This window comes from Alligator mississippiensis, chromosome 9 (genome assembly GCF_030867095.1).
Source record: "Alligator mississippiensis isolate rAllMis1 chromosome 9, rAllMis1, whole genome shotgun sequence".
NCBI lineage: Eukaryota > Metazoa > Chordata > Crocodylia > Alligatoridae > Alligator > Alligator mississippiensis.
In genome coordinates, this window is record NC_081832.1 from 71226237 (window position 1) to 71370415 (window position 144179).

Consider the following 144179-nt stretch of genomic DNA (forward strand, 5'->3'; position numbering starts at 1 on the left):
GTTGTGACTAGATTTACTGCACATTAGCTTAATGTACAGTGAGCAATTTTAAGCAGGTGTCTACATGTGGAGACATCTGGCACTAAATTTAGGTCTCTCTGGCCCTGCCATGCACCCCTGTGGCCACCAGGGGGAGCTTCAGCTTCTGGCCTGACTGCCAGCACTTGGCAGCCATGTCTGAAGCCAAAACCCGGCAGCCATCTTTAAACCACAGCCCTGCTCGGTGCTGTCTTGGCAGCCAGTTCCAGTGCTCAGACAAGCAGTGTGACACACATAGTGACAGCACATGAAAGCTCTGTTCTTGCCCCAGCTGCTGGCCTTGGCAGTGAGGGACAGAGTCCCCCAATCCTGCTAGCCACTTTGGTCACCCTGCGGGCCCACCACAGACATTGGTCATCTGGCCCACAGCCATCTTGCCCTGCCTGTTTCCACCATATGCAGTGACCACCTGCCTGCCCACTGCTTGCCCTCCTAGGGGCCCCTGCCACTGCACAGCCACTGCCACCAGCCAGGTTGACAAGGGGCTCCAGGAGGCCACCTCTGGGCCTGCCATTACCCCACACCACCCCTGGGCCTGCCATGCCAGCCAGCACTGGGGGCAGCACCTGGTGCAGCAGGACTGAGAGTAGTGGGTGGATAATTTTCGCATGACCCAGTCCACCTTCCCCGACCTGCTTCACCAGCTCTGACCATCTGGGACACCAGGACACTGGCATGTACTCAGCCCTCCCTGCTGACACCTGCCCCTTACTCCCGCTGCCCACAGATCCCTTACCCCGTACCCACCCCCAGCACCACTCTCATGCCAGGCACATATACAATCAAAAAATCTTTGTTGCCCTCACAACACATGCCCCCCATCCTCCCCTCTCCCTTCCCAACACTAAATTTAATGCCAAGTCACATCTACATGTGTGTTACTGCGCCTTACCTAATCACTACATTTGATACTTGCATTTGCAGGTATCAAATTTTGTCATGGTTAGTCATTTTTACTGCACAGTAAGGGCATGTACATATAGATGCACATCCGTACTGTGCAGTAAACTAGGCTAAGGCATTGTAATACATCTTGTGTTGATGCACCCACTAAGAGCTAATTGATGGCTGCTACTTAAGGAGGGTGAAAGAGCATGTGAAGCCTTAGCACTCCCAGCACAACCAGCACTCTGTAAGTAGCCATAATCTATTACAGCAAGGAGTGGGCACTACCAGGGCTAGCAGTCCCTTTTCATGATGAGATGAGGGTGAATTGAAGTTCAACTCATTGCAGATCATGGAGTGACAAATGGGCTGTGGGGAGAAGTACTCTTCCCAAAGCTTATTCCCTGTTTAACGAAGGAAAGATCCTATCACCCTCATTCTTGCCTGGGCAATACTGTAGAAATATATTGAGATTCCTCAGTTCCCCCATTAGGAATGTTGGGACTGTTCTCCTTTAAGCTTTTGAAGATATATGGCAGAAAAACACTAAAAAATAAGACCATTGCTGTTGTTGAAGGAAAGGCATTATATTGGCCAAGAAGATTGTTTGGTTATTGCTGTGGAAACAATGTGAATTCCTACACAATTAAAAGCAAGAAAGGTCCACACATTGTTTTACAGCTTAGATATAAATCAAGTGACTTGGTGTTGCTTAGCACAGTTGGGGTTATTTTTTAATATACATTTAAACATATGATTTCAGGATATGGGCTGTACTTCTGATGAATAGGGATCTACCTAACTTGTGGCAAGAGAAAGCAATTTTTACAGCTCGGTAACAGCCCGCAAAACCAATTTTGCAGTCATTTTGTGGTGGCCCTGGCCCTCAGCGCTGACTGGTGGAGAGTCCCTCTGGGGAAGAGGGATGGGGTGGGCGGGTGGGGAGGGCTGTCATTTTTACTGACAGCTGCCATTCGTGCCACCCTGACAGCCAGCACCTTCCCCTCCAGCAGCAGTGAGGACCAGGAAACCAGCACTGTATTTTTATAAAGTTTTTTTTTCCGGTTGATTTCCTGGGAAATCACGGTCAATGCCATTTTTTGCAGTGATCGCAGAGCTCACCATCTTTCGTGGTTTCCATGAAAATCATGAAACTGTGGTTTAGGTAGGTCCCTACTGATGAGATACTCATTAATACATTCAAGTCAAATATGAAACATTCAGACTTCCTTAAATACAGACATACCCAGTCATCTTTTGTTGCTCTGTGCAAATCATTCCTTTCTTTATTTGCTTGATTTTGCTTGGCATTGGACGTGGAAATTTCAGAAGTTCCTTAGGCACTTTTGAAAACCCATATAAAAATAACGTTGAGAACCTGACAGATACCTGGGGCATCTGCACATGCACTTTATTGTGGAGTTGACTTATTAGCTCTGCTGTAAAGTGTCCCCGTCTGCATGTGCAATGCTATTGGGACATGATGGACTAATTAACTCCACCCTAGAATAGTAGTGTCTGGGAAAAGTATTATCCTACAGCAGAGTAACTTACTCCACCACATTGACACGTGTGGACAGTGACTGGGCTGGCCTGGGCACAAAGGTGCTTCAGTGCAGGGACTGCCTGCCACCTAGCCCTACACTGGGCACTCTCGTGCCCCAGCCAGCCCCTCTGCAGCATGTTGAGCCAGGGTGGAGCATCCCTGGGCTAGTGCATCGCTGGGCTGGCAGGCTGACCCCAAAATCTCTCTACCAGCTGGGGCTACTCTGCCCCAACTCAACCTGCTATGGTGCCAGGCGCACATGAAGCAGCTGCGCCCAGGAGCAATAAACTCCGGCATAAACTGCACCAGAGTTTATTCTCATTAATTGCACGTGTAGATGCACTCACTGCATTCATTCCTTCTAATATTCTGAATTTTGTGGACAGAAAAACAGGAAACAAACTCTTCAGCAGACATTGGAGGGTGGAGTTCTTGGATGGATATTAACTAAAGAAGCAGATTTTTTAGAATTATTCCCTTGTTTCTAGTAGTATCTAATCCATGCACTTTAAGAGCACAAAAGATTCACAAATTTGGGTGCAAAAAGTGGAGCAGTTTCACTTCTGTATCTTCTAATATGTAGGCCTGACTTCCCACATGAGTTTTATGCCAGTGTAATTCAGTTGACTACGGTGGCGTTCATCCTGATTGAGATCAGCATACGTGGCAGTTGAATCAGATCTGTACGTCAGAATAAAGGTTTGAAATACTAATGTGTTAGGCTACAAAAGGTACCTATTCAGTTAGTCATACAGATGCATATGGAAAGCTCATGCATGTGGTATGAACGTCTACTGAGGATCACCTGCTGATTAATTCAGATGCACACAAAAACGACGTGCTCTTAATTAAATGCTTGTCGGGGGAAGAGAACGCTGTCTTTGTGATGTCATTTCAGAACCTTCAAACAGTTCCAGAGGATGCGCGTGTTTGCCAGGGTGTAGAAAGAGCATGTGAGGATCTCTTAACAGATATTCCTTTTGCAGACATAATTTTGGTAGAGAATTTATAAAAAATAAGAATTGGTGATTGAGTGAAGAAATCAGAATAGGGTTTTTGATACTCAGAGATATCTTTTGACCTTTGGCATATTCCCTTTTTTTCAGTCCTGGAACTTTTTTGAAGAGATAACCTGCTGAACACAGCTAATGCTATGTAAATTTGTGCCAGTTTATCTGAAGTATATGTAGGACATCTTGAAGACACTTATAAAATGCCTTGGAGAAGGATCTTTTGCTAGAAAATAGTACTGAAGAGAGCCCATTATGAGTTGATGTGGATGGAGAATTAAGGAAACAATAGGAGACCAAACGCAACTAAGGGGGAAAAAAACACTGGCTACTTCTATGAAGACTGTAGGTATATTGATGCTCTTCGCAGTGTTTTTAATGGGGAGATATTCCTGTGTGTCTATAATAAAAAAAAATAGAAATACAGTCAATGGTAAAATGAAAGTGCACTTCCATGGTGCCTTCTGGTAGTGATGACCTGATTAACAGTTTTTAGAGGAAAACTAGAGCAGGGTTGAGATTTAAATGTTAAATCCACGCTACTTCAAAACCCCGAACCCAACACATCTCTATAGTGTGGGTTCCACATGAGATTCAAAGCCAGAATGGCCTGTTTTTTTTCAGATTCAGCCCCAATCTCAGTATAGCACTGGGTTGTCCTTTTAAAGTATAGCTACCTGCCACCACGATAAATGTGCACTCTGATGAACTGCTTGGTTGTTTGCATTGCCCAGCACACAAGGCATTTCTAAAGATCAAGCCTTTGGCACCCAAAGCCATAGTCTAAGAGGAATCTTTCTGCCCTCTGTGCAACCTCCCTGATCATCTTCTTTCCATTCCTCAGCTGCAGGAAGTCAAAGAGGAGGAATTGGAAGGGAAATTAGGTCAGTGTGAAAATAAAACCAGGCATGAAACATAGCTTAAGATAGTGAAAAAAACATCCTGTTTGTAATTATGGACAAGAGACAAATTGGATGCCACTGCAGGGTAAAATAGAGAAGAGAAGGGAGCAATCAAGAACACAAGAGGTACTGTGTATCCTGTTATATCTATATCTTAAAAGTGTGACTGACCTTCAGTCTCTGCATAACTCTCTTCTCTCAAGAAGCAGATCCACAGTATGCTTTTATCTCACTTTGTCTCAAGTTTAACCTTAGGAGTCCTAGGGAACTCTGCTTTCAGTTTTTTCTTTTAATTTTTCTCTCTCAACCATGTCCTCTTTGGCCATTTTTCCTGCCTTCGCCAGTCATCATACAGGAGACTGGATGGTCACCTCGCTGGGGTCACCTGACCCCAGTTGTCTTTCCTGCCTGGTGCAGGGGGGCTGGACCCGATGATCTTGCAAGGTCCCTTCCAGCCCCTGACAATCTATGAATCTTTATGTATTGGTTTTAATGCTTGCCCTATGTTTGGAATGACTTTTCAATCACAGTGAACCAGTTCCAAACTTATCCTCGTTCCAATCCCTTTTCAAGACCAGTTTATTCCAGGAGGCCTAGGATCCCCCATCAAATTCTTTTGAAAATTCATCATGCAAAGTCCGCACCTCTTTTTGATTTTCCCATATTATCTTTCTCCACCTGCATCCTGAACGGTCACTATTTGTGATCTGTACTAAGTACATTGCAGAAAAATAATAATGTCATAAAAAAAACTCAAGGTTGCGCAGCTTGGCAGTAAGGACAGGTCAGAGAATCATAGAAAATTAGGTCTGGAAGGGACCTCAGGAGGTCATTTAGTCCAACTCGTGGCTCAAAGCAGGACCATCCCCAACTAGATCATCTAGCCAAAGCTTTGTCTAGTTGGGTGTTGGAAACCTCCAAGAATGGAGCTTCCACCACCTCTCTGGATAATCTGTTCCAGTATTTTCACAGGAATCACAGGATTTACTACCCTCCTAGTGAGAAAATTATTCCTAATATCTAACCTAAACTTCCCTTGCTGCAACTTGAGCTCATTGCTCCTTGTTCTGTCATCTGCCACCACTGAGAACAGTCCAGCTCCAACCTCTTTGCAACCCTGCTTCAGGTAGTTGAAGGCTGCTATTAAATCCCCCTCAGTCTCCTCTTCTCTAGACTAAATATGCCCAGTTCCCTTAAACTGTCCTCAGAAGTCATGTGCCCCAGCTCCTGAACCATTTTTTTTGTCCTCTGCTGTACTCTCTCTAATTTGGCCACATCCTTTCTGCAGTGGGAGGCCCAAAACTGAACACAGTACTCCAGATGTGGCCTCACCAGTGCTGAATAGAGGGGGAAATTCACTTCCCTTGACCTGCTGACAATACACCTACCAACACAGCCCAGCATGTCATTAGCCTTCTTGGCAATAAGGGCACACTTCTGGCTCATATTCAGCTCCACTGTAACCCCCAGGTCCTTTTCTGCAGAGCTGCTGCCCAGCCAGTCAGTCCCCAGGCTGTAGTAGTTCATGGGATTGTTCTGTCCTAAGTGTAGGACTTTGCACTTGTCCTTCTTGAACCTTATGAGATTTCTTTTGGCCCAATCCTACAATTTGCCTAGGTCCCTCTGAATCCTAATCCTACTCTCCAGTGTATCTACTACTTCCCCCAGCTTGATGTCATCTGCAGACTTGCTAAGGGTGCACACTCTATGCCATCTTCCAGGTCACTGATGAAGACATTGAACAAAACTGGCCCCAGGACTGACCCCTGGGACACTCCACCTGATATTGGAGGCCAACTAGACATTGAGCCATTGATTACTACTCTCTGAGCCCGATGCTCCAGCCAGTTTTCTATCCACCTTACAGTCCATTTATCCAGCCCATACTTCCTCAGCTTGCCTGTGAGAATGTTGTAGGAGACCATATCAAAAGCCCTGCTAAAATCAAAGTACACCACATCCCCTGGTCTCCCCACATCCACAGACTCAGTCACCTCATCATAGAAGGCAATCAGGTTGGTCAGGCATGACTTGCCCCTGGTGAATCCATGCTGACTGTTCCTCCTCACCTTCTTCTTCTCCAAGTGCTCAGAAATGTATTCCTTAAGGGTCTGCTCCATGATTTTTCCAGGGACTGAGATGAGGCTGACTGGTCTGGAGTTCCCTGGATCCTCCTCCTTCCCTTTCTTATATATGGGCACTATGTCTGCCCATTTCTGATCATCCGGAACCTGTCCTGATCACCATGAGTTTTCAAAGACGATGGCCAGTGGCTCTGCACTCACATCAGCCAACTCCCTTAGCACTCTCAGGTGCATCCCATCCAGCCTCATGGACTTGTACACATCCAGCTTTTCTAAGTAATCCCTAACCTGTTCTTTCACCACTGTTGGCTGCTCACCTCCTCCCCAAACTGTGCTGCCCTGTGTAGTAGTCTGGGAGCTGACCTTGCCTGTGAAGGCTGAGATGAAAAAGGCATTGAGTACTTCAGCCTTTTCTGCATCCTCTGTCACTAGGTTGCCTTCTCCATTTAGTAAGGGACCCACACTTCCCCTGATACTCCTCTTGCTACCAACATACATGTAGAAACCCTTGTTACCCTTCATGTCCCTTGCTAGCTGCAACTCTAATTGCACTTTGGCCTCCTTGACTTCATCCCTGCATGCCTGAGCAAAGCATGTTTTTATTTCAATAACATTTTCAACTTTTTATTGAAATATCAAAGGCTAAAATATTTCTCTCAAAAGCTGAAGGATTTCTAGAAAAAAAAATTAAGTTGATCAGTTTTTCAACACAATTTTCTGATGACAGCAGAAATGTTTCCCATGTTGTTTTGTTGAAATCTTAGTTTTTCACTGAAAAATATTGACTACTCCTTGAAAATCTTGGGCTGGCTGTGGCACATTAGCTAGGAGAGCTCAGGACAATTAAGACTGAAAATTGTCACCGGCATTTCAGTATTTGCCTAACTCATTATCCATATATATGAGATGATAAATTAGGCCATAGACAGAGAATTATAGGTGATGGCTATAGGTAATAAGTTATACAAATAAGAGTCATCTTCTGTTACAAACCTGTCTCTTAAATGATCAAGTAACAATTTCTTTCAGACTGTCCATCAAAGTCTGGAGGCAGAGTATGAAAGCATACAGCCATTTTCCTGTCCACGGGCCTCCAAATCCCTTCCATGGTTAACTGAAGATCGTGCCAAGGACTTTAATCTTAAGCTTCCTGATTTCGATGATCTGTCAGACTTAAGTGACCTAGTTTCATCTCTTGAATATTTACCATATTACAGAACATGTGAGGAGATCTTTATCACCCCATTTGCTATGCATACATCAAAAGAAGGAGCAGATTTAGAAAAAAGAGATGGCTTCGGTGGATACAAAGTTAACATTATACAAGATGAGACCTTAAATGACTTGGTTAACTCCATGGGATATTTTCCGTATTACAGAACATATGAGGAACACTTTTGCAACCCGGTTCTAAGTGATGTTTTCAATGTTACTGCAGAAGAGAAAGAAAACCACACAGAAAGCCAGGGGAAACAAGGAGAAGGTTGTGCAGTTATCTTTAGATGCACTGATAGGGTAAGTCAAAAGGGAAATTTTGGTAGCGTCAGATCAGACCATTAAGTCATTGCTGCAGCATGGGGGTACAGAGCTACCAGGAGTCTCCTTGCGTCATTGCTCTTCAGGCAGGCACAATGACTTTAGGTGTTAAAGGGAATATTGCCATTTCGCTACCTCTTGACAGGTTGCAGTGATTTTCTTACTTACATAAGGCCACTTTTGTTGCAAAAGGCACTCCCTCTGGTGAATCTATCATTAGCATTGTGATCGACTTGGAGTCATACTGTTGTACCTGGTCCCAAAACTTATGCCCAGAGTCATGGCTGAGAAAAGTCAAGACCAGAACACTGCCACACACGTGCACGCATGTGCACACACGCCCCATACAAATACTGCCTGGGTCTACAGAAGGAGGAAGAGAACTTGACAGGCCTTACTTTCCCCTTTTCCTCAAGGCTTTGGATGCTGTTCTGTGCCAGTGTGCGAGGGGACCACAGCCAGCCAGAAAGGGAAGATGCAGAGCGTGAGAGCTCTGTAATGACTTTGTAAACCTTTGCTCCTGTGCTGTTCCTCCAACAGTCTTTGGGAGTGGGAACCAGTGGTCAGCAAGCATCCCGTGGCATGGCTGTGAAGTGTGATGTGAAGGTTTTTCCTACGTGTCATGGGAGGTACCTGCAGTTGGTTGGGCTTGGGAGCAACATTGAGTTACACTTTCCTGAGTCCCTTGGGGGTTCTAATTTACAGATAATAGATATTTGGCTAGCATAAGGAAGCACAATTCATAGACTTATAGATGGTAAGGCCAGAAAGGACCTCGGAGGATCATCAGGTCCAGCCCCCTGCACCAGGCAGGGAAGACAGCTAGGTTCAGGTGACCCAGCAAGGTGACTGTGCAGTCTCCTCTTGAAGATTTCCAGGGTAGGCAATTGCACCACCTCTGGAGGGAGCTTATTCCACAGTATGGACACCCTGACTGTTAAGTTTTTCCTAATGTTGAGCCTGAATCAATCTTCCAGTTTGTGGCCATTACTCCTGGTTTTCCCTTCAGATGCCCTGGTGAACACTTGCTCACCGAGTGCTTGATGTACTCCTCTAGTGTAGCAGTAGCCCACTACCAGGTCCCCTCTCAGCCTTCTTGTCCTCAGGCTGAAGAGTCCCAGCTCCCTCCGCCTTTCCTCATATGGCTTGCCTTTTAAGACTCGGATCATACAGGTAGCTCTTCTTCGGACTCTCTCAAGCTTGTCCATGTCCTTGTTAAAGTGTGGTGCCCAGAACTGGACACAATGCTGGGGATCATTTCATCTGAAAGTTCCCATTCATTTTACATAGTTTCAAACCCTAGAACTTGGTCATATGTACTTTTCTTTCAGAGCCTCCTGCAAAGTTGTGAGACAAAGACGGCAACCATCCCTTCCATGATGGCAACCATCCCTTCCGTGACGACAACCATCCCTTCCGTGGCCAGTGTCGAGACCTTTGACCCTCCTCTAGTAACTGATGGCATCTCTGAAAACTGTGCATCTGAGATCACGTTCCTCAATGGATTGTCAATTCTGAATCCACCTTTTTCTTCCACTGGATACTTCCCATATTACAGATCAGAGGAGGAGCAACTTATCAGCCCATCGCCCTGGGATGGATCCTCTACTGCAAGAGAAGCTCTGGAAGATGTTAGCGCTCAATCAACAGGAAGAAGAACCAGTTGGGATTTCCGGATGCGCTGTGCACTGAGCTGAGAACGACTGCTAATTGTCTACCATTGTCTACAGGAGAAAGGGAACGTGTTGAGGGCAGCAGTTCAAGGAAGGCACTTTAAAATCCTATAATGATGATTACTGGCTCAGCAAAAAACAAGACTTACGCAAAATCAATGCTAATACTGAGCACTGGACAAGAAGCTACTCACTTTAAAGATCTGCCAAAGAGGCAGAGATAAATTGTATGCCTGAATGTTGAGGGACCAGTGGAACTTGATGTAGAGCTAGGACATAGAGAAGGAAGAGGAGGAAGATCAAAGCTATGCTTCCTCTGATGTGAATCCCAAAGAACAGAACAACTCAGAACCTCAGACTGCTGAGAGGTCAGGATTTGGGCATGCTTTGAATTTACAAGCTGTCAACCAGTCAGCCAGAGCATTATTTCCAGTCTTACTAGTGAAGACGGAGTTCTCAGCCTTGTTTAAGGATTCAGTTCCTGAAAACCAGATTTGCGAAGGTATGAATAAGGGGGAAGGAAGAACTCAGCACCAAGGGAGGCGGAAGACAGTAGAACCTGCCAGTGGGTGCAGAAGAACAAGCATTTATGAAAGAATTAAGTTAAATCCACCCAAATGGCCACTTGGGTTTTTTGTAATTGCATAGTAGTATACATGGAAAATATTATTTCATCTCCTCCCCTTGCATTGTGACCGGGGCTTTAGCTGTTTCCTATAACCTATAAAAGACAGACTTTTATCAATATGAGCTTTCTTCTTTTTAAACACAGTCGATATCCAGCATGTTGCAGACAGAACTTGCTTTTCAGACAGGATGATGTGGTCAACACTCAGCCAGTCCGTTTGAGGTGTGGCATGAGCAGTGGTCAGGGGAAAAGGAAGAACCATGGAACTATTCGAGCAGTGAAAAAGAAAGAATAATGTGAACCCTTCAACATTTCAGTAGCAACATTGGTAGAAATGGCTGGAGAATAGACTTCTTCTCTCTACAGCTACAAGCCTTTCTTGTACAAGCAGCCTCTGTTATGCTTTGTTCTCTTTTGTAAAAGCCAAGTGTCAAAAGTAAGCTCTTGACATGCTAATCTTTGTGAATGAAAGTTTCGGAGCCCATTTCAGTCTGTTCCTGCATCTGTGTTTACTTGTTTAGTGTGTGACTGAATTGCTCCTGATTACCTTAATGTATATAAGCACGGATATCTCTAAGACATCCATGAATCTGGAAGAGAGAGAAATGGTTCAGGTGAAGATGATAGAGGCTGGGGGCAACTGGATCTCCTTTGATTTAGACTGGCTGAGAATCTGGCCTGGTGAAACGTTTCTCCATTTGCTTTGCAGGGAGGACTACGTTGCAACACTCCACAACTGCAAAGCAAATGGAGAAACGTTTCACCAGGCCAGATTCTCAGCCAGTCTAAATCAAAGGAGATCCAGTTGCCCGCAGCCTCTATTATCTTCACCTGAACCATTTCTATCTCCTCCAGATTTATGGATGTCTTAGAGATATCTGTGTTTATAACTTTGAGATGCTACCCACATCTGATGAACCATATCCTTTCCCCATTGCTGCTATGCCAGGGACAGCTCCCCCCCCTTTTTTTTTAGAAAGAACTACACTTGTTTTGCCAATTTAAGCATCTTTTCAGCTTTTACTCCTTTCATGATCATGCATTAGTCTTGATAGCCTCAGATGACTCTCTTAAGGTCTGGAGTTAAATGAACCAAATTAGCTTATTTCTCTCTAGTGATCAAGGGGAAAAACATCTTCCCTTCTAAGGTTTATTTGGAGCTATTGGGGTCTTTCCTACAGTCCTGGGGAGCATGAAGGGAGTGTGGAATCTCCTATGTTACTTGATGATTTGTTAAGAACATCCTGCCTGCAATAGAGCCAGGGGTTTTTTAGTTAGAAATAAGTGGCTGAAGTTGGGCTTTGGTATTGTTCCTTCTTGTTACTAGGAGAATTTGAGAGCACGAAGGTTAAATTACAGTTCTATGCTAGACACACAGCCATGTGTGGATCTTTGACCCCTGATGAAACTGGTCTGAGTTGCTTAGACAGGCAGCAAACAGCTGCCTTTAAATGAGAAGCTGAGGATTTAGCGCAGAAAAAGTGAATTCAGTCCTCAGGGGTGTAGGCTGTAGCCGTGTTGGTCTAAGGACTTAGGCAGACAAGGTGCTTTGGGTAAGTCCGGTATTTTTTATTAGACCTACTTCAATAGCTGGAAAAATTCTTCTTGGCAAGCTTTTGGACACAAACACCCTTCGTCAGGCTGAGGAAGCATGTTTGCACCCGCAAGCTTGCTAAGAATTTCTCCAACTATTTGAATTGGTCTAATGAAAGACCTTCAGTCCTCCATGGATTCAATTCTGCTGTATGAGGAATACCTGTAGCACATGTTACCATCTCTTCACTAGAATTGCTCACTGAGTTGCCCTATAGGTTGTTGAATTATATTTTCATCATTTCTGTTTTGGTTGTGTAAACTATTTGTTTAGCAATAGGTATTTGCTCCTCTATCAGCACTAGCACTGTTCAGCTAGCTTCTTTGATTTTGGGTTACTTTTTTGCATGCTGATAAACCAGGAGAATGATGTGCTTTTGCTTGATAGTTCAACCGAGTGAGGCCCCAGCCCCTATTTCTTTCATAAATGAGGCGGATGTGCTGGGTACTGGGAGAGAGTTCTGTGGAAAATCCCAGGCGATTGCCTAATACCAGTGAAATGAGCCTAGCATGGACAGAGCTCTGGCTCACAAATCAGGCATAACACTTCAGATTTGTTCTAAAAATATTAAGGTTAATTTTTGCACTTCAATAAATTCAGCAGATTAAACGAAGCTAGGTTATGTAATATCAGCTCAACAAGTCTGTCTCCCATTCTACTAGATAGGTCCAAAATTAGCTACTCCACATTGGCTGCTCTGCATGATTTATGGGAACAATGTACAGCAGTAATCAAGGATTTGGAAGATTAGTATATTACAGGCTTTTCCTTTCCGGATCAGAAAAATCTAATTTTAAGCAAAAACCACAAAATAGTGTATCACATCTTGCCATATGGACATTGGAGCCTAACTAAACCCGTGACTTTAATACGTTTTCCATACATCTTTGCTCAGAGGTAATAAGGAGAGGATGGATGGAAGAGTTAGAAGTTTTCACGTTACACTCTCCGAGGCATATATTACTATATTACTTTTCCACATAGCTAACATCCTGTACAGAGAAAGCAAATGCCTTTTTTCAAACTGCTCCACGAATCAGATTGCTACATTAGTGAGGACATCATGGAGCTACTTATCCAAGGAAAAGTCTTATTCAACTGGGAATGATAAACATTTCATTTCAGCCTAGTGCAGTGATAGTGTACTTTCTTTTATCTTTCTACTTGAAAAATCCATAATTATTGCTCTAAGCCCTCAGTATTTCGATATTCTGGTCCTTTAGAGTTTGCAAAACAATCTGCAATTACTTTGATGCATACCATGTAGTTTTCATTGATCTTATTTAAGCCTTTAATCTCAGGAATCCACAAAGTTAATTCGTAAAACAAGGCAAACAAGCCTCAACAAAATGTGCCTTTTTCATAACGAAACCGATGATGAACATAGCTGTGTCTGTGGGGATTTACTGTAGTGCAACTTCCTTTTTCTCAAAAGCTGGGTATTAGGCTTCATTTGGATGGGAAAAAATAAAAGGGCATTGTCACAGTTTTTGCTAATGCTATCCCTGCAGGAAAGGTAACTACTGATCCAATGCACATTGAAATCAGTGCAAAGGTTGCTATTGACTTCACTGAGCATTGAATTGGTCCCCTAATGAGCATTGTTTATGAATGGGATTTGGAAAGATTTTCTTGAGAACAGTATTCAGGCCTTATGAGACTGACTGTAGTCAATAGACTGCTTCCCAGGGGCTTGAGTGAACTCGGACCCTGAAGATGAAAATGATCATGTTGAAAAGTTCATTTTATATTAAATGGAACTCCACTGAACTCGGTCTATGAAAGAAAGTAGATTAGCTACCTAAATAGATCCATTTAACTGCAATGGTGATGCACACTATCCAAGGACCACGATTAGCTGAGCTCACTCTCCTCCCTGAAATCCTGATTCCGTCTACGTATGTGACTTAATAACTTTACTTTGAACTCTGTTAGAAACTAAGCTTTTGGCAAATAGTACTTATCATACAGGAACAGAACTCAGCATTAAACAAAGAGGCTTAAACAGGTTTCTTTTCAAAAGAGTAATAGGGAGAAATGGAAACGATTCATTAATATGAAATGTCTTGGCTTTCATTCAAAACTGTACTTATGGTGAATGTTAAAATATAACTTAAAGTGGTACAGTAAGTGGTCAGATTGAAGCACTAGCATCAAGTCCATTCCAATGGTTGGTTTGGTTTAAAGGGGATTAGGTCATTTGAATATGCTGTCCATATTTATGCGTGCTGGCATGTACACATGGTCTGAACAAACCTACAGGTACGAGGATTTAAAAAACAACAGTCTGCTGCTATTCTTATTTGATATTTCTGTTCTTCATCTTGCCCACCCCCCTTTTCTGCTACATGTCAGTTTTATTGGGGGAGTAGGGGGAGGGGGAGGTGCGGGGGTTGTTTTTAATTTTTTAAACCTTTGTCAGAGACACTGGGTGTTGGCTGCAGCCAAGGCTGGAGATTTTGACTGGGGTGTGCAAATGTTCATGCTGGGACCAAAGCTTGAGGTTCTTGGCTACAAAGTCTTTCCCTTCCATTCAGGGTCAGACCAATGACATATTGGGGTCAGGAAGGGATTTTACCCCATGATCAGATTGGTATGGGCTGTGGGGGGGTTTGCCTTCTTTTATAGCTGGGCGACTGGACTTCTACCTGGGATCTCTCGAGTGTATATTAACGACTTTTACAGAAGCAGGATGTTGGCTGCCGTGGCTTTTCCTGTGGAAGGTTTGGGTGTTATATCCTATGTTGTGTCAGGATTGATGGTCATTTTACTAAGAGGTTAAATTATGGATTTGTATAGGACAGTTTGGATAGGGATGGTCCTGCTTCAGGCAGGGGGTTGGACTCAATGACCTCTGGAGGGCCCTTCCAGCCCTACTTCTCTATGGTGTCTATGATTTTTCCTATCCTTGCCAGTTTCTAGGCCTCAATTCTGTATGCGTTTACAGAACAAGCATGGATTGAAGGTGATCTTCAAAAAATGCCTTGATGCCTATCTCGCTGGGATCATTTGATCCTAGCAGTCTTCCTGCTCACGTGCAGGACCCGATGGAGGCTGGACCCGATGATCTGTAAGGTCCCTTCCAGTCTCTAATGATTATGAAACTATGAAACCATGGAGTATTGTACTGAACTCAGGCCTCAGTAAGAATCAGAGGGAGAAGATCATTAAAAGAGCAAGAGATTCAAGTTGTGGCCAGGCTAATGAAATCCCCTTCTGCAACATATTAAAGAAGTGCCCAACCTGCACTCGATTCTGCTTTTAGTTACATGGGTGCAAATCGAGAATCTGGCTCCTTTTTGAAGACAGTTGATTTATTCAAAAGATTTTTTACTAGAAACAGTCCTGGAGGTAAACAAGTCTGTATCTGGTCTCATGCTGCTCCAAAACACATGGAGTGTCTCTACTGCTGTCCCAGTTAGGGATGCGTGGACCAATGGAGAAAAAAAGAAAATGGTAGCTGGGGCAGGGCACTGTTTGTGCCTGTAACATTAAGGGCCTGAAGACAGAAGCTGGCAGGTGCCTGATGAGGGCAACCATTTTGTATCGAGGGCTGTCCATATAAACAGGGCATTTTGCTGCTGGAAGGGCAGGCAACAACATTGCCTGGCTGCAGGGCTGCTGGTATCAACTGGAGGTAAGGCCCAGAGCTGTAGGGGATGGTCAGGGGGCTCCTGGTCCTGGGCATGACCTAAAACTGCACCCTGCCAAGAGTGGGTAGCTTGGTGGGGCTCTCAGTAGTGTGGGAGCCCCTAGCAAATGCCAGGCCAGTTACCATCCTGGTGAAAGGCAGGTTGGGGTGCCTTAACCCCAGCTCCCACCTTCGGGTGGGTTAGGACATTGGAGGTAGAGGGGGCCAGGCACGACTATGGCCACCTGAGCCAACCCGAGGAGGATCTCAGTGTAGCACCATGACCTGCTGCTCTGGGGGGGGGGGAATGAGAGTCCCCTGTAAGACCCTGGAGCACCAGCTGTGGTGTGAGTCACCCCATCTCCCCACATCCAGGAAGGGGGACCCAGAGAGAGTGTGGGGCTAGTGAGGCCGGGGGTAGAGTGCCCCCTTGACTGGTCCATGCTGGGGCTAGGACCAAGAAGGTCAAAAGGGCCAGGTGCCCACCGTGAGGGGCTCCCAGAGTTGTGGGCCTGGGACCCTGCCTGGCTTTGGAGGTGAGGCCAGGGCCTGTGTATGGCTGAAGGTCACGAGTGGGGACTACACCTGAGAGGGGAGCCAGCTACAAGATGTTCAGCAGCCTGAATGAAGGCAGCATAGGCCACCTGAGTGGAGGGGTCAAAGGAGGGTCCTGCCAGGAGGATTCTGGAGCCTAGTGGTGGGGGCTGGTGTGACTGATAACTTCTGGATACCATCTGCAAGGCTTGGGGTGCGGTGTAGGGGAGGAATGGAGCCACAGATAGTGCCCCCTGGCATTGGGGCAAGAAAATGGGCAGCCTCCTGCCTTATTTAACAACTCATTAATTTTCCAACAAGGTATGGCAGGCGAGACAGGTGGGTGGCATGCCCAGAGGCAGGTGGGAGGCCAGTGACGGCTAGCCTGAGTGAAACCCACTTCGTCACAGTAGCTCAATGACCTAATGAAGCCAGAACTAACACTTTGACTATCTCCAGATTCCCCATGTCACTATTGAGCCTTTTATCTTTCTATTCCCTTGTCACTGTTGAGTCCTTTATCTTTCTCTAGAAACACACATTGATGAGAACAGCAGTCATGGAGTTGGCATAAAAAAGGACAGCATCTTATGAAATACTCCAGCCATTGTCTTGGGTTCTACAACAAACCTATGGACTTTAAAGCTTGCATAAGGGAGAAAGATTGAGCCTTTGATATTTTTCAGCAGTGTTGTTACTGTTGGTGCACTCCACTTAGATCCTACTGCTAGCATATTTTAAAGGAAATATGTTTTTAGGAAGACATGCTCGTAAACAAGGCGTCTGCCCTTTATAGAAATCTTGTAGTTTAATATTTGAAATACATGCATCCTGGATAGGGTCAGAGAACAAATAGGTTAATATATGTATTTGCCCATATGCAATTCTGGGCTCCCATGAATGTTCCATGTTTTTCTTACTCTTGGAGATAAGCAGCAGCACTGGTATAGCAACCCACGTGCAAATTGGGGTGAGGAGCTCAGGAAAGAGACTGGAGGAACTACAAGTCAGTCTGTTGGCCCACAGCTTGAACACTTGCTGCAGCTGCAGCATTTTGACAAATACTGGACTCGTGAGCTCTTGCTACCACAGCAAGATGTGGAATCAATGGATGGTATGTACAGGGCAATAGGATCAGGCAGGAAACTAGCAGCGAGGGGAAAAAAGGAAAAGCTTTTGGCAGAAGGCTTTGAAAATAGACACTAATGGGGCCGAGAGCTTAGCTGTCAAGTGGAGACCACTGTGGGCTCTCTTTCCCACTCAAAAGCTCTGAAATGGCTGATGCCTCAGAACAATATACTATGAACCCTGGAAAAATAGAGGCTTGACAGCTGCAGATCATGCAACAGAATTTCCAATTGGGAAGTGCTGTAAAATGTCCCATTTCCCACTGGAACACAAATCTTTCAGCTTCCTTCATTTTCATAATTTCTCTACATTTTCTAGCTAATAGAATAATAATTCAACTCAATTAGTGTTGGTGGTTGAGCTCTACTCTAGGAAATCCAGAGCCATTGCAGCTAAGGGAATTGCACCAGTAAAAATGAATACAAAACATGAGCTAGCACGTGTAAGCAAAGGAGACTGCCCCTCATCCTGTTATTTTCTACCACATAATCCTGAAGCTGTTGTGTATCTTCATAGCTATGACTGCGATGATTATTGGGGTGGAAATTCTCCATGGAAGGGGTTTGCAACGTCATAAAGCAACTGTGATCCGTCTCCATGATGCGTCCTTAGCTGATGACAAAAGGGGCGACACTGCTAATGGAGTGAGCACGCCCTGGTTACACAGAGTACTGATTCTGTATGAACCAGGGTAGTTTCCATCAGTTCTCTTAGCTACAACCCCCATCCTCAACCTGCTAGTCTCTAAGGTTGACACCCTGCCCTATTTCTGCCGGACTTCAGACTAACCACTTCTCAACCCCGTCCCCGGATCGAAGTCTTAGGGAGATCTTCTTTCCCATGTCCCAGCAGGGTGAGTCCCCAGCCTCTGTTAAGGCAATTACTTGCACCATCAGGGATGAAGCTCAGGTTCCTGGACTAGAAAGCAATTCAACAGCAACACCCTGAAGCCATAAAAACAGGACCCTGCCTTGGTGGCAGGACCAAGCAGAAGGGGAGAAAGGAAGATCCATTGTGTGGGAGAACATCCTTTCTAAATAGTCAGACCTTTGTTAGTGGCACAAAAAGATTGGCCATAACCCTGGCCCAAATTGGTTTCCTTCAACTTCGGCCTTTTCATCAGCCCCCAGTATGCATGAACATGCTTATGCCTTCCTTTGAAGACCTCATTTTCTTTCCACAGCCTCATTAATTGTGTTACAGGTCAAGGTGACAGTGTCTCATTCCAAACAGCTGCCCAGCCTAGCACCTGATGTTGTATAATAATAATGATTAATGAATCTTAATCTTTCTTTCACAATTCCCTTTCATTAATATTTATATCTGGCAGATGTACCCCCACGGGACGGTTTGAATCGCTAAGTATTAGTATGCTATGTACAGCTGGTATATTATGCAGCAGTGTTGAGGACATTCTTCTAAACAGCCAGCATATTATGTGCAATTTTATTTTCAAGTCATTGTTAATGTTGCCATGTGTCTAGTTAGAGAAGAATGTTTATTTAATAGCAAATCATCTGGCAGGATGAAAAAGAAACTCAAAAAAGTATATTTTTAGGAACAAGGACTCTGGCGATGAAAGATGAAATGCTTAAACAACTGGCAACTCTGACAGATTATGGGCAGCTATGGATACATCGCTGAGCCCAGTTATTACAACAGGGTCTAATTTAAGGGAGTTTTGAAGCCACAGATTTCAAACATGCACCATTTTCCAGTTAGATGCATGGTTTCAACTTGTTGAAAAAAAATCTTCCTTTGTGCCTTTAGGCGAATAAACATTCATTTCAAAGATCTCATCGAGCTCTTGCACTTGGGTGGAGGCCTGTTTATAACTAATTTATAATATGGCATCTTTGGATAAATGATTAATTGGTAATTACACACCAAAAATAAATTAATCGCTATGCTTTGAAAGCCATGAGCCGCTCTATACACAGCGTAGTGAACCACTTGACTCTGGTCTGTTATTATCTTAATTTATTTCTATTTATACGAGCCGCATTTGATGAAGTTTGGGGCTCTGATGTGAGAGCCCCCCTCTTTTAATGAGAGCAATAAGAAAACTGAAGGGCCTATACTCCTCAATTAACCATGAGCTTAACTGGATTTTGTTTCTTTGGCTATGCTGCTATTTGGCACTGTGCTTGCAAAGCTATTTGAGTAAATGCGAATGTTGCCACGTTCTCCACCGTAATTCCTGGGTGGTGACTGTAATGAGGTCAGAAGGTGATTATATAATTTGAAGTTAGTTGGTTGTACATAAAGCATGCATAGGACTAACGTGTAAAGACTCATATTATATGGTCAAGTGTTCAAAAATAGGTTAAGAGATGCTGCAGTAATGCAGGGGGATTTGCACAGGTGGTGGCGGGGGTTAGTGAGGAGAAATAGGGGCGGTGGCTGGGTTAGAAAGCATTGGCCTTCCATAGAGAGAGTGGTGGTGTTTTGGCTTACTGCCTTGAAAGGTTGTCACCCCCTGGGTTATGATCTGGGTCTGAGATGCTTCCCACCAAAGATGGCAAGAACCACACCCTAGCAGTTAGTTCTTTTAGAAGCACTGTTAAAACAAATGGGGCCATAGTGTACCTATGATTTGCATTAGGAATCCAACTGCTTTCATCCAGAAAAAGATCCGTTCCTGTAAATCGGAAGCTGTGACACTGCTTTAACTCAGATTTTTCAGCCCCGTCATCTTTCATTGGTGACCCACAGTGCTATGCATGAAACAGAATGAAATCATTGAACATCCTGCTTGCCTGAGTGGATCATGAAGACATGTAATGGCATGGCAAAGTCACTGGCAAACCAACCTACAGCTGATGAGTCTCCACGTTCTTCTCACCATTGCCAGTATCCATTTCTGGACTTTTTTCTTGATCCGTTGCATCGTGTTATGGTACAAACAGAAAGTCAGGCAGTGGTTCAAAGTTGTGTCTCCATATTGCTCCTCTGGAGAATTTAGATTTGCCTTATGTGTTGTGGTTTTTCTGCTTGTATCTCAGGCGTGTTTCCAGGATATTTGGTTGATCCCAGAAACGGACAATACAATCTGCCCTATTCACCAACCTCTGTTTAGTACGCCTTCAAGATCATAAAAAAGGATGTTCTTAGTCAGATCTAAGGCACAAAGAGCCACTTTCATACATGGGTCACTGGTGAGCAGTCACATATGGTATAGTTAACTATTCTGTGCTTTATCAGGCTCTTGAGTCTTGTGAGAAAAGGATGCAAAGTTACATGTTTAAAATATGACTAACCTGCAAAACTGTAGTGACAACACAGAGCACAGGTAATAAGGAAGGCTTTGCAATACCATCTTATTCCATTAGTTTCTTTTATCTCCCCCACTGGTTTTAGGCATATCCTTAAGGCCAATTGATGCCTTCCATATGTATGGCTTCACTGATGTTATTAATTAGCAGGTGCCCTGTCTCTTCTGAGTCAGAGGTTTGAGCAGAGCACTCTTTCTTCTCAAGGAATACGCTGGTCATTCAGGCATGAAAACAGCTGCTGTTTTATGGGGTACAGATAGTCCTAGGTAGGGAAAACACTCATTAATCCAGGCTAACAAATCAAATCTTCTGCCATTGCTTCTGCCCATGAGTTGAGTGTGGCTCAGTGTACTTATCTGAACTCTTCCTTTTTTTTCACCTTTAACTTACAACAGGAGAAAATAGATGAAGCAACATCATGTGCATAACATATTCATCCATCTCAAGACACTTTGGTGCAAGTCTCTGGGAGACCAGCCTCTCTTTTGTACAGAGAGTTATTCCTTCAAATTTTTGCACTTTTCCTCCCTCACTCCTCAAATTTCAGGCATGCATTTGAGCACAGGTATCTCTAAACCTGGCTGTTAAAGGTGCTTGCACTACGAACTACACTCACAATTCATTTGGCAGATGCAGGAAAGCGGGCTGTAATTCTACATACATCATTTCCAAATGGGAGTTTGGGAAATTTGGAAAAGTAGCTTTCTATCATAGGAATAGCCTTCAAATCTCACCATTCTGGACTTGTCCAGGTACTTTTGCATTGCCATTTTAAATGGATATTCCATCTTCAAGTAGTAGAAAGGGATATACTCTTTTACAAATGGCAATACAAGGTGTTTGCTCCCTTCTCCTGGTAGCTTGAGGATTAATGAGTTCATCTTTATGAAAAAATAATCGGCTTGATGTACTATTATTTTTAACTCTACCTGTGGTTACCAATTCAAAGAGGCTCCATATGAACAGTGACTGGTACTTCCTGATAAATCACCTTATGTCAAATGAGCCTATCATTACCTTAGGATCCCATGCAGCAGTTTTAATAATTCAGCAGAGTTACCCATGATCTGCACTGGTGTAAAAGAGATCAAAACCAGGTGTACAGTATACAGAGTCTATTTGCCCTGGGTCAGGTTTCCAGTGTCCTCCGTTGTAGTTCAGTTTCTGGGAAAACGATATATTAAGGGAAACATCTCAGTTGCCAAACCATGGGTAATAGCTTGGCAGCCTCAAATCTGCCACAACTGTCTGTGGCCTGCTGCAATAAACCCCGCTCTAGATGGGTGGTAACACAGTGATATAACAGCATCTGACGGGTTTTGTTACAAAGAAAAGCTACCAGATTAGGTGACAGAGAGATGCTGGCTCCTTTCATACTCCAGCGATGATTCATAGCAGCTTTTGTTTTTTAAGCAGGGAAAGCAGCTTCATCCATGTGAAATGAAGGTACAGGTCTGTTTTTAAACTCTGGAACTCCAGAGGTCCTGCAGGGGTTGCCTGATCGCTTCCAGGATGAGAGCATGACTCTGCCATCAAACGCTTTTTCTCTTCTTTGTATTCACAGGGGGTTTTTTGTACCCAACAATAATTCTAATGGGGTACAGATGTTTTTCAAGCTCAGTTATCACGTAAAACAGACAGGAGGGGAAAACTCTCTTCACCAAAGTAGGTTAAGGAAAACCTCAATGCGCCTGAGTTAAAAGGAACAATGTTGGGAAGAAAATGGCAGAGTAGGCCACCTGAAGAGCCTTTCTTGCGCCATCCACTGTTGAATTGGGGTGGGGAAAGAAGGGATAGATAACCTGGATCTCACACACACCTTATGGCGATTCAGGAGTCAATAATGTTCTAGAAAACATTAATTAACTACCATAAGGGGGTGCAGCCATGGGAAAGACTGAATTGAAGGTCTAGATTCTGGCTGGAGGCAGTGGGTGCAATCTTGCTTGCTTTCTTCCTATAGATTACAGTAACCTAAGAGCTGCTCTAGAGTGGATCAACTGGTTAAGGTCCCAAGCAGCTCTGGTGCCTCTAGCAAATAGCTCTAACAAATAGCACTATAGCTATTCAGCCCCTCCTGTTCCAATATATACCTCTTACTAAATATGACCCCTCTTGGGGATAGGGCTCCCTCCCTTGGACGGTGCAAAGTATTTGGATTGACGTCTCCAAGATGTCTTTGGATTGACATCTCCAAAATGTATTTTTAGTTTTCATCCATCTAGTTTTCTAGCAAACTGATATTTTGTCTAGTACCTGTCCTAAGCAGAGGAAGCACTGCCTGCTTAGGCAGCATAGTTGTCAACATCTACTGTGTAATCATAAAAACACAGGAAGCTGGTGTTTCTGCTTGCTGGCTAGTGAAATTTAACTCCTTGATGTGAATTTCACAAGTTATGGGGTTTTGAACCCGAAAGCTTGCTTAATAACTATTCTCCAACCATTTGGGTTGGTCTAATAAAAGATATCAAATTCACCCAAGGAACCTGTCCTTAGACCAACACAGCTACAACCTAAACCCCTACAAGTTATGTCTGGCTTTTTCACTGACCTGGAAGCTGTCATGAGCACTGAAGGGGGTGGATCAAAGGGGGCCTTAGGAGAATTTGGACATGGATTTTTTTTTCCCCCAACGTACGAATGGCTTCTACTGAAATGGGACTGGAGAGATTCAGTGGTTACACAAACAGTAGAATTAATACATTCTGAAAATGGCATAAATGAAGAAGCATTATAGAAAAGTGGCTTAGAAAAAAAAAGAGCATTGGATATTTTTTCTCCATTCACTTTTTTCTATGATGACATTTCATAACTCAACTCCTTCTGGTAGGCGGCAAACATTTCTCTGTATCTTCGGAGAGTTATTTCCAGTGTCATTCTGATAAAGCACCGGTTTGACTTAAAGAGACAACATCTTCGTGCAACTGAAACTACCTGAAAGCTCAAGGACGGCAGCATTTCTTTTACCATTTGGGCACAATCATGGTGTGATCATCCAAAGAAGGATATTCCCAGACCTGAAGCTGAGATAGGCAAAATGTGGCACTGTTGCAGAACAGAGATAGAATGAAACAGTAATTTTTTGTCTCACCCGCTCTGAACATTGGATTAATTGCAACCTGGGTCCAAATCCCTCTGCCCTCGATTCTCCAAAAACCAAGAGCTAGCTGAGAAGTTATAACAAAACCAAATAAGCTTTTCTCTAGTGAAATTTCTGAACCAGAACTATTCTCTCCCTTTTTCTCTGTCTCTTTCCATCCCAAATGTCCTTGGCTTTGAAAACAAGAATCTCAAGCACAGTTTTAGTAACTAGCTATTTTGTACCATGTCCAAATGCAAGTTTTGCACAGTGTTTAGATGTATTGAGGTTGGAAATGTTGAACTTGCCCTATTCTTATGCTCCCCACCACCCACACAGTTCAGATGCTTCCCAAGGGAAGTATCTCATCGTAAAATCTTTATATCAATCCAGCTCTTTGTGCAGCAGCAATGCTTGAAATTCAATCAGGTTCGGATTTACTCACCTGACATTATTTTTCTTGATGGACGTAGGCAAAAAGCCAGAGAAGTGATGATGAAAATGTAACATGGGGTTTTTTTTTTATCCTGAAAAGATAATAGCTTTCCCTTATATATAATATACAGTGTCAAAAATAGAAAAAGGGGTTTACAACCTCCATGGCCATTTAAAACCAGTCCATCAGTGGTGTCTGCTGGCTGACACCTGAATGCACAGATTGAATATAAAATAACTGCACACGTATCAAGCCAGATGCTAAGAAACACAGACTCCCTGGTACTGAGAGGGGAAGCTCATGCCAGAGACACACATATGAGATATCTGGAACAGCATTCAGTATGACTGTAGGATTATAAGTAACCAGAAGCAAAATCATGGAGGGATTTATAAAGCGCGGAAACATATTTTTAAATCATTGTATGGTTTATGAGGAGCAAGGGATGTGTGTTTAGTACTGAAATGAAATGGATTTAAAAGCTACCAAAGAAACAATCTTAGCAGCTGAGTGCTGTAAAAGCTACTGTCAGCACAGGAATTCAGAGCACAGATCAGAGAGGAAAACAGAGAAAAAAAACCCTCTTGTTGCTCTCCTAAGATTGTGTTTGCATAAGGATCGCACTCTTGGCTTCCTGCTCTTGAATATGGCAGAGAATGGCAGTCTCAATAATGTAATATTCTAAAATGGGTTATTTGCCTTAGCAGTGGGTGGGATGTGTTGTCTGTCGGTCCCAAATGTCTTCAGCTGCAAGTACCAGATTAAAAGTAATCTTCAACAATAAGCAACAAGCATGTTCTCTGTTTGACAATATTATCTCCACCAAATAAGGAAAAATAGCATAGAAAGGAGAGCGCGCAGTATTCCCCAGGAGGCCTGGCTTTGTTTTTCAATGGAATAAGAAAATGCCTTTGACAATGGAAAGCCAACTGAATAACGAAGGCAGGAATTGAATTAAAGGAGTGAAATGCCTCTTAACAGCTCATAAAACATTAAGTCACAGGCAGAGTGTGGCGCTCAGCTCAAAGACCGCAACTGCAACGTCGGTACATCACGCCTGATTTTTTTGGCTCAGTCCTTGGGTCCAAATAATCACAACACATCTGTGAAGGTAAGGTGGGTGATGATGTTCATGTGGTTGCGCTACATATTTTTTGGAGCAAAGATCTTTAGAGACCATCCCTGTCTCCCACACTGAATGAGTCTTAACTGGATATCTGGGAGGCTAGGATGACAGTAAGAAACTTCCATAGGAGGATGCTTTAAGCACCAAACTTCAAGATCTGGCTTCCAGTGTCCTCTCCTATAGATATTTTACTAATTACAAGATGAGATGGCTTCATGGGGAGGGCCTGGGAAAGCCACACTGTGGGTCTCCTCTCAGATTGAAAAGTATTCAAAGCACTTTTCTGGGAGGTAAAAGGTCAGGTTCAAATCAGGTTGAAGCAAAATTTGAACCTGGGCTACCACAACCCAGGCTGGTGCATTAACCACTGGGTTATAGGGTGAAAAAAGAAGAAGCAACTTCTTTAATGTTATGTGGGAAAGAGAAGTGCCTGTGTCAAGCTTGAGACATGTTTCAGCTCCAAATCTCAGTAGAGATAGAAACCTCTCTCCTGCCTTTCAGGTGTCAGTATGAGACCTAGCCCGCTCTCTAACACTGCCTCCTAGCTGGGGGAGGCTGCTGCTGCCACTGCCTTGGTGTACTGGCATCTGGGGCTCTCCTTTCTAGGTGTCCAACTCCTCCCATCATTGTACAGTGAGCCTAATACCCAGCTTAGAGCAGAGGATCCTATGCTGTGGGAAGGTACTTAAAAAAAAAAAGCACTCCCCCCCGCCCCGAGCTGAGCTAAGCCTGCATCTCATGTTGCCCTGCATTGCCCAAGAAGGGCCTGTGTAAGTATGGAGCAGATCACACAGCAACCTACTCACAAAGACTTGAGCAAGACCATACCACAGGTTCATGGAAAACCCAAAAGCAAGCTAGAAAGGAGCAAAATAGGTGATGTAGCCACAATGCAAGCCTCCCCTATCTGCACCCAGCTTGCAGATGCTCTTCCAACAGGAAGGAGGAGCCAGGGCTGCCACACAGCTTTGAATTGCTCAGCATCACCTCTCTCATGCCCCCAGATCATTTAGGTCAGCCCATGTGAAAGCAGAGTACACAACAGCTACAGTGTTTTATAAAGCAGCCACAGGTGTGCAGTTTAACAGGGTGCTAATTAATTGGCTACATGTGAGTATAAACAGGACTTGCAGAAGAGCCTGGGCTTTTTTCTTGGCTGTAGAGAGGGCTTAGAGCTGGTTGGGGTGTGTTAAGTGCTGGGATAAAGGAGACAGGTTAGCTTAGCAGATCTTATGCTACAAAGGGAGAGACAGAGATGATCTGTTTTTAGGTGCTCCTAGGTGTTAAAAAGTCTGATGTGTCTGTTTCCATCTCCCACCCCCATCACAAGGCAGGATTTCCTTATGAAAGCTGGAGATCAGGGCCAGAAGTCAGCTGGAGACAGCTTGTCAAAAGATCTTGGCTTTAACTTAAGCATCAGGAAGAACAAGAGGACTGGCTCTTTGCAAGGGCGAGCTCTTTGGAAGCTCCAGTTCCTCCATTTAGATAAGGAAATATAAGGCTTGAGAGACAGGGCTGGAGATGCTCACAAAGGGTCTAGAGTAGTGGAGCACTTCCTTTCCTACCCAGCAACAGGGAAAACAAATGAGCCTTATATTTAGTATGACCTATTCAACACTACCATGAGTGTAAAGAGGGTGGCTTATCTCTTCTGCACTGGTAGGCAGTCTGTACTCTCCATGAGCTTTTCCGTCTCCAAACATCTCCACTTTCTAGCCCCACATCTTACTTACAGTCCCTCCTTGGGGGATAAAAATAAGTATCTGGAGCATGATCCTGTCTACTTGCACTATCCATCGTACCTGAATGACTGCTGGTATGTTCTGGCAGGGCAGATCCTGGCAGTGAAGTGCCTTTAAAAAAAAAAAGGCTGCAACCTCCCACCCCTTCCCCCAAGGTCCAAACACCTCCAAACCTTTTGAAGACTCTCTAAAGCAAGATTATGAACCTGCAACCTGAACTCTGATTGCTGAGCTAGTATAAACCCAACAGCATCCTTGCTTATACTTTTATTTATTCACTTATTTTTTTTGCACAGGCTGAAATTTGAAACATTTCTGGGAAATGGGAGACTGAAGGGGATAGTGTCCACTCTTCTGGTGTTTCTAGCTGAAAATGAAAAGCAGTCTGGTCTGTTTTCTCTGGTATTTCAGGCCTTCCACCCTTGCCTTTTCTTTCATTCCCTGCTACCCTCCCCACTCTGAAACTGGCTGATCTCTTCCAATGAGATTAGACCACAGTGCTCCCTGCAGGACCAGGGAGCAAAGACCGCTTCAGTACGTATTAGAAACCAAACTCAAGTTTTACCACTGCATCTCCAACAAATCCTTCCCTCCGTGTATTTCCAACCAGAGCAGTGATCAGATTTAACACTATTTGGAGAAAAATGGGGGGATTTGTTACCCCTAATCATGAAGACCCCTGTTGCCAGTGGAGTCCCCATTACTGGCTTAACTGTTATAGATTAAAAGGTGAGCCATAAAAAAAAAAAACAACAAAAAACAACAGCATGCATCCAGGGCCTGATTCTGTACAGACATGAGCCAGTAGTTCTCAGGACCTTAAAAGATCAAGCCTTAAACAGCATCCATGCACAGCAGTTCTTTTCAAAGCAAAGGGACAGAAATAGAAGTGGTTGACAAACTCTTCTATGAAAAATATAACTTTTCACTGAAAGGCCAATGTGTCCAACATCAAACTTGGTCCCAAGAAAGGGTTGCTTTCAAGGCATCTCTACTTTGAAACCAGGTTTTGAAAGGGGGGGGAAAGGGTTGACATTTTCAGTGTCTTCTTTTTGAATTGAAGAGTTTTTCCTTTTGGGGAGTTGGAAACAAGTTGTCAAATTGAAATTTAAAAAATTTAAAATTTACAAATTTAAAAGGGCTGAGTGACACCACTGTTCGTACTTGGGAAGCGAAGGATTTGGCATCTCATTAGCTGGTTGGCAGAATATCTCTGTGATTCTTGGAGTCAGTCGGTACTTCCCTTTGTTCGCTGGGGAGAGCACGTAGCACTTCTGTGTGAGGGACTCTCGATATAATTCGCACGAAAGGAGGGTGCTTCCAAAAAACCAGATTCTTCTACACAATGCTGTGTGCAAGTAGTTTCTAAACACACAGTGGGTACCACCTTTGCCTACATATCCCTTTACTTGTCAAGACCTCCAAAACCTGAAAAGTGCCAGAAATAATCCCTTAAATCATATTGGATATTAGGAAAAACTTTCTCACTAGGAGGGTGGTGAAGCACTGGAACAGGTTACTTAGAAAGGTGGTGGACTCTCCATCCTTGGAGATTTTTTTAAGGCCCAGCTTGACAAAGCCTTGGCTGGGATGATGTAGTTGGGGCTGGTCCTGCTTTGAGTAGGAGTTGGACTAGATGTGAGCTCCTGAGGTCCCGGCCTTCCAGCCCTCATTTTCTATGAGTCTGTGATTGTATTTGACATAAACGCTAGGAGCTTAATTCTGAATTTGTGCTGCATACAAGAAGGAATAATATCTATGGCTTCTGTATTAGTCTCCTAACAATGATATCCTTTCATATGCCCTGTTGGAGTTTACATGCCATCTGTGCAAACAAATCTCTGGCTGGTTACATTAGGTGAATTTCCATTTCTCTTCAACTAGTAGGTTCCCTGTTTAACAGCACCCTCTGCAGTCACTCAGGCAGCAGAAAATGCTGATAAATGTCAGTGAATTGCTTTATTCTCCATTCTTCAGTATAAATTACAATAATTGTTTTTATAGTACTCTCATCCAATTTAAGGGTAATGTAAAATTTTGATGTCAGCTAGGTGTAAAGGAGCATGCATGAAAGCACTAATCTGTGTTTCTGAGATACCAGATCTAATTCTAGTCTCATGTACACCACTGTCACTTCGTTGATTTTAGTTATATTCATATCGCTATCTACAGCGGTACAAGCGAGAGCAGAACTGGGGCAGAATTAATTGGATCCAAGCACAAAAAACCCCCAAACCCATAGTGACAATAGCTATTTTATGAAACAAGGCAAAATACCATGTTTTTAACCTCTTGTTTGCCTTGAGAGAAAACGGGGAGAATATTACAGTGAATCAAAAAGGAATAAAGTGATATTTTTATACTCCTGGGGCTAAAGCACTATGTTAACAAAACATTCCTAAAGAAGAGGGGCCCCAATGGCAGTTCTCAGCATGTTACAATTTATTATTCAATAGTTAATAAAATGATTGCTTTGTGTAGATGCAGGTAAACGATGGTGCGCTAAGATTAAGAATAAATCTTTCACTGTCTTGATTGAAGGATTAAAAATGTGAATGCTTCTCCTTGGCTGCACTTTTCCTTCTGATTTTATGTAGTTTTAATATGAATACATGTATGCAGAAATATTACCACTGTTTTGTGTATAACGGGAAAACAGCTTAATCCTTCTCACAGTGCTGATTTACAAGCAACAGCTTGGTGTTTTCTAATGAGTAATTTAGCACACTTCCTTTAGATGGCAGTGTCTGCCCAGACTTTATCAGATCACTTGAGGTATTACTTCCAATGAGGATTCTTCCATGCTTAATTTAGCTGCTATTAAACACTACTCTGTACTGTCAATGTACATCCTCATGGTAAATATGCTAGGTTGTAAAGGGTTATGGAGGCAAGAAAGTAGAAAACAACTGTGTTTTTAAAGGTTATAAAAGGTTGCAGCCTCCAATGCTATCCACCACTCCAATGGTATACAGCCACTGTCCTTATTTTTATATCTGTTTTGTTCCATAGGGAGGAAGGATAGCTTTTACTGACCAGTGAAACCTCTTAATTCTGTATGATCTAGTGCAGAGATGTCCAACTTCTGGGCACCCAAATGCTTCATGCCATGGGGACCACCTGTTATGCACACTGCCTAATGCCATCCCTATTGTGCACACAGCATGGGCAGGCCAGCTCTTCCCTTCTCCTGGCCACATATGCAGTCACCCCTCCCCAGGACAGGTAGCTCCTGCACCCCCTGTCCCAGCCACATGTACCACCCATCTGTAGTGCAGGCAGCCCACCTCCTTGTCTTGCCATGTGCACAGCTTGGGTACTTCAGCCTCCTCCCAGTCACTGGGGCAGGAGCAGCTGGGGATGGAGTGGGAACCAGGTGGGAGCTCACAGGCTGCGTGTAAAACTTGGGGCCACATGTGGCCCAGGGGCCTATTTGGACAGCCCTGATCTACTGTTACTGTGTGTCATGTGTCCCACCATGGCTCCAGTCCACCAAGGATATGAATCAGTTAAAAGCCCCAATTCCTGAAGTTGACTCTTTAGTTCAAGCTGTACAGAGCCAATGCTTTTCTTTCTGGAGGCTTCTGGTTCAAATTCCTAGTGTGGTATCTAAGATAGATATTTGAAAGTTGCTAACCTAAGAGCAAGAAAAACCTTTGGTCCCTAAAATATTCCTATTTCCACAAAATTTGGTGATCTGTTTGTGTATCTCACAGCTTTCAATACAAGAGTCACTCCTGGGATGACCAACAGGAAAGTAGAGGGGCAGTGTCTTCACACTCAAAGTGTGCTTAACGTGAGACCCAAGCACAAAAGCTATGAGCTTACCTCTTTGATACTAATACCGCATCTCAGCCACAAAACTTGCTATTGCTGTAATGCTAAGAGCTAGCAACATTAGTTAACTGATTATATGTATAATATGCATTGTTGCTATTAGATGCTTATGCTAAATGCTTATCAAAACATATTCTAGCAAATGTTAACAGCAAGAGCCACATTTCTGAAAATCTTCTTTTTTCCAGCCAGAGCCGCAAATCTGAATGATCAGATTTCTCCATTTTTGCAAAACAATTTTACTGTCAGCTCAGACTTTCCGTGATCTACTTGGAAGGGTCCTTCTCTGAGGTGGAGGAGTATAGAGGAGATGGTAATCAGAATGAGGTCATTGGAAAGAGAATCCTATAAAACTCTTCATTAGAATTGCAATACATCAATACAATATATATCTTGCATTTAATCTCATTGTCCATCCAGACACACACACACACACACACACACACACACACACACACACACACACACACACACACACACACACGATAAAAGCATAGCTTACCCTGAGTAGGAGTTGCTTCAGTTACGGTGTAAGAATGGGTGATTATATAATTTATCCAGATAATGGGGAGTTTCTTTAGTAAAGGGCTTGTATCATTTACCTTTTATCTTTTCATGTATATCCAGTATTTCTTGATCATTTTTTCAGAAGTCACTCTTTTGCTCACTATTCTGGTCACAAGATATTCTATTTATACATCATCTGAAATAAGCCAGAAGTAAATAAAAGTGAAAATTTGATTTTCTAAAAGCATGGAGGCTTCTTAACATGGCCTGGATCTACTTTTGATCCGTGCTCGGAGATGATTCCTGTCCACAGATCTCCCGCTTTGGGTAGCTCTCCCTCTCCATGCACAGAAAGGGGCTTAGCTACTTCAGGACATTTAAATCCTCATCTCTTCTCCAGAATGCATGGAGGCCTCTTCACGTGCAAAGGATTTGTGCTGGAGAAGGAGTGGTAAATGGACAGCTTGAAGGAGAAGTGAGAAATACTGGGCACTCCTGAAGCATTAAAGATACAGCCTCGGGCTGAGCTACCTTTTCTTTAATTTCCATGAAAATATAAATGTTCCAACACTTGTTTTCATGTGGAGTTAGGATGAAAAAGCAAAATAGACATGTGGAACTGCACGTTCACATTTGGAATGACAAAATGTGTTTATTTCCCCAGTGCAACCTGGACTGGTAGCTTGGGTATCTCACGGCCCCATTTTTCACTCGGGGCTGGAATTCCTGATTGGACTCCCTTTCATCAGGCAGCCTTGCAATGGGATTTCCTGCGTAACTCTAACATATGCGCGCACTCTTGGTGGCTCCATTCTTGCCTCTCTAGGAGGTCTCGCTGCCAGCAGCCTCTCATGTGGGGTCCCACCAGGTTGTATTTCGTCTCCTCTTCATAGGAAGCCATGAAAGGAGATTATGGGACAGTTGGGTGCCCACCTCCTTAAGTGCACAGGAAACATCCAGTCCTGTTATCATCAAATGTAGGTAGCACTTCTTTTTTTGTTGTTACCTGGCAGGAACAGGAAGCTGGATCAGATCAGGCTGGCTAATAATCACACTTCATGGTGGTGATGCTTCTCGGGTGGAAACAAGTAATTGATTCATAGCCCACTCAACCACCCTTTCCAAAACTGATATCTCATCAGTGATTTTGCTGCTAATTCTTACATGTACATGATTGGAGGTTAGAGGGAGCGCTCCAATGCCTGGTTGCTCTAAAACTTGCTGTTAGAACTCCCCTTTATTAATGTTAGAGCCTTGCACGAGCCTTGCTCCTTCACCCCAAAGTTTTTTAATTGCACATTAGCATATTTGTTGTATCTATGCCCTTTTCTGCTGTTATCTCAGTATTCCCTTTTAGAAGCATGATCACAGGCATAATTGCAGCAAAGACGAGCATAAACTCTATATGCTCTGGAGTGAATTAATGGAACTTAAACAGAACATTGTGAATAGAGAAGCAATGAGACTGAACAAGAACAAAGGATGTTTCTCTATTAACAGAAATGGGAAACTGCCTCACTGTGCTAGTCTAGTCAAGTATTTGCTCCTAAATAAATGGTTTTTGCTTCTCGCATATAAATTTCCCTGTAGTTTGTGGGCAACTCCTGTTGTTTGCCACTTAGAAAGCTTCAGTTGTACTCCCTTATAATTTTTCTTTAGCTTTGCTTCTTGACATTATTGATTGCCAAGATGTTTGCATGCCAATAGAAGCATTCACCTTTCGAATTAGACTGCTCCTCCTCCTTGAACCAGGCACTTGCACTACAATCCAGCTGGTCTTGACGACATAACAAAGTCCTATCCATGCAAATAAATGATAGAACAAAACAGTCAGGAAAATGTTTGGAGGGGTAAGCACAGAAGAAACGGTATTTCATTCTCACAGTTTAATCACAAAAATTCTCTAAACATGACTTTAAGGCATAATACGTTAATGGTTCAGCATAACTGGGAGTTTCAACGCAGCTTAAGAAAAGCAGACTGCAAAATTCCCTGGATTTTTCTCTTGACAGTTAGATATTGAATTCTCTTAGGCTCTTGTGAAAAATTCCAGCTCACAAGGACTGCCTATAGTTTATTGCTATGACCAAGTGTGCCTTTTGTTAGATGTTATATGTTAACTCGGTGTATCTTCCCCCTTTGAAATGCCATAGACTGAGAAACATTAAGGGCCTAACTTCATAGATTCATAGATGTTAGGGTCGGAAGGGACCTCCATAGATCATCGAGTCCGACCCCCTGCATAGGCAGGAAAGTGTGCTGGGTTCAGATGACCCCAGCTAGATGCCTATCTAACCTCCTCTTGAAGACCCCCAGGGTAGGGGAGAGCACCACCTCCCTTGGGAGCCCGTTCCAGACCTTGGCCACTCGAACTGTGAAGAAGTTCTTCCTAATGTCTAGTCTAAATCTGCTCTCTGCTAGCTTGTGGCCAGATAACTTCTGTAATCAGCATTGAAAAGCATCTCTTAGGACCAGTCAAACTTCTATTGAAACTCTTTTTAACAGACTCTCCTACTATCCAGCAAAGCATGTCAGCTTTTTTCTTGGAAAATTTGGATTTTTCATCTAAAAATGGAACACTTCTTTAAAATAAAACATTTTCATCAAAAATTGTCCTCATTTCCCAGCCAGCTTTGGGCCTTCAATATAGCCATTAGGCAAATGAGACATGGACTGCGGTGGTCCTTAAAAGCTTTCCAGGAAGTCTTCAATATTTACAGTGTCAGCATATCTTGAAGCTGCACATACTAAAGCAGCCTCCACTGGTTGATGCTAAAGAGACTCAGGCACCTCTCAAAGGCCGCTACACTATTTCTTCAGGGTTTTTGCTGCTTTGAAACAGGAGGACATCAGAGCACAGCAGATGCCCCAATGTTGGTTGTTGCAATTCCTTGAAAAGTCAAGGTAGCAGAGAGGACAGTGTTTCAGCTTCAGGGAACACATCTCCAAATCCAAATGTCTTTCTAAATTGCACTTGCCACATTCAAGAGAGGCTCCTTCAGGTACTAATACTTTCGAAGTGGAGCTGCTGAAAACATACTTTAGGGGTGTTGGTTGTAGCCATGTTGGTCTGAAGACATAGGCAGACAAGGTTTTTTGGGTAGATGTGATTTTTTTTTTTTTTCACCTGCATTTTTCATATTGGCTTCTATTCTACCTAGGAAAGCGCACAAGCACCAATAGACTCTCTCTATGCCTGAGGAAGGGTGTTTGTGCCTGAAAGCTTGCAAAGAATAATTTCCCCATCTATTTCACTGGTCTAATAAAAGACATCGCATCTACCCAAAGAACCTTGGCTGCTGATAACAAGGCTTTTATCCCAGCTGAAAATCCACCCATGCCATGTACCTGATAGCATCCCCTCATAGGCCCATTTGAAGAGATTTTACCTTTTAAAAATACCATCTTTTTACAGATTTTTAAAATATTTCTAACTCTGAAATACCCCTATGCTAGTGTGGGCATAGTAACTTCTTACAGATTTGTAGATTTTAATGCCACCAAGAACTATTAAATAGTTTAGTCTGGTCTGCATAAAACAGGTTGTGGACTATTTTTTTTTTTCACTTCCTGGTTGCTGTTGTACTACTGAGATGCAGGGACTATGAAACAACCTGCCATATTTGCGATGATTATGCAACTGGGATGAAGACGGGCACAGTGACTCGCCCAAAGGTTTTAGGGGCAGAGCCTGGATTGGAACAAAGGTGTTTCTTGCCTACCTGCTCTGTAGTAAACCACAAAGCCTCCCATTTAATGAACACAATGTTGCTTGGCCATCACAGAGGTGCACTGGAGCTCAGCAGGAGGCTTTAAATCTTCCCAACATGCATGGTGGGGTATGAACTTCATCCCCTCCTGAAAGCCACCATAGTCCATCCTTGTCTTTTCTATTTAAAAATGTAGCTTCAGAATATTTTCCAAGGTGATTTTTAACTTCAAACCATATTTTGCAAGGACCACTGGTATTGTTCTATTAGTGAGAAATCCCTTAATAGAGTCTAAATGTTGGGGGTCTCTCTATCGTGTGTGAATCTGAGGTCAAGAGCTGTGCCAACAAAGGGTCTCTGCTTTGCCCTTGGATATTTCTAGGTTCTGCCGTGGAAATGGGATCCATCCATTTAAGCATGGGTTAAAATGAAATCCCGTAGGTAGGACATTAATGGAGGCTTAAAAGCAGACAGCAGTCTAGTCCTAGTGAGGCATGTGTGTCTGTTCAAGTGTTAAGAATGGAGGGATATAAGTGATGTTACCCGGTGTGGCTGATGGTTTTTGAAGCTCATGGACGGTAATGGTTTAAACATCTGCTATCATAGGCTGCAAACCTGCCCTTTGACCCACAAAGTCAATCGCAGCTCTGTTCTTCTTCTCCTCCACATGCCTGCGACTCCTGTTGGTGTCTGTGGGAGATCTGGACACGTAGAAGAGTGCATTTAAAGGAGTCGAGATTTCCCATGCTGACACGGGAAAATAATTCTCTCAAAGCAGTAGTTTGCCATTGCATTAGACTTTGCCTGGCTTGTTAAACTTCTGTCCCAGTTCTGAGAGTCCAGCATTAGTTTCTTTCTGTACTCTTTGAAGCTGCTGGCAGTCTCCACCTCTATAATACAACACTGGCACAGGGTGTAAGTTTACTTCTTCATGCAAAAGTGCGGTAGTGACCGAGCTATGCGCTGTGTTTTCCTTGCTGCAGAAATGGATCACCGGGCTTGCAGGGTGCTCCACTTAGACTCATTAGCAGTATAGCCACATAATTCATCCCATGCTGGGGTAGCTGCCTCTGCCAGAGAAACTTCCTGCTCTTTTAAGATCTTTTAAATAGCTGTTATGTCTTAAAGGCAGTAAAGGGAGGGGAGATGAGGGCCTCAATAGCTGTTGGTGATTTTGTCTTCATAGTGCAGCATTTTGGAAAGATTTGTGTGTTGCTCTTACCTGCTTGGTAAAGAAGAACTGTATTGCACCTTGATTCAGGTCTCCGAGCCATTTTGCCATGCTGAGAAATCTTGCACAGATGAGTTTATTTCAACTTTCAGGGATTTGAGACTGCGTCACTTTTTCTTGTTTGCTAGAAATCATTGCTGCGGAAGCCCTGGAGGCTGAGAAATGCTTCAGATCTGGGAAAAGAGGAAAGCTAGCAGTTTTACAGTGTTTCAAGACATTTCCTACACAGCACTCAGGACAAAGCAGCTCATGTTACTAATTCTGGATTATTGCCTATTGGATGGGAATTTCCTGTAAGACACTTCATGCCTACACTTAGGTGCCTCTACCTTGATTTTATAGGACGCTATAATACTAATTCTATATTTATTTCAGCTCTTGAAACCCCATGGAATCTGGCTCGTTAGCTTCTATTTTAGCACCATGCAAGTTCCTTTATATCGGGAGGGAGAGTTGCAAATGTTCTTGCTGTCTGCCAATATCCCTTATTTAGTTCATTGCCACCTTTGTTACAGTAGGCATATGACCTCTGATACCTTAAATTTGGGGGTCATGACGATTCTTTGGGTCATTTGTTCTCTTTAGTTGGTTCTTAATAAAAATATTTTATTGGACAGGGAAGGATTTCCCCCTGCATTTGATCAAAAAAAAAAAAATAAAAGTCTCTTTTGTGTATCTGGGCAGAAAGCCAAATCTCTCCTGCTCCCAGGACATGAATATTGTGAAGCTAATGGATGTGCCCAGTTAGGAGGATGACTCATGTAATAATAATAATGCAGGTGAAGGCAGATATAGATAGATGCATGATCCTGAATCCTTGGTGGCAATAAGTTTAAGACCCAGGTGGTTTTCCCCTCACCCTTCATTGCAACCTAGGTATCCTGGCCCCACCTGAAGGTCTAGCCATGCTGGTAGCAGGAGTATTGCTAGTGAAGATGCTACATTCAGGCTAATGATGTTGGAGAACTTGATGAGACTCTTCAGAGGATGAAGAGAACTCTGACCCTGCTCCCTTGGAAGCCAGTGGCTGCCCAAAGACTTCACTGGGTTCTACCTTAACTGTAGCCACCAGAAGAAAAGAGCCCAGTGCAGCTCTGGACAGCATGATGCAAAGCTCAGCACAGTGTGGCCCATAAGGCTGCACGAGGAATGGGGTAAAACACAATAGGGTTATTTTATAATGCCGCTTTAAAGATCAGTGGCCTCACCTGGAATACCTGGACACTATCTCAGAGGGCATAGGGTGGAAGGGACTGGATGAGGCATGGTTTTGCAGGGTCAGATGGCATTCGTGGTGTTATCATGGGCAGCAAGAAAAAGTTACCTTGTTGGAGGTGGGAAGAAGGTTGCCCGGAAGGAATGGTGCCTCTCTGAGGTACAATCCTACAAAACTACCTCCTTTCTGTTAAGTTGGTCCTATAAAACCAATAAACACTGTACATATACCAGAGTGCCATCTACTGGCACATTTCTATATACCAACTTCTTATCCACCTAGGGATGAAGAGCACTCCTGTAACAAAGTTTTAACCCATTATCACTGAAGTATAATGATTTGTTAAGGAGCTGGCAATCTCTCCCATGATCCCTTACATGTCCTCTGACCCTCCAGCTTTATTTGCTAACCTTTGTCTATGAAACTATCCTGTTCCCTTCACTTAAATTAATTTGTAACCATCTCAGGGTTTGAATCCTTTCTTATTTTATGTATGCCCTCAATTTTTAAGTCAGAGTCCAGCAAAAAGCTGCCAAGTTGCAGACCCTGAGTACAGTGAAGGCTTTGCACTTAGGTAGTTGAGGTTTTATGTTGTTTTAACAGTGTCTTGCCCAAAGGTTTCAATGCCACAGTTATGCTTTTATAAAGAAGTTAATGTACAAAGAAGAGTTGATCCCAGGTTAGCCCAGTTTTCAAGGCAGCGAAACGTGATCCAGAAGTATTTTACGCTTGGCCAATAAATGTTTAATTGTACTGTATTTACTGACTTCCTCTGCATTTCTCTGGGGATGGTTAAAGAGTGTGACAGGAATGAAGTGACCATTCTGCTTTGGTGCACACAGTATGTATATTCCTGACCCACAGAAAATACCTGGATCCTAGCAGGGCTGGGAGGAGACATCTTCAGGTCGTATAAAATTGCGCACAAGTCTCCTAGTGTTATGATGAGTGATCTCCCAAGTCCCCAGGTCTGCTCCTAATGAAGTCTTCCTGGGTTTGAGTGACAAAGATATTGGCAGGTCAGGCCAAGGTAATTGAATAACCTAATCTAACCAGTAATTTGGAAAAATAAGAGTTGATGTAGTGGTTTATGGCCAAAGAAAGTACCTGAATAAAGGTCAGCGTAACACTGAAAGTTCTTCACCACTGGAATTCTTCATCATTGCCCAAGTCAGGAAAGGGTCACAGATGAAAGTAAAGGACATGCAATGGATAATTGTCAGAAGAAAAACACATGAGATTAGGGAGGTGTCATGATTATCAGTGCTTCACCGATGATACCTCCTTTCAGTGGCCTCTCTGTAGGGCTAAGTACAGACAGTCAAAAAGCCTGAGGCTGAACCTCTTCAATCTTTGTCGGTTTTTCTAAATTGCACAAAATGAACCGATAAGCAAGTGAACAGACATTCACTTTTGATTCTGAAAAATCAAAAGTGGTGCAGGTCAGAAGCTAAGGGGAGCCAGGGCGTGCCTCCCTGTGGGGCTGGTTTAATGGACCCAACCAGGTAGCAAAATGCATTGCAGATGGCTCCACTGGGCAGATCTTGGGCACTTGTGCATATCTTGTGCATCTATGGGCAGCTTGTATCATGGTAGTTAGTTTTCTAGAAGTAACATGGTGGAAGAACATGGAGGGTAGAGAGGTGGAGGAGCCAAAAGTTCAGGTGGTGATCATTACAACAGTCTTTCCACATGAGAGTGGCCTTGCTTAAGTTGTACACAGGAGGTGGTGTAATCTTTAATTTCTGCTAAATCCAAGGTCTTTTAATAGTTTAACCTGAAGGAGAAGAGAGAGTATCTGGACCTTAGGTGACACATGCCAGTGTGTTCTTACTTGGGTAGCAGATGGCACACTGCTATTCTCTCCTGAGAGTGTGTGTCAGTGAAACTAAACTGCTCTAGCTGTTGCATCTCCAGAAGCTGCTGCTCCTCTGAAGGACTGTGCAGTGGAAAAATACTTGAGAAGCAGTGTCAGCAATCGTGAACTGAGGGCACTAAGCAAACTTTACCATTAGCCTCTCTTCAGGTATCCCAGTCCCCTCTAGGGGTGGTTTGAAGCAGTAATCTAAAGAATCTGATCTGTTGTTGGGAGCTAGTTATTACAAGGACTGTAGTCACCTACTTTCCCTGCAAACTACTGGTATTACTGCATTCAAATAGGTATTTTTAGAGAGATTTCCAGTAATGCTTTATCTCCAATTCTGTTTCAATCCTAGCTTCCCAGTCTCAGCAGAACCATAGCCGTATCTATTTACAGGAAAGTCTCAATAACAGCGGATCTCCAGCCTATATATAAGTAACATGAACGTTATTCTAAAATAGTGATTATTTAACAGGCCAACATTCAAATTTTGATGAGCAAATATAATTGTGCGACTCTTAAATGAAACTGGAGTGCTAATCGATACACCATGCAGCCTGCTAAAGTTTACCCCTTTGTCAGATTTTCAATGAACTTCACAGAAACATCTTTGTGCGTCCATTTATATAATAGCACCTCTGGTGGAATTACAGTCCTTCTTAAAGAGAAAGTATTTATTAAACAAAGCTAAGAGATTTCCCACACCGTTCGAGTGCAAGCATGGCCTCTCATATACACCAGGGGTTCCAGCCTATCTGGAATTTTATACTGCACCCAGAGAAATCAAGTAGTTCAGTAATATATTGGAAGTAAAGATATTGTAACATTTGTAAACTAAAAATCTGTTGTCATAGAGGCAAATCAAAGAGGGCAACCGTGCTCTACACTATTCAGTTGCCACATGCAATTTTTGTGAAGTAGTGAGCTTTTGCTCCATTTAATGATGGGCTTCCTTTAGAGTTGCATGAAACAATTGAAGGAGGCATTGTTCTTGAAGTTCCTTTTATGGCTGATTGAAAAATGGGAGGATTAGTCCTAAGGAAAACTTTTCAGTTTCAATGAAAATTCAAGTACTACAACATACCCATTTTTTTTTTTTCCCCCAGCCAGAACATTTTAGTTTTCAGACATTAATTTTCTTATGGAAAAAAACCCCAAAAGCAATCCTCAGGCACCACTTCCCACTGAGTCATGAACTGAGTTTTTTGTCCAAAAATGGTTTGGATGGAAAATTTTCTGCTCAGCCATATGCAGTGGGAACATGTGTATAGTTCATCCCATTAACTACTCCACTGTGAAAGGCTCTCTGGGTGCAGGGCAATCCCCTGGAAGATTCCCTTTCTCCCTTCTGCACCAAGGATATTGTATGCCACTTGGCTGTTAACAATGGCCTTTGCTAGCAGAATTAACTTCAAGCAATTGAATAGAGGACAAAGAGCTACTTTTCATATCTTTAGATTTCCGTTGTCCAGTCAGTCAAAACTATGAGACAAACACTAGATAATGCAGACACTTACACTGTTACACTTAGAGTTTCTAGGTACACCTGCTTTCATCTGACCTACTGAACCAAAATCCTACTTCAGTCATTCCTAGCCTTTTCTTGACTGCAGTAAAGCTTCCTAGGTGTTAATTGGCTATGGAAGAGCAGTTTCATCGTTTCCATTTCCTCAGTCCTACCGAATCTAGATTTTAAACAGGGACCCTACCTTAAAAACCCTTACTCAAGGAACTGATAGTCTGCTGGCTTAGGCCATAGTTCTATAACCTCTTCCCCCTCATCCGATCCATGTGCTTTACACCTTAATTTTTATATTCTGCAGGCCAAGGTTTCAAGTGGCATAAATCAGCTGAAGTCAGGGGAGCTACTCCAATTTACATCAGATTAGATATTGGCCCCAGGCAGTCTCATTTAATTCTTTAAGAACAGATTCTGAACACTTTTTTTTGAATACTAGATTTATCCCTTATCTGAAATTTAATAATAATTCATTACAAAAAAATTCTATTAGAAGTACCAAAATAGCCCACCCCCTTCAAAGGTAATTATCATCAGTTATCATTATTACAGTCGTATAGTTTCCCTTTGCTTGATGTTTCTTTTGTAAGGGACTTTCAGAATAGAAGGTCAGTTAACCTGGAATAAACATGTGATGATTTAGTAACTTTCCTCTCCTGCCCTTCAAAGGGAAGCAGTGTATTCTTGTGCTCTGGTTGTACTGTGCCTTTAAGGTTTGGGAGAATGATGTCACAGTGGGCTTTGGAGGCACTTGGAGACAGACAGTGGGAGAGTTTAGAGTCCGGGTCGATTTCAGGTTTAGGACTGCTGAAACTTGCAAACGAAACAAACTGTTACTACAAGCACTTGGGATCCTGTGGTCTTGGATATCATCTCAGAGAGCCACAGAGGCACGTTCCTGCTGACCTCAGTAGCTCAGGCAGCAGCAATTGAATGTGTGCTGCAAACTTGCAGGAAAAGATTTGACTAGGAGTTGTTTGAAACCATGGGCAATTTCCAATTAGAAGATTTTGTAGCTGGTTGGGTAGGAGGTAAGTAACACTTGGGGCATATGTTGGAACAGTGGGGACTGAAGGATATGCAAAGTGGTGAGGGCATGGGACAATTTAAACAAATCGCATAGAGGACTCGTGGCTGTACAATGCTGATGGACGTAATCCGTTCATGTGCATTTAGTAATGATTGTGCTTGTCTGCATAGGTAGCTTATCCCATTTGTGCAAAAGGGGTATCTTAAATGCAAGCAGCAATAGCAGCACCACATTGTTAGATCCGTTTCTTCAGAGACAACCGACATGTAGCTAGACACGCGAGTTCCTGGTGTCGTGTATATCGCACATTCCTGAATCAATGTCATGATGTCTCTAGCTGGATGTCTCTAGCTGGGTAATATGTAAAATGCTACTCTACCCCAACATGTACTGCTAGCCTGCTGGCTATTGAGTTGAGAACCATGTGCAGGCAACTTGAGAGAGAAACAGCTGGGAACTTTCATCAGCCAATCAAATGGCTCCATTAATCCACACCCTTTTATCAAAGGCAATATGTGCTTCTGACTGGAGGATTTTGATAGAGAAATAGAATATTTGTCAGGGAGCGATTTTAGCAGGTTAGAATTACTGATCAGGCTGTTTGCAGAAAATATCGATTCCCCTAAAGTCGATTCCAAGTCCAGAAGAAAATGCAGGAAGAAGGTCTTGTGAAGATGATGATAATTATGTCTTACGTTTATCAAGTTTCATTCAGCTTCCAGAAGTATTCCAAAGTGCTTAACTATAGAAAAAAGGCATTGCTAAATGTAGCCACTTCTAGGATGGAAGGCATCAGGCACATGGACACGACAACTAGCTAGAGAGAGAAATTCTGGCCAGCGATTGGAGAATTGCTCCCTGCCTTTCCAGAAAAGTGCTTCTGTCCAGGTTTGGGATACCCATACCAAGCACACGAGTTAATTGAAACTCCCAGGGAGGTCTGAGTTTGCTGGTTCTAGTCCATGTAGCTAAGACCAGGTTAATGATCCATTGTGGAGAAATTGGAATATTTGGCAAATTGGCATGAGAGTTGACTGCCATGTCTGAGTAAAGTTGTGATCCTCTGATTATCAAAAGAGATGCCTATGCTCATGCTAGTGGCATGGGAGGAGGCAGAAATTCTCAGACTCAAACCCTGGTAAAGCTGCAATAAGTTTTATGCAGGGAACTGGATCAGGATTTGAGGGTGCAAAAACCATCTTCCAACTTGCAATCGGAACAGCCTCCACAGGTCTCTCATAGATGCTCTTCAAGCCCCTGGCCCAGAATACTATTTGCAAGACAGAAACACTTCCCTTCATGCCAACTGGCTATTCCCTGGCTTTGGTCTCACTGCCGAGCCCTCTCTGGGCCATGCTTGGCAGAGCTGATACAAAGAATGAACAGTCTCATTGCATCTCTACTCCCTAGCTACTTCATGGTGCACGGTCCCGCTGGTCACCAGCTACATCAGAATGGCCATGAGTTCGAGACCTGCAATGGAGCACAGACTGGACTTCCATTGGATCAATGGCGTCTTTGAGTTACCTCACTCACCTGTGTCTTGTCTAATTACTTCATTGTAATCCCCAGGTGCTGCAAGTGTAATCGTGGGGCATCCTCTGGACACAGTAAAGGTAAAATTGGACTATACTTTAACAGATAAAGCGTAAAACTCACCTCTTGCAGAGGGGCAGAACAGGGAAAAAGTTTAGTCCATGATGGCAATTCATCCACCTGTAACCCCAAATTCAGAAGGGAGGTTAGGCACCCATTTCACTTATCTTAGATTTCAAGAATAAATTAGCCGTGTGCATAGGCGTGAGGTGGGTAAGTATGTTTTGGAGTCCAGCCCTTAGTCACTGCTCATTGTGTTTTTTCTTCTTGTTTCTCAGCTCTGATTTGAAAATGGAGAGACTACTGGGAGACCTTAAAATGAGACTAAGGGATGAATCCTGGTGGGGTTTGAAAGTGAAAGTTGCACAGGGTTCAGTGCACTGACAGTGTCTGTCAGTATTTCAAAGGGCAAGAGAAGGTTTTATATTTGCCTTTGCTAAAGGGATGTTTTTTAAAACGTTTTTCTGAAGTCCTGCAAGGGCAAAGTACAAAAAATACATGTGAACAGGTGCAATTCCTGTTACTTCCCTGGCCAAAAATCTAATATTCTCTGCAGCATTAGGACTTCCAGGTAGGTTGTTAGGCAGCCTGCTCTAGCAAACAGGTCACGAAACTTGAGTATGAGCAAGGCAGCATGCCTGGAACACCACTCCTAAGAAATGCTAGTGCTTTACACTAGTCCACTGGAGGCCAACCTTTTGAGCAGGTGTGCCACACTTTAGTCTCACACTCTCTCCAAATGCCTTGGATCCCCTTCTCCTTTCTGATCTGCTTTACTGTTTTCTGCTCCTCTCTTGCTGTGCTGCTTGTCCTGTCCCAGGTCTGCCCTGTGCCATGCATGGAAACTGCCCGTGCCACAGATTGGTCATCCCTGCTGTAGTTGGTGAAGATAGAAAGAGAAACATACTATTCCCATCTTTCTAAATGTCATGTCCCTTGTATATATGGCCAACTACTGCTATTGTGGGCCCAAAGGATCATGGTGTCCAGCCTGTGATTTGCAGATCATACTGGGCCTCCTTTCTCACTCCTGGTTCAAGGTCTGATGATACAGGGTGCATGGTAGTTTAGGAGAACCATCCAGAACAGGATTGTTTTGAGGGTTGACAGTGATCTGGAGGATAGATAGCCATTTTTGATAGATAATAGAGTTCCTCATTCAGTGCAAAAGGAATAGGACTTGATCTTAAATCCCAGGATTCAAACCCTGCATCTGGCCCCTGGTTGGAGGTCATGACGTTTGAGCGCAGGGCCCCAAAAGCTTATAGAAGAAGCTTGGTTTTGCAATGTATGAGGTCAGGCTATGTAAGTTCTGAACCTCTTGCATCAAATGTTCCTGTGGTGGCTGTGTTTATAGGTACACAGAGGCCTTGTAGAAGGGCAAGGGAGAGTTGTGGCAAGAGCATGGATCAGGGGATGCCAGAGACGCAGCCATTTCTATAGCCCAAGAAGCACTGGAGTCTGGGAGGCATGCTGGCTCTGGAGGGTCTCTCATGAGACAGCATGAACCTATGCCTTCCTGACAAGCTCTTCTGATTCATGTGAGAAATAAGATCATGACCACTCCTTTTAAGGGAAGCTAACAGTGATCTCAGCACTTTGGTGGAGGGATTGTGGAAGTGTCCAGCCTCTATGGATAGGCAGAAGCAGTTTAGGAGGGCTCACAGCAACATATGGCTTTGTTTCCTTACCTCTATGTTTAAAGCTACTTTAGCGGGTGGGTTATCAAATTGCCTTTAAAAGCACGGGACTTTCAAACTCCCAGCTAACAGCCCACATACTTTTGCTCCGGAGGACAGGTCACATTTGTTGGCCATTGTCTAAAGGACATTGTTACCTGGAGTTCTTTGACAGCAAGGGAGTGCAGTGCTTATTACCAACACTTTTTTCCCTCGTGGCTGCAGTAGGAATCAGCATTCGACGCTTGGAGCGGAGCGCAGGCTTTGTGTGCATGCCAGGTTGTCTACTGGCAAATACTGCGCCCTTGCACTCTGAGGAGTTTGTACCTTTAAATCTGCAATGGGATGGCCCTGCTGTCATCGCTGTGGGTGTTGGTGGGAACACTGGCGTTCCAGTTGCACAGGAACTGCCAAGTAACAAGTAGCACATCTTTCAAGGCGCATAAAGACAAGGGTCAAGCTGGCACCTCTATTACATTGGCTTTGGGATGTTGCTTGGGAATACCAAGCAAGCAGCTTTGTTACCTTTCCAAATGGGGTTGGAGGGGGAGAGAATTGAACCACTAGCAAGCTTGGAAGCAGACATCTCTGCAGTGTTTGCCCATGAGCGTGATGTCCAGTGGAATAAGGAACAAAGCTTTTTTCCTCTAATTGGGGAGGTAAGAAGCACTGCTGAATGTGAATTAAATTGCCAACACAGCAGTTCTGCTCTCACCCAAGCAAACAAACCTTTTTGTCTATTGGTTCCTTTCCCGTCCCCATCACCTAACACCCCAGCAAGATCTTTCCCTTTATACGTCCATAACCATAAGCAAGACTGTCAAGGCCCCTTTCACTCGAGACCTTGACTTCACCCTTTCAATGTCAGGACTTTCTCTGTGCCATTTGTAGGCACCATTGCTAGTCTCAGTTTTTGCCTGTAAACCCAAGGCTTGGCTGTTCTCCAGGACAAAAGCCAATTCTGTTCATGAAAGGAGTCTCTGGGAACAAGCTCGATAGCTGCTCCTACCATCACGTCAGGGAAGGATTATCCCCTTTCAGCCCCTTTGCTTTCTTTATGCATAAACAACTGCTTCACATTCTTCTATGTTCAGGCTTGTACATGCTGGGAGGAGGAGTTTACATGAATTATCTCCTTAGGACTGGAGAAACTGTCTAAATTTAGATTTGCAGGTCCCTACAAGCAATAAAAAGGACCATTTTGTCAGAAAAGCCTCCCTGATAATTTTGCTGTGGTATTTCCTCTCACTCCTGTTTGAGCACTGCTGACTTTTTCTGCTCTGCTCTTTTTGCATGACACTAGGTGCGTCCTCACTTTTAGCCTGCTTTCCATCCCAAGAAGCCACTAGATTCAGCTTTTTCCAAAACATGACTTCAGGATAATTCTGGATTCCACTAAGGCTTGTCTCAGGCCAGAGTTTAGCCTCTGTGGCTGCTGCTCTGGGGTGGTTCACTCTGTTGGGGGACCATTTTACAGGTGGGAAGCCTGAGGCAGCAAGAGGGGAAGTGACTTTACCTAGCAGGCCAGTGGCAGAACTTGGGGCCAAACCCAGACTTTCCACTCCCACTCTAGTGCATTGACCCCCACTGCTGACTGTGAATCACTTAACGATGCATTCACATGCAAGAGCAACCACAATACTGCTGCTTATGAGTGGGAGAGGAAGGGTTTAATTAACCAGTCTGCTTCTTATGAGAGGGTTTATAAATAACCAAGAAGAGTATGAAGAAAGTCCAGTAATGTGAGTGCTAAATTCCACGTGTACACGGGGTTTTGGCAGCCGTGGGGATCATTAGATTTGTGTATAAATAAGCCAAAAGGGCACAGTGACACTAGTAGTACATTCCACAGATGCAGTTTGGGGGCAGTTGTGTGGAACTGGTAAGTTGAATTCTTGTTTCTCTTGTAGCCCAAGCCACTTCTCACACTCTCACCATGCAGACAACATGCCTTCCCAGGGACATAAGATTCTTGGCATTCATGTGTCATAAGAAAATTATGTATTGCTCTAAAAGTGCCTAAAAATACTTCTATGTTTTAGTATACAAATCCTCAAGTGTGGCTCAGCATGAATGGGGGCAAGGTTGGGATCTTTATGCAAGCTTTGCACATCCAGACCTGAGAACTGGTTAGAGCAGTCTGACTGTAAGAAGATGCACTGCTAAACATGTTTATCCCTCCTTGTTTCCCAAAATCTCATTACTCTTCTGGAGGTTTACAGTTCTACTTTTTTCATCAGACCTCTTGTACTGCTGAGTGTCTGCTGTTGAGTAACACTGATGTAAGAATGGCAGATGCAGTATTAAAATGCTGGGTGATGCAGGGAAGAGAGAAACTCAAGACATGCCACCACTGACCAGGGTTTACCATATGCTGAAATCCCTTTTGCACCATAATTTAAAACATAACATGAAGGAATGAGTTTTTCAGAAGAGAATCATTGTGTGTTCAGAACCAGATTCTCTACTAGGGTAAATCCATTGACTTTAGTAGCAGAGGAATTAGTCCTGAACATTAGTGAATGATAGAACAGTTTGGTTAAAGATAATTCATGGGGATGAGCAGCTGAATAGCTGACACATCAGTTAGTCTCTGCTAAGAAATGCATTAACTTTTAACCTTGTGGAACCTGGTTATCATTTGAAAGAAAAGAAAGCAAACCGAAGAAGAAGGGATGCATTTTGGTCGGTGAAAGGATTCAAAGTGAATGTAAGCTCATTGCATATGCACATCTTCCACCCTTACCTCACTTTCTGTATGCAGATACCTAATGGCACCGTGTGAGAATTTGCATGCACAAATCAGACGTGCAGTTTTACTTACACCCCCCCCCACAACTAAAACTCTGTGCCTGACATTCTGAAAACCAGATCTACCATAAGTTGTATCTAACCAACAGGCATCTGCCCATCATCTCAGGTGTTTAAAAGAGCTCAGACATAGTTCAGTCTTTGATTATTACTATGTTTTCATTCTAGCTTGTTCTTTCCTGATCTCCTCCTCTTTTGCAGAGAGTTAAGTGTTGTAGTGCCCTATACTTCTAGGCATCAACACTTGACACACTGCTCAGCTGTATAGGCAAACCTCACCTGCAACATTTGAGAGTAGTTTCCTGTAACTTTCTGGCTGAAGTTCACCAGGGGGAGATTCCTGCAGGAGCTCATATATTGTTTTCAAAATGTAATCTCTTCTACATGTCTGCCTCACGCCTGCTTAGTATACTCCCCCAATGCGACTCCCTTTCCCTGTTAAATAGCCTTCATAACTGCATAGTGGGTGCATCTACACAAGACACTACTGTGCAGCGGTTACTGCTCAGTTATTTAGTACTTGTATAATCCTCCAGCATCCCAGGGTGCTTTCCTCCCAAAATTTCCTTCCCCCAGCTGAACAGGGAACAGAACACACCCTGCTCTGGGAGTGTTATACTTGATTTAGTATAAACAAGTACTAAATAAATATTCAGTAACCAGAGTTACAGTGCAAGCGTGCTGGCAAATGACTTCTAAGTGACACTACTGTGCAGTTGCCTAATAATACTGCACATTAGTGTATTAGCACTGTTGGTGCTGTGACATGCTACTGTGCAATATTATTCCACTATTGCACATTTAGCATCTCATGTAGACATGCCCAGTGTATTCTAAAAATGAAGGCTCATGCCTCTTCAGTGAGGATTTAGAGCAAGGGAAATAAGATGCACTCTTGGAGCAACAGGCTATACTGTTGTGCAGGTAGGTTTCTGAGCAATCGGGTATGAAGAGAGATTTTGAGTAGGAGCTGGTTGCGGTGGCTGGGGCTGCATGCAGACATTCAAATAATCTGGGTTTGTTCTCCTGGTAGAAAAGTTTACCCAAAGATGTCTGAATAGACACTTGAATGCTGAGCCCCTGAAGAGCAGAAAGCTTGCAATGCTGACTCTGTGTACAGGGTCCCCCTGCTTACACAATCTCAGTGTGCTCTACAGACTCCCTCAATCTGTCTGGAGACAAATGGCAGCAGTGCACAGGGCAGTCTTGATTGGCTGACTCAGATTATGCTGCAGGAAGACACAGGCAATGTGGAAATTGTGAAGGTGGTGTGTTCTGTTCCCTGCTCAGCTGTGGGAGGGAAGTGTGGGAGGAAAGCACCCTGGGATGCTGGAGGACTATGGTGGGCTTCTCTCAGATGAGAATATATACAGGTGTTCACTCTCCCAAGAGAAACTCTCCTGGGAGTAATTTAACTCTGGCTGTTCCCAAGTTTGTTTTTCCCCAAGGAAGGGGATTACATATAAGGAAAAGGATGGTAAGCTGCAAAGTACTATGCAGAGAGGCCCAAGGCAAGGGGGAAGTTCCATCTATGATTAATGGATGGATGGAAATAATTCATGTTCACTCAGGCTATTATTCAGTGCAACCACAAAGTGAAAGGGAAAATGGAACAACTTTTAGATGATTTACTATTAGATGATAAAGCATTTTGAATTTCCTCTGAAGCAAGCCTCTAAGCTAAGAATACTTTTCAGGGATTTTTTTTTTTTTTAAATTAAAAGATGTAAACTAATGGCTGATGATCTATGGGTATGTGCACATGTATATGAAAAGTGAAAACTCAGCTATACAATACAGGGCTTGTCATGGTACATGCCATTTTCCATTTTTTTTTATGACTGCTGTATGTATTTTTGGAAAGCATATAAAAATTTATGCTCAGAAAGAAATCTTTATTCTGGATGATATGAAAAACACATTTTTTTTTCATTAGATGCAAGGTATTTCTGGGGTTTGGAATGATTGTTTTGGCTCCCTCTGTTTGCACACCAAGACTGAAATTCACCTAGCATGATAAGGGCCACAGAAGGCACCCAGCACAGTAAAACTGTCATAGTTCTGCTCTGTGATGATGGGATGGGTAGGCAAGGCGTGTGTCAAGGACTCTTGGGCTCTGCATCATGTCCATCACTAATGAAGTTTGCTTGAAGATGGGCCAAGCTGTGACATCTGGACTGAGTAGCCACAATTCCCTGGCTAGGGGCTGTGCATTTTGTTCTCCAGATCAAGCATGAAGGCTGAAGTACAATGCTCATCAGACAAAAATACTGTCCTATGTGTGCGAACTCCAGAAGCCTGACTCATTATAGTCTGTTGCATAATACTATTTTCTTGGATTTAAGATGAATAGCCAAATTTTACCTGCGTTAAACGTGTGGCTTTCTTAAATTTTAAAAGAGAATGTGTGCTAAGTGAATGAACAATGCACAACGTTCTCCAAAGTATGATAACTAGTAGATTTAGAGAAATCATTGCCAGAAGAGAGTATTAGGACCATCTAGTATGACCTTCCGTATAACCCAGGCCATGAACTTTTAATCAACAAGCTCTGTGTCAAAGCTACACCTTGTAGCTGAGCTAGGATACATCTTTTAAAAAGATATTCAACATTACTTTAAAGACTTCAAATGACAGAAAACTCACCACACTCCTATTAAAAGGTAGTTTATGCTCTCCATTGCAGATGCTCATCTTTTGCATACTAATGTATGTTAATGAATCTGTGGAGGGTTAGGACATTTTGTCTTTTATAATTTGACACTAACTGGCCAGTCATGGGTTCCAGATGCAGCAAAGAACTCCAGACATGTGAGGGTCTATTTAGATGGGCCTTTGGCAACATACAAGTTGTGCCTCTTGATATGTTCACTTCAGCGTTGTGGCCCTGTTTGTTCTAGGAATGGGAAACCAATTCACTGTCAAATCAAAGTGTACCTAGTGTGCGTAGTTGGAAAGGAACTGGAGATGTGTTACTTCAGTTACATTTCATATATGCATTTTGCAGACCCGGTTGCAAGCTGGACAAGGCTATAGGAATACACTCAACTGTGTCTTCACCGTGTACAGAAATGAAACTGTAAGTACCTTATTTTGTCTCAAGCAGGAGAAAATGGAGAAGGGATTAGAAGTCAAGTGCAAAAATCTTGCAGCTGACAGAATCGCATGCAAAGCCCTGGTTATAAGAAATAGGGACCACAGGCATCTGTGGCTCTTCCTGTGTCCCCGCTAACCTTGAGCAGTGAGGTGCAGACTTGTTTCCAGAAGCGAGAATTTTGGCCCGGTCAGTGTGTGGCTTATACAGTATGCTAGCCATGCTGACCTGATAATATACCACCATCTGCTTCAGCGTAAAGCAAAGTCAGCGTGTCGCTCTTCATAAACATGTTCTCAAGCATTGGCTCAGCCTCCCTGGTCTGCCACGTTCAAGTCAGCAGTACCTCTTTATGAGATCTCTATAGGTACTCTTCTTCTCTAATGGAGTCATTTCACTGGCTTCAGCTGAGTAATGCCAGGAGAGAATTTGGCTCCTAAAGTACACTTTTTCTAGGCATCCACAGTTTTAAAATATTCCCCTTTTTCTGCATAATGCTTGAAAACACTAGAAGCATTTTCTCACTGTCCCAAAATCATTTCCATGTTTCCTTCAACTGTAACGAGTAAGCGCTTAGCTCCAAGAAACATCTGCTTTTCAGATTTTTGGCCTCGTGTCCAAACAGAGCTTGTTGGAACAAATCTTCTTGGCTTTATTTTTACTAATTTATTTTTTTTTTGAGAGGATGGTAAAGAATGGTTGGGAGCTTTTAGCTGAAGCATTGCATGTCATATCTCATTTAGCCCTGGGACAGGATCAAAGAGCATGTTAGGTTAAAACACTGATAAGAGAAATAATCTGTGATCGATATCTTGCATTGCACAAGCAATTTATAATTCCTGAGGGAAAGAACAGAAATGCAGATTTGCAAACTCGAGCAGAACAGGGGCGGTGGAATTTTAAGGTTTTACTAGAAAAATGTGACCCAAATAATAAAAGCAGTCAGACCGATGAGTCCCTCTTTAACTCTTGCTTTATCCTACCGTTAGGTCGCTGGGTTTTTTAAAGGAATGTCTTTCCCATTGGCCAGCATTGCTGTCTACAGCTCTGTGGTATTTGGTGTCTTCAGCAATACTCAGAGATTTATTTGCCAGCATCGCTATGGAGATTCCAACCATGCCTCAACAGTCTCAGACTTGGTTGTTGCTAGCATGGTAGCAGGATTTGTTTCAGTAGGAATTGGCTGTCCTGTGGACCTGGTAAAAATAAGGCTACAGATGCAGACACAGCCATTTATTCAAGGTAGGTTGGTAAGGGTTTATTTTCATACTTTCTTTCAGTCTTCAGGGTTACTGAGGCTTATTTAATCTGAGATTCAACACCTGATTCATTATTATCTGTGTTCGCTGACACTTGGGCTAAGAGGGAGGTAAGCCACTTAGATAGGTGCAAGGGTCTGATCCAAAGCTCATGGAACTCATGAGGAGCATTTTTGGGCTTCCATGGCCATGCTCCGAGCCTAGCTGCAGTACTGCTGTGATCCCAGAATTATTTCACTTAAAAAAACAGAGGCTTACTCCTTACAATGCAATTTCCTAGGCTGGGGTGAAAAAACAATTGCTACAGCAGGTATCCTATTCTCACTGTTAGAGGCCCTGGGAATCATAGCGCTGATGAATGGTCACGTACCTTTGGGTAGGTGGTGTTTTAATGTTGCCTCCTATGGTTTGTGCATTACTGTTGTGCAAAAGCGAAATACATGCCATGCAAAGTCCCTTGTCAACATGTAAGGCTGGTTTTGCAGAAAGCTCCCTTTACACCTTCAAAGTGGTCTGTTATAACTGAGAATGAAGCCTTCTAGCTTCAGGATGGCCTAGTCACTTTGCCCTTATGCACATGCACCTACACGCACCAGCAGTTCAGAAAGGAAATATGAAATAGTCTGTTGGCCAGAGCTGGTGGGCTTTATGTAGAACCTGAGTAGGGATGGAGACTCGAATGGCCAGCTGGTACTCCAGCCAGTCTCCTGGCAGCTGTGAATAAAAGACACTGAGGGATGGTCCATACCTTTTAAGGGTTGTCTAATTTAAGACAAGATGCAAAAGGTGGGTATAATAAACGAGGGATGGAGTCAAGGATAGAAGATGAAGGTTATAGTAGTGAGATGTACAGATACACACCCTAGCTGTTTGCACAATTAACCAATGTTAAGATTGTTTCTCTTAAGTTATCAGATCAGTCAGATTCACCACTTCCTCTGCCGTCATCATGATGCAGGTCACAAATATATCCTTTCCTTTGTATTGTCACCAAACAGCCATGATCTGTGGTGCATTGAAAGAACAATGTACACGTTGCAATAGGATCCCAGACATTTAAACTTGCTTTTTCAGCTTCCGTCGTTAGCTTAGCAATGAAATAAGGCAGGCATTTCTGGGTGCGGCACCTGCACCAAAGCTGATTTCCGAGCACATTTGCAATTCATGTGGCCTCTTTGCAGAGTTTTATGTTGGAACACTTCTGATATAAGGCCAGCTGTGTTTCACATCTGGATGCACCACTGCATGGCAGAGTGGACTGTCAGAAGGGTGACTCCGCAGAGTGTGGTGCAGTCCAATTCTGAAGGAGCAAATTCTGTGGTCTGTTAAAATTCTGTTAAATTCTGTAGTCTGTTATTGCTGAGGTCATACAAAGGTAGGTGCTAATACGAAATAACAGAGAGCTGGACAGGACAGGATTTAAGGATTCATGATGATTTAGCATATTGCTAAAAATCTTTGACCAGAATCTATTCCGCTCTACACTGCTTCCAGATGGCCTGAGAGACATGGGAAAGGCAGGATTTCTAAGATCTTGGAAGACAGACTGTGCTGCATTGTGCTTGCTAAGGTTATTTTCCCAAACAAAACTGAGATGCAAGCTTGGAGAGCTCAATTGTAAGTGTTGTGCAGAGAAAGAAAAGCAACAAATGGGTTAGTTTCAAAACTTAATACTGTATTTAGAGGGTGCCTGATGTTGAAAGGGGAGAAGAAATGTGGGTTTTGTTAGATCAGGGATTTGGACGGACTCCAACAGCATGTAGAAAGCAGGAGCAAAACATTTACTGTACTGTGTGTCCTCAAAAAAAGGAACAAAGTGCTTCTTAGCGACACACACGTTTCACAGGGGCTGAATAGGTTTAAGAGATGCTTCCAGGAGGGGAAGGGCAGACTTGTTTCTCATGAAAATGAAAGTCACTCTATAAGGAGGGTACAAAGAGCTTTGTGCTTTGGCTCTGTGGGCACGAATGGTAGCACAGGGGGTTGGGATATCACCAGAATACCTAAGCCCCATCCTGGCCCCATCAAAAGCAAGTGATATTGGAGAGAGAGAATTTGGTTGGGTTTTTTTTTTTTAATTTCTTGTTTCATTAACTCAAGCAGCACAAGTAAAGAATGACTTTAAAACCAGTGGCAGAGCATTCCAGATAAATAGGTGAGGGCAAATGTTACTTCCATAAAGGGTTTGCACAGCTGAAATAGGGGGATGGACCAGAGGACTCCTTCCAGCCCTGTGATACAAAGCCAAATGAAAAATTCTCCTCCGTTACAAAAAATGTAGTAATCAGCCCTAAATGCTGGGAAAAGTATGGTGTTTTGGAGCATGAGGCCAAGCACCCCCACATTCCCAATGGGTGGGATCATGTTCTCCACAGTTCCTCCATATTTAAGAAAAGAGTGCAAGTCAGACAGCCTCTGATGAAGTGAGTTTCAGCCTAAGAAAGCTTGTGCTACATGTATCTACTTTGGTCAGTCTATAAGGTGCAAATCTACCCTGTCCCCCTTCAACCCATTATGCTGTCCAAGGGGGCTGATGTGGTGTTGCCAACTCGTGATTTTTGGCGTTGTTCTTAAAGTCTGTGCTTCAGGAATGTAAAAAACTTAGCTGTTTCTTCTATATCTATATCTGATAAATGAAGGAAAGAACTTATGCTTTGGGAACGTAAAAAACTTAGCTTTCGTGTGTGTGTGTGTGTGTGTGTGTATGTGTGGGGTTTTTTTAGCTTTCTTTATATGTGTCTGTGTGTGTTTAAAAAAGAAAGCTACGTTGTCCACATTCCCAAAGAACAATGCCAAATATTATGAGAGTTGGCAATACTGCTGATGTGTGAGAGATGTGGTGTGTCTGGAGCAGTGTGGGCAGATCTGCCAAATTTCAAGGACTAAGCCAGTGTCAGGTTTGTAACAGAAAAGCCATTAGGGTAGAGACTGTCTCGGTCTTCTGTGACTCTCATATGATAGAATCCTGGTCTTTGACTCTGATTTTTGGTCATTACCAAAATACTAATGATTACAATACTGCAATGTAGTAATGCTAACAACAATAACAATAATAGGATAGAAAACACAAATGCTTTGGAAACTGTGTGAGAGTAAATATAAATATATTAAAAAAAAAATACTTTGCTGATTCTACCGGGGCCTTTTGCTTTCTGTAGCTCTTAAAATATTTGTACTGTAACTATGAATTTACCACAAAGCTGGAGTCTTGGATTATGCCAATAATGGTACCTTTTTATAATAAAAGTGAAGCTACCCTATACCTGCAAGAGTCAGGAGAGAGTATATTGGTAATTCATACAGGTGATGGGTGAGGTGGCCTCTCTTCTTGATGCATGCAAAACTTAAGCACAGTCTGATCATTATCCTGTTCAAGCCAACATGGAGCAAATTGTGGTTTTCAGGCATACGTTTGTTTGGGAGATTTGATTCGTCATCTTTCAGTACGGAGGAGGGTACACACCTGGAATGTGTGCTCAGAGGCATCTGAGGCAAATGATCAATGGGTGAACTCCGTGCCTTACAGGTCACGCGAATGTTTCATTTGGACTGTGATTTCAGGCACTGGGTTCCTTTTAGGCTGAAAAGTATGGCTCACTGCCTTTGGTGGCTGTTTTGTCCTTTTAACTTTAAAGATCACAACCCTCTTCAAGCAGCATTGTGGTGTTCAAACTGATTTCAGCCAGTTGTAGTTCCAGCCCCAAGGAATCCCTATGGCTCAGAACAGATGTGCCTAGACAAGTGAGCCAGATCCTCAGCAGGTGTTAATCAGTGCAGTCCTGCTGTTTTGCCTCACAAAGCTAACCTCTTTAACATTTTCTTTGTCTCCATCTTCTTGAGCAGGTTTGGAGGCATCCCCTCCACTGGGATCCCCCATGGACCCAGGGGAGGCGCTGCCAGGCCCAGAGTCAGTGAGGACCTAGTCAGGGAACTTCTGGTGGGACTAGACATGTTCAGATCAGCAGGTCCTGATGATCTCCACCCCAGAGTGCTGAGGGAATTAGCAGAGGTCATTGCGGGACCCCTGGCACAGCTTTACGAGCACTCGTGGTGCTCTGGCAAGGTGCTGGAGGACTGGAAAAGGGCCAGTGTGGTCCCCATTTTCAAAAAAGGGAGGAAGGAGGACCAAGAAAACTACAGGCCCATTAGTCCCACCTCGGTCCTGGGGAAGCTCTTTGAGAAAAGTATCCAGGTGCACATCTACGAGTGGCAAGCAGGGGAGTGGTTGCCCCTTAGCATACAACATGAGTTCATTAGAGGCAGGTCCTGTCAGATTAACCTGGTGGCCTTCTGTGACCAGGTCACAAAAGCCTGGGATGCAGATGTCGTGGTGGACATTAGGAAGGCCTTCGACACCTACTCTCACCCCATTCTCGTTAAAAAATTAGGAGATTGTGGTGTCAATGCCTACACAGTCAGATGGGTCACCAATTAGCTGGAGGGCTGCACCCAGAGAGTGGTGGTGGACAGGTCATTTTTGACCTGGAGGGATGTGGGCAGTGGGGTCCCTCAGGGCTCGGTCCTCAGACCTGCACTGTTCAACATCTTCATCAGTGACTTGGACGAGGGGGTGAAAAGCACCTTGTTCAAATTCACAGATGACACTAAGATGTGGGGATAAGTGGGCATGCTAGAAGAAAGGAATAGACTGTAATTGGATCTGGACAAGTTACAGGGGTGGGCGGATGAGAATAAGAGATGGGATTCAATACTGACTAAGCGCAGGGTACTGCACCTAGGGAAGAAGACCCATCAGCAGACCTACCAGCTGGGGAACTTCCTTCTTGTCAGCACAGAGGCAGAAAAGGATCTTGGAGTCATTATAGACTCCAAGATGAACATGGCTGCCAATGTGGGGATGCAGTCAGGAAGGCTAACCATACCTTGTCGTGCATCCACAGATGAATCACGAGCAGGTCCAAGGAGGTGACCCTCCCCCAGTATGTGACATTGGTCAGGCCACAGTTAGAGTACTGCGTCCAGTTCTGGGCACTGCACTTCAGGAGGAAGTGGCCAGCATCGAGAGGGTCCAGTGGAGGGCCACTCGCATGATCGGGGGCAGCAAGACAGGCCCTATGAGAGGAGGCTATGGGACCTGAATCTGTTCAGCCTCCACAACTGAAGGCTGAGAGCGGATCTGGTGGCCTTCTACAAGCTGGTCAAGGGGGACCAGCAGGCACTGGGGGAGTCCCTGTTTCCCCAAGCACTACCAGGAGTAACGAGGAATAATGGCCATGAGTTGATGGACAGTAGATTCAGGCTAGATATCAGGAGGCACTCCTTCACAGTCAGGGAGGCTAGGATCTGGATCCAACTTCCAAAGGAAGTGGTGCTCGCTTCTTCCCTGGGGGTCTTCAAAAGGAGGCTGGCTAATCACCCTGCCAGGGTCATTTGACCCCAGCATCCTTTCCTGCCCGTGGCAGGGGGTCGGACTTGATGATCTGCTCAGGTCCCTTCCAACCCTACCAACTATGACACTATAAGGGTGATATGTGATTAATGGGAAGCAGCTCAAAGGAGAACTTCCTGAATGAGTGGGGATGTGAGACCCTTTCCTTTCCCATGTCCTTGTGACAAAGTATTTAGCAGAATTTGCAGATTCACTGGAATCTGACAGGGCCACACCATGAGCACTTCTGCTATGGCCTTAAACTCTCCATCTCTGGGTTTCCAGCCACTCACCCCATCATTCACACCACCAGAACAGGGTGTGAGACCTGCAAAAAATACTTGAGGGTGTCATTATTTAAGGCACTGTGTGAAAATTATAACCGGTGGGAATGGGATGAAATTTCAGAAAGAGAAAAGCTGGGGTGATCTCAAAGAACCCTCCTGGTGAGATGTCGTCAACTGTTGATTTCTCTATTAAAAACAAACACTTTTTTCTTAGGAGCATTTTCTGTGCCTCACTTCCATTGCTCTCAAAATTAAAATGATTGAAGACTACTCATATAGGATGTTTAGTACTAGATGGGACGCAGTACTCTCCTAGCATATGACTGGCATGGTCCTGACTGGCAAGGCAGTGGGTTGAAAGAGCTGACACATTTTCAGTAGTCTGTCACTGGGGTTTAGATATGCCCTGGAACCCACTTCAGCCTTATCATTGGTTATTTGAGGTTGCCATTTGATATCAACTCTCTAGGAGGTGGAATTTGTTTTGCTGTTTCCCTGTGATGCTGGGAAAATGCAGCATAAAAGTGGCAACATGACTCTTATTTTAATGGATTTTTCAGACCCAGCAATACTTACAGGAACACCACCAAAAATATTGGCCTTAGCGATTCAGTCTTCAGTGGGCCTTCTTTCTTTTAACTTGTTGAATTCCCAAATATATTTTGCATCAAGCCAGAAGCCAGTGGTATTAGGTTGAGGAGACAGAGTATTCCTGAAATCTAAGGCAAAATGCAAAGAAAAAAGCTGCAGACAGGTGAAGAATAGGAATACGTTTGGGGAATGTATTTGCTGTCTTGATCAACTTGTAGAACCAGTTGCCCACAGTCAACAACATATCCTCTCCTGACTTTAATTTCCTGGGGACAACCTGTCTTTGTAAATGTAGAGGTTCAGATGTGCCAGACAATTGATTCATCTAATCTCTTAGATATAATGGACCAGATGCTGCTATCTTACGTAAGTATTAATACAAAACAGTTGCAATTTAAATTATTGTATCCTAGTGGCTACTGCTCAGTTACACTAGTAAGACAGAGACCAGAATTTGCCTTGATATATTTATTGTATTGAAGAAATATTCAGAATCCTGATTTTCATTGCTAACATTTGCTATTGAGAGAGAGAACAAAATAAACATGTGGACTAAGTTCCTGAAAAGCTGTGACGTGACAGTGACTGGTTAGTAATGACTGCTGAACTCAATCCAATTCAAATATTATGTTCTATTGCAATTCTTTTCATTAGCTTGTGTTCTTATATCCTTCGATACAATTTCTTTTCCATCTCTCTCTCGTTCTAATATGCATTTGTACTCATATTTCATTTGGATGCATATTTTTCATTGAAATTTGTGCATGCACCAAAAAGAGAGATCTTGCAAAAGATGTTTCTTTATAAACTATCCTGTAGTCAAACCTTTAAGGGCTTTTCATATTTCATTAGTGCTATCACATACAATATCAGTTTAAGTGTTTGCTTGGATACAAAGATATTGAATAAAACTTTCAGAAGTATTCAAGTGACCTAGGAACTTAGGACTTGCTTTCAAAAGAAAAGAAGCCTTCTAAGCAAGGGCTAGATTTGCAAAAGCAGTCGGGCTCCTAAAGAATGAAGACGGGTGCCACGTGGGATTGAAATCAGTGGGACTTTTGAAATCTGTAAGCAGCTAAATCTCTTTGAAAATCTGGTGCTGAGTGCCTAAGTCACTTTTGAAAATGAAGCTTTTCATTGGTTTTGTTTGAAAATATGTTTGCTCTTATTTCGACCATCAAGAGGGACAGATTGCAACGATATCAGTAAGAGTGGAGCAATGGCATAAAGACAGAGAAACAAGCAAAATTAATGGAGCAATGGCTTTTCTTGTTGTTAAAATAATTACATCTGTTTTTGCAGCAAACATAAACTTAAAGCCCCAGGCAGCTGGGTTTCCTGTTCAGACTGCGTACAGAGGCCCAGTCCACTGTATTAGCTCAATCCTCCGGAAAGAGGGCTTAGCAGGAATATACCGAGGTGCTGGTGCAATGGTTCTGAGGGATGTTCCTGGGTATTGCCTATACTTCATCCCTTACACGTTTCTCTGTGAATGGTTCACCTCAGATGGACGCAGGTCTCCTAGTCCCTCTTCAGTGTGGATAGCAGGGGGCATAGCAGGTATGGACCTTTCTCTTCTTAGCATTGGGAAATACATTAATAGGAAGCTTAGCCTAAATGTTAGGAAATGTGAAACCCTTTCTAAGCATGTTAGTTTTACTGTCTGTGTTAGATTTCTTTGTTGTGTTACTTCAGCTTTGTGCTTGAGGCACAGTAGACTGTAGTATGTACTGTACAGAGTCATGGGGCTGGAAGTGAATGTGACGGATCAGCTAGTCCAACCCCATGCACAAATGCAAGGTACACTAGTCCTAAAACATCCTGAACAAATGTCAAGGGGACAACTCACTGGAGTCAAGTTATGCACATGCACAAATATATGCAAAGTTGGTCTCCATTTTTCATTTTCTCCTGATGCAGAGCCCATTGTAATCCTTGGAAAGTCTCCCCTGGATTTCAGTGGAGTTGGGAGTAAGTCCTAAACCTGTGTCATTAGCTTTTCTTGTCCTCTGGCTTTATGAATGGCCCATACGCCTCCACGATAGTTCTTTACTCTCTATGTGGCTCACAAGAAGAAACATGAATTCCAGTAACACCCAGCAGGAGAAGCCACCAAGTGGAGAGAGTTAGATCAGCCATCATTAATCTTCTCTCAGCTTTGGAGGCTCTGTGTTTTCTGTTTGCACTGGCCACTAAGACTTTTTTATACATAGACTTAGGTATACAAACTTCCCCTTAAACTAGCTATTAGTTTATTTATCATTCCTAAATCCCAGGACTCTAACTGAAGACTGGGTAGCCAGTTACAACACACTGGCTCTGTTTCTCTTGCAAATATACAGAGCACTAGCTCATTTGAACAGCTTCTCTAGTATGTCATAACACTGGCACAGCTCCAGCCACACTCCCTGTCATGCACTACCTCCCCCATTGCTCTCCATCACACACACAGCTGCTGCCGTGAAGAAACACCAGGTTAATTATGACATGGAATCAATAGGCACGAGGCTTTGCAAGCCGTTAAATCTCGCAGCTTTGGAAATAACATTGCATTCTGAAAGAAAATAGAAGCACACCTAGGATGAGATTTTCTTCACCTAAATTAATATCCCAAGTATGTGGAAGACTTCAGTGCAGTGATAGATATACCACTGACCTTTACAACCAGGTAGATCGTCCCCTCCAACTGTAGTCGTAGACACTCCTGTAAGTATTATGCATGCATATCAGTTTCTGTCAAGGAATGGTATCCTTTTTAAATCCAGTTCACATGTAACAAAAGTAGCACCTCATTCACATTCCTTCCTCGCTCATCACTCCCTTTCCCAATATAACCACATGAGTGCAGTCACAGTTTCATAGTTGTTCGGGGCTGGAAGGGACCTTACAGATCATTGGGTCCCGCCCCCTGCACTTGGGCATGAAAGACTGCTGGGATCAGATAACCACAGCAAGGCGGGCATCAAGACTTCTTTTGAAGATCGCCAGGGTGGATGACTGTACCATCTCTGGGGGGGAGCCTGTTCCAAACCCTCAGCACCCAACTTGTAAAGAAGATTTTTCCTTATGTCTAGCCTGAAGCTATCTCTTCAATCAGTTTGTGCCTGTTATTTCTTGTCCTCCCCTTGGGGGCCTTAGTGAATAGATGCTCCCCCAAGCCCTGATGTACACCCTTCATATATTTATAGGCTGCCACCAAGTCCCCTCTGAGTCTTCTCTTCTCCAGGTTGAACAGTCCCAAGTCTTTCAGCCTCTTCTTCTATGACCTGGTCTCTAGGCCTCTAATTATGTGTGTGGCCCTCCTTTAGACTCTCTGGAGCTTCTCCACATCCTTCTTGAAGTGCAGTGCCCAGAATTGGATGCAGTAGTCCAGTTGCAGTCTCACCAAGGCTGAGTAGAGTGGCAGGATGATATCCTTTGCCTTGCTCGAGATGTCTGGGTGGATGCATGCCAGTGTTTGATTAGCTCTTCTAGCTTCGGTATCGCACTGGTGGCTTATGTTCATTTTTTTGTCAGTCATGACACCCAGGTCTTGTTCAGTTGTGGTGCTGGCAAATGTAGCACTGCCAAGCCTGTAAGGATGTTGTGAATTATTTCTCCCCATATGGAGCGCTTTACAGTTCTTCATATTAAATGACATCAGGTTGAGGTCTGCCCACCTCCTGAGCCTGTCCAGTTGGCCTGTATTCCCAGTCTCTCTGAGCGTGTCCGCGCTCCCCCATAGCTTGGTGTTGTCAGTGAACTTTGCCTGCTCACTTATAATATCTGAATCCAAATCGTTGATGAACACGTTGAAGAGCACTGGTCCAAGTACTGACCCCTGAGGGATGCCACTGGTCACCTTCTGCCATGATGACTCATTTCCATTGATCAATACCCTTTGGGGCCTACCATAGAGCCAGTTACCTAGTCACCAGACTGCAAAGTACTCAGGCCTCATTTTTCCCAATTTAACCATGAGGACATCGTGGGAGACTAGGTCAAAGGCCCTTTTGAAGTCCAAGTATATGACATTTAACCTCATTTCCCCTATCCAGGTGGCGAGTTACATGATCATAGAAGGAAATGAGGTTGGTCTGGCCTGACCTGCCCGTAATGAAGACATGTTGGCCGTCTTTCAGAACACTGCCTTCAGTTAGCCTGTATGTGATGGACTCTTTGATAATTTTCTCCAGGATTTTACCAGGGTTTGAGGTCAAACTGATTGGCTTGTAATTTCCTGGGCCTTTCTGTCTCCCTTTCATAAAGATAGGTACCACATTTGCCTTTTTCCAGTCTTCTGGGACCTCTCCCAAGTGCCACGAGTCTTCAAATAACTTTTCCATTAGTTGCGCGATGTCAGCCAGTTCTTGTAGCACACGTGGGTGTAGTTCATCTGGTCCTGCTGACTTGTAGATATTTAGCTTTTGCAGGTGTTCCCTCACAAGATCTATGCCAACTAAGGGAGGGTGGTCGCCCCCACCATGATCATCCTGTATGCTGTCAAGCAGGCTATAACACCCTTGGACTGGTGGAATTACCCATGTGATGCATTCATTCAAGAGTTTAGTTTTGTCCTGAGTGTCAGTTATCAGCCATCCCATTTCATTTATTGGGGCCCTATGCTTCCCTTGTTCTTTTTTTGACTTTCTACATATCTAAAGAAGGACTTTTTGTTGTCCTTGATTCTGGTTGCCAATTTGTATTAGGTACTTGCTTTTGCTGTCCTGATCTGCTCCCTACAGGTACGGGCTGTTGCTGAATGCTCCTCCTTGCTAGCTATTCCTGACTTGTATCCCTTGCAGGCTTTTTGTTTAAATTTCAGGAGGTCCATGACTTCCCTGTTGAGCCAAGGAAGTCTCCCAGCTGTCTTGCTGCATTTCTTCCAAAAGGGAATGGACTTTCTTTCAGCTTTTAGGATTGCTTCCTTGAGGAATGACCACTCTTCTTGTACTCCCTTCTTCATTGGACCATGGTCCCGCAGGGCCTTGCCAACCAATGTTCTGAGTTTGTGGAAATTAGCTTTCCTAAAATCAGGCCTATTTCCCTGACTTATGGTGAATTGCGAAAGTGATCATCTCATGGTCACTGTCACCCAGTTTCCCTTTGATCCTCAGGTTGCTCACTAGATCATCCGCTTTGGCCAGAACCAAGTTTAGGAGTGCCTTGTCCCTGGTTGGCCTGTAGACTTCCTGAGTTGGAGCTCCTCAATGCAAGTGAGGAAGCTTTGTAAGCAATCAGATCTAGCAGAGTGTTCCTCCCACAAGATGTTTGGGTAGTTGAAGTCACCCATGATGACCATGATCTGAGAGCATGCAGCCTCTGCCAGTTCTCTAGAGAATTCTTGGTCGAGTTGTTCCTCTTAGTTCAGAGGTCTGTAATTAGATTCCTAAAAAAATTGCTTCTAAAGCAGCTCTTTTGCCAAGCATTTAACTTTTAGCTTTATTGATTCCTATCATAGGCACTTGCAAGTTGTTCCTCATGGCAACACCCTGGAATGTGGGTGTGTTTTGTAGACTGAGGAGCATAGGTGGTGTATTAAGACCAGTCTTCCTTCACAAGGCCACTGCAGCACTATTCTGGACACTCAATTCACCACGGCAGCACTCAGTCATGGACACTGCAGCACTATTTCCACACATTGGGGTCCTTCCTGATCTGTCTATGGTTACCTGCCTTGTTTTCTACTTGCGTTACAGTGAAATCCAGTTCTACAATGCTCCCTTCAGACATGGGCGACTGGTGCCTCCTGAGTCTGGGGGGGCACCAGATCGCTGATGGTGCGGGGTCCCCCAGTGCCCGATTGCTGTCTGCTGGCACTTCTGGTTTCATGGCTGGTGCTTCCAGGGGGTGCATGGCCGATCTCAGGGGGTGTACGTGCACCCCTATGCGTTACCAATGCCTCCAGATATAGTGCATTATCTCCAGAAATAGCAATTTTGGTGTAGAAACAGTATATTTTCCACTATCATTTCAGTATATTCATCCTTTTTTAGAAGTACCATCAACCTGATGAGATAGGTGACTGGTAAATTAGTGGGCATATCAGGCTGGGGTTCAACGAGGAGTATGAATAGGTATGCACCAATAGAGAGTATGTTATTACCTAGATGTCTCCAATCATAATCAATGCTCCATTGTATTATTTCACTATAAGGGAAGAATTCCCCTTTTTCCTCTTTCTAGGAGCAATCTCCTGGGGGACTGCTACTCCAATGGATGTTGTGAAAAGTCGACTTCAAGCAGATGGGGTTCATTTAAACAAGTACAAAGGGGTCATTGACTGCATCTCCCAGAGCTACCACAATGAGGGCTTAAAAGTAAGTAGCACTGCTAGAAAACCTTTGTAATAGGCATTACTCCTCCATGAGAAAAATGATAGCTCTCATTATCCAAACTGCAGAGAGATGATAGTAGATCACCAAAGCCAGTACAATTAATTATAATCAATTCATAATAATGACAGTGATTACAGACCTGAGAGAAACAAAGATTGGAATGATTTAGGGCCAGGTTATACCATGTTATTTGCACACTTTACACTATTAAGATCAGTGAGGTTAATTGAAGCTGCTTATAATGAATATGGAGCTGGCCCATAGGGATTGTTTCCTATAAAAGTACTTCCCCATGAAAGTGAATGGGAACCTTGCTTCAGTTATTATTCAATAAGAGGTGATGAGTCTAATCTTCTGCTGCCCTACACTGGAGAAAAATACTACAACAGAACCTGTAGAAAAATCTATGCAGCAAGACCTGCAGGGAGCTTTTGGTTAACTGACTGGGTTTTTTTAGGGCAAACCAAAGGAGAGGAGCTCAGAGATGGCAAAGCCTGGTGTGGATGCTTAGCAGACACAGGAAAGAGGGCTGTTGATGCTGGATACAGTGGATTTGCAGAACAGCAATGGGAGGTATAAAGTAGCAGTATGGCCCTTTGCTCATTCAGCACTCTGGTATATTCATCTTTAATACTAAAATTCACAGCATATAGTCTTTCTCTACCTATCCTAAGTGATAGGTCATTTGTGCTGAGCTGAGCTACTTTATAACTATTGACAAAAAGTGTGTCTTCATAAAAAGTCAGTGCCTTAAAAACAAAAAAATACTCAAGATTGTACACTTTGTATTACTCTGCAAATTACTTGAAATGTTAAGGTCCTGAATTGTGCATTTCAGCAGTATGAACTATACTTAATTATTTGATTCTTGACGTTGCTGTACTTGTGTTCTCGTTTTCAAAGAATATGTATGTTACTTTAAATGATGGATTCCCTTATATGAGACCCAGATCTTTAATCTTCCCTTAGTCAAAAGGCCTACAGACAGCTGTGGGAGTGCTGCTTTTGTAAGGATTGAGGAGTTAATTCGATATAAACATTTTGGTCTTCACTTCTATTCTAAAATTCAGTAGTCTTGATTTTGCTATTAGCTGTAAGTCATGTATTTAATAGCGTGAATCTGTTAGAAGCAGACAAATTGAAATACTCAGGAAAACATAATTTTCTAAATGGTTAAATGGAAATTTCCTAGAATTGAGTTTGCATTTGTCTCTTGTGCAGTGAGTGTAATGCAATAGTGTTATGTTAGACGGTGGAATTTTTTTAAAAGGATCTGAGTGAGCAGTAGGAGTAAACAGTGTTAATAATACAACGAACCCTTTTTCACTTTCCATAAAGCACTTTACTGTTCAGGCAGTGAAAGGATGCAGCTTCTTTCACTCTCTGAAATGCCAACAGCAGTTCAAAATATGTCCAAAATTATCAGATGTGAATAGCTAAATCCATATTTATCCTCTTTAATAAATGGGAGGATAATTAGGGTATTAAGAAACTGATGTTAGAAAAGCAAATTTGAAAGTATTGGTCCAGAGCAAACACTGCAGCTGAGTTTGTTTGACAGTCATGTGAGCTACTTGTCAATAAGGGGGAAGAATAACTCCAGGTTTTCCTTCTGATTGGAAATTGTTTTGTGACCATAAAAGAAAACTTCCAGGTATTTTAGAAATGGCATGTCCTGGACTAGATGACCCTTGAGGTCCCTTCCACCCCTCTGGTTTTGTGATTCTGCTTGGACTGAGATGGAGCATTTCATAGACATTTGGGCTGGAAGGGACCCCGGAGGATCACTGAGTCCAGCCCCCCTGCCACAGGGGCAGGAAGTCAGCAGGGATCGTAGGATTCCAGCAAGATAAACATCCAAATGTGTCTTGAAGGCATTCAAAGCAGGTGCTTGAACAGCCTCCGGCGGCAGTCTATTCCAAACCTTGGGGACTCGGACAGTAAAGAAGTTTTCTTATGTCCCGCCTGAATCAGTCGTGGCAGAGTTTGTGACTGTTCGATCGTGTCATCTCTTGGGGTGCTCTGGTGAACAGACGTTCCCCCAGATCCTGGTGAACACCCCTGATAAACTTATAGGTGGCTACCTGATCACCCCTGAGCCTGCGCTTTTCCAGGCTGAAGAGTCCCATGGCTCTCAGCCTCTCATCATAAGGTCTGTTTTCCTGACCTCTGATCATGCCACGTGGCTCTCCTCTGGACTCTCTCAAGCTTCTCCACATCCTTTTTGAATTGTGGAGCCCAAAACTGGACGCAGTACTCCAGCTGCGGCCTCACTAAGGCCGAGTACAAGGGGAGAATGACGTCCCAGGATTTGCTTGAGAAGCATCTATGGATGCAAGCCAGCATTTTGCTCATTTTACTAGCCGTCGCATCACACTGAAGGCTCATGTTCATCTTGTGGTCAATCATGACCTCCTAGTCCCTTTCATCTGTAGCGTTAACCAGCATACTACTGCTGAGCCTATAAGCATGCTGCAGGTTTTTCCTCCTGAGGTGGAGAATCTTGCATTTTTCGGTGCCATCAGGTTCTCGTCCGCCCATTTCATGAGCCTGTCAAGATTTGCCTGGATCACCCTCCTGTCCTCAGGTGTGGATGCTTTACCCCAGAGTTTGGTGTCATCGGCAAACTTTGCCAGTCTGGTTCTGACACCAATGTCCACATCATTGATGAAGATGTTAAACAGTATAGGGCCTAGGACAGCCTTGAGGGACCCCATTGGTGACTGCGCACCAAGACGATTGGCTTCCATCAACCACCACCCTCTGGGTCCTACCATGGAGCCAATTCCCCAGCCAGTGGATCATGGTGAGGTCAAGGCTGCAGTTAGCCAGTTTAGCCAAGAGGTGATCATGGGATACCAGATGGAAGGCTTTCTTGAAGTCAAGATATACAATGTCAATTTCTTCCCCCTTGTCCAGGTGATATGTCACCTGGTCATAAAAGGAAATGAGATTGGTCAAGCAAGACCTACCCACAACAAACCCATGCTGGGTATCCCTCAGGATATTGCCTTCAGCTAGTCTGTTAAGGATGGCCTCTTTGATAATCTTTTCCAAGACCTTCCCCAGGATAGAGGTCAGGCTGATGGGACTGTAGTTTGTCAGATCTACTTTCCTCCCTTTCTTGAAGATAGGCATGACATTGGCCCTCTTCCAATCTTTGGGCACTTCACCAGAGTGCCAAGAGCTCTCAAAGATCTGTGCCAGGGGCTGAGCTATGATGCTTGCCAGCTCCTGGAGTACCCTTGGGTGTAACCCATCAGGGCCGGCTGACTTGAAGGTATCCAGCCTGTCAAGGTGTTCCTTCATGAGATCAGCTTCGATGGAGGGCAAGGAATCTCCCTCACCTGGGCCTTCCTGACCCACAGTGGGCAGGGGCGTCCCATGGGACTGGTGAAAAACTGACGCAAAGCACCCATTTAGCAAGTTTGCTTTTTCCTGGGCATCAGTTGTCAGCTGTCCCATCTGGTTTAGCAGGGGTCCAATGTTGCCCCTGCTTTTCCTCCGGCTCCCCACATAGCTAAAAAAGGACTTTTTTGTCCTTGATATTTGTAGCTAGCTGGAGTTCCATCGCAGCCTTGGTTTTCTTGGTTTGCTCTCTGCAGGTCTGGACCAGAGCAGAGTATTCCTCCTTGGTGGTGGTTCCAGTCCTCCATCCTTTGTAGGTCTGTCTTTTTAGACGCAGGAGGTCCACCAGTTCCCTGGAGAGCCAAGGGGCTGCTGTGCCCTTTTGCTGTCTTTCCTCCGAGATGGGATGGACTTTGCTTGCGCATCCAGAATTGCTCCCTTGAGGAGCAACCATTTGTCCTGAACTCCCCTCTCCTTTGGGTTGTGGCCCTTTATGGCTTCTCTGACAAGCCTCCTTAGCTTGTCAAAGTCAGCTTTCCTGAAGTCAAGGACTTCTGTATTACTGATTGACTTGCCAGCTTTATGGGAGATGGTGAAGGTGATCAGCTCATGGTCACTGTCACCCAGCTTCCCTTCAATCATTAGGTTGCTGATTAGGTCATCCCCGGTTGCCAGTATGAGGTCGAGTATCGCTTTACCTCTCGTTGGCCCATAGACTTCCTGCGTCCGATAGAGGTCATTCACGCATGAGAGACAGCTTTGCGCCCGCTCAAATTTGGCTGAGCGCTCCTCCCACGAGATGTCTGGGTAGTTAGTCTCCCATGACAACCATACACTGGGAGCGTGCAGCCTCAGTCAATTCCCTGGTGAACTCCTGGTCAAGGTCTTGACCCTGGGTAGGGGGTCTGTAGTAGACTCCCACCATAGTATCCCCTGTGCCGTGTTCCCCATGGATTTTAACCCAAAGAGTTTCAAGTCGTCCACTGTGGGTGCCAATGTTGGCTTGCAGGGATGCGTAGCTTTCCTTGACATAGAGAGCTACGCCCCCGCCCCTTTTGTCCACTCGATCCCTCCTGTACAGGATATAGCCATCTATACCTGTGGCCCAGTCATGGTTGGAGTCCCACCAGGTCTCCGTTATCCAGTTTCATAGTTGATAGGGTTGGAAGGGACCTGAGCAGATCATCATAGTTATGTGCATTTTAGCAGGAGGACAAGTTCCTCCTGTTTATTCTCCAAGCTCCTGGCATTTGTGTATAGGCACGCAAGTGTCTCCTTTGGGGCCCTTGCCTTGCCTACATGCCTTGCCTTTTGTTCCGGGGCTGGGGTGGGATCCCTTAAATGCCTTGGCCTGCTGGCTTTGCAAGGCTTGCTCAGTGGGCCAGCACTGGCAGTAGTCCCCCCATCTGCCAGCGGGCTTAGTTTAAAGCCTAGTGGAGCAGGTCAGCCAGTCTGGCTGAGAAGAGCCTCCTCCCCAGTGGAGAGAGGTGGAGGCCGTCCCTTCCCAGAAGCTCGCTGCCTCTCTCTCCAAAGAGCAGACTATGGTCATAGAAACCAAAGCCTTCCCGATGACACCAGCGCCGCAGTCTTTGGTTGACTACCTGGATCCTCCTCTCCCTCCTCAGCCCATAGCCTGAGACAAGGAGGATCGAAGAAAACAGCACCTGTGCCCCCAGACCCTTAAGCCCCGCTCCCAAATTCCTGTAGCACCTCATGTCCCGGCTGGGAGTGCTCTGAGCCACGTCATTGGTGCCCACATGGATGAGGAGAATAGGGTAGTGGTCAGTGGACTGGAGGATTCATAGATTCATAGATGTTAGGGTCGGAAGGGACCTCAATAGATCATCGAGTCCGACCCCCTGCATAAGCAGGAAAGAGTGCTGGGTCTAGATGACCCCAGCTAGATACTCATCTAACCTCCTCTTGAAGACCCCCAGGGTAGGGAAGAGCACCACCTCCCTTGGGAGCCCGTTCCAGACCTTGGCCACTCGAACTGTGAAGAAGCTCTTCCTAATGTCCAATCTAAATCTGCTCTCTGCTAGCTTGTGGCCATTGTTTCTTGTAACCCTTGGGGGCGCCTTGGTGAATAAATACTCACCAATTCCCTTCTATGCCCCTGTGATGAACTTATAGGCAACCACAAGGTCGCCTCTCAACCTTCTCTTGCGGAGGCTGAAAAGGTCCAGTTTCTCTAGTCTCTCCTCGTAGGGCTTGGTCTGCAGGCCCTTGACCATACGAGTTGCCCTTCTCTGGACCCTCTCCAGGTTATCCGCATCCTTCTTGAAGTGTGGCACCCAGAATTGCACGCAGTACTCCAACTGCGGTCTGACCAGCGCCCTATAGAGGGGAAGTATCACCTCCTTGGACCTATTCGTCACGATGCACGATGCTGATGCACGATAAAGTGCCATTGGCTTTTCTGATGGCTTCGTCACACTGCCGACTCATGTTCATCTTGGAGTCCACTAGGACTCCAAGATCCCTTTCCACCTCTGTGCCACCCAGCAGGTCATTCCCTAGGCTGTAGGTGTGCTGGACATTTTTCCTCCCTAGGTGCAGCACTTTGCATTTCTCCTCGTTGAACTGCATCCTGTTGTTTTCTGCCCACTTGTCCAACCTATCCAGGTCTGCCTGCAGCTGTTCCCTGCCCTCCGGCGTGTCCACTTCTCCCCATAGCTTTGTGTCATCTGCAAACTTGGACAGAGTACATTTGACTCCCTCGTCCAAGTCACTGATGAAGACATTAAAGAGTATCGGTCCAAGGACCGAGCCCTGCGGGACCCCACTGCCCACACCTTTCCAGGTCGAGACCGACCCATCCACCACGACTCTTTGGGTGCGACCCTCTAGCCAATCTGCCACCCACCGGACTGTGTAGTCATCCACATCACAGCCTCTTAGCTTGTTCACCAGTATGGGGTGGGATACCATATCGAAGGCCTTCCTGAAGTCTAAGTATACGACATCCACCCCTCCTCCTGTGTCCAGGCGTTTTGTAACCTGGTCATAGAAAGAGACTAGATTGGTCAGGCACGATCTGCCCGCCACAAACCCATGCTGGTTTCCCCTCAGCATAATTTGCCCTGCTGGGCTCTCACAAATGTGAGCCTTGATAATTTTTTCAAAGACTTTGCCAAGGATGGAGGTGAGACTGACTGGCCTATAGTTGCCCGGGTCCTCCTTCCTCCTCTTTTTGAAAATGGGGACCACGTTAGCCCTTTTCCAGTCCTCCGGGACTTGGCCTGTGCGCCACGAGCGTTCGAATATTCCCGCCAGTGGCTCTGCAATGATGTCGGCCAGTGCCTTCAGCACCCTCGGATGGAGCTCATCCGGGCCTGCTGACTTAGAGGCATCCAGTTCTTCCAAGTGACTCTGCACCACCTTAGGATCTACGTATGGAAGTCTGGCGCCTTGCTGCTGCCTCTCTACAATCCCAGTGAGAGACTTGTGAGAGACGGTATACAGTATTGTCTGTATTGCCTGCGGAAGCTGGCAACTCAGCAGGCTCTGCTGGGGCTGCAAGAGGTTCATACCTGTTGCAAAGGTCCAGCGGGGCAGGCCTTGTGACCCTTGACCACCTTGGCTCAACCCCTGGGCTGGACAGTAAGGGAGGTCCCCGAGTCCTCCCTTGTCCTGGAGGGAGATGGTGGTCTACCCTCCGCCTCCTGGGGGAGAAGGGCCTGGCAGTAGGAGTCTGTCTATCTTCTGTTCACGGTTCCTGATGGCACGCAGTCTCTGAACTGCAGCCTGGAGCTCCTCCAGCTGGCATGCCAGAGACCCCAAAAGGAAGCAGACGCCACAAGGGGAAGTGGGCATGCTTCTGGGCCCAGAGCCTGAAAAAGCGACAGACAGCCCCTGCAGCCAAAAGCCAGGGGCTCCGTCTGCATGGAGCTTGGAACCATGGGCTCCATCTGTATGGCGGTCTCTGAGGTGCCAGAGGAGGGGGCCGCAGACCTCTCGGGGACCCTCAGGGTGCGGTGTGTTCCCATCTGCATCATGCTGCTGGTGCACTGAATGTGGCTGGGACCGTTTACCCTGGGGGCTCACAGGCAGGGCCTTGGGCCTTCCTGCTTGCCCTTCTGTGCAAACTCTTGCACTAACTCGTGCACAAGGCCTAGGAGTGCGCCTGTTTGCATAGCCTGTTCGTGAAGGCAAGTAAAATGCATTTAGGCAAGTAAAATACATGTAGGTCCTGATCCAACAAAGTATATAAACACTGGCTTGCTTAAGTCAGAAGGACATGCTTAATTTTTAAGGTTCTGCTCAAGTGTCTTGCTGAGTCGGTCTTAAAGATGGCATAAAGGAATAGCTCTGCTGCCCTACAGGACTGCAGATAGGTCAAGAAATGTCCCCCCTCCTAGACCAGTGTAGCTGTCCTATACCAGCTGCTCCTTGGAGGTACGTTGGTGTGCACTGGGATCAGCAGAGGCTATGGCTGCAGCCTGGCACACTCCACAAGTCTTTGGAGCTTGCACTAAAAGCTGAACCACCCCATTTCCCAGGTACATCCAACAGAAATGTTGTGAACCTGGAGATCCAACCCCTGGAGTTTGAACACTTGATGTGCCAAGCCAAAGGGTCTTCTCCCCATAATCTTGCTTTTCGTTGTATCAGCTTGTTCACTATATATAATTCTGTGTAGGTATAAAAGGGAGGGAGAGACAAACAGACAAGAGAAGGTTGATGAAGAAGATTGAGATTTCCTGTTTTCTGGTCATAAGGTTTTAAACACACCTTAGTTTATTTTTTACCTACTGAAAAATATAGCAACTTTTTGACAGCATCTTCAAGTCCTCCTTATTCCAATATACCTGTTTAAAGGGAAGTCTATAGAACAGGACTCTTGGAGCCTATCAAACTTGGTATTGTATTCTTACTTTAGATGTCCATTTGTGGAAATAGTAGAGTAATAATTTTCAGTAAAGAAGTTACTCTCCTCCTGTTCACAGGATTCCTATGAGCAAATGGTTAAGTACACAGCTCTGTCAGTGCTGTTGTATTAGCAACCCTGAAAATGACTGGCTCGTCTCCCTTTCAAAGCTAATAGTCTGATTTCTGCCATGGTTTAGCTCAGCGTGTTTCCTCTTCATAAACTATGCAACTTATTCCTTCACTATCTCTATTCTGAACAGGTCTTTTTTAGGAGCATGACAATCAATGCAGTGAGAGGATTTCCGATGAGCGCAGCCATGTTTCTTGGATATGAACTTTCACTCAAAACAATAAGAGGAGTCCAAGCTGACATCAATCCTTGACATCCAGGTCAGCTTCATGAGGACCTTCCAACACTATTAACATCAGAGAATGGAACTTCCTGTAGAAGTTATGGTTGGTGTAAAACTTCTGAGAAGCAAAATGACTATTAAAGGACCCAAATATGAATATTTAGGATCCTCTCTTTGAAAATCTACGCCAGGGTGACTCAGTGGAAGTCACACTAGATCTCAAAAATGCTTTGCTCCCTCTTTCATTCTAGGGTGCAGACAGAAGTTAGGTTGTTCACATAATCACCTCCCAAAAGTACTTTACAGCCATGCCATGACAAGTGCATGGCTTCAGAGTTTTTTTTAAAGTGGCCAATTCCACAACAAGTTAGCCCTCATCAAATGAGATATCAAATGAAGGAGGCCCACTTCAGAGGACATTAGGGAGTTTGCGTTCCCTAGGTTAATTTGTCACACAATCAGGGCTGGACTCTGGACTGATGCAACCCAGCCCTGCTCAGGGGTTGGCAGCAGGAAGGGAGGGGGGAGGGGGAAATGAACTGCCAGCTAAGGTTTGCCCTTCCTGAGCTGGGGGGGGGATCAGAGCCCCCTGCCTCATGGCCTTCCCAACCCTCCCTTCAGCTCAGGTGGGGCAAACCCCAGTGGGCAGCTTGTTCCCGTCCCTCATCCTTTCCTGCTGACACCTCTGGAGCTGAGGTGGTGGGGGGAGACAGGGCTGGGAGAGAGGGGTTGCTTCTTGGCTGCAGTAAGGTTCAATTCCACCCCACCAACCCTCCACCCAACAGGTGAACATCTGTTGGGTTGGGAAGAGGATGCTGTAAGTCATGGTGCTTTATGTAAAGTGCCATGAGTTATGAAAAAAATCCTGCCTTGCTGTTATGCAGTGTAAAGAAGATCCTCATTAAAATCTCCATTCATTGACCCTGACTCACCTCCATCAATCTCAGAGCTACAAGAGTGAAGTCTAGTAAAGTATCTGAATTATCACATCAATTTCACTCTTCTCTTCCTAAATGGAGGATCACTGCCAAAGAGCAATACTAAAAGTGTATTTGGTGAAGCAAAAATTCCAAGCCTGTTCTGTGTGTGTGTGTATGTGTGTGTGTGTGTGTGTGTGTGGTCTATTATAAATCTTTCTTTTTTTGTTTTTACAAGTGTCATTAAGAAGACCAGGCCAGTGTTTTGCTTCCCTGAGCCAAATCAGCGGTGTGGAACTGATGACAGCCTCATTGGTGTTAGCATACGATATGCTCTGAAGAGCCCCATCAACATAGTTTTCTCTCCTTTTCGTGGACCTAGTCAATGAAGAGTGAGCTACAAATCTGCACCAGCTAAATCCAAATCCAAAGAACATTCTGTCCCTGAAATCTTTCTCTCTGAAGTCCTAAAGCACCTTAACAATTACTATGGTTATCTGGTTGTGATCTAGCCCTCTGCCAGTAATATGTGTTGCCAGTGAGCCAAAGGTGAAACACATTTTCCCCTGACAACATAAGCAGTCATCTGTTCCCAAAGGCTGGCAGCTGGTGACACTAGAGTTATGTTGTGTCCTTTCTATACATCATGCTCTTGACACATCATCTCCAAGAATGTAGGACTTTTCTTTTTGTCAACAAAGATGTTCCACCTCCTTAGGTATCAAAGGAAAAATAGCTTTGTACCCTGTAGTTCTGCATTCCTTCCAAATTGTAGCTTGGATCCCAGGGACAAAAAAATTGGTTATCTATCCCTGTCTTTGGAGAACATTGTGCTACATCACACCATTACCAGAAGAGTTTGGTGTGATTTCCTACAGTCTTTTCTCAAGAAGATTTGGAGGACTTCCGTAACATTAGGAGGGCACAGACTGAGGGAAGTTCAGTGGGAAAGCTATGGGAATGCTTATTACTGTCTCTGATTTGCTAGCCGGCGCTATTAGTCCTCATCTTTCATGAGCACCACATTTGATACACTTTGTTCTCTGCTTTCCCAAAATTTACTTAACTTTCTTTACAGACTTCTTGTACTCTACCTCACCAAACATACTGATTGGTAGGCCTCGCAAACAAATGCCAACTCCTGCAGAACTTTTGATGGAGGCTCTGGTTGAGTAGGGGCTATAAGATGAGGCCCAAAATATTTTCTCTAAAGCACTGGCTTGGCTTCAGACCTGCTGCCAGCAGGTCTAATCCCATTTACAGCAGCAGGTGTCAGCATGAGATCTTAATTTGCTCTTCTGTGTCCATAGCCTCCTGCCAAGGTCTTGTGTCCTTACATTGCTGTGTCTAACTTCTAAAAATCTTCATGATGTCTTTCTTAAGGGGCAAGTTTCTGATGCAGAAAATAGAGTAGCCATGGCAGGTAAATGCAAGGCTTTTGATGGTACCTGTAGATAGCAAGAGTGAAATTGTGGGACCAAGATAGAGAAAGCAAAGGGACAGCGTGTTCTGCAAGAAGAGTTGGGAAGGCTACTGCAATATGGAAGGTGGATAGTTTGCTCAGTCCCATCTTAGAGCTTCTCCTGTGGGAACATATAGAAAGAAAAGTAGTAACTGTAACCGGAGTGCTGAGGGAATTAGCAGAGGTCATTGCGGGACCCCTGGCACAGCTTTACAAGCACTTGTGGCGCTCTGGTGAGGTGCCAGAGGACTGTAAAAGTGCAAATGTAGTCCCCATTTTCAAAAAAGGGAGGGAGGAGGACCCAGAAAACTACAGGCCCATTAGTCTTACCTTGGTCCAGGGGAACCTCTTTGAGAGAATTATCCGGGTGCACATCTGTGAGAGGCAAGCAGGGGAGTGTATGCTTAGGGGCAACTCACATGAGTTCATTAGAGGCAGGTCCTGTCAGACCAACCTGGTGGCCTTCTACGACCAGGTCACAAAAGCCTTGGACGCAGGTATCACGGTGGACATAGCCTTTCTGGACTTTAGGAAGGCCTTCGACACAGTCTGTCACCCCATTCTCATTAAAAAATTAGGAGATTGTGGTGTTGATGTCTACACAGTCAAATGGGTCACAAATTGGCTGAAGGGCCACACCCAGAGAGTGGTGGTGGATGGACCAGGAGGGATATGAGCAGTGGGGCCCCCCAGGGCTCGGTCCTTGGTCTCGCACTGTTCAACATCTTCATTAATGACTTGGACGAGGGGGTGAAAAGCGCCTTGTTCAAATTCGCAGATGACACTAAGATGTGGGGAGAAGTGGGCATGCTAGAAGGGAGAGACAGGCTGCAATTGGATCTGGACAAGTTACAGGGGTGGGCGGATGAGAATAAGATGGGATTCAATACTGACAAGTGCAGGGTACTGCACCTAGGGAGGAAGAACCAGTAGCAGACCTACAGGCTGGGCTACTCCCTTCTCGTCAGCACAGAGGCAGAAAAGGATCTTGGAGTCGTTATAGACTCCAAGATGAACATGGCCACCAATGTGGGGGCGTGGTCAGGAAGGCTAACCGCACCTTGCAATGCATCTACAAATGCATCACGAGCAGGTCCAAGGAGGTGATCCTCCCCCTCTATATGACATTGGTCGGGCCACAGTTGGAGTACTGCGTCCAGTTCTGGGTGCCGCACTTCAGGAGGGATGTGGACAACATCGAGAGTGTCCAGAGGAGGCCACCCGCATGATCAGGGGTCAGCAAGGCAGGCCCTATGAGGAGAGGCTATGGGACCTGAACCTGTTTAGCCTCCACAAGAGAAGGCTGAGAGCGGATCTGGTGGCCATCTATAAACTGGCCAAGGGAGACCAGCAGGCAATGGGATAGTCCCTGTTCCACCTAGCACTGCCAGGAGTTACAAGGAATAACAGCCCTAAGTTGACAGAGAGTAGATTCAGGCTAGACATCAGGAGGCACTCCTTCACAGTCAGGGCAGCTAGGATCTGGAACCAACTTCCAAGGGAAGTGGTGCTCGCTCCTACCCTGGGGGTCTCCAAAAGGAGGCTGAATCTTGCTGGGGTTCTTTGACCCCAGCATTCTTTCCTGCCCATGGCAGGGGGTTGGACTTGATGATCTGCTCAGGTCCTTTCCGACCCTACCAACTATGAAACTACAGGTTTTTCTTCCATAAGATGTCCTCCAGGCAGTGTGGGAAGGGAGTAGAGTAGCAGCCAGGAGACTGCCCCATTCTCCTCCATGGAACCAGAAGAAAGAAATAGGGAGGTGAGGTTTCCCTTCCCTTAATACTGAAGGGTAGTGCCCGGGTGCAGGATCAGAAGCTTCTCCCAAGAACCAGAAAGCAGTTCTTAGAAACATGGATTTGAGGAGGCTTCCTCTATCACAGGAGTCTTGATTAGATCTCTTCTTGAATCCAAAGAGGAATGGAAATGGGACCAAGAGACTTTTTCTATCACGGGACCTAAAGAGCCATAGGAGCAAGGCCTATGTCTTCGTCAGTCTCAGAACCTGAGAAGTTGCAAAATTAGGCTGATAGCATAGGTAACAGATTCATAAGTTCTTCTTCTGGATGTGGTGTTTACTGCTCCTGAGAATAACAAGTAATCCGTTTTCCAAAAATGAATGACAAGAATGCATGTACCCGCTTAGCACAAGTACTTAGGTTCATTGGTTACTATTAGAAAGTCATTCTCCACATTCATTGCGCACACAACTTTTTATTTTCTAAGTATATATCACATGGCCCCAGCTAGAATAATGGTTGGGAATATTATTTTTTCAATGCTAAAAAGCTTATATGTAACTTATCTGCCTATTTTATGTAAAATAATTTAAAATAGAATGGCATGTGAGGGTTTGCAATGACCTGTGGGTGGTTCTTCCCTGCAGGACATCTCTGCCTTTAGTCAGCCAGACTTTGGTGTTAACAAGAGTCCGGATCTTGCACCATTGAAGTCAATGGGAGCTTTGCAGTTGACTTCACAGAGCACAGAACATGCTTCTCACAGTCGCTACATATGAACATGCCCATTTCCTCCACAGAAAATATTTTTTCACAGTCAGTCTGGTTAAGCATCCATGTGGCTGAGGCCACTTTCACTCAAGGATCCCAATAAAACTTTCACATTACTTACAGGACCTTTTCTTTTTCTCTTTTGTTGCTGTCCTACAAGATTTCTCTTTTGTCTCCTTTACTTCACTCCTTAGAACTCAATATTGTAGTAATGGCACTGGCCATTGGTAGACATGCTCACCATTTTCAAAACCATGTTAACTGATTTCACATCACATAGTTCAAATCAAATTTCAATTTGAATTAAGGGTTGATAGATGATCGTTGACCCATCAGCCCCTTAACAGACCCAATTCACAGCCTCTGTGCATAGGCTTATGTACTTAGCACTTGTAGTTGGAAATAATTAGGAGGCAATAATAAGCCCTTTAAAGCACTGCTACATTGTTGCAAACCTATTGACAATTACCTAAAGTGCTGTTCAAGAAGCAGTAATGGGTTCAATTGGCCTGAGTGTTGATGACCATCTCGGCCAATGTGTTGTGGGCATGGGGGGAGGGGGTTGGCCCTCTTCACAGACCAGTAGCCCATGTACTTGGGCAGGGCTGGGGGCTTTCTTAGTCAGGATAATGATATTTAGTCATGGTGAGGTGGTGTTGGCACATTTGTCTTTGCAAAGGTGTTACTTCATGCCTGGTAGCTTCTGTTGTGTTGCAAAAACCCAATTTAGTTTTCCTTGCAAGGACTGATATTTGCAACGCTATCTGCCAAGTTCTTAAGGGCTGTTTTTCCTAAAGCAACACTGTATATACAAGTTAATTAATACAATTTAAATTGCCTAGTTCAGACTGCCCTAGCCTGCAGTAACTTTAATCCTCATTCAATGAGCATTAGTTAATTTGGACTACAGGCACCCATGTGCATATAATGATGGCTGTAGTCCAGATTAAACTTCAAAACAATGTAACATCTATAAACAATTTCAATGACCAAACAGGGCTAGATGTGGTTGCCACCCAGTGCTGCTCTAGGATTGGATGCAGAAGACCAGCCCCTGTTTGAGAAACACTAGTCTAAATATTAACCCAATATTGAAAGCAGCAGGAGTGCACAGAAGACTGTCCTGTATTAACATTTATGCACAAGCTTACACATTAACAAGCTCTGACACTGTCAGTAAACTGCATTTTGGAAAACAAAGCCTAAACAGGCTCTTTCTTTAACTATTTTTTAGGGCAATCTTTTCATGGGGATAACAAATGCCATGAAAAGGAAAACACTAAGCAAGAACAAACAAAATAATCCACTCGCTCAGATATAATTGTAAGAAAAAACTGACATGACATGAAAAATGTGTGTAAAATGATACATGGCAATCTGCATAGATAACTTGTTCACTCCAATAGAGCGGGTGCACATCTACGGAAGTGGGTTTTCAGTAACAATGCAAATAGTTGGATTAAGGATAGCAACTGGCAGGGGCACTGTTGTAAAGATCTTTGCAATGACAGAAGTCAGAAATAATACAAAACTTCCTGACACCTGCAGTGCTATTCCCTCTGTTCATTATGTGTAGGAGTTTATCTTGATGCATGATGAGATCCTGATGCTGCCTGGCTCCCTTCCTCAGGATGATCACTCCCAAGGTTCTCCCAGTGATACTCTGCTACTGGACGAAGGGGATGTTGAATGTATGCCTGAATGAGTGAATGAGGAATTGTGCCATGTTTTAGTGAGGGTTACACTTCTGGAATCAGCCATGCTGGAGGAAAGGGGCCTTTTATAGCCGGATGGGTTGTCTCCTCCAGGACAGGTGAAATAATAAGTCTTTAGGTCACACACATGCATGGGTAGGTAAATGGATCATTAATTAAGTCATGAAACAATATCCAAACTCAAATGATGGAGGTTGTTTAGCCTAGGACATTGCTTCACTGAGATACATCAGGGATATTGTAAGGTAAAATTTTGATCCTGAGAAGCATTTAAGCATGTACTTAATTTTATGCCTAAACGGTTCTGTTTGCATCCGTTTGCCTGAATCTGAGCCTCTGGGGGGATAGCTTGAAGGACCTTGAAACAGAACCTCGCTATAGGTTATTGTTGTATTACAATGCTCTAAAGGAGCTCAATGATGAGTCTTTAAAAACCTATGTTCTTATGACTTATTTTTTTCCTCACCGGATGTGTATGTACTGGCTGGAAGGGAACCATGGGATTCCTATTTTTATTGGTGTGTGCTACTGGGAGTAATTCAAGTTAGTCTGAGATGGATCTTACCGTGCTTGCTTGGATAAAACTCCCATGTATGTGGAAGTCTGCAAAAATGGTCCATCAAGTGTAAAGGCATATTAATGCTGAGAGGTGAGAAGGAGAGGAAATCTGATAATAAGAGATAAAAGAGGTGAGAGACCATGTAAAAAGGTGAAAGCACTGGCCACTTGGTGGCAGCATAACCTACAGTAACAAAGAGGAAAAGACGGCTTATTGCTATCCAAGGAAACACGGTAGTGTTGGGGGATAGAGTTGTTAAGAATACACATCTCATTTTAGTCCATTTGGAACTCCGCCATCCTTCATTCAGCACTCCATCCAGGTTTGCATAAAACTCAGCACTAATTTGCCTGAGAAATATATGTTCTTAGCCATACAGTTGCAGACGCAAGACTAATATTTTGACTCACTTCATTTGCGTATATAATAAAACCACAACGAAGGCAGGGATGTATAAAGACAGTCTTGTGCATGCTTGCTGCTCAGGCTCTGGGGGAGGAGAGAACCCGTGCCCACCACGCAGAAGGTCAGGGATTGATTCCCAGCTGGTTCAGTCGTGCTGTGATGGTCTTGATACGAAGGTTAGAAAGTGGCTTTCCATGATCTGGTTATACAGACTAGACTAGGTAATAACAAACATCCCTACTGGCTTTAAAATCTAGGCAATCAAAGGCGTTGCAAATAGATTTTTTTCATTGTTTAAGTTAACAACCTCTTGTAGAAGCAGGACATTGGCGGCCGTGGTTCCCCTGCTTTACCTGGGGCAGTTAGGGCATTGTCTTGTGTTGCATCAGGATTGACAACAATTTTTAATAAGATCTTAGATTACTAATTTTGTAAGATTGCTTTTTTATAGGGATAAGCCTGCCTCAGGCAGGGGGCTGGACTACGTGACCTCAGAAGGTCCCTTCCAGCCCTACTTTTTCATACTTCCTATGACTTAGTATTACTAAAGTATTATGTTTGGAAAAAGCATTATCAATGCTTTCTCTCTTTTTAATTGGTTCCAGCTACAGCATTCTGGCGCTGCATTGTCTGCAGTTGTACAAGCGGTGAAATGTGTGTCAGCACTGAGACAATGGCAGCGGTGTCCTTTTCATAGTTTCAGTTGGTAGGGTTGGAAGGGACCTAAGCAGATCATCAGGCTTGACCCCCTGCCATGGGCAGGAAAGGATGCTGGGGTCAAATGACCCTGGCAGGGTGGTTGTCTAGCCTCCTTTTAAAGACCCCCAGGATAGGACTGAGCCCCACTTCCCTTGAAAGTTGGTTCCAGCTCCTAGCTGCCCTGACTGTGAAGTAGTTCCTCCTGATGACTAGCCTGAATCTACTCTGTCAACTTATGGCCATTATTCCTTGTTACTCTCAGTAGTGCTCGGGGGAACAGGGACACTCCCATTGGCTGCTGGTTCCCCTTGGCAAGTTTATAGGTGGCCACCAGATCCCCTCTCAACCTTTTCTGGAGGCTGAACAGATTCAGGTCCTGTCGTCTCTCCTCATAGGGCCTACCCTGCTGCCTCCTGATCATGCGAGTGGCCCTCCTCTGGACCCTCTTGATGTTATCCACATCCCTCCTGAAGTGCAGCGCCCAGAACTGGATGCAGTACTCCAAATGCGGCCTGACCATTCTCATATAGAAGGGGAGGGATCACCTCCTTGGACCTGCTTGTGATGCATCTATGGATGCATGACAAGGTGTGGTTAGCCTTCCTGACCACGTCCCCACATTGGCGGCCCATGTTCATCTTGGAATCAATAGTGACTCCAAGATCCTATTCTGCCTCCGTGCTGACAAGAAGGGAGTTCCCTAGACTGTAGGTTTGCTGCTGGTTCTTCCTCCCCAGGTGCAATACCTTGCACTTGTCTGTATTGAAACCCATCCTATTCTGATCCACCCACTTCTGTAACCTGTCCAGATCTAGTTGTAGCCTGTCCCTCTCTTCTAGCGTGCCCACTTCTCTCGACATCTTAGTGTCAACTGCGAACTTGAACAAGGTGCTTTTCACCCCCTTGTCTAAGTCGCTGATGAAGATATTGAACAGTGTGGGTCCGAGGACAGAGCCCTGGGGAATCCCACAGCCCACATCCCTTCAAGTCGAAAATGACCTGTCCATCACTACTCTGGGTGTGGCCCATCTGACTGTGTAGGCGTCGACATCACAGTTGCCTAATTTTTTAATGAGAATGGGGTGAGAGACCGTGTCAAAAGCCTTCCTAAAGTTAAGAAAGACTACATCCACCGCGACACCTGTGTGCAAGGCTTTTGTGACCTGGTCGTAGAAGGCAACCAGGTTGGTCTGACAGGACCTGTCCCTAATGAACGCATGTTGGTTGCTCCTAAGCATAATCTCCCCTGCTGGTCCCTTGAAGATGTGCTCCTGGATTATTTTCTCAAAGAGCTTCCCCAGGACTGAGGTAAGACTAACGGACCTATAGTTTCCTGGGTCCTCTTTCCTCCCTTTTTTGAAAATGAGGACAACATTGGCCCTTTTCCAGTCCTCTGGCACCTTGCCAGAGCACCACGAGTGCTCGTAAAGCTGTGCCAGGGGTCCCGCAATGACCTCTGCCAATTCCCTCAGCACTCTGGGGTGGAGATCATCAGGACCTGCTGATTTGAACACATCTAGTCCCTCCAGAAGTTCCCTGACTAGGTCCTCACTGACCATGAGCCTGGCTGCGCCTCCCCTGGGTCCGTCTGGAATCCCAGTGCCGGGATGTCCCTGCCCTGCTCAGAAAAACGGAAGCAAAGAATCGGTTAAAGAGATTAGCTTTGTCATCTGGTGCTACCACCAGATAACCAAGCATGTCCTGCAGAGGCCCCACGTTACTTGGTACCTTCTTTTTACCCCCTATGTATTTAAGAAAGGACTTCTTGTTATCTTTGATGGGGGTCGCTAGTCCCAGTTCCATCTCTGCCATGTATTTTGAACTAAAACACGTAGAGTGTTTTAGTTCCAAAGTGCACCACCTCCAATTTCTGCACGCTGACGAGTATTTTACCACTTATACAACTCAAAGTTCGCATCAACTGCATGCAGAGCAGACTCCATTAATCAAGTCTGCTCTGAAGTAGTGAATGTCTGGCACGTTGAGGGACAAAAAGGTATATGTATAAATGCCCATAATTGGGTACTTCTCAATCATTTTCAAAATGGACAGGATTACCGTGCCTCAAATCTATACTAATGGGGCCTTTGTAGTGACAACAAATGCCCTTGTGGACAGGTTCAAACCATGTCCCACATTGTTGACTTGTGTCCATTTACAATGCTACCTGGTGGCCTTCAAGCTCTTCATACTGGTGATGACATCACTTTGAGTTGGCTGAAACTGCATACGCTAAATAAATAAAACTTGCCACTATCTCAGGAATTCAAATGGAAAAGTCAAATATACTCAGTAGTAATCACTATGCTAAAGGAAAGATGTGCAGAAATGCCCAAGGAAGTATATTACTTGTGAACTCTAACAACATATTCATTGTCTTGGATGTACCTCTCATCACTGCTGCTGTGTAATAGTATTGTTCTTGCTCTTATAACACTCAAGAGATCTGCCAGAAGTATTTTTCTTTTATGAGAGCATCATTAAAGAGCTGCTTCCTCATTTGAATATTTAGGACCAACTTTCTCTTTATGGTCTGCATTATTCTGGAGAGATGCAAAACTATATTGGAGGTGGATCTACAGTGCCAGTCGGGGGTGCGGTCTGGGATGGAGAGAGAGTCTCCTTAGGGAATGAGTCTTCTCAGAGGTAGACACTCCCTTTGGCTCATTCACTAAAACTCACTTAGCCTGTGTCTGTGCTGCTTCCAGGCAAGTGAACAAACCTATAGAGCTCCATGCTGCAGGGCTAGCCTGCTTTTACTCTCCAAGCTAGCTCACTCCAGTTATTGCAACACTATGTCTAGGCCCATAGACTAATATGAAACTTAATAACTTACATAACCCCCAATGGTTCATGCTAAAACAGTGACTCTGGCAGCTTTGGGCAACCCCAATTTGGGGCTTGTCTTCATTGCAAGTGACAGTATGATCATGCACATGCAGATATAGTCACACCACCTTTAACTAACCAGTGAGGATGCAGTGGCATTCGCTTCAGTTTGGGCCATGTAATCCTGAAGATAAGTACTCAGATCTCTAGAGCCTGTGCCACAGCTGTTGGTATGTGGACAAGCAATTGTGGGTTTCCAGGGCTGCATATGTCCTACCTGGATTTTTTCTCACTCTTTGTGCACTGGGGTTTGTAAGCAGTCATGTCTCCCTCTCTTCAGAGATCAGGATACAATTCTTTTTTTACATACTGTGAGTGAAATTCTATTTCCCCCATTTTCTGTGAAAAATCTTCATTGTGTTTATGGTAAGCAGCACACTGTTGTGCTAGAGATTTTTCTAACGCTTCCTTGATCTGAGGTTGGAACAGGTAAAGAGTTGAACTACGAAGGTCTGTTTACACATGAAGAACATGCCCCACCAGAATACAGGCCAAAATAAGCTATTCATACCACACACATTTAGAGTGCGGAGAGAGTAGAAATTTTGCTACTGTGTTCAATTGATGATAGATCTGAGAGGCAATGTGCGCATGGTGCGAAAGGTAAGTCCTAGGTTACAATGCTTGAGAGCCTAAGCCCCTGAAATACCGGGTCTTGTAAACCAATAGGCTGGACACCAACAGGTTCCTCCACTTAGGAGCTGCCCTTCTCACCAGCCATGTCTTGTTCTTACTTGATATGCAGGAGGTTCCTAGCTGTTACAGGGGCTCCACACATGTTCTGCGGGTGCCTTTCCTATGGGGCTCCACCTCCCCTTTCTCCCCATCCACACACCAGCTGGCTGTTATGCTTGTATCCATTCTCAGCCCACAGGGTGAGGTACCCGTGACTCTTACGCCAAAGCTTGACTCCGGGTGCAGCCATCAGGTTGAGGTATTATGGGCTTGTGTCTACAGGTCAAGGTGGTCTCCACATGAACAAAATTTAACAAATAAATGAAAAGCAGTCTACATAACTTCAAATCAATCTGTGCCTTAATGCTAGACCTAATAAATAAATTAGCTTGATTAATCCTGGCTGTAATACATTAATGTGATCACTCAGTCCAATTATCTTTTCCTGTAGGCTCTTCAATAACTTAGTTAATACATCATTTGAGCTCTTTCTTCTCCTCTAATTAATTAAAAAATGCTTGTTTTTCCAGTCTGCTCCTCTGAGCACTCAATGTTCATATAAAAAATAAAAGGTTGGTTGTGCCACTCGCACACTATGATCTCATACCCAGTGTGCCTATGGCTATGGAGAGAAGGTCAAGTGCCCCATTTGCTGCCCAGCTCTGGGAGAGGAGGGGAAATTCCCCAAGCTTTGCTTCTCCTGTCACTTCTCTGGGGTTCTTGGCATCTAGCACTGAGTGCTCCTCTGAGCTCTCGGACCACAGAACTGCTCCCCTTGCCAGCACAGCAGATCCTAATCGGGCTTTCACCATGGTGTGCCTCTGTGCTCCGCCTCCATGGAGTATCCTCTCCTCCTCCTGCCAGCACTGGATGTCTGGATATGTCGGCTGCTCCTGTGTGCCCATCTATGTGCAATAAGCAGGAGCTTACAAATCGGGGCTACTGCTGCACCTACCACTCTGCTGCCAATGTCCCTGCAGGTGTGTGGGGAACACCTCTAGCCTTTACTGGGCTTTGCCATTTTTTCCCAGTGTGCAGAAACGGCTTTCCCAGGGATCCCATCCTCAGGTTTCTTGTCCCCTGCTCCCACATAATATAATCAATCACTGCAGTTTTCAAAGTCAATCCTCATAAACTGTGCTAATAAAATGCCATAGAATGAGAAGTCTATTAGTGTCCTGCAGAAAGATGGAATTGCTTTTATGGAAACACTGTATTTTAACATGACAGCTATCCAGGAAGGTGCAAAAATAAATTAAATAAAACCCACTTCATTGCAGAAGGCATATTAAGACCCCATGAGAAGACATCAACAGTTTCTGAAGATAATGCAATCTTGTTCTTGGGCTATAGAGAAAATAAACCCTGGATGAACCATCCTGTGCCATAACTTCCTTCTGAAAAAAGTCATTGCTGTAGCTGGGATAAGCTCACTGCAAGGAATAAATTGGAGTAAGGCTGAAAACAGATATTGTATTTGTCCTGATAGAAACCACTTTAACCCAAGTCAAAGTGAAGTCATTCAGACCCCCATGTCTGTTGCCCTGGCACAAACCCGGAAAAGGTTCATGGGATAAGACATGCTAACAGTTTGTCCTGGGATACTGCAAAATGCATATGAATGGTTGTCTCATACCTGCATCATGTCACTGATGGCAGAAAAGGGGCAGCACATTCAGCCTCTCACTAAACCCTGGTTGGAAGGGGGATATTTGTATGAGCCAGTCCTGGGATTTTTCAGTTCTGAGACAAATCATCACTTGTCCCTAACCTAAGGCCTGGTACTGACATTACACTTTTACCAGTATAAGTTATCAGAAATTGGTCTATACCTCGAACAGAACAGAAGTTCAGTACACATAGACTGGTTTAAAAATGGCAGAACCTGGTGTAAGATTTGCACCTCCCTACCAAAGGTTGAATGTGTGTTCTGTTTGTTACTGATCTAAACTATGCTTCTTACAGAAAAACACGTAACTTAGATCAATTTTGCCTCAGGCTTTTGGAATATCTGTACCTAGCCTAAGTGAACTTCCTAAATGAAAGCTGTGCAATTCGGTGTCATCGATCATTTGGAGTCTGCTGATAATGAGAAATGCTTGCAATAGAATGGACACTCCACAGACAAGGCTTATTGCTCTGAAGACTTCCTACTTTGTGATGCTTTAAGTACTAACAGACCTGTGACGGGAGAACAGAAAAGGCTGGAACACTGCAAATTTGCTAAACATCACCACCTCTGCCACTGTGATGTTCTCAGCTGTGCTATGATGTGAGACTTGCTGCATTCAACTGGAATGTTCCTTAAGGATTTTCTGAACTGGAAGTGCCCTGATTTCATGACCAGATAGTTCTCAAAGGATGCATTGCTCACCCTACTTCCCACTCTTGTCCTTGCTGAAAAGCACAGGGTTCAGCCCCTCTCAAAATAGGGGGACTCCTTGAGGCATTTATTCCTGCCAATGCTCTTGGAGCTCCTTCAAAAACTTTTCTACACGGAAAGAGATTCAACACAGATGCTGATACTGAATATTCATTTTTCTGAAGACACCTGTTGTGTTGGTAGGGAGTGACACACTCATATATCACTTGGTTCTTCCCCATGCATGGATCCTTGATCAAGTCAAGAGGCTTCTGCAGAAGTGAGACCAACAGTGGTTTTGTCACCCGTCTCACAAAGACAGAACTGATATTTTATACTATGTTGGGCTGGTCAATTTTCTTTTCATTGAAACTTTTTAATGGAAAATAATTTTCGTCCACTACTTAAACATTTTTCACAGAACTTGAGATTTTTCAGTTTGTCAGAAAACTCAGAAGTTTTTTGTGTTTTCAATTTCCAACAGAAGTCAGTATTTTCAATAGAAAATGTATGTATGGTGTTTTGACAATAACGCAGATTTTATTAAGAAACCATTTGTCCCCATGCAACAGAGCTGTCCACTGATCAGCCCTAGTTCTAAGCCTGTTCATAAGATATTTCATGCTAATTAAAGACTTGAGGCCTATTTCAGTAGGATTTGAATACCCAGGCCAACAGCCAGAGGGTACTATGCCAACCAAAACTACTTTACTGCTAAGGACATCTTCAGTGACCATGAGACATCTGATAAAACTGGAGGAATAGAAGAAGTTTATTCATAGTAAACTACCACTTTCTTGTTTAGAATATAGGTCAAAGGTAGGAGTCTTTCTTATCTTGCTTTTGTCCTTTAGTATCAACAGCAATCTTAGCATTAGTTGTGCATGCATGACTTAAACTTTTATAGAGGAATCATTGTGTTATTTTTTTCCTCCATTCCTGCAGTGGTAGCAAAGTGATGGTGCATGAATTATCGTCAGAGAGAAAAGAAAATTATTCAATGAAGCCTTATCTCTGGAAAAAGGAAACTACGAATACTGCCTTTTCAACTGTGGTTACATAAAGTGTATGCTATCAGTTGCATCTTGATAAATGTACATAGTAAGTTTTCTTGATGTTTAAAATAGGACTACGTAATTTTTGTGTTCCATTTTCAGGGAATCTTCCTTCTATACAGAGGAAAAATGACAAAGAGGTTCTGAATAACCTACTGATCCGAGAATTTCAACATTTCTGAACTAAGCCCACCAAAACCTACAGGCACTTCCTAACTGTCCACAGTCCCAAGGCTTGAAAACTCATTTGTAAATCTCATTATCCATTTGAATAAACTCCATGAACTACTGCATACAGAAGGAAAAATTCATGTCATTTGGTGGGTCCTTTATTTCGCATAAATTTAATAACCTGTCACAACATCAACTCAAATTAGTGGAGCTCTCGGGGGATGTCTATACCATGTCCTCAGGATTCTCAGGAAAGCTGCTTTCCAGCACACTCGGCCCATCTCTGGCTTGACCCAGAGGTAAAACTACTCCCAAGGCACCTCACCTTTATTACTCTAAAAGTCTCAGTTTCCACCATCCTTGGGGATCCCATCAGTGCACTTCTGGGTTTCACACGGAAGAGGGGAAATGGGTGGAAGGGAAGGGGTGATCTTGGGAGATCACTGAGCATGCAGTGTAGTTGTACCTTCCCTTAGCAAGTATGTGCATATAGCAATGTAAACCAGGCAGTGAGATCTGTAGCCGAGCAAGAAAGTGGCTGAGTGGTCTGGAGAGAAAAACAAGGAATAAAATGGCTACAGCAAGCGCAGCCAAAGTCAGAAATCAAACTGCTAAGCTGGGAAGTGAGAAGTAACCAAAAGGAATATTTCATGAACACGATGGCTTGAAGTTTGTTGCAGCAGGGCAGTTCCTGTGAAGTTCAAGCAGAAAAGCAAGCTGTGACGGACACACCTTTCCACAAAGGGAGAGTCCAAGCAAGGGTCTAAGACAGGTATACAAACCTGTGAGCAAGCAATTGTCTGTAGAGGCAGAACAAAGACGTCATAGAACAAAATTTACTGACTTAGAGGCTTTTTTTCACCTCTGATGTCCCATCTCATGTCTTGCTATGAAAAAGGCCTTCTTCCACACAGGTTGCTACGCTGCTGCTTTAGCGCTAACAATTAAGCCATTATTATTTTCTTGTATTAAGTTCTTTGAAAAGCTTCAGCATCATACATTGCTTGGCTTAACTGTGAAAAATGTACTGATCACTACATCTTGAAACTTGTGTAAATGGCCTGAAAGACTGTCTTGAACTTAGTCTTGTTGCACGTAAGGTAGCATTTGTTGAAGACTGCTATGCACTAAATGCCGAAGGAGTGCCATATTGTTCTTTTGTCCACACTTTGCTGTGGTGAGAGGTAGAGCATTTGGAACTTACCCACTTCAAATGGAAATAATTTAGAAACTGAACTTCAAAACGGTGAGTCAAGTAGAGTAGTTAAGAAATCAAAATTCCTTGTGATAAAATTGCAGCTTGTATCGCTGACAATGCTACACAGATGACAAAAATGTGAGGAATGAAGTTTCAAGGTGTCGGTGTGGATATTTAGAATACATTTGTTCACCTTAACTGGTGATAACCAAAGAACGTGTGTAAATGAACTTTGGCAGTAGAACAGGCCTCTACTGCCTGCTGTGCCTCTGAGGCAGGATCTCCTGTTCAAGGAGAAAGCACTTGCAATACCACTTTCACCAGCAATCGCAAGATGGAACTGGTGTGAAGCTGTCCATTTTCCCACTTGCCATGTTGAGGATGGCGTGGATTTTTTTTTTCTCTTTGAAGGGCATGGGAAAAGTTGTAGCTCAGCAGTGGAGGATGTGGTCTGCTTATGTCATTCACTAGAAGTGCACAAAGATAATCTCAGCAGAAGAAACATTCACTCTAGGATAATGTCAACTCGCACCATTTACAAAAAGTCAACTATCAGGGCACATAAAATGATATATGATTTAGCTGACCGTGCCTTCTTGGCAAACTTAGTCACATATCTGAACATCCATTGATAAAAAAATTAATTTGGTTCAAATTGAAAATCCCTTAACAAAACCGAAACCTATTATGAACATGATGCTGCATACTTTTGTCAAGCCCCAGAAAGATTTTCTCAGAATATGGGGAGTGTTTGTCTCGAAGTCCAGACAAACTTTAACTGGAATGTCTATTCCATGGTAGTTAATATTTTTAAACAACAAACAGAATGTCCCATCTGTGCTAACTTGACTTCTGCTGTATTATGAACTCAGTGGCAGTGCTCCAGCTGCTGCTTAAAAGAGGATTATGCATTAAAAGCCATCTCCTCAACTATTAATAGTGGATAGAGCAAAAAGATATAGAAAGAGTTCTGGCACTGCTAATGGGTACAGAAGGAGCCATGCAGCCTGGTTAACAAATCAGGTGGATTATTCTTTTTGGCTTCACTAAACTGGGATAGAAGGAACTGGATATATCTTCCCTCTCATTCCAAAATGATGCCCTTCAAGACTTTTGATGGGTTTACAGGAGATTTTTCCCAGAACACAGAAAATTTTCACCTGATTAACCCTCATCCTCCCATCTCCTGTACAGCTCCTGTTCCATATGCCAAGAAATAACATGAAAGGATTCCAGCCTTGTAGAACTCAACCAACTATTCATGAAGAGGACTGTTTCTAGACCTGCTGCAACTAGCGTACCAGCCACGGGCAAACAGACTGCATTCCTGGGCCCTTCCCCAAACATCTCCAACATGAAGGCCTTCTTCCACGCAGGTTGCTACGCTGCTGCTTTACAGCTAACAATTAAGCCATTATTATTTTCACTCAAGAACATGAAAATGCAAAGGGAAGGTATCTCTTGCTCTCCATGTGCTCTGTGAGGTGTTTTCAGAAGTGAGGCATGCATTATCTCCAATGAAAATGTATTACAAGTTCACAGATAAGCTCAAAGCAGAACAGGTGATTTGCTCTATCATACCGGTTTTTACTGGGAATCAAGCTTATCAGATTTCACATAAGCTCTGTGTTGAAGGATGCCTAATGGGAGGACATTCAGCCATTCTGGCATGGACCTCAATGTGTCCCATGTACAGCAAGATGCTACATAGGTGTCCTGGGTATAAATTTAATTTATAGGCCACCACCCCTCCATGAATTTTTTGATATTTAGATTCATAGATTGTAAGGCTGGAAGAGACCGTGGAAAATCATCGGGTCCAGCCCCCAGATGAGCCCTGGTTATGTCATTTGTGTTAGATCTCAAAGAAGGAAAGGAGCAGACTCCTTTTGTGCTGAAGTCAGGGAGAAACATGTTTCCTCTATGTGTTGTGGATTGTTCCATGCCTCAGATTCCCACCTGAAGAAGGAAGGGGTCATACTTTGATAGTGAACAGAGGCAGCAGACCCACAAGCAAACACTACTAAGTTTGCCATCAGGGACTGTGATGCCTGTTAGCTGAAATGATCCCTAGGTAAAAGACTAAATCCAGCTGACAGCAAAATCTGAACTTTAATGTAAAATGTATACCCTTAGATTAGGGACAGACATTACACACAAACTGGTTTAAGTGATCAGAATCTGGTTTAAACCTGTAACAGAATAGACATTCAGTGCATATAAACCAGTTTCAAAATGGCTGAAACTGGTTTGAGATAAATCTGGTTGAATGCAGTATCAGACTTAACTGATTTGGCTCAAACCAGTTTATGCAATGTCTGTCCCAGACCCCTTCCTGATTTAACTTTAACTTAAACCAGAGTCCCCCAGCATCCCAGCATGTACTCTCTGGGCTGGGCTCTCTACTCCAGCCCAGCAGGGCTGGTGCTGCCCCTCTGCTCCCCAGCCAGAGCAGGGATAGGCAGGGGTGGGGGTCTGGCCAGAAAGGGGTTTAATTCCCCCCTCCCTGTCCCACTAGCAGGGACTGAAGCCAGGTCTGCCGGGCACTCCCACCCTCACTGCTGCAGCGGGGGGCCGCCAGGGCTGCTGAGGTAGGGCAGGGAGGGGGGTTATTCTCCCTTCTACCCCAACTGTACTCGGGGGACTGTAGCTGGGTCTGCATGCTCTGGCTGCTGCTGCTGAGCGGCGGAATAAGTGCCTGCTGTCCCCTCTGCTGGATGCGGGAGGGAGGGAGAATAATCTCCTCTCTGACCCTTCCCCCAAGAGACCCTACCAGGTAGGGGCTGGCTGAAGAGCAGGCTTCCCAGGCCATCTTGGAGGTGTCAGCAGGCCCTGAGCCCAGCAGCCGCTACCACTGCACCCCCTGCCCTGTGAAACACCTGGGGCTGCAGCTGCAGAAGCAGCTGTGAGTTAGCTGGGGCGAGGGGCTGTTCTGTCCCCAGCTGCCAGGGCCATGCCACGCCGCTTTGCGGGGGGCTGGGCAGAAGCTCCTGTTCCGCACATGGAGCTCCAGCTCCACCTCCCAGACACCTCGGAAGGTGGCCAAGTGGAAGGCTTCAGTCCGAAGGCTGCAGCCAGAGATCCATACATGGGGCAGAAACTAATGGGCTGAAGCTCCCCACGCTACCGCCTCCTGAAGTGGCTCAGGAGTGACAGGAATGGGATGGGGACTAACTGCTGCAGGTGAGGGGAAGCTGGCTCGGACTGGTAGGGCTGCATTCCTCCCTTTGCCTCCAGCTACAGCTCCTGCTGCACTGTGCAGCACCACTCGGGGCTGGGGGAGCTCCCTTTAGCCCACTGGGGCAGCACCACACAGCCATTTGGGACTGGGGCCAGGCTGAAGGAAACTCCCCCAGCCCCAAGCAGTGCTGTGCAGTGCAGTAGGACCCACAGCTGTTCTTGCCACTTCTGAGCCACTCGAGGAGGCAACAGGGGAGTGGGGAGCAGCCTCTGCCCCATGTGTGGAGCTCTGGCTACAGTCTCTGGAATGAAACCTTCCACCTGGGCACCTTACAAGGTGTCCGGGAGCTGGAGCCAGAGGCAGAGCTCCATGTGCAAGGCAGAAGCTCCCTTCCCACCACCCAGAGCAGCATGGTGCAGCCATGGCAGTGGCAGCTGGGGACAGAACAGCTGCCCCGCTCCAGACAGCTCACAGCTGCTGCTGCACAGGGCAGGGGGCACAGCACTGGCAGCTGCTGGGTTAGAGGCTCACCAGCACTTCTGAGCTGGCCCAGGAAGCCTGCTTCTCAGTCAGCCCCCATCTGGTGGGGCCAGACGACAGCTGGCAGGGCCCCTGGGGGTGGGCAGGGATAGGGGTTATTCCCCCTCCCTCCAGCGTCCAGCAGAGGGGACAGCAGGGGGCTTATTCTGCCATTCGGTAGTGACGGTCGGAGTGGGCAAACCCAGCTGCAGTCCCCTGGGGGGCAGTGGGGGTAGAGGGGAAAATAATCCCTCTTCCTGCCCCCTCTGCCTCAGTGGCCATAGCACCCCCCACTGCAGGCAGGAGTGAGAGGTGAAGCGCCTGGCAGACCTGGCTCTGGTCTCTGCCAGTGGGACAGGGAGTGGGGAATTAAATCCCTTTCTGGCCAGTTCAGCCCTGACTAGCCACACCGCCCCCAGCACAGCTCCCCTGCAGTGGAGGGCACATTCTAGCACGCCCCATCCCCGGGTTCATGACCTGAGCAACTGCAGGCATGTGCCCACATTTTCACAGTCCAGGGGGGGATGTCTCTACAGGTACAAACTGGTTTAACCTTGGCAGGTTAGACTAAGCTGAAAAGTTTGAATCAATTCAGGCTCTGCCTTTTTGAATGCGTGTCCCTAGCCCCTAGCGGGAAAAAATGGAGAACTCCCAGGCTATCCAAGGCTGAAGGCTTATGCCAGAGCTAATAACTAAAGCAATTCCCCCTGGCCAATTTCACTGCATAAAAATCTGCCACCTTTAACTTTTGGAGAAGTTGAGTAGATACAAATCCCTCAGTTTTATTAAGGGATTTGTATTTCAACCAAGAAATCTGAATCCTGCCTCGGGGCAATACTGTCCAAACAAGTAGACAGAATGGCGCACACACTGCTCTGTTTCAGACAAAATCTGTTTCCTCAGAAGAAAGTTTACACAGCTATCAAGTAAAGTAGTTATTCAATAGCCCATAGTAGTTGTCAGCAATAGTCATTCAAGGAAACTCTTAATTCTGGTCCCAGACTATGCTAAATATCTCAAAATTTGCCACTGCTTGTGCCTTGAAGTGTCATCGGTCCCTGCAAACCATTCCTTTCAAATGGAACACGGTGGAGCCATAGCATGCAGCATTGCCAACTTCCTCCTGCTAAGGGAGGGCATCTGTTTTTTTTCTAGATATATCCATACGTCTGTTTTGAAGGTATATGGATAATAGGATGTACACATCCCACACTAAGCCATGCAAGGAAAGACATTCAACGGGAAACAAGCAGATGACCCACTCCGCCTATTGGCAGTGAAGCAGCTATAAAAGCTAAGTGGAAATTGCTTTTATGATCCTTCAAACACAGGGAGGTAACCAAGTTAGGACGTGCCCAGGTGAAGTCCTGACTGACAAGCACGTGTCAGAACCTCCCCAAGATGCAAGAGCAAAGCAGAGACAGATGATTTCTCTCATCAAAGAAGTTCCAATGAATTGCACAGCCTTTCTTAGCTGAGAGACCAGATGAGACCAGAGACCCATGGAGGATTCAAGCTTTTGGTCAGGGGGCCTGTGTGAAAACACAGAAGCTCAGATTGATATATCTATGATAGCAATAGGGGTGAGGTGGTGGAAAAGGGGTCAAGCATCATGGGAAGGGTGCGGCAGTGTTGCTTGAAGAAAGAAAGAAACCTTGGCACTAAAATCTGCTATTCTTGCTGCTTCATGTTCTTTGCCTACTGTTCTGGATTTTCAGCCTAATGCCTAGTTGGTCATTTAGTATGTTTTTTTTCATAATCAATCTTTCCCCAAAAATGGAGCAGGCTGTTGTGTTGGAAGACTTGCATCCTCGGGGCCTGATTCTGTTTTCTTTGCAGCGGCGTGACTCTTCAGGGAAGCTGAGATTGGAACCAAGTGCCATAAAATGGTACTCACAAGCTTTGCAGCTGTAATTCCCCACGGATGCCACTCCACCAGGGAAACCCAGTGTGGAACGGGACTCAGGCATTTCTACATCCATGTTCCTAACAAGATCCTGCAGCCTCACGGTCTCCTAATTTGAGCTTTCTACAAAATTGCTTTCGTGGAAGGTAATTCAGCTACTCTTTCCGACTGTGGTGTGTGTGACACAGCAATGCATAAATTAGTCATCTCTGAGGAGCATTCACAAATTTCCACAGCTTGAAGGTAAAGTGGCTTCTGTACATGACTCAATTCCACATTTGATTGGAAGGAATGGTGGGTTTTCCCCCATTAGAAAGGGAATTTTGTGCAAGACTCTCTTAAAAGGAGCATCTGCCCCTTCTGTCAGCCATCAGACTGAGTTGTATTCGAAGCCAGAATGCTGCTGTACATCCTCTTCTCCTGTTTGCTGCTTGTTGTGCAAGCACGTACGATTTGCCGAGTTCGTGAAACTATCGATCTTACAAACGAGTTACTTGTGAGTAATATGGCTATGTAGCATCTTGATTCTGTACAAAAGACATGTTTGCAAATTATAAGGTGATTCTTATGGATCTTTTATTGGTTTTTAGGTAAAGCTTGAAGACTGTGAGTGTACTGAAACTAACCATAATGTGAGTAAACTCTCCATTTGAAAACTGCTGCAAAACTATATTATAAACTGCATGCTAAATATTTATTATGCTAGCATGTTAATGCTTCCTTTTTTTTTTCATTTTCAGTCATGCTTATGTCTTCCCATTCCAAACGTAAGTCAATATTCTGCATGTCTCTTTAACTACTGTCGATGCTTATGGTGTTCAGTTCTTTCTAACCTTAAAAAATGTAAATGAACTAAGTTTCTTAATACATGAACACCAAACACTTCCTGCCCCCACTTTCTGCATCTTTTTAATATCAGTGGAGACCAGGATTAATTTCAGAATCCTGCTCAAGATTGCTTATGGGACTGATTTACAATAGTAAATTAAAGTGCCTAACAAGGCCAAGTAGGTGAATTTGGAAAGTTTGCTAAGGGTCTGTCTTCATCTTTAAGCTTGTTAATTTGGCCCAAAGGCAACACAGGACTGGACCTGACAACTCCTTGTCCTGGGAATTAGTCATGCCTCTATGACATTTTTTAACTACCCCAATTATGATAAAAATTAAATTTAACTTGCATTATATTTCAAATGGCTTTTATTTAATGTTGTCAGGTTTTCAAGGCTTTGGTGAAATATGGCACCTTATTTCTTACTAAACATGTAACTGCTGTTTTAAAAACTAGGGAAAAGTCTTCACACATTCTGCAATATAGTGCAAATATCTGTTTCCCTTTAGTGGCAAAATGCTGCTATGTTACTGGATTATAATTTATTGGTTCTTGGAGATGAACACTAAATATATTCTAGCCTATGTATGGTTTTCTATAATATATTATTTGTTTACCAGAATGCCTGTTTAACATGCTTTGAGACACACAATGAAGAAATAGAAGAAAAATTGTCTACTATTGGCAGTGACGGTAGGCGTTTGTATCGCTACCTTCAGCAACTTCGAAACTGGAAGCTGTGCGCAGTAAGTAATCTTCTACTATTTCTACATTTTAAATAGGAGTTTTGGAACCTATTTGTTTGCATTTCTGGCTAAGTTCTTTGGCTTAAGCGAGCCCTGTGAATAAAGGTCTACCTTGAAGATGGTTGCCCAACTGTGGGGGAGAGGTGTGAAAATTAAACCAACCTAGTTTTTCTCAATACCCATAAACTCTCAGAATCATAGGATAGTTGGGCTACAGTGGACCTCAGGAAGTCATCTAGTCCAACCCCCTGGTCAGGGTAGGATTGTCCCCGACTAAACCATCCCTAGTCATGTGTCTGTCTAACCTGCTTTTGAAAATGTCCAAGGATAGAGATTCCACAACCTCTGTAGGTAGCCTGTTCCACTGCTTCTCTGCCCTCATAATGAGAGAGATCTTCCTAATATTCAACCTAAATTTCTCTTGGTTCAGTTAAAGACCTTTGCTCCTTGTACTGTCCTCTGCAGCCACAGAAACCTACTTCCATCTTCCACACAAGCACCCTTTCAGCATTTGAACCACTCTTCAGGTGGTTCTTTGACAGAAGCTGTACTGCAATATATGAAGGGACAATCTATATAAATTAAAAGAGTTATCTCCTGACTAAAGTATCACTTTCTGTGTATGGACTCTTGGAGAGCTGTTTCATGCTCCTGAAAGGTTAAATTTGCATACATAAGGGGGGTAGCCCAGGAATTGTTGACTGCCAGATTCTGGGCATCTATTTCAGTGCTTTTTTGGGGCAATGTTGTTTTTAAAAGCCCTTTGTAAATTTATCAGCTGATGTTTAAAGAAAAAAAAAACTTGCTACAGTATTGGTTTATATATAGACACTCAAAGAAACATTGTTTCCTCCTTTAGTTCTAGTAATACTGCTCCTGATTTCATTAGCAAAGGCAATTTTCCTGGCCAAGTGAAGGAGGCCTGTGCATTTCTGTACAAGATGAAGAGTACACAAGGGAATAAATAAGGGTTTCTCTCTTGTATTCATGAACCAGTGGATTCCTGGAAGAGCCTTCTCTTTGTATAGAGTTGTCCAGTTGAAGATTTAAGACAGATGGTGACAATGGAGATTTGGCTAAAGGCAATGTGGAGAAATAAAAAAGGAACATTGGAAATGTTGTTGGATTAAAACAGTAGTTGCAAGTTCCTCAAACAAAAATCATTGCCAGGACCTTTTCCTGGGTGATTATGAGAGAGAATAATAAGCATAATATATTAATTGAAGGGCAGATTTTATTTCAGACTGAGGCTGACGGACGGTCATACACCAGACGCCTGTCCAAAGTACATAGCAAATATAGTTGCATAAAGAGATTTAAAAGTTTGCTGGTATCTATAGGCCAGACATGACTGCTAAAACACATCAGCCGACAGACTGGATAAACTATCCAGTCTGCCAGAGGACTGGTAGAGATAGGCTCACACTCTCTCTTTAATTTCCCCTTTTATTAGGGATTTTTCAGAGCTCAGGCACAAGGCTGAAGTAGGGGCATATTGAAACAATAATTTCACCAATTTTCTTTTAAAAATGAATTTTCATTTTGCTATCTACCTACCATTTACCATCCTGCTATCTACCTGCTATAATTAATATACTTCATAGATGCTAGTGCTGTCCCAGCACAGCTATGGACAGTGCACTGTGTTCTAGTCATCACGAGTCCCATTAGCATTACTCAGCCAATCCATGACACCTTAGACACTGAGTGCATTTGGGTGCCCAAGCAGGAAAGCACGCTTTGACCTGCAGAATGTTTGGTTTATATGATAAAGCTCAAAAGGTATGACTCCCCTATCTCAAGCTGTCTTTTCTGGACAGAAAAACCTCTTTTTAATGACAAATTGAGTGATACGTAAGTCAATGAAACAGTGTGTGCCTGTGCTTTTGTGCCTGCACACACTTTATTTAACCTCACTCAGGCAGCATGGAGCTCAGCACAAAAAAAGGTAACTGCTTGAGTTTTTACCCAAGTACTTGGACCCCCATGGCTGCAGTGTGCAATCCAACAAGAGTAATGATAACTCACTGTGGCTACATTACACAACAATTGTAGCCAGAGGTGCTGAGTACATGGGGGCCCGTGCCCCCTCAGAAAAAGGGCTGTCATCTGAAATGCCTAAAACTTTCTACATGTCCATCATCTTAGCCTCCCGCCTCCCCTGGCAAAAATAAAAGCCAGCCCCTATGGTCATAGCAGTACTGCTTTAGTCAGAAGTAACGTGGAAATTCTCAAGGCTAGGGTTACCTCATCCTTTCAGAAGAACTGATCTTAAAGAGATCTGAACGCTCAAGCTTTGTCTAATCCCAGGAAAAGTATATTTGAACTCCTTCTCTACATCTGCAGAAATCATGCTATGGTTTTCTCCTCTTCTATGAAAAGCTTAACAACCCTTCTTTTCTGTTTTGTTTCACAGCCACTCTTTAATTGTAATGAAACCTGCGATGCTTCCCCAGGGAACATGATGACTTTCTTAACAACAGTCCGAGCAGCTTTGCAAAAACTGCAGCACCAATAATGGAAAAGGGAAAAAAATTATTTATTGTATTTATTCTCTAAATAACATATAAATAAGATTTAATATATACAAACTGTAACAGGCAATTTACTTAAAAAAATAAAACTAATTTATATAACCCCATCACAAAATATTGTCGACTTTTTACATTTTTTAATGTTATTTTCTAATTATGTAAAGAATCAGCAGTCTTGTGGACTACAGGCTTGATTTTCATCTCAGCCAAGTGCTCAGCACCCCCTTAGCTAAAGAATTTGAAGGGCCAAGACAACATTAAGTGATCTTTCCATCTCTTTCAATTCAGAAGCTAAACCTGCCCCTGGCACTTAGGAACAAGGGAAAAAAAAGAATAGAATGGTCATAGTATGAAGATGTACAGAAGCCACTGGCTCTTATTTTAGCAGCTTCTGGAAAACTGAATTAACACAGTTTTGGAGGGTGCTGCTACTTACAGCTTAATGATTGTGTAGAATTTCAGAAAAATCCATACTTTGAATTTGCTTTTGAAATGGAAACTTGATTTTTTTTTTCCTCTGCAATATAGCGTGAGTTTATTTTGTGGGCTGCTACAGGTGCTCTGAGCGATGCCCATGTGAACTACTGTCCGAATTTCCATTCAAATGTAGATTCATGTTAATATACAAGAACAGAAGCCTGCTGCACACCTGGCATTACCGGGGCTGGCTGCATACATGATATAGCATTTCATTTGAGGAAATAAACTGTAATATCATAGTTTGAATATTTTTGATAGCCCAGGAAATGAAGTAAAGAAGACTTTTACCACTGACAATACTATTCCATGTGGACACTGTACATGTTGCTCCGTCACTGCTAGTAGAGAACATTTCTTCTTGTAAAGATGTTAAAAAATGCCTTTAACTAATTTTACTCCTCAGCACACTTCCAAACAAGAAATGAAGGCCAGTTTTCCACAGTTTTTTTTACAACTGGCATGCTGTACTGCAGGTGGAAGTGTGGCATGGTATTCCTGGGGACTGTATTCAAAATTGCCATTTATTCACTTTCTAACTTTAGACAAATAATGTAAACCCTTTGCTTTGATCACCCATCTGTGACTTATCTGTGAAGCAAGCATTATTGAAACTTAATTGATAGTGTTTGTAAAGCAGTCTGCGGACACCTGGAAGGAAAAATGCTGTATAAATTAGCAATTCTAACGTTGATCTGCCCGTGCAGAGCTCACTGGAGAATCAGAACATAAAGCGGATACTGTTTATATACTTTGATTCTTTAAAGGGAGAGAGAGATGGGAAACAGTGTCTTGAAGTTTCCTTCAGGCCTAGGCAAAGGTGGCAGACTTTGCAGGAAAAAAAATCCAAGCTTGGGTATCTGTACTCATGTCCATTCCATTTGAAATCTTTTAAGCTCTTGAACGCTTTTATATGTGTTCTGGGGGCAATCTTCCAGGCCCAAAGGGTAACAGTACCTGAGAGAAGCAAGGCGGGTAAGAGGGCTCAGAAACCCCCTTGGCTCAGCAAGGGCATTCAGCAATGTTTGTGGAGTAAAAGGGGGGCATACAACCAGTGGAAGGGAGGAGCTATCATGAAGGAGTACTCCTCCTCCTCGGCCCGGGAGTGTAGGAGGGCTATTAGGAAGGCCAAGGCAGAGATGGAACTCAGGCTAGCGTCCAGGATTAAGGACAACAAAAAGTCCTTTTTCAAGTACATTGGGAGCAAGAAAAGGGCACCAGGCAATGTAGGGCCCCTGCAAGACACAAATGGTAATCTAGTGGCTACGCCAGACAAGAAAGCTGATATTTGTAACAGTTTCTTTGTCTCTGTTTTCTTGAATAGGGACCGGGACATCCCACCTACTAGAGGTAGGGACAATCTCGGGGATAGCTCTGTCAGGCCTTCAGTCAGCGCAGATGTAGTTAGGGATCTTCTGGAAGGGCTGGACATTTTTAAATCTGCAGGTCCGAATGCCCTCCACCAAAGGGTGTTGAGAGAGCTGGCAGGGGTCATCGCGGAGCCCTTGGCCCGGCTGTATGAGTATTCTCATGGTCATCTGGCCAGGTGCCGGGGGATTGGAAACTGGCTAATGTGGTCCCAATTTTCAAGAAAGGGAGGAAGGAGGACCCAAGTAACTATAGGCATGTAAGACTCACCTCGGTGCTCGGGAAGATCTTAGAGAGAATCATCAAGGAGCACATCTGTGGGGGGCCAGCAGGGGAGATCACGCTCAGGGGTAATCAGCGTGGGTTCATCAAAGGCAGGTCCTGCCTGATCAACCCAATTGCCTTTTATGACCAAATAATTAAATCCTTGGATGATGGTGTTGCCATGGACATAGTCTTTCTAGACTTTAAGAAGGCCTTTGATACTGTCTCTCACCCCATCCTCATCAATAAATTAAGTGACTGCAGCATTGATGCCTACACAGTTGGATGGGTAAAAAATTGGCTGATGGGGCACACCCAGAGAGTAGTGGTGGACGAGCTGTACTCAACCTGGAGAGAAGTGAGCAGTGGGGTTCCCCTGGGCTCGGTCCTTGGGCCCGCACTGTTTAACATCTTCATCAGTGACTTGGACGAGGGGGTGGAAAGCACGCTGTCCAAGTTTGCTGATGACACTAAGATGTCGGGTAAGGTGGACACACTTGAAGGGAGAGAGAGGCTGCAAATAGATTTAGACAGACTACAAGAGTGGGCAGATGAGAATAGGATGGGGTACAATGTAGATAAATGCAGGGTGCTGCACTTTGGGAGAAGGAATCCACAGCACACATACAGGCTGGGGAGTTCCCTTCTTGAAAGCACAGAGGTGGAAAGGGATCTCAGAGTCATTATTGACTCCAAGATGAACATGAGCTGCCAATGCCAGACCGCAGCCAGCAAGGCCAGCCATACCTTGTCATGCATCCAAAGGTGCATCTCAAGCCGGTCCAGAGAGGTGATACTCCCCCTCTATGCGACTTTGGTCAGGCTGCAGTTGGAGTACTGCGTCCAGTACTAGGCAGGGTTTTTGAACCTGAAAGCTTGCTTAATAACTATTCTCCAACCATTTAGGTTGGTCTAATAAAAGATATCAAATTCACCCAAGGAACCTTGTCTCCCTATATCCTTAGACCAACACGGCTACAACCTAAACCCCCCCAGTACTAGGCACCGCACTTCAAAAGGGATGTGGCCAGCCTGGAGAGGGTTCAGAGGAGGGCCACCCACTGGGTGAGAGGGAAGCAGGACAGGCTCTACGAGGAGAGACTGAGGGACCTGAACCTGTTCAGCCTCAGCAAGAGAAGGCTGAGGGGGGACCTGGTGGCTGCCTACAAACTCATCAGGGGGGATCAACAGCAAATAGGTAGAGCCCTTTTCTCCTCAGCACTACCTGGGGTGACGAGGAACAATGGTAATTAGCTGATGGAGAATAGGTTTAGGTTAGAGATCAGAAGGCAATATTTTACAGTTAGGGTGGCCAAAATCTGGAACCAGCTTCCCAAGGCAGTGGTCCTCACCCCTACCTTGGGCAAATTCAAGAGGAGGTTGGACAGTCACCTGTCTGGGGTCCTGTGAACCCAGCATTCATTTGTGCCTGTGGCAGGGGGTCAGGCTAGATGATCTGATCAGGTCCCTCCTGACCCTAGCTACTGTGAAACGATGAAACTATGGGGACTGGAGGGGTGGCACTTTCCATTAGAGCAGCTGCAAGAGCCACTCTAACTAAAGTGCCACAGCATCTCATGCATCAGCGTCCTTGCGCTTCATAATGGTGGCAGGGGTGCTTGAACTAAAGCTCGTTCAACAGCCTTTACTTAATGCACCTCCACTGCTATTCTGAAGCAGGGGGATGCTGCTACATGAGATGTATATTGGCATTACAATTTCCACTAAATGAAAATTTTGAAGCAACAAAATACTGTATTATAGCTACAGAACTATTCTGGTGTTTGGAAAAAGAAGAGAGCAAAAAAAAAAGCAAGTTTCATCTGTACGTCTATGGCTTTTCCTCTAACACTCAACTCTTCCTTTTTAATTTTACTTTTCCTAACTCTTGCTTTATCAATAAGTATGAGATTTTTGCTGTGGCTATCACTTGTCTTTTTGAGGTCAAAGTGGTTTAGTTACACAGCATTTCCTGTGACTTCAGTTGCTGGCATCTGTGATATCCAGTAGTTTCCGTGATTCTGCATAGAAGGCAAAACAAAGCGAAAACCAGCCAACCAAAAAAACCAAATGAAAATCACAACAGTTTAAGGTATCTGTACAAACCCTGTTTTTATGTTTATTAGCCTACAGGACTTTTCCTGTAGGCAAGAATTAATTCATGTAATTCATAATTCAACAGCTGCCAGCTTTTCTTATACACCAGCAGATGAGATGTGAGGAAGAGACCTTGCTAGGCTCAATATCTCTTTTCAGTAGGCACAGGAGGGAAGGTAATATGTGTCTCTCTCATATACTGAGGACTCCCCTTGCAAGAGGGAATCCCACACAAGAGAGAGAAGGGTGAGACTTCCTTTCATATTGCAAGTACAGGATGCAGGGTGGAAAGTTCTGCCAATTCTGGTTCTTGGCTCCAGATCTTCAAGAAATTTGGAGGAATCCTCCCAAGGTTGGTTCTTCTGTGCTTAGAGAGGCTTAGAGTGTAGTTCCCTTTGCTCTTTCAAAAATAAAATTGCCATTATGCTGGGTTGAATCTGTCTTTGGAAGCCCAGAGCAAACTGGAGGTAACCTAAGTTACATAATTAGTATCAAGTGTTTTATTAATACAGAGGGGAAATGCCAATAATAACCAAACAGACATTGAACAGCAGGTAGACAATGCACATGACAAGTGCATTTGACTGGTTAACATTACTTAAATTTGTATCGCATTTTATGGAATTCATATCAAACTAAATATGCTTTTTGATCGATCTTTACCTTCTGGTTTAGCTAAGATGAGAAATCTCAAAGTACCACAAGAGTCATTATTTATTTGGTAATCCTAGTAGAGCCAGAACCCAGAATTGGAGCCAGACTCTCCTTTTCATCAAGTTCTCTATGCCAAATTCAGACCAAATACCTCTGGATAAAATTCAGCTCAGTGGCCATATTTTTGGATTCTAGTCCAAATGAACCTGCCTTAGATTTATCCACCAACATTTCTGATCAGGGCTCAAGCCCTATGTCAGCCAGATGCCTAAGCACGCAGGTAGCTTTAAGCATGTCAAAAGTCTCAGGGATGTCAGTGTCTCATTTTCAGTGTCAACCCTGGACAGAACTCTGAATATTACCCAGCCAAGAACTAATACTTGGAATCCTAGACATATTATAAACCAAATATATAATCAGAATGATGATGATGATTTGCTGAAGACACATTATATAAATCAATGAAAGAGCTCGAGGTTATAAAATAACAGATATGCCGTTCTAAATTTTGTTTTGCTCTGATACAAAAAAAAATAATGAAACCACAATCTGATACATCTGGTCCTATCAGACTATATTAAAATTAATAGGCATGGGAATTGTGAAATCCATCAAAAAGTCACAGTTATGTGGAAAGCTTAGTTCTGTCCATGAAAAGTTTGTGAATAGATCAGTACAGGGGTGTGGGTTGTAGCCATGTTGGTCTAAGGACATTGGCAGACAAGGTTCTTTGGGTGAATCTGATCTCTTTTATTAGACCAACTTAAATAGTTGGAAAACCATTAGTAAGCAGGCTTTTGGGTTCAAAAACCCTGCTTAATAATTGTTTTCCAGCTATTTAAGTTGGTCTAATAAAAAATATCAGATTCACCCCAAGAACCTTGTCTGAAGAGATCAGTGGCACTCAACCTCTGGCCCACAGGGCAATGTCATCCAGCTCATGTCTGCTTACAGGTCCAAAGCTTTGGCAGTGGGGGAGAGGTGGCAACATTAGATGCTGCTCCCCTGCTGCGAAATTTCTCAACCAATGCAGAGCCCTGCTGGTTGGATGATGTAACCCTGCATTCTTAATCAGGCTGGTGTTAGGAGTTGGGCCCATTTATGGACTGACTGACACTGTGCACCAACTCCATGCTGGATTAGACCCATGAATGGACCCCATGCCTGGTACCCAGCTCACGGCCCTGGAAGCTTGAGCTGAAATAGATAAACATAGTCTATATCCAAACAAGCTACTGTTGAAATGTTCCAAGAGAGTTAAAGAAAAAAACATACGTGCAAAACTGCAAAATGCGTACCTTCAGGAGGTCCACTGTTGTGGTGTCTCAGTTTGCAGCATATTAGTCAGATGCTCCTCCTTTTGAGGAAAGGTTTTCTCGTTAAAATATTCAGCAGTGAATTACAAAATCTGACCTAAATTTCTCTAAGTCAGATTTGATCTCTACACTGTAACGCAAGCAATGATAAGCAACCACAACAAGTTTCCTATTTCACTGGCTCAAGTGCAGAAGCAGTTTCTGCAGATATGGCTACCCTAAGTGGCTTCAGTCATGTTGGCCTTTGGAAAAGGAACTACAGGAGGTGCTAGACAGAGACCAAAGCTGGAAGAGAGGCTTTAGAACAGGGGTAGGCAACCCCGGCACAGGTGCCATAGTGTGGTACACGAAGGCATTTTGCTTGGCACGTGTGCCTCAGAGCAGATGGCGGGTAAGAGGCTAAGGCTGCACTGCCACAGCAAGGATTGGATCCCTTGCGGTTCCCCTGCTATCCGCCCCTGGCATGCCAACATCTTACAAGTTGAGGTTGTGGGTGTTTTTCCCACTCTACCCAAAAATGTTGCCAACCTATGCTCTAGAAGCAGCTTGAGCAAGGATTGACAACACTATTATAAGCAAGGACAAGCAGATACTGATAACCTTTTCTATAGTTTTGAGTAGATACCACCCACTGCTGATAGGTGTTTTCCCACACAGGCCCTCATAGTCTTTTCAGCTCAGCCACACTCCCTGCCAGCCCCTCAGACCTTTCTCCCTGCAGCCTCTCTCATTTTGTCCTTTTATTTGTCCTTCCACTAAATTCTCTCCTAACTAGTGGTACTTGCCATCTACTGCTGAAGGTCAGAGCAACCTTGAGGCCACATTTTCCCTTTCAGTTAGCTCACTGCTTTCTTTGCATAATCAGTGTCTGTCTTCACGTTAGCTTTGTAAGCTACAGGTACTATCTGGTACTCGGTACAGCACTTAGCAACTTGGGAACCCAACCTTGATTGGGCAATAGGTACTACTATAAAAAAAAATGATACTGTTTAATAATATGTCAGCCCAATTTATACTCAGATTACTGTCTTTCAGTTCCAGTATATCTAGTAGAAAGGAAATGATCCTGTTTGAAATTGTGACCTCTTGCAGGAAATTCTATGGCTAGGACAGAAAGAAAGCAAAGTTCAGCAAGGGAAGCTTCACAAAGTCCCCCTCCTGCCACTTACAATTATTCAATTCCAGAGTACGTAGGTATTTTCTAGACAATACCACTACCAGCGATGACATCTGTGGCTAATCCCCAGAAGCCTATGGACCTTCCCACCCCCGCCCCCCGCTTTGTTTCAGACATTCAGACATCCTGGAAAGACAGAGTCAGCCACTGAGAAAACCCGTGCCAGCTTACACTTGCAGGATCCAGCAACCTCAAAGGTATTTCTCCAGTTTCCAGCAGAATAGGTTCCCCATGCACGAAGATCTATCAGGTCTTCTGGGTTTTGTCTCCTTTTGTTCTTCTTCAATCACAAGGATAAAGTACATAAAGTTAAACTGCAGAAAACACAAAACAAAACAACTATCACCACACAGCTGGTAAACCAGCCCTGACAGTTTTCAGGTTTTGATGTCTTCGTAACTGTCAACAGGAATTAAGTTTTAGGCAGTCCATGAAAGACTGGCATTAGTTTTCTGGCTAGAGTCTTTGGACTATAACACCTTCTACATTTGGACAAACTCTTATGGGAATAAAGCTGAAAGATCTTGCTGCATCCAAGATCCACTCAAAACAATTTGAGGGGAATTAGAAGACTGCAGATAGACAGCGACGTTTCTGGCCCCTTGAGCTGTCCTCAGACAATGGATGGCCTCAAGGTTGCTCTGACCTCCAGCAGTAGATAGCAAGAACTGCTCTACTGGCCAGATTTGGCACAATAATAGAAAATGAGGGTTGGAAGGGACCTCAGGAGGTCATCTAGTCCAATCCCCTGCTCAAAGCAGGACCATCCTCAACTAGATCATTCCAGCCAGGGCTTTGTCCTGTCAGGCCTTAAAAACCTTCAAGAACGGAGATTCTGCCACCTCCCTAGGTAACCCATTCCAGTGCTTCGCCACCCTCCTAGTGAGAGATTTTTTTCCTAATATCCAACCTAAACTTCCCTTGCTGCAACTTGAAACCACTGCTGTTTGTTCTGTCATCTGCCACCACTGACAGTCTAGCTCCATTCACTTAGCAGCCTTTAACTACTTGAAGGGTGGTTTCAATCAAATCCCTCCTCAGTCTTCTCTTCTGCAGATTAAGTAAGCCCAGTTTCCTTGGCCTCTCTTCAGAACTCATGTGCCCCAGCCCCCTAACCACTTTCATTGTCCTCCACTGGACTCTCTCCAGTTTGTTCACATCCTTTCTGTAGTGGAGAGCCCCAAACTGGACACAGTACTCCAAATGTGGCTTCACTGGTGCAGGAAAGGAGAATAATTACTTCCCTCAATCTGCTGGCAACACTTCTGCTAAAACAGTCCAGTATGCCATTAGCCTTCTTGGCAACAAAGACACACTGTTGACTCATATTCAGCTTCTTGTCCACCATAACCCCCAGGTCCTTTTCTGCAGAGCTGCTGCTTAACCAGTTGGTCCCAAGCCTGTAGTGGTGTATGGGATTCTTCCGTCTTAGTGTAGGACTTTGTACTTGTCCTTGTTGAACCTCCTGAGATTCCTCTTGGCCCAATCCTCCAATTTGCTTAAGTCACTCCGATTCCTTGCCCTACCCTCCAGCCTATCTACTACTCCTCCCAGCTTGGTGTCATCCACAAACTTCCTGAGGGTGCACTCCATCCCATCTTCCAGGTCGTTGATGAAGATATTGAACAAAACCAGCCCCAGGAATCCTGGGACATTCCACTTGATACCGACTGCCAACCAGATGTCAAGCCATTGATTGCTACCCGTTGGGCCCAATGATCCAGCCAGCTTTCTTTCTACCTTTCTATCCACAGAGAGAGAATAAACTTCCTCTGGCTTCACCCCACCACAGACTGCCCTCCTATATCAGTTAATACAAATCTATATCAGCTAGAAGGTCCACTATAAGAATCTTCAATTGATTTTTAAAGTCACTGTTATATCCCCCATTTGCACTTCTGACTTAAAAGGGACCATGGATCTGGCCAGGGTTCCTCTCTAGCTACTTACAGGTCCATGATAAATGATCAGGGCCACCGGAGATGAGTATAGTCAACCATTTGCCTTGCCTTCTCTGCCTGTCTTTGGAAGACAGGTTTTCTCCACTGTCCTCTATGATTGCATACCCCATTATCTATGTCTGTGGTTGAGGATAGGGGGGATTCCAGCCACCTGAAAATGGTTAAAATCCCAGTCTGGGAGCTACTCTGAACTCTCAGAGCATTTTTACTCCGTTTACTGTCACCATTGACATTTTCAATAAGTTAACCCTGGAGCTCCCCATCAGCTGAAAAATCATAGAAATTCTTCTGTGTACAAACAGGGAAACTTCAATGCCAATTTCTTCAAATGTAGTGCTTCCAAGCTACAAAGTATTGGGTAGATTGCTGTGCTTCATCTCTTAATAGATCCTGTTCCAAATCAGATTGTGCACCTTTACATTGCTTCTTCCCCTGCCTTTCCCAGAGATAGCTTCATACCCCCCACAAAAGATTTAGAACACTCTAAAAGCCAAACGCAACCCTGCCAGAAAATCTAGCTTTTCTTATATATCTGGTCTATGTCATGTTTTGCTGGCCTAGCTATGTTGGCTCACTGTCCCTTAGTCAACACATCTGTGCTGGAAAAACTCCTGGCATGAATACAGCTATGCTAAGAGGCAGAATACTCTTGTCAGCACAGCTTTATATTATTTAGGGAGGTAGTACAGCTATGGCAGCAGAAACATCCCTTCTGATGGCACACGCTTCATCTTCACTGCCAACATAGCTCCAGTGGCAGAGGCTTTGTGGCATAGATGAGCCCTTCAGCCCTGAGGATTATGCCCCCTCCCCTATTGGTTATGCTTTTTCCCAATGGCCTTTCCTTGCACCTACCTGGGACATTTTCCAGCCTTCTAACATCTTTCTTTTTCTATTGAATTTGCATGCCATCACTTTGGAGCCATCAAAAGAGAATAAATAGCTATATTTTCAGTAATCACAAGCATCTTCATCTAGGAATCTCACTAATTCCACATGCCGTTTGATTGTTCCTGCTTAAGGGGAAGTTGCATGAACAGAGTGTAAAACAGTGGAGAGTGAAACATTTGTCAGAAAAGACAGTTTTGTCCTGATCTCTCAACAGGAAGCTGATGTTGCAGATGCTGATAGCTTAATCCAGTTGAAAAGGGCATTGACAAATTCATGCAGGAAAGGTCCATCAGTAGGTACTAACCCTCTGAATGCTGGTAGCTGCAGTGAAAGAGGAGCAGGGGGTAGAAAATTCTGGACAGGCCCTCTTCATGCTTTTCCACAGCAACCACTCTGTCACTGTGACAGGCTACTAAACTAGCCAGACCTACCGTCTGATTCAGGAAATGGCAGTTCTTATATTCTAAGACAGTTTACAGCATTGCTAATCAGTGACCACCCTTTGGCCCATTCAAACCTCTGTAGGCAACCATGTGCAACTCTGAGCACAGAAGGAATAAACCGCATCTGTGGACAAGGGAAGAAGGCACCTGCATGAACAGAATTTCAGTTCCAGATGGAGCATTCGTCCTGATTCATCTTCTTTCTTTCTGCAAATGTGTTGGAATTAATTTGTCTCCATGGCTTTCCCTCACTAGTTGAGCCTCTTAGAAACCATGTCTGGTCCAGAAAGGCCATATGCATCTAAAGTGGATGCACTGCAACCCTTCCAGTATTTTGAATCATTGCTCCAATGTGGAATGGGCCTTCAGGGGGGTTTTGATTAGCTCCTGGTTTTGTCTAAGCAGAAGCCCCCCAGCCAGGAAGTGATACATAGGCAAGATCTAACACTAGACCTGTGCATACCCTGTTACAGTCACTGAAAGTTTCCTTTTGGCACAGCTCACTGCTTGGCCTGGGCTCTAGATTCCAAATCAGGAAAAGGGAATTCTAAATATTAAGAACCATTTCTTTTTTTTTTTTTTCTGGTGCTTCCTTCAAGGTGTCAGCTTGGCGGAAACTCTGGGGATGCTGGGTGCAATGGGTATTTCTGGCAAAACAATCCTTCAGACTTTACCTGCAGAATGTAATGCTGTGTGCACTAACTTCTGCAAATGCTCTGTTCCACCAGATCTTTAGGCCTCTTTGAAGGAGTACACTGGGGGCGGCAGCCAGTGGGAAGCTCCCTGAATGATGTATGCTACAGGAGGAAGAAGAAATGCTGAGTCCCCATGCAAATGAACCTGCATTTTGTTACATGTCATATTTTACATTTAAATAACACTTTATGTATTTATTCATAGCACCAAAAAGATATCTGACTAATTCTCACAATACCTCAGCATGGTATGTAGGTACACAATTAATTATCACAGTTTTACAGATGGAAGAACCAAGGCAGAGATGTAAAGTAAGTTAGCAACACCACGCAGCTGGGATTAGAGCTCAGGACAACCTGATAAAAAACCTTTACCCTTTTTTCTAAAATAGCTGTTCTGAAATTTTCTGAAGAGTCACAAGTTTTATTTGAAGATCTTGATAGGTATTTCCCACCCACCAAACAAAATTCACACTCCCAAATAGCATAAAACGAAAGAATCTCAAACTCAGATTTTCCAAATACCTTTGTAGCCTAAGGAAGTGTTTTATGGGTTAAAACTGAGAAAAAGTATTAATTTATAGTTTCATAGTAGCTAGGGTCAGGAGGGACCTGAACAGATCATCTAGCCTGACCCCCTGCCACAGGCACGAATGAATGCTGGGTTCACAAGACCCCAGACAGGTGACTGTCCAACCTCCTCTTGAATTTGCCCAAGGTAGGGGCGAGGACCACTTCCTTGGGAAGCTGGTTCCAGATTTTGGCCATCCTAACTGTAAAATATTGCTTTCTGATCTCTAACCTAAACCTATTCTCCATCAGCTTATGACCATTGTTCCTTGTCACCCCAGGTGGTGCTGGGGAGAAAAGGGCTCTACCTATTTGCTGTTGATCCCCCCTGATGAGTTTGTAGGCAGCCACCAGGTCCCCCCTCAGCCTCCTCTTGCTGAGGCTGAACAGGTTCAGGTCCCTCAGTCTCTCCTCATAGGGCCTGTTCTGCTGCCCTCTCACCAAGCGGGTGGCCCTCCTTTGAACCCTCTCCAGGCTGGCCACATCCCTTTTGAAGTGCGGCGCCCAGTACTGGACGCAGTACTTCAACTGCAGCCTGACCAATGTTGCACAGAGGGGGAGTATCACTTCTCTGGACTGGCTTGAGATGCGCCTTTGGATGCATGACAAGGTATGGCTGGCCTTGCTGGCTGCGGTCTGGCATTGGCGGCTCATGTTCATCTTGGAATCGATAATGACTCCAAGATCCCTTTCTGCCTTTGTGCTTTCAAGAAGGGAACTCCCCAGCCTGTATGTGTGCTGTGGATTCCTTCTCCCAAGGTGCAGCACCCTGCATTAAGCAGATGCTGTTCAATAATCTACAAGACCAAGCAGCAATTTATATTGGGATATTGTATTTTGTATTCACATAGGACTTTATATCCAGTGATTTCAAAAAGCAAGTATTCCTAAATTCTCACAACACTTATATGGGACATTAAGCACATACTTCCATTTTATTGGTTAGGTAGTTTACAACACAAAATTACCTCATCCAAGTTCATATCCCAAGCCAGCTGAGACGTAGACACTGAAGCCAGGACTTGTAACTCTGGATATCTTTCTTTGATCAAGAAGTAATACTCTACTGCCATCACCATGAGCTTAATTTGTTATGAAACATGTACAGAATTAAAAATCAATTGTATCAGGTGTGTTTCTGGTATCTTACATATGGTAGGCTAGCAAGAAGCAAAATAATACTAATTTTGTATTTAGACTGATAGCTAAAAAGTAATGGAATAATAGCAGCAACAGGTTCCACAGGAAAACAGCTGTAGTAAATTTGTTTGAGTCAACAAGTGGTTTTTTTTCATTTATCTTTCTTTTCTAGCTATTATAAGTTTACAAAAAGCCCAGGAGAGAAGGGATTTTCCCTTGACTTTTCAATACAATGGAATTAGAATAGAGTGAAGTACTGAGCGAAATCGTGACTTTTGAAGTCATGCAGATAAGGATCAGTCTACTTCTGAATTTAAAAGAAACTTGTGGGAGAGGATAGATATTGTCTAACTTTGACTTCAAGCAGGATATACACTAGTCATCTCATTAAGATGTTCCGTTATGTCAGAAACATTATTTCCCACCAAGCTGTTTTGTCAAGGTCCCTAATATTTGATATCATATTAATATGGGAGGAGAACGCAACTCACATGAAAAAAAATGAAGTTGCAATATTCCTAAAAACCTTAGGACATCTGCCAGAATGACAATACAATTAGACGTGATATCAGCAAGCGAAGGAAGGAAAAGTGTAGATGCTTACTATTAGTAAACATAGATATTTACAGCCAACAGATGCCTTAAAAATCCAAAGGCATGATGATAAGACCGGGCACTCAGGGCAACTGCTACACACAGCAGCGGAGGGAACTTATGGTTACTGCCACACAGCTGGTGTGATCATGTGACTGCAGCAACAGCTTCTTTTCCCCCAGATCTCTTATCTGCAAGGTATCACACAGGATGCCCCACCCTAGTTACACAAGGTTCTTTGGGCGAATCTGATATCTTTTATTAGACCACCTTAAATAATTGGAGAACAACTTTTAAGCAAGCTTAACCACCCTAGTTACATCACTGTGAGAACCAAATACTCTGATGCAACTCAGATAGACTTAAAGGAAGTAAGAATATAGGGATCAATGTTCCTCTCTACCAAGGAAAATAGAGTCAGCAGAAGCTGGTGGAAATGGCTGAGGAACAGAAAATACAAGGGGTTTAGGACAGTCTGCCTGCTCCTCATGGATCTTGTGGGATGTAATATTCCTGTTCAATTGGCTAAATGGCTGGGAGGCAGACAAAGACCAGTAACTTTCTGTAGCTTTCTCCAATCCCAGAAAAGTAAAATGAAAACTCCCCCCTTGCAGAGAAAACTTCCAGCAGTGGGAGGTGTCTGCCAAGCTGGGGACAGGCTAAGGGGCATGCACAAGAAGACCAACCACCTGAACAGCAACAAGTAAAACATTACATCCTGTGTGGTTTATCTGACACTCACTTCACACACACATTGATTCTGAGGAAGAGGAAGGAATAGTATTGGATCAAGAAAGTGGAAAGCCATCAGAAAATGATGTAAAGCTCTATTTAAGTGTGTATGTGAGAGCTCTACCAAAAATATACATAGCAAAAGTAGTTAAAAGCAGAGGAGCATTCTGGTAATAAGAAAATACCTTAATTAATGCTCTTTTAACACAGGTTTTGGCTATACTATGAATGTAGGTGTTAAAAGAGACGGCAGAAGTGCAAGAGAATAAAGCCAATGCAGGTGTGCAATTTAACAGGGTGTTAATTAGTGACTTGATAGCAGCTTACCGCTATATCAGAGGAGTGCAGCAGGAGCTTGGTGAACAACCGTTCACTAGGGCACCCCCATGGAAAACCAGGACCAGTGCATACAAACTCCTGGAAGGCCACTTCAGGAAAAACTCCTTTGTTCCACAGTCTGGACACCCTGACTGCAACCTCCCTCCAGAGGTGGTGCAGTCACCTACCCTGGAGGTTTTCAAGAGAAGACTGGACAGTCACCTCGCTGGGATCACCTAACCCCAGTTGTCTTCCTGCCTAGAGTGGGGGGGCTGGACCCAATGATCTGCAAGATCCCTTCCAGGCCCTAACAATCTATGAATTAGTGGGTTCACTCAAGAAAGAACCGCAGAGAGATTTAGGAGTTTCCTTTTCAAATGAAAAATGTAGCTGCTATATCAGGGCTGGGCAAGATACAGCCCACAGGCCGAATCCAGCCCACGAGGCCATTCTGTCTGGCACGCAGGGCCCCAAGAAATTTTTAAAAAATGAATATCGATTTGCTTCTGGCTCCAGTCAAAATTGATAGGAGCCAGGGGCATTAAGACCCAGCGGAAGCCACAGCAGGCCCCTGGAAGAGCAGGGCTCACCCTGCCCCACCCTCCCAGCTCGAGGGACCATGAGGCTGTTCCCGCTGGTGCCAGAGCGGGAAGCTCAGGAAAGAGGGGGGTGGGGGGCACGCTGGTCCCCGTCTGGCCACAGGGTTAGGGCGGGGGGCTGGGAGTGACGGGGCGCACAGGAGCCAGTGCTGGTGGGGCCCAGAGAGGGGTGGCTCTCCCCTCTCCATGATAGGGCAGCCTGGCTGGGCTCCTGCCAGCCTGCTCTGGGCCCCACTGGCACTGGCCCCGAGGCACTCCCTGTCTGGCCCTGAGGGCAGCATGGGGGGGCGCCTAGGGCTGCTGGGGGTGGCATGACTCAGCAGGGATATAGCCCGGGGCGCAGGGAGATAGCGCGGAACTTCCATCCTGCGCCTGAGGCTTGGGGCAGCAATGGCCTGGCTGCCCCCGACACGGGAGGCTCCAGTGGGTGCTGCCACCCTAGGGGGAAGGCCCATGCCCCCCCGCCCCGCAGGGGCCCAGTGGCAGCTTGCTGTCTGGCCCCAGGATGGGCGGGGAGGCTGCGATAGGACCAGGAGCAGGTCCGTGGCTGTTTTTCTTCTCCAGAAGTTCCTGCAGCCGCAAGGAGCCTGGGGGCCCTGGGGAAGCTCCTGGCCACCCCTGGGGGCAGCACGGGGGTCACCTCCTGAGGCTGCTGGGGATGGCACTACCTGGCAAGGTCCTGGCCCAAGGTGCGGGAAGCTTGGGGAGACTGCAGGAACTTTCAGAGAAAAAAAGCAGCCACAGCTCCACTCCAGCTCCTGGTGCAGCTTCCCGCCCATCCTGGGGCTGGGGGGTGTGCTAGCTGCTGCCAGGCCACCGGGCCCCTGCGGGGTAGGGGGGACCAGGCCTTCCCTCCCAGGGTGGCGGCACCTGCTGGGGATGCCTGTGGGTGGGGGCAACCAGGCTGTTGCCGTCCCAAGCCTCAGGCACAGGATGCAACTTACACACTGAATCCCTGGACTTCCTGTGTCCTAGCCACATGCCGCCACCAGCGGTCTCAGGTGGCCCCCCACACTGCCCCTAGGGCCAGCCAGGAGCTTCCCCAGGGCCCCTGGCCTCCTGGAAGCTGCAGGAGCTTCTAAAACAGAAAAACAGCCACTGCTCTGCTCTGGCTCCTGGCGCAGCCTCCCTATCTGTCCAAGGGCCAGGGGGCAAGCTGCTGTCAAGCCACCAGGCCGTTGCAGGGTGTGTGGGGGATGGGCCATCTCCCCCGGGGTGGTGGCAACCCCCAGGCTGCCTGTGGGGTGGGGGGCAGCCAAGCCTTTGCTACCCCAAGCCTCAGGTGTTCAATGCAAGTTCTGCACCACCTCCTTGGGCTTCCCATGTCCCGGGCCATGTCCTCACTGACTCGTGCCGACTCCAGTGGCTCCAGGAGCCCCCCACACTGCCCTCCAAGCCTGACAGGCCCTACCCTGGCAGCCCCTGGCCTCCTGGAGGCAGCAGGAGCTGCCGGAGTGCAGACATGACCATGAGGCTTGGGGCAGCAAGTGCCTGGCTGGCTCCCCCCTGGCAATCCTTCCTGCAAACCCCACAGCCACACCATCATCCAGACACAATCATACATCCCACAAATACCACACGCACATCCACCCATACCCCCCTCAGCACCGCAACACACCCCACACACTACAAGAGTATGACTAAATTTTGAACTATTATGTAATCACTTCTCCATATAAAGCACAAACACACAGGTATCAGGACAAAAATATTTTTTAATTGAATTAAAATATAATATTATGGGTATTTGATTTTTAGTACATAATTTGTTTTTTTCCCCCAGTTCTAAGATAGCAAAACCCCTCTTCTCTGAAGGAATACTTCCAGGGGTAAGGGGAGGGACTTCCGGTGGCAAGGGTCAGAGGCGGGACTTCCAGTCCCAAGATGGCAACCTGGGCAGGCACCTGTCAAGGGGCAGGGTTACCCACACGGCTCTCAACAGCTTGCCAAAACTTGCTTAGCGGACCTCCAACCAAAATAATTGCCCACCCCTGCTCTATATGCTGCAGTACTTAAAGATAACCAGCATTACATGTGAGAGTAGTCTCATGCTATAGCTAAGAACGGATACTGAGCATTGGCATGCGAGTAACATGTCAGGCTTTCTGTTCATAGTTCCCTATAACCAATGCTTTACTGGTCACTTGCTTACAGTAACAGGTTAGGTCCCTGAGGGCTGTTGTGATGACCCCTACAGGCCCCCTCCTCCCTGCTAGGCTCTCTCTCTGTCCTGTCTCAAGGTCTCACTTTGCTTTCTCACCTGCGACTTCCTGATGGAAACTTCATAAAAGGGATGCTATCCTCAGGCTTATGACATGGCTCCAACCTTCCCTTACACCATGCCCATGCTTTGCAGATGATGCCTTTCCAATCAGTCTCCCTTGCTGGGACCATGGCCCACTTAGCCTCCACCACTTTCCTCTTGCTGGGTCCCTTAGCTCAAATCCACTGTGTTGAATCTAGCTTCTGAGCTCCAGCCCTAGTCTGACTCTGTTGCACCCCTGTCTCTGCCCCTCTCAGGCACTGGGACCCTGGCCCCTGTCTGCCTTCCACTCAGGCCAGGCTTCAGTCCCTCTCAAAGCTTACACTCCCCTTTGCCTTAAGCCCAGTCTACATCCAGAGCCCCTGTCCCTGGCAGGGCCCCAAAATGCTGGTATGCCCCTGCTGAGTTTAACTGCAATTTACCACTCAGGAACCCCTAGGTACCCCACTGTGGTTAACTGCAATGCACCCTTTCTGGGGTATAAAGCACTGGGGCTCTCCAGCCTTCTGGCCCCTCTGTCCCTTTGGGGCCAACTGGGAACCTCCTTACCTCCCTTCTATCACCTCTACAAATCACCAGCTAACACCCAAATACAAAATTTACAACCTCTGACAGCAACACAAACACCTGGCCCACCCACCAGCTGCCTACCACCCTTCTTCCAGGTCCTGAATTTGGGCCCTCAGGTTGCTTTCCCAGAGCTCCCTGCCAGCCAGTCATCTGTAGCAGCCAACTCACAGCAAGCCTTCCTCCCCTTTCTGCTTCCCAGGTCTCACCCCCCCTCCTCTGCTTGGCTTATATAATACAAAAGCCCTGCACCCTTCTGGTCATGTGATTCCTCTGTCAGCTGCCTTGACCACAGGGGAGTCACAAAGACCCTGCCCTTAAAAATGCCATGCCATTTTCCACTACCAGGGCAAGGGTGTCCTGTTATACTTACGTATGCTATGCTTTGCTCTACTTGCTTACTATGCTAAGTAACCTATACTTACTTGCCTGGGTTTACCTAGGTAAGTAAGCAGTTTTGGTCACATGCTTTATTCTGTTTCCGTTAAAGTTTATCAACAACATTGAGCAAGATACCCTGGAAGTCCCTTGTTTGAGGCCCAGCCTAATACCTATGGCCTTCTCATCAAAATGGACAATTAGAAACCGAAAAACTAGAACACATATTTTTGGTGGGATAGGGAGGGAGGAAAGTCTACTAACTAAAATTAAAAAAAAAAAATCTCAATGGGGGGGGGGGGGAGGGAGGAAAACCAGGAAAACTTCTGGCCCAGGAAAACTTGAAAAATCTCAGTTTCAGTGCCCCCCCATGAAAACTTTTGATAGAAAATTGTGATTGCCACCTGCAAAAGCAAAACAAATATTAGGAATATTGTTTGAAGATGCATACCAAGTTCAGAGTTGACTACATTTCAAGGCACCTATAAAATAATTAAAAAGTGATAGGGTCAACAGAGTCTTAATCTCCAGGCAGGCCTGTTCTGAGTGTGAATTTGCTCTGATAAGCAGATTGCTGTACAATGCTGATAAGTCATAACAGTGTGAGACATGTTTAAGACTGAACACCTGGGTTTGGGTTCAACTTCATTATGTTTAGTGTTCTTGGAAGTAGACCAGACATTTACAGCCTTGCAAATTAAAGATGCTTTAAGGTAGATTATATAAACGCATGTGAATCTTATAATATGAAGTTAAACTGGGGGGGGGGGGGAAGAAAAAGAATGACACATAGGTGTGGTGCAAGAATGCTCAGTGTTGAGCTTTTAATAAGACAGATGTGTACATATTGCATATAGTGGTTTGTTTCACTTCATTTTCTTTTCCGAGCCTCAAGGCCAGAAATCTACTTTGATGAGTATTAACATGTCCTGTGGCTCAACCTAAAAACTCAAGGCAGGTGAGTGACTCTTCTCCTGTCCACAATGTTTTCAGCAACACGTGCCATGTCCTGCTTAAGTGTTGGGATTTGTGTGTGGTGCTAAGGTATGTGGGGACGTAGCTCAGGTTCTCTAGCACAATACAGAGCTAGGAATTGGTCTCTGATGCATTGTGGGGCTATCTGATATTCTTCAATAGCCATAAAGGCCAAAGTTATCACAGCCCACCATTGTAGGTGTCACAACCCAAAGTTGTGATTTTTTGTTTGCGTGTGCTTCGGCACTGCTAAATTATTTTCCCGCTAAATTGCAGCTTCTTTGCACGGTGGAGTTTTCTGCTGCAGAAGAGAACCCCGGTGCAACGGAGTATTCCCGCCAAATTTGTAGCTTTCTTTTCATGGTGCACTTCTTTTTGCATCTAAGAAGTGCTCGGTGCAAAGAGTTCCCGCCATTTGTATTAGAATTCGAGCCACATTATTGGCTAGTTCTAAAATATGCACACGTGGCAGCTAGCGATTGGCTTGCTAGCCGTATAAAGAGTTTGGGTGGTTTCCGCCCAAGTTGGAGAGAAATTGGAGAACTCACCAGGAGGAGGAGACTTCACGCTGTGTGAAGATCTCTAAGCGCTGCGGATCCTTACGGACCCAATGCGTTTCTTAAAAGGCAACAGGGGCCTAACCAGCCTCTGGCCTCTCCCTGTCGCCAATAGATTCCTAGACGTATCCCTTCCTGTGAACAAAAGAGACGGACCCACGGAGCTAACAACTCCGTGGGAGACAGCGAACTTGTAACAAAAGAGACGAACCCACGGAGCTTCAACAACTCCATGGGAGAGAGCAGATTTGTTGTAGTCCTCAAACGAGGATTTAAGCAGAGCTGTGCCTGGGAAGCTGTCCAGCCTACACCGCAACCATCTTTGGTGTAAGTAAACAATCTTGAATTAACCACTACGCGTCCGTGACTAATTCTAGCTCGCCCCCGGTCTTCTCCGACCCCGCGTGCCCGGGCTGCTGGCCACAGCCCACATGCGCAAAACGGGCCCGGCTCGCACCCCGCCTGCACAGTAGGAAGCTCCGTCAGCCCAGCATGCTAATCAGTTATGTGTGTTTGTAGAAACTTGATGCATCCGTGGACCACTGAAAGAGCACGTGTGGTGCTAAGCTCATGACAGCTCTAGACAGAAGCTAATGTGCTCGCTCCTTCCTCTTTCAATCCACACATTGAATGACAATTTCCTTGACTGTTCACCTAAAACCAGCTCTGGTTAATGATTATTTGTCTTTCTGCTGAACTCAAGAAAGGGTACAGAAATTATGCAGGATGTGCCTTGGAAATAATGTGTTAGCCTATTTTTCCATGTAATAGACTTCACAGTAGAATGGGACCTGACAGAACAGCCCCTTCTAGACTAGGAGGGCCACCACTTGGACTACTAATGAGTCTAACTGGATTTGTGGATTAGTAGTGGGACCAAGTTCTGGGCCTTCATAAATCAGGCAGTTATTTTTTGGGGGCTATGGAGTTGGTCTAAATCTTAAATCACTGTTTGGTGGTGTACATTTTTGAGTCTACACCTACAAGTTTCACCTTTTCCCATTCCTCTGAATAAAAATGATACTTGTGACTCCATGTTTTGAACAACTCAGAGTGCTCACAAGCGGGGAAAAATCACTGGCAAGGGTAACTAGGTGGCTGTTTTTTTAATTTTTGGGGTGCCAAAAGCCAGTGAGGTTCTGGACGGGGATTCAATGCATATGATTATTTTAGAAAAGGCTCCACAGTCATGCCTGAAGGTGGTCCATATTGCCATCATTAGTATCTGGCAAAAGGATGGCACATATGTGTGATAATCCTCTTTAATACATGCAATGAATATCAATCAAAGGATTAAATGAAAATGAATACATATAGCATATTAGGGATTCTGGGTCAAATCTCAAGTACAGGCAAGCAATACCTAGTAGAGGATTGGGGGGTGTGGATGGGAAGTGAGACTTGGCATGCCTAGGAGCCAAACCTAAAAGCCTAAAGGCATTACTTTACGGTTAGGGCGGCTAGGACCTGGAACCAACTTCCAAGGGAAGTGGTGCTCGCTGCTACCTTGGGGGTCTTTAAGAGGAGGCTGGATAGACACCTGACTGGGGTCATATGACCCAAGCATCTGTTCCTGCCCAAGGCAGGGGGTCGGTCTGGATGATCTGTTTAGGTCCCTTTCGATCCTAGCTACTGTGATACTATGTTAAAACCACTGCTGTTTTAGAGTGGTCCTCCAGGTTAAGCTGTGTTTGCCAAAGACTGTTGGATTGCAGTGTGCTCTGAGTCCATCCCATCATTCATTTTTCTTTTTCAAAGGTTTAAAGTCTTTTAGGATGGGAAAAGGGACGGTGTGCAAATCTGCAGATCTATTGGGAAAAGAGAGATGCTATTTTGACTCTTGTACCCTCCTTGGCTCTGCTGAGTTTACTGTCCCTTTTAGTTCTGAATGACCTTCCTTCCTTACTCATAGGGAAGGCATGGAAAGGAGTGAGTACTCTTCTAGCCATTCTAGCAATATTGCACAATTGGATTGATACTTCTTCCACAAGAAAATATCAGGTATTATACTCTTGGGAGAGGCAATAGTTAATACCTGATACAAGCATTAACTATTGGCAATGTACCACTTGAGACACTAGATGTGGAATCTGCAATTGCTATTTTTATTATAAATAATATGTATTCAACAGGTTGTCTCCTGCATCCAAAACAAATATGGTAAAAATTCAAGTTTTCAAATAGTTTTCTTTATGCTTGGTTTCACTGGTCCCATTTTATACAACATATATTTACATATATGCAAGTTCTGGTATTCTCATTGTGTCACAATTTGGTCTCCTGCTTTCTAATCACTTTGTCACATATTTAGCAATATGCAAGTTCCCTCTTGTGACTAAGCAATGCTACTACAAGGCCAGAACTATGAAGTAACACTAGTAAGAGACATGTTGCAATAATCATATCTTCAAAGAGTAACAAGATTACATTCCAAATAGAAGACAGTTGGATAGTTGGGAATTGTTTATGACTGGTCATTAAGTTCTGGGTAGAAATGAGAAGTAATGATCACATTTTAGAGATTTTTCAGGGCATTTGGACATAGCACAAAGGAAAGGAACGAAGGGAACGGAACCGAGGAGTGAGAGAGATAAGTCCTGTCTGTAGAAGATGAGAAGACAAGGTAAGTCCTGTCTATTGCAAATCTGAATCAGGGAAGAAGCTAATGTATTATGAAATTTCCTAGAGAATTCAGGATGGCTGAAGCTAAACAATTCTTTTATTTGCATCTAAATTCCTTGAAGAATAACTGTTAAAAAATACGTCCACCAGCATTATCTTCCCCTCATGGGCTAGGGACAGACATTACACATACACCGGTTTAAGTGATCAGAAACTTATTTAAACCTCTAACAGAACAGATGTTCGGTGCACATAAACCAGTTTTACCGGTTTGAGATAAATCTGGTTGAATGGAGCCTCAGACTTAATCAATTTGGCTCAAACTGGTTTATGCAATGTGTGTCCCAGACCCCTTGCTGGTTTAAGTTAAATTGGAGTCCCCCAGCATCCTGGCATGTCTCTGGGCTGGGTGGGGCTCCTTGCTTCCAAGAGCTGGCCTGGCCCCTCCCCTTTGCTCCCTGGCTGGAGCTCAGCACAGACTTGCAGGCACAGCAGGGTCCGCTGGCTTCCCCCTCTCACCACTTGCTGCTTAAGCAGAGATCCCTTTCTCCTCTCTGCCACAGCACAGACCATAGCCAGCACATGATATGCTAGCTAATGCTGAGAGGGGTCTGTATGCGTCTCTCTCTCCAATTTCACTGGGACAGGCAAACAGAACAGTGACTGCTTAAGGCTTTTGGAGCTAAACAACAGGTCAGCCACTACACTGTTTAAGAAGTTTGAAGTAATGTGGAGAGAGGCTATTGTTTTGCTAATCAGATGATACAGACTGTTATCAACACCCCCCCCCCACCCCCCGGATCGCTTGCTCATCTGTCAGTTTGCTGCAGACAGTATGACAAAGCAGGGAGAGAGATTGAAAAGCTCCATATCATCAACAGATGCATGCACTGTACACCCTATTTGCCTCAGAGTGCTAGCCCAGGGCTGGGGACTGGCAACACTCACGCCCCTTGAGTAGCCAGTGAGGAATAGCCTGGGACCGTGCAAGCAGACCTCCCTAATGAGAGAGTCCTGCAGGGCCTGGCCATGCCCCCTCAGCTCAGCTCCCTGAAAAAGGGAAGGGAGGGCTGCTCTAGCACTCTCCGTCTTCTAGCCTGAGCCACTGCAGGCATGTGCCTGAATTTCCTCAGTCCAGAGAGAATGTCTGTCCAGTTTCAAACCAGTTCAGTCTGGCCAGGTTAAACTAACCTGCAAAGACTGAATCAATTCAGGCTCAGGTTTTTTGAATGTCTGTCCCTAGCCACCCTCTGCTGAGATATTATCCCCCTCAGTCTTCTCTTTTTAAAAAACTAAGCAAAAGCATTTATTTCAGTCTTTGCCTATGGATCATATTTTCTACTTCTTGTTTTCTTCTATTTCTTTTATTTCTTGTTGCTTTCCTCTGAATTCTCTTCTCTAGTTTTACATCTTTCTTGAAGATGCCCAAAAACTGGACATAGTGCTTCAGCTGAAGCTTCACCAATACTAAAGAGAGCAGTATCACCTCTTGGTCTTACACAAAAAATCCTTGTTAACTGATGTCAGAGTAAGGTTTGTCTTTTTTGGATTGTTGTTGTTGCTGTTGAGTATGTATGAACAGCATGACATTGTTGACATGTATTCCATTTGTGGTCCTCTAGAAACCCTATACTTTTTTTCTGCAGTACTTATATAGCAGCCAATTAGTCCACCTTTTGAATTTGTGCATTTAGCTTCTCTTCCCTAACTGTAGTATGTTTCATTTGTGCTTATTGCATTTCATCCAATTGATTTTGGACTATTTCTCTAGTATATCAAGATTGTTTTGAATTCTAATGTTTTCCTCCAAAGTGCTCCTAGCCCCTTGTGGCTAGGCATCACCTGCACATTCTGTAAATGCACTCTGTATTCCATCATCCAACCTGTTAATGAAGATACTAAATTGAACTGAACCCAAGACAAACAATTTTTCTCACAGTTTAACAGCAAACCATTGATTAGACTCTTCCTACAATTTTTCAACTGTTTGTGCACCCAACTACTAGTGAGTTTTATCTTGATCTTATGTTCCTAATTTGGTTATGAGAATGTGTTGTGATGGTGTCTAAAGCTTTGCTAAAGTCAAGATAACTCATATCGACCTCTTCCTCCTTATCCACTAAGCAGTTACAAGAAACTGGATTGGATTGATATAATCTGTCAAAGGTAGACATCAGTGGGGTACACTTTTGGTGACTGAGAGAACTTCTCATTTTTTATGACCAGAAAACCTCCCTTGTTCCTTAGCACTTTGCATATTGATATATTACTCTTTAACAAGTCCTTAAGATCATTAAATGCTTGTCTTACTTTTGGTTCATTTCATTGACTCAGGCAGCAGGCAGCTCCTTCAGACAGTTAAGCTGCATGCAGGAGTTATAAATAGCAAGGTAAAACTCTTCTTGACTGTCTCAAGCATACAAGGATAAACCATAGAAACAGAGAACTCTAAGGTCATTTGATAGCTTTCTCCACTGTGTTTTGCTTGTTCAGTGAGAAAGGCTTGGTGGTGAGAATGAATTTTCTTGTACTTTATTTATAGGTTTGCCTTCTGAATCTGATTTTTGAGTGTGTGAGCATGCAAAATCAGGAAGAGGCAAATTTTATATTTTAAAAGCAGTGATCCAGAGTTTCCTTCTAGGCTGACAATGGTTCTGACACAGTAAATCTGATTCTGGTTTTGCAGAGACTCATAAAAATGCCTGAGGAAGAGAACAATTTACCTTCCTTTTTCTTCCCATTTTCCTTGTTTATTGAAAAAGCAGAAATAGGAGAAATTATTGTCAGAAGTTCAGACCAACTCATTTGTTTCATTAAAAATATCCAGCAGGACCATCTTTTCTAAAAGGCTGTTTGGATCATTTATCTCTTACTAAATCAAGGCCACTGCAGTTAGAGTTATCTGAGCAACAGCAAGGGGGTCCTCAGACCAGAAGAAAAGAAAGGGGAAGGCTTTGTATATGAAACCAGGGAGAAATATTAAAAAAAACATGATGAGATGGTTCAGAATTCAAGTTTACCCAGGGTGCCATTTTTCCTAAGGCTGGCTCTTTCCTCTGCAGTATTACAAGATAAAGTCGGGGCTGCAAGCACATCAATGTACATTGTCTGATGCTAAAGGGTTACTATACCTAGAATATGGCTCCTTCAGAATAATGCCAGTAGACAAGTATCATAAACTTCAGAAGCCTGAGTACAAAAGAGGACTCAACATAATAAACCAGTGCCATAACAGCATGGTGATTTGTTGAAAACTGTGAATGCTGGCTCAACTGTAGCTTAAGTGAGACAAGATTTTAATACCTCACATTTCTCATGTCACTATTATTCCTCAAAATGCTGACTATATAGATATCCAAAAAAAAAAGGAGTTAATGTGTTGAAGAAATCTCTAAGTGCAGACAAAAGTATCGGTAGTCTTAGGCTGTTACTAACTGGAAAGCAACCGGAGCAGAACTCTATAAAACAGATCCTCTAATCATCTCATTTCATCTTTAATTTCTTGGAATAGAAATACTTATTATAGTTTCATTTCTTTAGTTGGTTGGTGTTGTAGCTGCTACTTTGTGGCTGGTACTTTCTACTGAATCTTTCAGTAGAAAGTCCTGAAACATGAAAGGAAGTCCAATGACAATCATATACCATCCTACTTTGTCTAGAAAATGTCATAGACTTTATAATCAAATGAGTTGCTGGAAGACTATTTTGGATTTAGCAGGGCAAGAAACAAAGGGATTTCTTTGCAAAAAAAATCAGACTTCTGTGTTTTTTTCAGACAGATTAAAAGATGCGAAAGTGTTTTAATCTACCTTCTCAGGTATGCAGAAAACAGTAGAAAGTGTTAATATTATTTCACTGAATGATACTAATGGTCTTGTTTTCAAATTCCTTGGACATATTTTTGTGGGCTGCATATAATATCATTTTTATCTGGAAGTCATGTATTCCTATAACACAGAAATATATGATCCTGAAATCTACCACTCAATAAATTAGCCCAAACACTGAAAAAGGAGAGAGAGAACATTTAGTGTAGCTGCATCACAGTCAGGATTACTTGCTTTAGTAAATCATCCTTATTCTCTATTTATGGAGTAGTTAATTCTAGAATACTAATACATTTTTGCAAGCTTGATTACAATATTTAAAAATAGCTAAACAAAGATAGTCACTGTTTCACTTTATTATGATGGAAAGTGTTTTTAAATGCACACAAATGAGGTATTATTTTAATTGGTATTGTTTAAAATGCATTAGAAAATTTAGTAAAGATTTTATTGATTTTATTTTATTGATTACATTTTTTTCATAAAAGAACTAAAGAGATCTGCCTTCACACTAAGGCACAGTCTTACATGCTTTTGTGAGCAGCTAGTGCCTGGCAGAGAGTCCTAACAAACATGACATACTAACCTACTTTCAGGGAATTAGTCATTTGCTACTTTGCTCTTCTTACTAATTCCAAGCTGTCTCCACACTAATTCCATCTTCCACAGTGTCAGTTTTAAAGATAAGAATATTTGGTCCAGAACACTGAGGGTCTAATCCTGACTGGAGAGTCTGGTAACTAACCCAATATTTATTAAATGTTAATTATAATAGTTGTTGGTGAACCTAAGACTCAAAAGCTGGTGAATGCTAATATTTTGCAGGGAACTGAAGTATGAATGTTTGGTTTACTTCAGATCTAGACTTTTTATTAAAAGTCACTCAGGATTCACTCGGGATCTGGACTGACTGTTGCTGTTACAGACCTCATTGGAAAGAGTAATAGAAAGTAATTCACCATGCTAGAAGAAACCTTCTGCTAAAGATCACCAAGCAGTAGGGATAGAGTCATTCAGTAGTTTTTTCTTGCAACCCCTGGCAGCAGGGCTGTTGTGAAGACTGTGTCACTGTATAGTATGCTATGGCAATGTAGTGATCATGCAAGTCTACATGTGATCACCTGCTACTTCACAATAGTGGTGCGCTCCCTGCTTATAGTGCGCCACTACGACGATGTAGCAGGATAAGCACGTGCCACCCCTATATGGCACAGTACCCGCCCATACTGCGCCGTGCTTTAGTACTTTTGAAAGGAAGTACTAAAGCACAATGCTGTAGCAACATTGTCATATGGTGACATGTAGATGAGCCCAATGAGGCTGAAATTTTTGGAAGCTTATTTAGATGCAGACTTTAATGAAACTTGTGCATAAATTTGCTACATAGCTTTGAAAATTGCATCTTAATATCTTTTGGCTGTGAATAATATCCCAAAGAATGTGTGGCAGTGGTTCCGCAAGATGCCTCCTTCAGGTTTATAGCCTGAGGTATATGGCAGAACAGGAATGGATGAGTGGCACTGGCAACATCTGTCAATGGCACGCAGCAGATCAGGAAAAGAGTACGGAACACAGTGGCAGAGAGCAGAAAAAAGAACATGAGATTGAGCACGGAGCAGCAGATCATACAACAAGCATGAGGCAGGGAGCAGAAAGCCAAGCAGTAGATCAAACTGCGAAAGGGGACTGGAGTGGCACTTGGGGAAGGCACTGGGCCTAATTTGTGGCACACTTGCCAAAAAGGTTGGCCCCCACTGATGTAGAAGGCTAATAAGAAAAGGTATGCAGTGCGTGTGCTGGCCACGGTGTCATACAAGCCTTGGGAGCTTATCCATACACATTAGATTATAGAGATTTACAAAAAAGCAAATTGCAAATGTTCAGTTAGCTGAATGCTTTAAGTAGCAGTAAAATGACTGAAAAGCCTGTAGTCATGAACAGACATCTGAATATTCTTGGCTATGATTTTGCCAGTCACTCTTGAATTAACAAGGTTGAGACTATGTAATGGAATGGCTTAGTGGATATCTTACAGTGTACTTAGGTCCAAGACCTTTGGAAAAGCATCGGTTGCAATTGTATCTCTAATCTCCATTCTAAACCACGTCAATATTCTGATAAAATAAACAAGAATCAAAATACAGAGGAAAGAAAAACAAGAGCGAGTATGAAGTGGGTAATCTGAGGAAAAAAAGGATGAACTACTAGATTCTTGTATTACTTACTATCCTACTATTTAAAAGAAACATTTTGAGATAAGGCATCATCACAAGGAGAGCAGTAAAGTTTTGCAATAAATTGTGATAAACAGTAGCTAGTTTTTGCAAACGAGAGTGGTTGCAAACCTCCTAGCAGGCAAATAGAGGGTTGCCTCTCCAGATAACATTACCCTGAATTCCAAATATTTTGAAAAAAAAACCACCCTAAAGAACACCACAGAAATATGCAAGAAAAGCAAGATTAGATTATCAGCATATACCCTGGTAGGATGCCAGGGCCTTCAAAAAAACCCAAACCTTATCGTTTCAGGGCTACATATTACATGCCAAGATGTCATGTTGCCCTTAGGAACCAAGAAACTGGTATCAAAACTATCTTTGTTCTTACTGCAGATATCAGCAAAGGAGCTTTGTTGAGAAAGATAATCATCTGCACTTACTGAATTTTTCATTTTGTATATATATTAATGTTGAATATCGTGATGGAGATAAGGATTTCTTTTATTGGACCAACTGTGTAGTTGGGATAAAGTTAGACAAGCTTTCAAAGGCAAGGCACTCATCGGGTCTCTCTGTATAGCAAGGATCCTGGAGCAAAGAATGCCTTGCATTCAAAAGCTTGTCTAACTTTATCCCTACTACATAGTTGGTTCGAAAAAAGACATCACCCTAATTTTTGGACTACCATGGCTACAACATCACTCTTACACTAACAAATATAATGATGCAACACTCCAGGTTTTTTTTTTAAGCCCTTGAAAACCTTTTTTTAAGTAGCCAATGCCAATTAATGCATAGGTTGTGGACAATTAAATCCTTGTTCCAGAAGATGTATTGCCTAAACACCTCTCTCAGAATGATTCCTGTAAATCTGGGTGGAGAACATCTGGCAGCTTTGGACTCCATAGGAAAAGTAATACATTTACATAGTGTAATTATGGAGGACAATGGAAAATATGAAGAGCCATACTATCACTCTAAACAGAAAAGGAGCACAGACCTTGTTATTAAATGATTAAGTATAGCACTTGTGGGGTGTGACCTGGTTTATATTGAGCAAGAGGCTATTCTGAAGTGAAACTAGCCATAAAAGCAGGCACAGAACGTGTTTTCTCCGGTCGAACACACGTGCTACGCATTGCCTAGCGGAGATGTGCAGAGGAGGAGGTTCTTTCACCTGGGACTGTAAACATACTTTTCCTTACTGCTTGTTCTTTTTTCTCTTGAATGCTCTAGAGTTGCACGTAAAAGACACTGCAGCAGGTCTGGCTCTCAAGAGATCCCACGCGTACAGGAGCTGATGAATTATCTAACAAAGCGAACTGCATCGTACAAAAGCTCATGTCTCTCTAATTTAGTGTGACCCTGCCTTCTGCTTAACTTCAGACTAACCTACTTAACCATCTCACTCTGCACCAGGGGTGTCAAATTTATTTGGATGAGTGACATGGGGCTGGATTGGGCCAATAGGCCCACTGACACTGCCCCCATGCTGGATTGCCAGTGGAGCCACCCAGGATGAACGGCTGGAGCGGGTGCTGTGCTACATGTGGTGCCTGCTGCAAACTGGGCCACACATCCAGGATCTGTGCTATTCCAGGGCCTGCTGCAGCCAGTCCCGGAGCCACGTTGTGTGCGACACCCGCGGGCACCGCATGCAGCACTGGTCCCCGGTTGACCGGAGCAGACATACGTGGCACGTACCCTGGGCCCTGCCTGTGGGACTGATCCAGGTCAACTGAGACCCAGGGGCACCTGTGGGGGCTGCATATGCTTGACACCCCTGATTTATAGGCCATGCCAGATTATGACATGCTGAGGCCTTAAACTATGTCCACTTGAAGAGGCCCCATATGATAAAATCAGGAACAAATTCTTTACGGTGAAAGTTGCCAAAATCTGGAACGGGCTTCCAAGAGAGGCAGTGCTTTCCCCGAACTTGGAAGCGTTTAAAGGAGATTAGACAAGAACCTGGCTGGGGTTGCTTAACCCCAGCGCTCTTGCCTGCCTGGAGCAGGGGCTCAGACTTGATGACCTAACAGGTCCCTTCTGACCCTAGAAATCTAGGAAATCTACGAAAAATAATTCACAGAAACAGATTTTCGTGAAAATGAATAATTGCAAAAACCTAGAATTCTCGGTTCAGAAACGCGACCTTTTATTAGACCGACGGAGACATTGCAAGAAAAGAAAAATTAAAATAAAAAATAAATCTTTTTTTCTGCAATGTCTCCGTCGGGTCTAATAAATGCAGAAATTCTTGGTTCCAAAATGTGACCTTCTAATAAGCCTTTTTTCCTGCAATGTCTCCATCAGTCTAATAAAAAGCCATGTTTTGGAACTAAGAATTTCTGCACTTATTAGACCAACGGAGATGTTGCAAAAAAATATAATTGCAAAAAAATTAATAAATTTTAAATTTAATGTCTCAATGCAAAAACTCTTGGTTCCGAAACGCAATCTTTTATTAGACCGACAGAGACATTGCAGGAAAAAAAAAATTTCTGATTTTTTTTTCTGCAACATCTCTATCGGTCTAATAAAAGGTTGCATTTCGGAACTGCGACTTTTCACGTGATGAACGGTGGCTATTTCGGTGCAAATTTAACTGTGGAGCCCTAGATATGCATGTTTTTGTCGCATTAGAATAAAAACATCCAGTTTTTTGGACTTATTTAGAGGCCCCTCATCTTGCGAGTCCCTACCATGTCGCTTACGCCTCATTCCAGTGCTGTTTATAGAAATACTTGGTTTCAAAATCGAGGCGACCGGGGAATGTGGCGTTGTTCCCGCCGCTAGCATTGTGCTCAAGGCAGCAGTTGGAGCATGCCCGGCGGCCGTTATTTGGCTGAGCCCGGCCTGACCTGCTGGGCCACGTCTACGTGCTGGAGGCCGCTGGTGAGGCCTGGGACCAACGTTGATGGTGGACACCCACAGGCCTGGCGTGCTCCACACTGAGGAGACGCCTTCACACCACCTCGCTCCCCTCACGGCACAAAATGGCGGCCGTCCGCACGTGCATAGCTCCGCCCCTCACTCTCCTACTGCTGATTGGGCGGGCGAGGTTTGTTGCGTCACAACAAGCGCATGCGCTTTGGGACGTGTCGGGCCGCGCCTGCGCAGTGCGCTCCGGTCAGTGCCGAGCGGCGCGCGGGCAGCAGCGTCCTGCGGGGCTGGCGCGGTGAGTGCGGGGCTGCGGGAGCGGGACGTGGCGAGGCGGGCCCGTGAGCTGTGGGGTTGGGCTGCGGGGGGGCGGCTCCCCCACCTGAATCATAAAAGATTGAAACGAAAATCTGATGAAGAAACAGCAGCCCTGACTTGCAGTTGCTTGAATGCAAACGGCCCAGGGGGCCTCGGCCTGCACGCGGGGCTGGGAAGCCCCTGGCTCAAGCTGTCAGCCTTGTGGAGACCGAGACGCCGGAGTAGGTGCAGCCACATTGAGCAGCATGCACTTTTGGTTGGTCTGTGACACGGGCAGTCGTGCAGCGGCCTTGCACGCGTCTCGTCAGAGACCCCTTTGGGGAAAGGGTGTCCCCAGGGGAGCCCACAGCTTGTCCTGTGATTAACACCCCCCTCCCGTGCCCCTGCACGGTCAGCGTGCATCTCTGTGTGTGCGTGTCAGCGTGCATCTCTTCAGTCAAGGTTTATCACGAACTCGCTACGTCGGGATGTTTTCTTCTAGCACAGATATTACGGCGAGGCCCACCTCTAACATGCCGTTTTAAAACTGTCCCTGCTTCTCTCAAAACCTCAGTGCTGTTGTAGCTCCTTATGTCACTTCAAATATTTAAATAGGAAAAGAAACCACTGGGTTGGGGATTTTCTGGTTTGTTTGTTTTGCCATCCAGTCTGACGCTGTCAGTTTTTACGCCAGGTACGAAGCCAGAGCGATTTAGGGAGTGTTCAGGATTTCTTTTGGGACGCTCTTGAGTACGGGGGAGGAGGTTTTTGTTATGCTACGTTTAGCCTTTGTAATCCTGTCAAAATGTATTTATTGATTGTGCTTAATTTCTACACACCCAGGATTAAACAGGCTGCTGGAAGACATGTTATGGTCGGGTTTAGCTCAGCGGCGGGCAAAATACGGGCTGCGGGCGGGATCTGTCCCACCAAGGGATCCTGTCCAACCCACACCCTGCCTGGTCGAGGTTTGGGGGCAGCCTGGGTCAGCTGGTCCTGCTGCTCCCGGGTGCATGGCAGGGCAGGGGCGGCGCAGTGGCTAGACTCAGCTTCCTGGCAGCCCCTGTGAAAGTGGCTCCTTTTGGCTGCCACTGCCAGCGTCATTGCTGCTGCCGGCCCTGGCCCTGTTGTTTAGGCACCCCAGTCCATCTACCCTGCACCCACTGCAGGGGCACTGGATGGGTGGGTGGGCAGGCAGGCACGCAGGGTCTCCATGGACACTGGCCCAGGACCCCTGTGTGCAGAGTGCACTTGGCTGGGTGCATGGGTTGGGGCCTCATGCTGGCGTGGAGTTGGGTCCTGGGGTCGGGATCACGGGGTAGTGACAGCATGGGGTGGGGCCGAGCTGCAGTTTGCTTCCTGTGTGTCCCTGTGATGGGTGTCAGTTGCACGGGCAGGGACATGCAGGGAGCGGATCACAGCTCTGCCCCAGGTCCTGGTCCCTCCCACCGTGAACGCTGCTCCCTGTCTGCCTGCTGCTCCCTGTCTGCCTGCGGCCCCATTCCATCCACCAGCTGAGCGTGCCCTGCCTGGGGGGGGTTCCTGGCTGGTCTCCATGGAGACTCTGCCCACTGTCTGGTGCCCCCAGTGGTAAATGAGGAGTGGATAGGCCTGGGGCCACACAGGACTCCTTAAGTGGCTCTCCAGCCCAAATAATTGCCCAGTCCTGGTTTAGCTAGTAACAGTTTTAATTTGCATGCATAACTTTTAAGAAACTTGCAGTCATTTTAAATGAAGAAAACACCTCTGATGTTTTGCCTTGGGGAGATGAATTTCTGAGAAAACAGTTTGTGCCACATACCGCTTCTGATAAATGGCATAGCATAGCTTTCGGTGAAGATGCATGGCAAGTTGTTAGGTGATCGAATACTTGGTAGACTTGAAATGTCCAGCTAGAGTGAGTTGGATCTGGAGATTTCTTATTAACTAAAGAGAAAGTAGACATCTCTTTCATTATTTCCACCATTGTTTGCCATTGAGTCTCTGAATCAAGTTTAATTAAGTCCATGAATCTTCAGGTGTAATGATCTTATGTTTTTCAAACTTTTGTAAGCCATTGGGCTGTAACAGTTTGTGCAATATCTCTTTGGGCATGCCTGTTTCCAAAAGCTGTTTTAACATGGCAATTATTAAACACCTGTTCATGTAGTATGGTTAGCAATTTGCTTCCACAGACGGCTTCCCATAGGTCCTTCTTGTGGTGTACCATAGGCTGAGCTTGCCCAGCTCTGCATTCTTTCCCAGGTTGGTGCTTGTGTCACTGCCAGGAGCTTTGAAGAAATCTCCAATTTGAAATTAAAATGGCTTTACGTTTGCATTCCTTTGATTCTGTACTTGCTCAGTATTTTACCATGCAGCAATATAAGTCAAATATTTAGTCTGATTAGAGTAAGAAGTAACTGTTAAATGTAAAATCAAAACAGTTCGACATAATAGTATTTGCACTTAAATGACAATTTAGTCTATGAAGTGATCTAAACTTTATGCAATTATCAGTCGTTGGCAGTTGGATCTTACATTTTGTAAGTTCGGTTGGGTTTACCTTAGCCTCTTACTTTGTTTTGTTTTCTCAGCATAATAGTGGATTTGCTGTGTCTAACATAAAATAATTACGTATGTTTTAATTTATATCTAAGAATGCTTTTTTCCCCCTTAATTGGTCACATTTCTGTTTAGATGGCATTATCTGATTTATTTATTGTGACCTTAGTTACCTGATGTGAACCCACTGGAACAACAGGGATTCTTTTACTGAAAGCTTCAGGCACTTTCTGTGTATTTTCCCATAAATTATGCCTGTGACATACAAACACAAACCATTATTAACTGAAAAATTTTTGAGATAAATCTTTACTGTAAGGTTCTCAGCGTATTCAATAAGAGGAATTTATTTTATCATGACTTACAGTTTGTGGTTATCTTAAGTATCTGGTTGTTATAGTTACTCAACTGAAATCTTTGTGAAACTCAGGAGCCCACTATCAGTTAAAATTTTACTAAGCAAATCACCAAAGATGAAATTGTAAGACTTTTTTAACACAGCCTTAAATTACATGAGCATTTTTAGGGAAAGTTGACTACAAATCTGATCATTGACTTAAGGAACTAGTGGTGTTTTTTTTTATTTTTTTTGGAGGTGTTTTTTTCAAACTGAGCAATGATGGGACAAATAATAAAGTACTGAAAATAGGACAGAAGGGATGAGTCAGGGTTTAATGTTTTCCAGAAATATAATGCATCATGAGAGGGTACTTTTGTGATAGCATACAACTGTTTTATTGATCTGATTATAGGATTTCTTAATGCTGTTTAAAAATGGAGGATATTGAACCACCAAACTCTTACAATGGGTGGTCTAATTAGATGAGTAAAGAGGAAAAGGGATGGGGAATTGTGTGGTTGCTCTCCTTCCCATGTACCTAGTAACTTCAGTACTTCATGTGACTTTCATTTACATAGTTCAAATGGCATTTTTTTTCTGTACCTGTGCTAAATAAATAAGAGCACTAACAAGTGCTAAGGAGTTGTTTTCTCTCCTTCATGCAGTTTTGCCTATACTCTTACTTGCAACATTTGTTCCTTACTTTTACGGTTAGCCTTCCTAGTTCCCTTCTTATGTGAAATTTGCAGTATGGATGGGCACTTACATGATAATATGATGACACACTCAACCTTACTTGCACCATAGTGTAGGATGTTATAGAAAAAGCCTCAAGGAAGGCCAAGTTTGACAGTTTCTTACTCTACCTCTTCACTGTTGCACTGGAATCTTGGCATTAATTTTTAAACTCAGGTTTTTGTGGCATTTTATCTAGAAGGAAGTGAAAGCGGACGGATGCTTGTGAGTGCTCCATGGCTGCATCTCCCTCGATTCATTCATCTTCTACCCACTATAACGTGGAACTGTTCTTTGGGTAAGAAAGCTGCTTACAAAAGACTTATTGTATCTAAGTTGGTTTGAATTGCCTGCACATTGTCCGTTCGGGGTTCTTTTTTCTGTCGGTTATCTTGTACAAAGATTACTGTAGTGTAGCAATTGATAAAATTTTGGAAGATGACTGTTTGCAAGAGCGGGTGTGCACAAGTAACACAAGGTTACTGTAACTGAAAGACACTGATATTTTAAAAGCTAATTTGCTGGATGCTGTCTATAAATCCTATATTTTTGGTTTCTTAGCATGCGACAAGCATAGCTCCCCACTCTTCGACTCTTATCAGCGTGAGCAGAGCAATACTGTTACCTGCCTGGATATGAAAAGCTTCTGTCTCCCATTTCCACCATGCTTTACAGCTTGTGGTGTTTTGATGATTTTGGCATTTAATGTATCCGTTTAATCTTTGATTATGTACTTTTTGTTAACTGGAAGCAGAAATTAGGACAAGTGCCATAGAACTCAAAGATCTCTGCTCACAAAAATATTTCCTAGCCCCATGGGTTGGGACTAATAGTTTTTCAATGTTGCTCTTGGTTTAATTCAAATATTGCATTGTAAAATACCTGTTGAACTGGGTTTAATTTTAACTGGAGCAAAACAGGTAAATAGTCATTACACTTTATTCCAGAAGAGCCAGTTGTACCTTGTCATTTTGCTACAGCTTTTTATTCAGATTTCCTCAAGTGATATCTCAGACCTTTGTAACTGAATCTGGAGGCTTAGTTTCATTATTGTAACTTCATTTGTCACATGGACATGTGAGAAAATCCTACCTTGCGACCCTGGTGTATTGCAGAACATCTGCTTTGATCCCAGAGGAGGCCTTATAATTGAGCATAAAGCATAGATTATGACACTGGAACTAAATTATCAACTTTTTTTTTCTTAGATTGAAGTGATTTCAAGTTGCATGAATGAATCTTGTTTGAAACAAATTACAGATTTCTGTAAAATAAAATTATTAAATGACCAAACTGATATCCAAAGTGGTCATCCCCAGCTTATTGCTGCTTCAGTATTGAGCAAGTATGTTATGTGCGATATACTTTGCTCCTCCTGTCACCTGAAGAAAGCAACATTTTCTTCAGCTGCAAGCAAGGTTAGAAGGTCTCATGGGCAATGTAGCCTGAAAACTACAAGTTAGGAACCACTGATCTGAAGCAAAGAAATACATATGAGCAGCAGCTTCAGATCTGAGACATGAAACCAGTCTCTTTCTGTACATAAAGCTGTGCCAGTAATTGACACGCACCGATACTGAATGGCTTGATACATACTAAAAAGTGTAGGTACTGTTCATCATATAGATCAGGGATGAGCAAAGTCCAGCCTGCAGGCCAGATGCGGTTGGCAGTGAACTCCATTTCCCAGCTGCCCCTGCACATGGCTGGGGCCGGTCTCCCTGGAGACTCCAGCGGCAGCTGTTGGGACAGTTCAAGGCTGGGGTTGCCACAGAAACCAGCCACGCTGGCAGAGCCAGCAGCAGGGCAGGGTTGTCGCTGCTTCAAGAAGCCGAGGCATAGCCGCGATCCCCTGCTTGCACATCCCTGCCCAGAGCACTCAGGCTACAGATCATGGCTCTTTCCTGGCTCCAGAGCAAAGTGTCCCCATCGCAAGATCCCAATGGCTCTGTAGCAGGCCCCTACCCTGCTCGGCAGCAAGGGCTGCCACTGGTCTCCATGGCATTCCCAGCCTTGAGCTTGCCCCCTACTGCTGGGGTCTCCATGGAGACCAGCCCCAGCCATGCAGGCTGAAGCTGCTGGGAAATGGAGTCCGGCTATTGGCCAGATCAGCCATTTTGCCCACCCCTGATATAGATGATTTATTATCCAAGGATCTAGCTCTAAATCATAAATGAACAGGGTCACTGTTGTAACTGAAGTTCTGAATAGTTCCAAAATGGAGGATATTGGTTCCAAAATGGTAATACCTTGGGACCTTTCCAGTAGTCAAATTGTAGATTTCAAATTATAGTGTTTCATAAAGCTAACTTGATTGTCATTCTGGTTAACCTGGAGCCTTCAAGTGCTGAGTGCTCTATTCATAATGGCCTTAGTTTGGAAATTCAGCTCAATCCTTCATATGAGTTTCCCAGATTTTGCAGATCAGCTTTTCTTTGGTCAATGATTTCACAGGTCAGTTCATCTTCTGGGACCCCTCCCTGCCTTCTGGTTAAGGAATCCTTTCACGTGTACAGGATGAATCAGAAATGGGATGGATGTTCAGACACCAGAAAAGTGCTGGTGTTAGACAGGAACTTCCACATTCTTTGGAGGTATGTGTGCATGTGCACCTCTGACTCAAGGCTACCTTTGTATCACCTGGAAAGTAGACCATAACTTGCTTCAGTTGCAGAAATGTATTATATTTTAAGCTATGTAAGAAGTGGTTGTGTACATAATCGAAATTATATATTCTGTGAACCTTGCAGGGATCCAAAATAAAGGTTTCTATTTTTAACGTAGGGCATTGTCAAACTCCCTACCTAGGCTCAAGAGGTAAGATGGACAATTATCTATGTAAGCTGCCTTTCATACATGCATTATTGGGCTTATAGTAGCCCAAAGTAGATGGAATAATTCAAAGAGAGAATGAGCATATAGACTGGCTTCTGCTGAAATAGCCAGCAAAATGTCAATCATGTTGTGGTCACTTAATCTTCAGTAATTAGGCTTTTGACTTGTTTAGGGCCAGACTGATTTACATCTCCTCAGGCAGGGATAGGAATACATGGTGCTCAAACACTTCCACTCCCCTTACCACTTCTGTGTAGCCAGTAACAGTGTGACATCCAGAAGGAAAAACTTCCTGCTCTGACTGCAAATTCAGAATAGCTTGTCTGAAAGAGAGCAGAGAAGACTTGTGCTAAGGAGCATGCTGTATGTTTCGTAGATGTTAGGGTTGGAAGGGACCTATTAGATCATTGAGTCCAACCCCCTGCCCTGGGCAGGAATGAGTGCTGGGCTCAGTTGACTCCAACCAGGTGTCTGTCCAATCTCCTTTTAAACACCTCCAAGGAAGGGGACAGCACCACCTCCCTTGGAAGCGTATTCCATATTTTGGCAACCCTCACAATTTTTTTCCTGATGTCCAATCTGAATTTGCTCTCTTCCAGTTTGTGGCCATTATTTCTAGTTACCCTGACAGGCACCCTGGTAAACATTGTATCCCCTATTTCTTGCTCCCCCCCCCCCAAAAAAAAAAAAAAAAAGTTTGTAGGCAGCCATGAGATTGCAACAGGAGACAGAGGTGGAGGCTGAAGAGGTTCAGGTCTCCCAATCTGTCCACATAGGGTTTTTTCTGTAGGCCTTTAACCAGACAAGGGGCCCTCCTCTGAACCGTCTCCAGGCCACCCACATCCCTCTTGAAGTGCAGCACCCAAAACTGGGTGCAGTACTCCAGCTGCAGCCTAACCAGTATCGCATAGAGGGGGAGCATCACCTCCCTGGACCTGTTTGTGATGCACCTACTTATGCAAGAAAGGGTGCGGTTAGCTTTACTTATTACCTCATCACATGGGTGACTCACGTTCATTTTGGAGTCGACTATGACTCTTGAGATCCCATTCTGCAGTTGTGCTACTTAGAGTGGTACCTCCCAGGCTGTAGGAGTGTTGATGATTCTTCCTCCCCAGGTCCAATACATGACACATGCTTGTTGAACTGCATCCTATTCTGTTCGGCTCATCTCCCCAGTCTGGCCAAATGTGTCTGGATTCGTTCCCTGCTGTCTAGTTTGTGTACCTCCCCCCATAGTTTGGTGTCATCAGCAAACTTGGATAGGGTGCTTTCTGTTCCCTCGTCCAAGTCACTAATGAAGATATTGAATAGTACCAGTCCCAGGACAGAGCCTTGGGGGACTCTGCTGCCCACACTTCTCCAGGTAGAAACTGACCCGTCCACCACCATTCTCTGGGTGCGTCCCATAAACCAATTTTCTACCCACCGGACTGTGTAATAATCTACACCACAACTGTTTAGTTGATTTATAAGAATTGGGTGTGACACTGTGTCAAAAGCCTTTTTAAAATCTAAGTAAATAACATCTACCTCTATTCCTTCATCCAAGCATTTTGTGACCTGGTCGTAAAATGAAACCAGGTTAGTCGGGCAGGATCTGCCTGCTATGACCCCGTGCTGATTGCCCTTTAGCATCATTTTACCCGCTGGTCCCCCACAAATGTAGTCCTTGACGATTTTCTCAAAGCTCTTGCCAAGGATAGAGGTAAGACTAACTGGCCTGTAGTTACCCAGTTCCTGCTTCCTCCCCTTATTGAAAATAGGGACCACACTGGCCCTTTTCCAATCCTCTGGGACCTGTCCTGAGCACCACGAGTGGTCAAACAGTTGTGCCAGCGGCTCCGCTATGACTCCAGCTAATTCCCTAAGTACCCTAGGATGAAGATCATCAGGACCTGTTGACTTAAATACATTCAACCCCTCCAGGTGCCCCTTTACTAGGTAGCTTGAACAGTTGATGGGTTGGTATCTATACTGGGCTTACCTAAGGTCCCAATGGGATGCGTATTTGTATTTGTGTCCAGAAACGCGGATGCAGAGAAATCTGGCCATCCTATCTGTTACCAGTTGCCCAAGTTCATCCTAAAGAGACCCTAAGTTACCCTGCACCTTCTTTTTGCTTCTTATATACTTAAAGAATGACTTTTTGTTATCCTTAACTTTTGCTGCCAGCCTACGCTCCATTTCTGCTTTGGCTCTCCTCGCTGTTTACCTGCAAACTCGAGCCAAGCAGGTATACTCCGTGGTGGCAGCCCCCTGCTTCCACAGCCTGTAGGCCTCTCTTTTTCCCTCCAGGCTCTCCTGGATTTCCCGGCTCCACCAAGAGGGTTTCTTTTCTTTTGCCCCTTTTTATGTGTACTGGGATGGTCCTTTTCTGTGCCTGCAGGATTAGTCCCTTGTTGGTCTAACCTAGTAGCTGGTGCAAAGTGTATGCTTGCTGCATGCATGGAAGAGATTGTGTCACAAGGTGCAGTCTTTCCAGTGTAACAAATATGGGAGCCCCCTGAATAGCATTGCTATAGACACAAGAGCTACCACCACATGACAGCCTTGTTGCTGCTCATTGAAACTAGTTTCCATCAGTGGTTTCTACAAGTCTGGTTTCTAAATCTTGCATGCACTTATTTACATTTACTTGGGACTAGAAATGGGGGAGATGTTTAAGCAGTTAGGGTAGGATGTATGTTTACCCTCCTCTATAAGCATTTTAATCTTAACCTTGTTTTCAGTTCTTCCACTTACTCTGGAAAAGGTTTTCAGGAATAAATTGTATGGGGTTGACTTTCTTAAAAAGATTCTGGCTTATTGGACGGTGACCAGATCCTCATCCCTTTTAAAGTAAGATGAAAGGATTTAAAGCAGCCTCAAGGCTAAAAGGGATCTGTAGAGGTCACCTATTCCATTGATCTGCCCCAAGGCAGGATCAGCTACACCTAAACTATTTCTGACACATTTTTCTAGCCTACTTCTAACATACTCTAGTGTTGTAAATTGCATGATTTTTCTGCATAATCTATTCCACAACTGAACTGCCCTCTTGGGAAGTTTTCTAATATCCAGCCTGTATCTTTAGTTGTAATTTAATCCTGTTTCCATGTGTTCTGTTCCAGTGAATCCAGGAAGCAGTTTATAGCCTCTCTTTTTGCAGAATTTTTTTTTTACAGATTTGAGACTTGAGTCTCCTTCTGTACATGGTATATATAAAAAGCGTTTGCTGGCTTAAGTGCTACCATATATGTATTCACTGGCTAAAAGAAACTATAAAACTCTTGAACTTCAAGGACAAAGACAGTCCTGTCTTACATGGGGGAGTTCATGTGTTTTCCAGATGTAGTTTTGTTGACAAGCAGAACCACATTCTTTCTCTTGTTGAGGTTGGCTATCAATAACTTCTTATAGTATCCTGCAAAACTGACATTTAAATCTTTCATTAAAAAATGGCTCTTTTTATAGTTGACTTTGTTGGAAAAGTTTTTGCCATTCAGAGTTTGAATACGTGATCTATGGCTGACCTGTGTAGAAGACAGCAGCAACTTCTTGAATTTTATGTGGTTTGTGGTTTCTTTCCTGTTTAGTACACACACAAACAATCAGTGTATAATGGGGACTGATCCATACAGCTCAATATATTTTTGAATTGCACCATTTTTCACACGAATCTTGGAGTCATATTTGTTCCCTTCCAAAAGAGATGCCAGGACTGACCTCTGTGTAGTTGGATTAATTATTTGATTTCAGTAATCTCGTTTTTCAGTGTGTTATGTGTTAAATATTTGGAAATAGGCAATGCAATTTTGGGAGCCAGATGCAATGTCATAATTTTTCATGATTTTCCTGTTAAGGGAAGCTGTAAGGAGTTTTGTGTTCTTCATGATGTATTTTTGGCCCTACATGACACTTCAACATTTTATTTATACTTTTTCTGTTGGAAGCCTGAAAGCCACATGCCATATTCAGACCTCCTCTGCTTGCAGAATCCTACTTGTATAACCTAAATTTTTCCTGAAGTTTCACTGTCTACAGCAAATGAAAGCAGAGCAGCGTGGCACATTACAGACCAACTTGTTCAGAAATGTATAAGCTTTCATAGGCAACAGCCTACTTTGTCAGATGCTAGGAATATATTTGTAGAGAGCAGGAGTACTATAACAAGTGAATCAGTTTTTTTTTCTTTTAGACCTTTGCACCTCTAGTTTACAAACAGATTGCATTTCTCTAGCTCAGGCAGTTACCTTTAATCCTTACTTCTCAACTACACTGATGTTTGTAAGCTTGTTGCAAGGCTTGTCACTTCTATGAAGCGTATGCCACATCTGTGTTTTGTAAAGCTATGGGATCGCTGCCTATATAGCTGTTTGAGGGCGAGCTCATTGCTTCCCTCCATTCCCCCTCAGAAGCTTACTGCGTGCTCCATTCCTCTTACCTTCTCTTTCATGGGTGCACTACAATGCCCTTACTGTCCCCATGCCAGATATTCAACCATACCATCATCCCCTACCTCTTTTTTTCTTTGCATGCCAGGGGCTTTCTTTAGACCATTTTCCCTCCACTGTTATGTATCTTCCTTTCTGGAAGGTAATGCTTTGACTCTAAAATGGCTTAACTTTCCTGAGAGAAGGTGCAGAGATGAGCGGGTTTCTTACTGTTAATGTTGGTCTGTGCTTGTATCAGCCTGTCTTCTGAGCTGTGAACACCTGCAGAAGTGTTTAAAGCTGTAGCTCTTGTAAGCAGATGGCAGAGGTTCTTTGTATTTCCCCAGAACCAATAGTTCTTCTGAAAGACATCTAAAATATTCTCTGAAAGTTTGGAATTGACTGGTTAGCGCTCAAAAGCAGCCTGTATCTGTAATGTCTAATATAATGTAGGAGCCTTACAAACTCTGCTGGTAGTAAACCAGAAATGTAAAATGTTAGTAATTGCTTGTCTGGTACCACTATGCTAACTGAAAAGTCTTTAATAACCCTAAAACGGTATTTTGGAAGCGTTGAAGTTTTGGGTCATCCATGATTCAGAAACCATATCCTGAAATCAAATCTCTTCTCTTTGCCTAATATTGTTAGTGGGCATCAGGGGTGTGTTGCCTTGCTCCCTAGTGTGGTAATACCTTGTGCTGCGTGCCTTTTTTAAGGAAAGCAGGTAACGGCTGTCCCTTGAATTGGACTTCTTTTCACGAGCTGTTATGCAGCGTAGGAGCGATACTTTTCCATGCTGCAAAATCCTGTGACATGTAGGACGTAAATAGACCTCTTACTTGAGGTTGGCCTGATTTGTTCCGGGGATTGACCTGGATCAAAACAGGCATGACTCAAGCTAATCGTTTATACGCATCACCCTTTCAATGTGCGTTACTGCTTCTGTGCCAGCGCGTGGTGCGTCAGAGCCTGGCGGTGACCTGCAGTAACCTTGCGGACACAGCCATGTTCCTGGAAAAAGCATTAGCACATTTTATCTCTTGTTCTTCAGAGGGACTTGAAGCAGGACAATGGGCTTATACATCTGTAAGATCCCAGGACAAGAAGCTTTCTCATGGGACAAATGCAAGATCTTACAGCCTTCTGTACTGACCAAGCTTATGGGACAAACTTGGCATAGCATTTAGCAGGTTCATCATTGTGTTTGAAAAGAGAGAGAAAGTATAAATAGGTGGTATGCCTCAAATGATGATGAAAAGAAATCTTGTTTAATAAATTGATTTGGGGTATTGGTTTGGGCCTGCTTAATTGCAATAGCTAGACACGCTAAGTTTATTTGAAGTATAAATTTGCACACATGGAATACTTAAAATATTATGGGAAGAAACTACCCTTAAATAGCTATTAGATCTGGGGAACTTGTTCTTGTTAAGTGCAGTGTTATGGAAAATAAATAAAATCCTTACTGTAGTTTGGTTGTGTCACAGCACAGGCTTATTTTATGGTAATTGACTGTACTTGACTTTGTTAACATGGCATCTTTTTTTGATCTTCTGTACTTTCTAGAGACCTGCGGTACTTGAAAACTTTCCGAAAGCTTTGTAATTTGAGTACGTCAAACCGTTGCGGTACCTGAGATTGTTTGCTTTCAAAATGAAGAGAACCAGGCAGGCAGTTAAAGCTGAGTACCCAGTTCTTCAAACAGAAGAAAAAACAAAAAAACAAAGGACCTGTTTTTATGG

General features: G+C 44.3%; 4 protein-coding genes across 8 annotated transcripts in view; all 4 read left to right on the plus strand.

The window, feature by feature from the left end:
- Window positions 1-7501: 7501 nt before the first annotated feature.
- Window positions 7502-10720, plus strand: LOC132243402 (uncharacterized). The gene is made up of 2 exons (XM_059713064.1): window positions 7502-7981; window positions 9334-10720. Exons 1-2 carry the CDS (start codon window positions 7718-7720, stop codon window positions 9697-9699), a joined length of 630 nt encoding a protein of 209 aa, XP_059569047.1. The 5' UTR covers window positions 7502-7717; the 3' UTR covers window positions 9700-10720.
- Window positions 10721-41473: 30753 nt separating this feature from the next.
- SLC25A48 (solute carrier family 25 member 48) lies at window positions 41474-78366 on the plus strand. 2 transcript variants are annotated; one of them, XM_019478651.2, is made up of 9 exons: window positions 41474-41760; window positions 43332-43375; window positions 50853-50924; window positions 51929-52181; window positions 53693-53815; window positions 59768-60025; window positions 64631-64764; window positions 73263-73392; window positions 74511-78366. In XM_019478651.2, the coding sequence occupies exons 1-8, from the start codon at window positions 41715-41717 to the stop codon at window positions 73383-73385; spliced, it is 1053 nt and encodes a 350-aa protein (XP_019334196.1). In that variant the 5' UTR covers window positions 41474-41714; the 3' UTR covers window positions 73386-73392; window positions 74511-78366. The 2 variants fall into 2 exon arrangements, with proteins under 2 accessions (XP_019334196.1, XP_014453019.1); XM_014597533.3 differs by lacking the exon at window positions 53693-53815 and having other exon boundaries at window positions 41477-41760.
- A 16120-nt stretch (window positions 78367-94486) lies between these two features.
- LOC109280876 (interleukin-9) lies at window positions 94487-99789 on the plus strand. Of its 2 annotated transcripts, none has more exons than XR_002087333.2 (5): window positions 94487-95724; window positions 96169-96210; window positions 96319-96345; window positions 97028-97153; window positions 99570-99789. XR_002087333.2 is itself a non-coding variant. In XM_019478347.2 (5 exons), exons 1-5 carry the CDS (start codon window positions 95976-95978, stop codon window positions 99669-99671), a joined length of 396 nt encoding a protein of 131 aa, XP_019333892.1. In that variant the 5' UTR covers window positions 94487-95975; the 3' UTR covers window positions 99672-99789. The 2 variants fall into 2 exon arrangements, 1 of the variants encoding a protein (XP_019333892.1); XM_019478347.2 differs by having other exon boundaries at window positions 94487-96074.
- Window positions 99790-131483: 31694 nt separating this feature from the next.
- The window catches only part of FBXL21 (Putative F-box/LRR-repeat protein 21), a 22365-nt gene continuing 9669 nt past the window's right edge, over window positions 131484-144179 (plus strand). Inside the window, exons 1-4 of one of the 3 annotated variants that reach the window (XM_014597668.3) lie at window positions 131484-131572; window positions 135387-135485; window positions 137642-137781; window positions 144004-144179. The exon at window positions 144004-144179 is cut by the window's right edge and continues 280 nt beyond it. In XM_014597668.3, the coding sequence (XP_014453154.1) occupies window positions 144091-144179 (89 nt within the window). In that variant the 5' untranslated portion in view covers window positions 131484-131572; window positions 135387-135485; window positions 137642-137781; window positions 144004-144090. The remainder of the gene's footprint in view (window positions 131573-135386; window positions 135486-137641; window positions 137782-144003) is intronic. The other 2 variants (XM_019478597.2, XM_019478598.2) reach the window with 2 other exon arrangements.

Bases quoted from the DNA above. Each gene is read 5' to 3' on its own strand.
- SLC25A48 (XM_019478651.2), top strand. From the start codon at position 41,715: ATGGGCAATTTCCAATTAGAAGATTTTGTAGCTGGTTGGGTAGGAG. The intron at 52,182-53,692 runs GTAGGTTGGTAA...CACTGCTTCCAG, and splicing joins GACACAGCCATTTATTCAAG to ATGGCCTGAGAGACATGGGA. The intron at 53,816-59,767 runs GTAAGTGTTGTG...CTGTTTTTGCAG, and splicing joins CAAGCTTGGAGAGCTCAATT to CAAACATAAACTTAAAGCCC.
- LOC109280876 (XM_019478347.2), top strand. From the start codon at position 95,976: ATGCTGCTGTACATCCTCTTCTCCTGTTTGCTGCTTGTTGTGCAAGCA. The intron at 96,346-97,027 runs GTAAGTCAATAT...TTTGTTTACCAG, and splicing joins TATGTCTTCCCATTCCAAAC to AATGCCTGTTTAACATGCTT. The intron at 97,154-99,569 runs GTAAGTAATCTT...TTTGTTTCACAG, and splicing joins GAAACTGGAAGCTGTGCGCA to CCACTCTTTAATTGTAATGA.
- LOC132243402 (XM_059713064.1), top strand. From the start codon at position 7,718: ATGCATACATCAAAAGAAGGAGCAGATTTAGAAAAAAGAGATGGCTTC. The intron at 7,982-9,333 runs GTAAGTCAAAAG...CTTTTCTTTCAG, and splicing joins TCTTTAGATGCACTGATAGG to AGCCTCCTGCAAAGTTGTGA.